Here is a 144,179-nt window from a genome sequence, read left to right as displayed (position 1 = left end):
TAAAGAAAAAAATTCTGTTGATAAATTCTATTTCTAGAAGGGGAAGGTAATATTAAACGTGTAATTCTTCATAAATATTTGAAATATAGGACTAGTTTGCTATATTATGTTCCATAATAGATTTTTGCAGTTTTATATCATAATTATGGTGTACATAAACTGACATTAACTTTTTCAAACATTAATGGATCCCAACCAACCAAATGGAAGGAGAGGTGTATCAGAAGCTTTCTGGGTGGCAGAAAAAATGAATATAGGCTTTTGTAATGGAAAATTCAGAGGATAATAGCTGCATTAATTACTTGTACTCCCCTGAATAATTTTTGACCTCATACAGTTTATAAGATCAAAGTTATATATTACTTCCTTTCTCATTTAAAAATAGCAGATGAAAAGTGGGTTTTCTGAAAAGAGCTGTAATGTGTTTGTGTTCTCCTAGGTTTATACGTGGGTCATAGAAATGTCCAAAATTGTAATTCAGTTACTGAAGGAGTATGTCTTACAGAGGTGACCTGTTTGGAAGTGGGATGAGAAAGGATGCCTGGCAGTTGCCCTCAGGGTGGACAGAGGCTTGCTCAGAGAAACTGAATTCTAGAGAAGAGTCTGTGTTGCATAGAACTTGTTTGGGGCTGCATTCAGAGTATTGTTTTGCAGGACTTTTTCAAAGGGGAATTAATTTCCCTATCTCTTTTCCTACTTGGTCATCTCAAGTGAAAATACCCCCAGCTTCCTACATTGACCCCTACTTACTTATACATCTTCATTTCTTTCTTTCCTCCTTGGTTCAGAAGATGAGCTGTTTCTTCACCAGTGCTCTAGAATCTGGATAGAATCCTAACCTCTCTCCTCTGAGATATTGATCTACAATCACTCTTTTCTCTAACATATATTTATTATATTATATTAATATATAATATATTTAATCTCTCTATTAGCTCTTTACTTTCTCATCATATGTGGCAGACACTATTGGCTGATAAAACTCTCAACAAGTTGGGTATAGAAGGAGAATACTTGAGCATAACCAAGTGACCTTGATTTCCCTTTCTTTTTTGCTGGTTTTGCTATTCCTCCATGTTAAAGACCCAGAGTGCCCAGATATCCTATTTCCCAGCCTCTCATATGGTGGAGGGAAAGACTGATGAAAATGCTGCCGAGTCTTTTGCAAAAGACAGTCCTCACTGATAAGACGGTGGCATGTGAGGAACAATTCCCCTTCCTTCCCTTCCTCCCTGCTTTGGAAGCTGACTAGTGATGATGTGAGGCTTGGAGCTGCGATAGCCATCTTGCAATCATGATGGGAAAACATGGAGGGCACACTGAGGAATGTATCTGGGAACAACTGAAAGATCCCGGGGATCGTGATGAGAGAAGACTAATAGAATCAGAAACAAAAGGGGAGATGTTATAATTCATACAACAGAAATACAAAGGATTGTGTGAACTATTATATGCAACAAATTGCATAACCTAGAAGAATTGGATAAATTCCTAGAAACACACAACCTCTCAAGACTGTATCATGAAGAAATATAAATTTTGAGCAGACCAATAACAAGTAAGCAGGTTGAATCAATAATCAAAAACCTCCCCCCAAAGAAAAGCCCAGGAGCAGATGTTTTACTGGTGAATTCTACCAAACATTTAAAAAAGAGGTAACGCTAATTCTTCTAAAACTCTACCAAAATTTGAAGAGGAAGGAATATTCCCAAACTCATTTTATGAGGCCATGTTTCCCTGATACCAAAGCCAGATAAGGACACCATCAGAAAAGAAAACCACAGGCCAGTATCCCTCATGAATATAGATGCAAACTTCTTAACAAAATACTAGCAAACTGAATTCAACAGCACATTAAAAGGATCATACACCATTATCAAGTGGAATTTATCCCTGAGATGCAAGGATGATTCAGCATATGCAAATCAATAAACGTGATACATCATATTAAGAGAATGAAGAGTAAAAGTCATATGATCATCACAGTAGATGTAGAAAAAACATTTGACAAAATTCAACATCCTTTCATGATAAAACTCTCAACAAATTGGGTATAGAAGGAGAATACTTGAGCATAACAAAGGCCATATATGACAAAGCCATGGCTGACATCATACCCCATGGTGAAAGGCTGAAAGCCTTCCCATTAAGGTCAGGAACAAGACAAGGGTGTCCACTCACCACTCCTATCCAACACAGTAATGGAAGTCCTAGACAGAGCAATTAGGCATGAAAAAGAAATAAAAGGCATCCAAATTGGCAAGGAAGAAGTAAAATTTTCTCTGTTTGCAGTTGATGTGACATTATACATAGAAAATCCTAAAGACCTGACAAAAAACTGTTAGAATAAACAAATTCAGTAAAGTTTGCAGGATACAAAAATCAACATACAAAAATCAGTTGCAGTTTATACACTAACAATGACCTATCTGAAAAAGGAATAAAGAAAATAATCCTATTTATAGTAGCATCAAAAACAATAAAATACTTAGGAATAAATTTAACCTAGGAGGTAAAGGTCTGTACACTGAAAATGACTAGACGTTGATGCAATCAATCAGAAGACACACAAAAAATGGAAAGATATCCCAAGTTTATGCACTGGAAGAATTATTACTGTTAAAGCATGCATACTAATGAAAGCCATATATAGATTCAATGCAACTCCTATCAAAATTCCACTGGCAATTTTCACAGAAGTAGAAAAAAAATCTAAAATTTGTGTGGAGCCACAAAAGACCTTGAATAGCCAAAGCAATCCTGAGGGGGAAGAACAAAGATGGAGGCATTACACTTCCTGATTTCAAAATATACTACAAAGCTATAGTAATCAAAATAATATGGTACTGGCATGAAAACATAAATAGACCAATGGGACTGAATTGAGAGCGCAGAAATAAACTAATGCTTATATGGTCAACTAGAATTTGACAAGGGGGCCAGGAATACTCAATGGGGAAAGGAGGAGAAAGTGGATATCCACTTGCAAAAGAATGAAATTGGACCCCTATCTTACACTGTCACTAAAATTAACTCAAATGGATTAAAGTCTTAAATATAAGATCTGAAACTGTAAAACTACTAGAAGAAAACATAGGGAAAAAGCTCCTTGACATTGGTCTTAGCAATGATTTGTTAGATATGACACCAAAAGCTCAAGCAAGAAAAGGAACAATAAACAAGTGGGACTACTTCAAACTAAAAACACTTTGCACAGAAAAATAAAGGATGAACAGAATGAAAAGGCAGCCTATGGAATGAGAGAAGATATTTGCAAACCATGTATCTGATAAAGGGTTGATATACAAAATGTATAAAGAAATCATACAATTCTGTAGTGAAAAAACCCAAACAGGGCTTCCCTGGTGGCGCAGTGGTTGAGAATCTGCCTGCCAATGCAGGGGACAAGGGTTCGAGCCCTGGTCTGGGAAGATCCCACATGCCGCGGAGCGACTAGGCCCGTGAGCCACAACTACTGAGCCTGCGCATCTGGAGCCTGTGCTCCGCAACAAGAGAGGCCGTGATAGTGAGAGGCCCGCGCACCACGATGAAGAGTGGCCCCCACTTGCCACAGCTAGAGAAAGCCCTCGCACAGAAACGAAGACCCAACACAGCCATAAAATATAAATAAAATAAAAATTTAAAAAACAAACAAAAAAACCCCAAACAAACCGATTAGAAACTCAGTAGAAACTTCCCAAAGAAGACATACAAATGACCAACAGGTACATGAAAAGATGCTCAACATCACTAATCATCAGGGAAATGCAAATCAAAACCACAATGAGATATCACCTCACACCTGTTAGAATGGCTATTATCAAAAAGGCAAGAAATAACAAGTGTTGGCGAGGCTGTGGAGAAAAGGGAACCCTCCTGCACTATTGGTGGGAATGTCAATTGGTGCAGCAGTATTGAGTTTCCTCAAAAAATTAAAAGTAGAATCACCATATGATCCAGCAATCACACTTTGGGGTACATATCTGAAGGAAATGGAATCACTATCTTGAAGAGATATCTACACCCACATGATCTTTGCTGCATTATTCACAATAGCTGAGATATGGAAACAACCTGTGTTCATCGACGGATGAATGGATAAAGACAATGTGTCGCACACACACACAAAGTGGAATATTATTCAGCCATAAAAAGGAAATCCTGCCTTATGTGACAACATGGGTGGAACTTGAAGGCATTATGCTAACTGAAAACAAGTCAGACAGAGAAAGACAAATACTGTATGTTCTCCCTTATATGTGGAATCTAGAAACCCCAACTCAGAGAAAGAGAGATTAGAAGGTTAGTTGCCAGCGGCTGGGGGCTGGGGGAGATGGGAAGATGTTGGTCAAGGGCACAAACTTTCAGCTATCAGATGAGTAAGTTCTGGGGATCTCTTGTACAGCATGGTGACTATGATTAAAAATACTTCATTATATACTTGAAAGTTGTCATTTATCCCACCAAAAATGTGACGAGGGGATGAGGTGTTAACTAACCTTATTGTGGTCATCATTTTGTAATATATATATGTGTATCAAATCATCACATTGTAAACCTTAAACTTACATGTATGTCAATAATATCTCAAAGCTGGGGAAATTTTTTAAAATTAATATAACTATTTCAACAAATTTTAAAAGAACAAGTTTTCACTTAAATTTAACTTTTTAATCACTGAGAGAAATATAACCATAGAAAAATGTATTGACTGAGCAAATATCTCTTCAGGTTTCTCTTTAAATTTAATAGTTTTCTTTGAACATTGTATATTAAGCTAACTCACATTTAAAAAAATAGATATGGTGTTAAAAATCCAAGTCAGTAAGTTATGAAATTAAAGGTGAAATTAATTCTAGAGAGAAAAACACAAGAATGTATTTGTTGTCATTTCTTAAGGCTTTGTGTTATAAATTATTTTCATTTGTATCATCAGAGACTTCTAGAAATAACTGTTTCAAACATCAGACTCCAGATGGATAGATTTAAGCTGTTGCACTCTAAAGATAGAAAGATTTCTGTTAAATCAAATTGTATTATGTCAAAGTTACAGGACTAAGTCAATAACTTCTTCAAAAATACTTAGGCATAGTCACTAATACTTTTAATATTCCTGTCACTAGACAATGACAATTTGAATTCTTGAAATTTATTTACATGAATTTTATGATTATTGACCATATTCTCCAGATTTGGGATTTATTCTGTGTCTCTAATATTTTTCCTTTTCTGGTCCGAGGCTGAGTTATGATTAAGGAAAAAAAAATCTATTCCCTCAGTCTGACTTTGGCCCCGTTAGATTCTCATTCTCTCTGACAGGGCAAAGAAAGCTCAGCTGCCAGTTTTTATGACAAGAGCAGCATTCTCTCATATGTATTCTAGTACCTTACTTCAAAGCAAACTTTCATTTCATCAGTCTCAGTAGAATAACACATTTGTCTTTTATTTGTCTCAATACTGAGTCAAGGAAGCTTTCTATACCAGCAGTTTTCCCAAAGAAGAGGAAAAAAAATTCAACATTAAAAACAACCACCTACACAGTCCTCTAAACGCGGCTTTCTGAGTTAAAGTATAAAAGATTCGCAATGAGAGAAAATCACATAGGATGTCTATTTCGGTGTAGAGACAAGGAACTAAAGAGGAAACCCAAAATAGGAGGGATGGAAGTAGAACTGCCAGTTACTCAGTAGGGGACCTTTAGTAAATCACTTAACCTGGTCTCATTGCCTTTCAAACTAATCCAGACCTGCCCTCACCTCCCAGCCCTTTAATCCCTGTCCCATTTATATTGCTTCCCCTGCTTCCTCTGGGCCTAGGCTACTTCCCTCCCTCCTCTCGCTATGACTAAACATATTTCTTTTCTTAATACCTTTCCTGGGTAGTTTTTTTTTCTTTCCTCCTCATCTTGCTCTGTATGCCTGGAATGATTCTAGTGAGTCAGAGGTATCCTTTTAGAATCACAGTTTCCATAAAGCCTTCCTGTAACAAGCTGTAAGTTGCTGCTCACCCTTTTTATTTTAGTAATTATTAAAGCAAGCAGAAACTTTTCTTACTTTGATTTCAAAAGTTTAATCCCATTGTTTATCAAGACTTATCGAACTTGCTAATAAACTGAGTTGGTAAGATTTCACTCAGCAAGAGACATGATGTTTCTTCAAGTAATTACATCTTGCAGTCTCTGCTGTGTGCTTCCTTTTTCCTAGCCTGGGTCATGTGCACAGAAATAGATTTTGGGAAATGACACTTTTGTCCTAGACCTAGATGGAAGAGTTGTTTACATCTTGGATGAAGAAGTGAATGAACATAATTAAAGGCTAGAGATAGTATTCTCACCAGATGAAAAGTGCTGCTTTAACCCCATATCTTATAGTTGTTCCCTAATAATACTATTGGATTTATGAAAAGTTTGGAATTAGATCTGACTATATCTAAGCTGCAGAATGCTTGTAGAAATGCATTATGCATTTTAGAAATGCAAAAGATTGTATTCCTATAATTGTGCTGAAAATTAATATTATTCTTAGGCACTATTTTTATAAACACTAAATTGAATTAATTGAGAAGTAGGAAAATTCCAGGGAGGCACAAATTCTTGTGTGAGAAACTGCTTCCTGTGGAACTGTCTTGGGCTGAAAATTGTTAGAGGAGGTCATTGAGAGGATGTGACTGCTGGTTGACCCTCGGGCTGGACCCAGGCAAATGGAGGCTCCTCAACCCCTCCCCTGGCCTTGGAATGTACGTTCTGCCCACCATTCCCACAGTGGGAGCCATTATCAAGGACGCAGCCTTGAGAGAGAGAGCAATGTGTTGTTGAGACCATCTGGACGGAACCCAGTTAAGGCCTCTGTATACATTTTTAGGATTCTGGCAGGCAGGTGTGAAGATCTACTTATCTTGTGGCGCCCAAGACAAACCTCGTGGGTAAGTTCCTTTGCTTATTAAACCTGCCACCTACCAACATGGAGGGGCTGCCTCTTTCTTCCATCTCCCTTGCCTTCTGTATACAGAGACCACTTTACAAACCAATGAAATGGATACAGATGAATGGAAACTAAAACAATTCTGGTGTCAATTTTGACTTTGTTGTGTTTCTTGGTAAACTTTTTCAATAATAATCACCAAGGAGAAAGGTGGGGAAGGCAACTTACAGCTTTTTCTTCAGACATTTAGCATTATTATGTATTCTGTTTTACAGACAAGAAATATTAGATGGGTTCATGGTTAAGAACTGCACCAGGGCCAATATGTCTGCCTCTTTCTTGGCCCTAAAACTGATAAAGGGAATTATGGTAAGCAGAGAATCCGAAGACTAGTTCCATGCTCTATTATTTCTGTTAATTTCCAAGATGCTTCCATTTTCTGTGGGAATGATTTTGAAACCTCCAACTGTAATGTGTAGGGCTTTTCTTTTGTTTTTGTTTTTAACTGACGTTTTTGTGTCATTTTAATTTGCCAATTTAAATCATTTTTGCAATACAGATTTTTAATCTCACATTACTTTGAAGTCAGCTGCATACACTTTAGTTTCCCCCCCACCCCCAGCAAAAATCTACCTATTTTACTACCTGCTTAGACTCATTGTTGTTCTCTTTATTTTCTCTTTCCTAGTTCACGGAATCAGAGCTGTTTTTAGATGATTATACACTTTAAAAAAAAAAGGTTCTACCAAATCAGTTCTTACAAGCATTAAAAATGTTTGGAAGATGGGGGGGGAAAAGAGAAATGTTTTGATATTCTTAGGGGATTTTCCAGGGAACATGTTAGCAACGCTGACATTTTGTATCAAGTTTTACCCACACAAATGGGCTCTTTACTGCCAACTTGACTTTTAAGAGGGCCTAAAAATGTTATCTAGAATAAAAATTAATTCAAATGATGCAAGCTGACATATCACTTGCATTTCAGATCATACATATTTTCCCATATCCCCGGATACAACACAACAAATAAACATAGGGAGACTCTGAAAGGTGGGAAGAAAGAGGTGAACTGCCTAGAGACCTTGGGATTTGAGGAATGGCATGGTGGTGAATTCTCTGTGTTTCCTTATTACCTCCCATATATCCTGGACAGGGCTCTCCAGAAGCCTCTAAACCAGAATTTCCAATAGACAAAGACAAAAGGAGGAAAAAAGTCCTTTTCCCTAGCCAAAGGACCTGGAGAAGGGTAGTTTAACAATAAAAAAAAAAAAATTGGAAACACCCACCATACTTCAGCCAAACATCAATGGAAACAATGCTTCCCACCTCTAGGATTTCAATGGGGCTGAGTGAGGATTTGATCTTCCATGCCTGCACCTTGCCCCATGGAAGCAGGTGGTAGTGCTCTAATTCTCTCCTTCCTCCAGGTGCAGGGCTAGGCAGGGGCCTAACCTTCTGAGCAGGGAGCTTATCTTCCATTTCCCACCTAGTGGAAGCAGGCAGCACTCTAATTCCCCTGCTGAGTAATGTCAGCAGGTTATTCAGGGGAGCTGATCTTCCATCCCCCACCCAATGCAACCAGCAGGTACACTCCGGTTCCCCTGTAGGGATAGTGTTAGCGAGGCTGAGCTGGGACCTGGTCTTCCATTTCCTGCCTGGCAGTAGCAGGTGGTGCTCTGATTTCTCAACCAGGGCAGTGTCAGTGGGATCCAACTGTGAGCTGTGCCTCCACCTCCACCTGCAGTCAATGAGGCTGAGTGAGGTGAGAAGAAGTGGGACTAGCTGGCATTCTGCTTCCTCCTCTCTGCTTTCCTGGTGTCGGAGGGGTCCATTTGGAAGAGTGAGCTTCTGCCCTCACCCTGCAGCATCAAGGTGATATGAGTAAGTCAACTTCTTCCCTTATTCGTGTCAGCAGGGCCCAGCAGGAAGCTGAGCTTTTGGTGTGAGTCGGTGCCCCACTTTTCACCAGGAGAATGTCGACACAGCCAAGTGGGGAGCTAAGCCTCCATCCCACTTGTCTGCAATGAAGCAGTGTGTGTTGCTGCCAGGAGAGTTGTTGGGACCCACTGAGAAGCAAAACATGCACACCAAACTGCCCTCACACTAAACTTGAACAGGGGACTGCCTGCTAAAAAGGGGACGTTAAATAGGATCCAAAATCTCATAATATCCAAAATGTCCAAAATAAAATAGAAAATCACTCGTCATACTAGAAACAGGAAAGTCATAGCATGAATGAATAAAAAAGACAACCAACTGATAATAACACCAAGATGAATCAGATCTTGGCATTATCTGACAAGGATTTTACAGTTATTGTTGTGTTTGTGTAATGAGAACACTTAAGATTTTCTTTCTTAGCAAATTTCAAGTATACAATACAGTGTTATTAACCATAGCCACCATGTTGTACATTAAATCCCAGACTTATTCATTTTATAACTGAGACTTTGTACCCTTTGACCAACATCTCCTATTCCCCCCACTCCTCAGCCCCTGGTAACCACCGTTCTATCCTCCAGTTCTATGAATTCAACTTTTTTTTAGATTTCACACATAAATGAGCTCATACAGTATTTGCCTTTCTGTGTCTGGCTTATTTCACTCTGACAAAGATTTTAAACCAGTCATCATACAAATGTATAAACAAGCAATTACAAATTCTCTTAAAACAAAGGAAAAAATAGGAAATCTCAACAAAGAAATAGAATTTATTAAAAATAACCTAATGTAAATCATAGAACTGAAAAATACAATATAAATAAAAACTCAGTGGATGGCTCATTAGTGGAGTGGAGATTACAGAGGGGTGGAATTAGTGAACTTATGGAGAGATTGTTAGAATTTACTCATTCAAAACATACAGTTACCATATGATTCAGCAACTCCTAGGTATATGCCCAAGAGAAATGAAAACTTATGCCCACACAAATATTTGTAAATAGATATTCATAGCACCACTATTCATAGTGGCCCCAAAGTGAAAACAACCCACATGTCCATCAACAGATGAAAGGATAAACAAAATGTGTATACTCATACAATGGAATATTATTTAGCCATAAAAATGACTGGAGTACTGATACATGATACAACATAGCTGAATCTCAAAAACATTATGCTAAGTTAAAGAAGACAGGTATAAAAAGTCACATATTGTATCACTCCATTTCTATGAAGTATCCAGAATAAGAAAATCTATAGAGACGAGAAGTAGACTAGTGGTTTCCAGAGGCTGTAGGTGGGGAGAATGAGAAATGACTGCTAATGGGTACAGGATTTCTTTTGGGAGTGATAAAAATGTTCTGAAATTGATTGAGGTGATTGATGGTTGCACAACTCTGTAAATATACTAAAACCCATTGAATTATATGCTTCAAATAGGTGAAATTTATGGTATGTAAATTATGTCTCAGCAAAGCTAAATATAATATTAATGTAGTAGACTAGGTTAGCCCATTTTGAATACCTGCATGCCTTTTGTGCATATATAAAAATGGTTATTTAAAAGAAAAAGACATTCAAATTCAGTTCCGCTCAAATCCTATCTTTTTTGAGTAACTGTGCCAGGCACTGGTTTGGGGGTGCTCTGAGGAATATAGAAATGAATAAGAAACAGGTCTTAACCTCAGAGAGCTTACTGGTGGTAGAGCCGTACATAAATATTTGTAATCTAAAATGGTCATTTTCACATAATTTATTTCATTTATTCAGATACAGCATCAATACATAAAAATACAGCAGTTAATGACATTAGGAACCTTACACAAGTGAACCATGTTTTTTCATATTGAGCCCCCCCATAGCAATTATCAGTATAAGAAATAGCAGAACTGAAGCTTGGTTCATGTTAACTATCATTCTTCATGATCCAATCAGATACTTATTACTAATACTTAAAGACCTTTCCTTTGGGCAATTGTTTGTGAAATCAACCTGTTCGACACTCCTATATTAACTTGGAAACAGTCACTATTTCTAGCTGTAACTCTTGACTGGGCTAATAATGTTTTGAATTAATTGACTAGCTTGCAGATGTGGAAGGAGCTACTTGATATATCTGTGTGGGCAATTTTCCGTGAGTCTTGTTGGCTCATTTAAGATTCTGTGAAGAATATAATGATTGACAGAAAAGCTTCCCTAAAGCAGCATTTATTTTGGAGATACATTACCTTTTACTAGTGAACTTGACAGTTCAACCTAATGTAAACTGACTGGAATTAACAGTCACACCGCAAGCTACTAATGTCCACATTGAGAGGGAGTATTTGTCCAATCAAATGCAGTTAATGATCTCTTGATAAACCACAAAGTTGGAACTAAACTATGTAATCTGAGGTGGAAGAAAATGAAATGCACTCAGAAGATGGTTAACTCTTAGATCAAAGTCTAGCAGTGCACATTTATCCAAACTTTTTACTCTGACTCCTCTCCACCCAACATTGAAAGGGGATTTGTGAATGAGGTCCATTTCTTGCAGGCCACAAAACTAATAAATGAATAGTAACTATCCAAAGACACTGAATAGTAGTGTAGTGTTGTCTGCCCTAGAGTAAACCTGCTTGGGTTCGAATCTCTCTTCCCCCACTTAATAGTTCATTGACTTTGGGCAAGTCTCTATCCCTTTCTGAGCCTCAGTTTCCTCATCTGTGTAATGGGAATAGAAATAGAACTTATCACATGGGATATCTGAGAGTTTTGAATGAGATAATACAGAGTGTTTACCATACTGCCTGGCTCTTAGAAGCATGCTATACATATTCATACTTATTAATATCAACCATTATTTCACTCACAGAATGAAAGTTGGACAAATAGTGAGGATGTACAACCACCATGAGTATGATTGTGGACCACAGACATAAAGTTGGAAGCTGGGTTTTAAGGGCATTTGGGATCAGGTAAATGGAGTAGGTCACAAAGAAAGTTAAAGATATGAAAAAGCTAATCGCACTGACCATACTCTATTTTTTTTTTGAGATAATGGCAGGATACTGCTGTTCCAGTTTATTAAAGGGATTTTAAAAAATTAGTTAATTAATTAATTAATTTGGTGTCACTGGTTCTTAGTTGTGGCTCTCAGGCTCCTTAGTTGCGGCTCACCGGCTCCTTAGTTGTGGCATGTGAACTCTTAGTTGTGGCATGCATGTGGGATCTATTTCCCTGACCAGGGATCGAAACCAGGCCCCCTGCAATGGGAGTGTGGAGACTTAACCACTGTGCCACCGGGGAAGTCCCCATACTCTATTTTCTGAGGTACAGTTTTATGGATAACTGCAAAGATACTAAAACTACCTAAAGCTACTCCACCGCTTCTTCCGGTGAAAGTGGTAACATTCCCTCGAAAAGCCCAAGTTATCTATGCTCTTCATTACATCTCTGCTAGGCAGTCAGAAAGCAGCTGAGATTGTTGCATTTATTTCTATTTAATAAATGACTCCCATATTTAGTAGCTTAAAGCAACAATTTTATTTGCTTACTGTTTTGTGGGTAAGGAATTCAGGAAGGGCTTGACTGATACTTTTTCTCTGATCCCCATGGTTTCAGTGGGGAGGGTTTGGACCAAGATGGGTTTGTCATTCACAAACTTAGAGCCTTGGGGCTCCTCGTCTCTTACTCTCTTTACATGGATCTCACTTTCCATGGCCTTTTATTCTGGCTTGGGCTCTTGAAGACATGGCAGTCTCAGGGTAGCTGGACTTCTTATATGGCAGCTGACTTGCCCCATGGTATGGTTCTAAGAGGCAGGAAATGGACACTGCCAGTCTTTTAATGCCTGGGCCCACACTCTGGCACAGAAATACTTGTGCAATATTCTATTGTTCCAAGCAGTCAAGAGCTCCCCAGGTTCAAGGGAAGAGGATATAGACCTCACCTCTCAATGAGAGAAGATCAAAGAATTTGTAGCCATGTTTTTTCCCCCAAACTTATTAAGGTATAATTGACAAGTAAAACTGTATATAAAGTGTACATTGTATTGATTTGATATATGTATACATTGTGAAATGTTTACCATGATCAAGTTAATTAACACATCCATCACCTCACAGTTACCCTTTTTTTGTGGTGAGAAAAGTTAAGATCTATTCTCTTAGCAAATTTTAAGAATACAATACAATATTATTAACTATAGTCACTATGCTGTTTATTAGAGCCTCAGAATTCACTTTATAACTGAAAGTTTTTACCCTTTGGCCCACATTTACAAATTTCTCCTACCCCCCAACCCCTGGCAACCACCATTCTAGAATTTGTTTCTATGAATTTGCCTTTGTTTGGGAAAAATTTTACATATTATGCCATACTAACAGTTGTGAGGTGATATCTCCTTGTGGTTTTGATTTGCTTCTCCCTGATGATTAGTGATGTTGAACACATTTTCATATACCTGTTGGCCATTTGTATGTCTTCTTTGGAAAATATGTTATTCTGGTCCTCTGCCCAATGTAAAATCAGATTATTTGTTTTTATGCCATTGAGTTGTATGAATTCCTTATACGGCTGTCCCTTGGTACCTGTGGGGGATAGGTTCCAGGAACCCCCACAGGTACAAAATCTGAGGATACTCAAGTTGCTTACAGTCATCCCTCCATATCTGTGGGTTCTGCATCTGCAGAAATGAAGGGCTGACTGTATACATATACTGAAAAAAGTCTGTGTATAAGTGGACTCATGCAGTTCAAAGGTCAACTGTATATTTTCAAGGTTAACTCCTTATCAGATATATGGTTTGCAAATATTTTCTCCCATCCCATATGTTGCCTTTTCATTTTGTTGATTGTTTTCTTTGCTGTGCAGAAACTTGTTAGTTTGATGTAGTCCCACTTATTTATTTTTGCTGCTGTTGCCTGTGTGTTTGGTGTCATATCAAAAAAAAAAAAAAATTGCCAAGATCAATGTCAAGGAGCCTTTCCCTGTGTTTTCTTCTAGGGGTTTTATGGCTTTGGGTCTTATATTTAAGTCTTTAATCCATTTTCAGTTAATTTTTGTGAATGGTGTAAGACAGAGTCCAATTTCATTCTTTCACACATGGATATCTGATTTTCCCAGCACAATTAATTGAATAAAATATTCTTTCCTCACTGTGTGTTCTTAGCACCCCTGTCAAAGATTAGTTGACCATATATACCTGGTTTTATTTCTGGGCTCTCTATTCTGCTCCACTGGTTTATGTGTCTGTTTTTATGCCAGAACCAACTGTTTTGATTACTATAGCTTTGTAATATAGTTTGAAATCAGGAAGTATGATGCCTCCAGTTTTCTTCTTCTTTCTCAAGATTGCTTTGGCTATTTGGGGTCTTGCAGTTTCATATGAATTTTAGGATTGTTTTTTCTATTTCTGTGAAAAATGCCATTATAATTTTGATAGCAATTTTATTGAATCTGTAGATCACTGTGGGTCATATAGATGTTGTAACAATGTTAATTCTTCCAATCCAAGAACATGAGCTCATTCCATTTACTTGTGTCTTCTTCAGTTTCTTTCATTAATGTCTTATGGTTTTCAGTGTATAGATCTTTCACCTTCTTGGTAAATTTATTCCTAAGTATTATAAATTTTGGTGCTATTGGAAATGAGATTGCTTTCTCTGTTTCTCTTTTGGATAGTTTGTTTTTAGTGTATAGAACCACAAGTGATTTTTGTATGTTGATTTGTATCCTGCTGTAGCCATACTTGATCTACCACAGAGCTACATACCTATATGAATATATTTTTCTCAGCATTAGCATTTGTTTGTTGATTAATGAAGCCTTGGTGTATGGAATATAGAGGTTAACATCATGAGGCTTATTTCTAAAGTTAAAACTGACATCAAATGTCACATTTAAATGTGTAGATGCTGAAAATCGTCTTTGGTTTTGAGTTTCCTTGGAAGCTTTCTTATTTGATTCTAGTGATATAGCTGGATAAACTTTCTTGAATGAAATGGAGACGTATAAAGGAATTTGCAATTATGTTCTCAATAGCACCTTTCAGTTCGATAAAATAAAATAGGTCAGAAATAATAGTAAATTAATTAAAACAGGTAAATTTGTGAAAGCAAAATGTATTCTGTAGATAAAATACAGGTTCCTAATGCAGATTGTTATCATGGGCTCATTATTTTAAAATAATTGTTTGCATCCAGAGAACATTCTTTTTAAGTCACATTGTTATTAACATAAAACTTGCTTACCCACCTAATTTATTCTGGTTATATGGCATCTATTTCCACTTGAATAAGAAAATGTTCCATGTGTTTCTTGCTAATAAGAAGAGTTCTGAGTATGAAAACTTGTTTTTCAATTTATATTGCATATTCCTGATTTTTACATATTGGTCTGCTGCCTAATGTCACTTATGTATGTGACTGACAGAGCCTCTTAACGTTGCTGGTCCTGCAACAAAGGATACTAAAGCTTTATTTTGTCTCCCTTCTGCTTATAGGGATTAGGTGATATTTGGCCTAAGACATTAACCTGACCATTGTAAAAGGATTTGGTCATTTCAAAGCTTTGGTAGTATCTTTGTGCAGCCAAAAAGCGGCAAGCAAAGGTGCAGGGTATTGACCATGCAAAGTTGTCAATGGATGCTGACTAGAGGAACAGCTAGTATATTCTAATGACTTAGCTTTACTGTTTCCCTGGGGACATGAACAGAACTCATCTCAAGGGACCTGAGTCTTCCTGGGCAGAGATTGTGACCTTTTTAGGGCATGTCACCACACTAAGCTCCTGGTTTCTGGGGACTCTTATTAACTAGGAGTGCTCCTCAAATTCCTGACCTAATTTTAGACTAAAGCAGTGATTTTCAACCTTGCTTCCATAACTACAGTCACCTGGGGAGATTTAAGAAGTCCTGATGCCTGGGGTTTACTGCAGAACAATTACACTGGGATATTTGAAAATGGAACTCCAAGACATCAGTGTTTTTTAAAACCCCAGAGGTGATTCCAATAAGCAGCATAAATAGTGAGATTTTTATATATACAAATATGTATATGTATATATACATATATATTTTTGAAAACAGTATATGTAAACCTTAAAATTTACTAAGTGGCAGGTTTACAACTCAAGGTTTCTGTAATTTTAAGTAGGACATACCAACCCACCAAGTGAATGTGGCATTTTATGTTTCCTGAATGGTGCATGACACCTCTTACGTTACCCAGTCTAAACTGGGGAGATGTTTTTCATCATTTATTGATTTCCTGTTTTGGTCATTGTCAATATTGTTGGAGAGCCTATTTTTAAAATTAAAAAAAACCTCAATACAAAAAGTGAAATTAAAAAATTTAAAAGGACTATAAAGAGACGAACACTAAATTTGAATCCAAACTAAAAAATAAGAATATATCTATGTAAAATTGATAGCACAACCACACTGGGAAAAAATAATTATTTGAAGTAACTTTTGATTAAGGACTCTAATTGTACAAACTCAGTGCTCTATATTCTTGAACTTAATATGTTTATTATTAATAATGGAATTAGTATAGTAAATCTACAACTATTTTGTATGTATTGTAGGACAGAGCAAGTGAGTAAACATATAGAAGTTATTGGGAACCAGGGTTATCATTGTGGGAAAAAGAATGATACAAATATGAAGTAGAGGAAAGGGAGGAAAAACCTGTGTTATTACATTTGAATAGAAGGTATCAGACTGAACAATGGTTTAACAGATTTTGTAACTCTGCTCATTGAAGAGGTTTAGAAGCAACGCCATTCTAGTAATATTGAACATGCCTTGTTATTTCTGAATAACTTTTCCTCCAAAAAGGAACTAAGGCAACTTGGAAAAATTCTTGATTCTCACTCTGGGGGAGGTGAAGTATAAAGTGAAACTGGGACATTTCATTGTGCCAGAAAGCAAGAATGTGGTTTTTAAAAATATCAGCGTACTTCAAACGGACATAGGGTTTGAGTAGACATTTCTCCAAGCACATATACAAATGGCCAATAAGCACCTGAAAAGATGCTCAACGTTGTTAGTCATTAGGGAAATGCAAACAAAAAACATAATGAAATACCACTTCACACCCACTAGGATGACTATAGCCTTAACAATGGAAAATAGGTGTTGGCGAGGATGTGGAGAAATGGAATTTCTCATTTATTGCTGGTGGGATGTAATAGTGCAGCCACTTTGGAAAACATTCTCGCAGTTTCTCAGAAAGTTATAAACATAGAGCTAGCACCATATGACCCAGGAATTCAACTTCTAGGTATATACCCAAGGGGATTGAAAACAAATGTTCACACAGAACTGTGTACACGAATGTTCATAGCAGCATATTCACAGTAGCTAAAAGCAGAAACAACCCAATGTCCCTCAATTAATGAATGGATAAACAAAATATGATATATCCATACAATGGAATATTGTTCAGCCATAAAAAGGAACGAAGTACTGACACATGCTGCAACATAGATGAACCTGGAAAATGTGATGTTACATGAAAGAAGCCAGACAAAAGGTCACATATTGTATGACACAATTTATATAAAATACCCAGAATAGGCAAACCCATAGAGACAGAAAATAGATTAGTGCTTGCAGTGGCTGGGTGAAGAGATAAGGGGAGTAATTACTTAACAAGTGCAGGGTTTCTCTCCGGTGATGAAAATGTTCTGGAGTTAGTGGTGATGGTTGCCCGACATTGTGAGTATACTAAAACCCACTAAATAGTACACATAAAAATAGTTTAAATGGGGACTTTTGTGTTATGTGAATTTTATCTCAGAAAAATAACCCCTACAAAAAGCAGCAAGTATCTTAGAACCAGACAGATCTGAGTTCATATCCAGACTTTGCTATGTCCTAGATGTATGAATGTGTGTCAAGCACTTCATCACTGTGCATGTTTCATACTCTGTAATATGGGTATTAATAATCCCTAGCTCAAATCTGGGGGACATATCGCAAGGGGCCCAGATATAACTTTCTGGAGTGCTTATAATATTTGTGTCCCCCACATTTAAACTGAAACCTCCTTCTCAAAAGGCAAACCCTCTCCATCCTTTACCTTACTTGGATACGGTACGGTTATCAGCAGAGTTCACTCCATTTTCAAACACATGTATACTCTTTCTGCTCCCATGTCACCACACCCTGTTTTTTCTTTGAATTATGGTGTCTGTCAATTGGCTGATTCCTCTTCTCCTGCTTGCCTTTAAGTTTGGAAGACCTGGTTTGCATTCTGTCTGAGGACCACTTAGTTTTTCGGGCCAGGTAGTGTCTCCAGGATATTCATCCATGTCTTATTTTCGACCACAGTATATAAGCCAGTAACTCCCATTTATTTTACTTCTGAGATCTGGGGCTAAGTATGCTATTGACTGGTAGATATCTTCCACTGCATATGACAAGTTAGCACCTCAAACTCAAGGTGTAAGAGATGAAAATCCTTCTCTTCCCAGCTTGAACCTTTTCTTCAACTTAAACTTCATTTAACAAAAACCACCATCTATACAATTCTCAAGATAGAACCTGGAAAATTGTCTTAGACATTTTTCTATGAATCAACATTACATCCTATTAGTCAAGTTTGTGTAGTTTTCATGTTGAATATAAAATTCATCTATCTATACTTAGAGCTACCAAACAAATATTTACTTAAATAATAGGAAGACACATTATAACAGAAGTTAAGAAACTAGATTCTCAAATCAAACAGAAATAACGATTTTACCACTTTGGAGCCAGGCAATTTGGTCCTGTTAGTAACCTACCTGAATTTCAATTTCCTTATCAGTAAAATGGGATAACCCACATCTTACAGTATTTTGGTGAGAAATAAATGAGATAATGCATATAAAAAATTAGCATAGGATGGTACCAGTACATAGCAAGTAACCAGTTCAGGAAATCTTTTTTCTTTTTTTTTTTCAGATTTTATTTTATTTTGATTACCAAAGCAAAGACATTGATAAAGCAAATACAATCTGCAATAATAAATACATCTGCAATAGATGCTAAATATCACTAAATTATTATATAATTTAGACAGTAAATATGGTCTATTTTTGCTTCTTTCCAATAGAATACCTTTGATCACATTTTTTTTTATACAACAGGTTCTTATTAGTCATCAATTTTATACACATCAGTGTATACATGTCAATCCCAGTCACCCAATTCATCACACCACCACCACCCCCTCCCCGCGGCTTTCCCCCCTTGGTGTCCATACGTTTGTTCTCTACATCTGTGTCTCAATTTCTGCCCTGCAAACCGGTTCATCTGTACCATTTTTCTAGGTTCCACATATATGCGTTAATATATGATATTTGTTTTTCTCTTTCTGACTTACTTCACTCTGTATGACAGTCTCTAGGTCCATCCACGTCTCTACAAATGACCCAATTTCGTTCCTTTTTATGGCTGAGTAATATTCCATTGTATATATGTACCACATCTTCTTTATCCATTTGTCTGTCGATGGGCATTTAGGTTGCTTCTATGACCTGGCTATTGTAAATAGTGCTGCAATGAACATTGGGGTGCATGTGTCTTTTTTGAATTGTGGTTTTCTCTGGGTGTATTCGCAGTAGTGGGATTGCTGGATCATATGGTAATTCTATTTTTAGTTTTTTTTTTTTAATTTATTTATTATTTATTTATTATTTATTTTTGGCTGTGTTGGGTCTTCATTTCTGTGCGAGGGCTTTCTCCAGTTGGGGCAAGCGGGGGCCACTCTTCATCGCGGTGCGCGGGCCTCTATCATGGCCTCTCTTGTTGCGGAGCACAGGCTCCAGACGCACAGGCTCAGCAGTTGTGGCTCACGGGCCTAGTTGCTCCGCGGCATGTGGGATCTTCCCAGAACCAGGGCTCGAACCCGTGTCCCCTGCATTGGCAGGCGGATTCTCAACCACTGCGCCACCGGGGAAGCCCTATTTTTAGTTTTTTAAGGAACCTCCATACTCTTCTCCATAGTGGCTGTATCAATTTACATTCCCAACAACAGTGCAAGAGGGTTCCCTTTTCTCCACACCCTCTGCAGCATTTGTTGTTTGTAGATTCTCTAATGAAGCCCATTCTAACTGGTGTGAGGTGATACCTCATGGTAGTTTTGATTTGCATTTCTCTAATAATTAGTGATGTTGAGCAGCTTTTCATGTGCTTCTTGGCCATCTGTATGTCTTCTTTGGAGAAATGTCTATTTAGGCCTTCTGCCTATTTTTGGATTGGGTTGTTTGTTTTTTTTTAATATTGAGCTGCATGAGCTGTTTATATATTTTGGAGATTAACCCTTTGTCGGTTGATTCGTTTGCAAATATTTTCTCCCATTCTGAGGGTTGTGTTTTCGTCTTCTTTATGGTTTCCTTTGCTGTGCAAAAGCTTTTAAGTTTCATTAGGTTCCATTTGTTTATTTTTGTTTTTATTTCCATTACTCTAGGAGGTGGATCAAAAAAGATCTTGCTGTGATTTATGTCATAGAGTGTTCTGCCTATGTTTTCCTCTAAGAGTTTTATAGTGTCCAGTCTTACATTTAGGTCTCTAATCCATTTTGAGTTTATTTTTGTGTATGGTGTTAGGGAGTGTTCTAATTTGATTCTTTTACATGTAGCTGTCCAGTTTTCCCAGCACCACTTATAGAAGAGACTGTCTTTTCTCCATTGTATATCCTTGCCTCCTTAGTCATAGATTAGTTGACCATAGGTGTGTGGGTTTATCTCTGGGCTTTCTATCTTGTTCCACTGATCTATGTTTCTGTTTTTGTGCCAGTACCATATTATCTTGATTACTGTAGCTTTGTAGTATAGTCTAAAGTCAGGGAATCTGATTCCTCCAGCTCCGTTTTTTTCCCTCAAGACTGCTTTGGCTATTCGGCGTCTTTTGTGTCTCCATACAAATTTTAAGATTTTTTGTTCTAGTTCTGTAAAAAATGCCATTGGTAATTTGATAGGGATTGCATTGAATCTGTAGATTGCTTTGGGTAGTATAGTCATTTTCACAATATTGATTCTTCCAATCCAAGAACATGGTATATCTCTCCATCTGTTGGTATCCTCTTTAATTTCTTTCATCAGTGCCTTATAGTTTTCTGCATACAGGTCTTTTTTCTCCCTAGGTAGGTTTATTCCTAGGTATTTTATTCTTTTTGTTGCAATGGTAAATGGGAGTCTTTCCTTAATTCCTCTTTCAGATTTTTCATCATTAGTGTATAGGAATGCAAGAGATTTCTGTGCATTAATTTTGTATCCTGCAATTTTACCAAATTCATTGATTAGCCCTAGTAGTTTTCTGGTGGCATCTTTAGGATTCTCTATATATAGTGTCATGTCATCTGCAAACAGTGACAGTTTTACTTCTTCTTTTCCAATTTGTATTCCTTTTATTTCTTTTTCTTCTCTGATTGCCGAGGCTAGGACTTCCAAAACTATGTTGAATAATAGTGGTGAGAGTGGACATCCTTGTCTTGTTCCTGATCTTAGAGGAAATGCTTTCAGTTTTTCACCATTGAGAATGATGTTTGCTGTGGGTTTGTCATATATGGCCTTTATTATGTGCAAGTAGGTTCCCTCTATGCCCACTTTCTGGAGAGTTTTTATCATAAATGGGTGTTGAATTTTGTCAAAAGCTTTTTCTGCATCTATTGAGATGATCATATGGTTTTTATTCTTCAATTTGTTAATATGGTGTATCACATTGATTGATTTGCATATACTGAAGAATCCTTGCATCTGTGGGATAAATCCCACTTGATCATGGTGTATGATCCTTTTAATGTGTTGTTGGATTCTGTTTGCTAGTATTTTGTTCAGGATTTCTGCATCTATATTCATCAGTGATATTGGTCTGTAATTTTCTTTTTTTGTAGTATCTTTGTCTGGTTTTGGTATCGGGGTGATGGTGGCCTCATAGAATGAGCTTGGGAGTGTTCCTTCCTCTGCAATTTTTTGGAAGAGTTTGAGAAGGATGGGTGTTAGCTCTTCTCTAAATGTTTGATAGAATTCACCTGTGAAGCCATCTGGTCCTGGACTTTTGTTTGTTGGAAGATTTTTAATCACAGTTTCAATTTCATTACTCTTGATTGGTCTGTTCATATTTTCTATTTCTTCCTGGTTCAGTCTTGGAAGGTTATACCTTTCTAAGAATTTGTCCATTTCTTCCAGGTGGTCCATTTTATTGGCATACAGTTGCCTGTAGTAGTCTCTTAGGATGCTTTGTATTTCTGTGGTGTCTGTTGTAACTTCTCCTTTTTCATTTCTAATTTTATTGATTTGAGTCCTCTCCCTCTTTTTCTTGCTGAGTCTGGCTAATGGTTTATCAATTTTGTTTATCTTCTCAAAAAACCAGCTTTTAGTTTTATTGATCTTTGCTATTGTTTTCTTTGTTTCTATTTCAGTTATTTCTGCTCTGATCTTTATGATTTCTTTCCTTCTGCTAACTTTGGGTTTTGTTTGTTCTTCTTTCTCTAGTTCCTTTAGGTGTAAGGTTAGATTATTTATTTGAGATTTTTCTTGTTTCTTGAGGTAGGCTTGTATAGCTATAAAATTCCCTCTTAGAACTGCTTTTGCTGTATCCCATAGGTTTTGGATTGTCGTGTTTTCATTGTCATTTGTCTCTAGGTATCTTTTGATTTCCTCTTTGATTTCTTCAGTTATCTCTTGGTTATTTAGTAACGTAGTGTTTAGCCTCCATGTGTTTGTGTTTTTAACGTTTATTCCCCTGTAAGTCATTTCTAATCTCATAGCATTGTGGTCAGAAAAGATGCTTGATATGATTTCAATTTTCTTAAATTTACTGAGGCTTGATGTGTGACCCAAGATGTGATCTGTCCTGGAGAATGTTCCATGTGCACTTGAGAAGAAAGAGTAATCTGCTGTTTTTGGATGGAATGTCCTATAAATATCAATTAAATCTATCTGGTCTATTGTGTCATTTAAAGCTTCTGTTTCCTTATTTATTTTCATTTTGGATGATCTGTCCACTGGTGTAAGTGAGGTGTTAAAGTCCCCCACTATTATTGTGTTACTGTCGATTTCCTCTTTTACAGCTCTTAGCAGTTGCCTTATGTATTGAGGTGCTCCTATGTTGGGTGCATATATATTTATAATTGTTACATCTTCTTGGATTGATCCCTTGAGCATTATGTAGTGTCCTTCCTTGTCTCTTGTAACATTCTTTATTTTAAAGTCTATTTTATCTGATATGAGTATTGCTACTCCAGCTTTCTTTTGATTTCCATTTGCATGGAATATCTTTTTCCATCCCCTCACTTTCAGTCTGTATGTGTCCCTAGGTCTGAAGTGGGTCTCTTGTAGACAGCATATATATGGGTCTTGTTTTAGTATCCATTCAGCAAGCCTGTGTCTTTTGGTTGGAGCATTTAATCCATACACGTTTAAGGTAATTATCGATATGTACGTTCCTCTGACCATTTTCTTAATTGTTTTGGGTTTGTTTTTGTAGGTCCTTTTCTTCTCTTGTGTTTCCCACTTAGAGAAGTTCCTTTAGCATTTGTTGTAGAGCTGGTTTGGTGGTGCTGAATTCTCTTAGCTTTTGCTTGTCTGTAAAGCTTTTGATTTCTCCATCGAATCTGAATGAGATCCTTGCGGGGTAGAGTAATCTTGGTTGTAGGTTCTTCCCTTTCATCACTTTAAGTATATCATGCCACTCCCTTCTGGCTTGTAGAGTTTCTGCTGAGAAATCAGCTGTTAACCTTATGGGAGTTCCCCTGTATGTTATTTGTCATTTTTCCCTTGCTGCTTTCAATAATTTTTCTTTGTCTTTAATTTTTGCCACTTTGATTGCTATGTGTCTCGGCGTGTTTCTCCTTGGGTTTATCCTGTATGGGACTCTCTGCGCTTCCTGGACCTGGGTGGCTATTTCCTTTCCCATGTTAGGGAAGTTTTCGACTATAATCTCTTCAAGTATTTTCTTGGGTCCTTTCTCTCTCTCTTCTCCTTCTGGGACCCTTATACTGCGAATGTTGTTGCATTTAATGTTGTCCCAGTGGTTTCTTAGGCTGTCTTCATTTCTTTTCATTCTTTTTTCTTTATTCTGTTCCGCAGCAGAATTCCACCATTCTGTCTTCCAGGTCACTTATCCATTCTTCTGCCTCAGTTATTCTGCTATTGATTCCTTCTAGTGTAGTTTTCATTTCAGTTATTGTATTGTTCATCTCTATTTGTTTGTTCTTTAATTCTTCTAGGTCTTTGTTAAACATATCTTGCATCTTCTTGATCTTTGCCTCCATTGTTTTTCCGAGGTCCTGGATCATCTTCACTATCATTATTCTGATTTCTTTTTCTGGAAGGTTGCCTATCTCCACTTCATTTAGTTGTTTTTCTGGGGTTTTATCTTGTTCCTTCATCTGGTACATAGCCCTCTGCGTTTTCATCTTGTCTATCTTTCTGTGAATGTGGTTTTTGTTCCACAGGCTGCAGGATTGTCGTTCTTCTTGCTTCTGCTGTCTGCCCTCTGGTGGATGAGGCTATCTAAGTGGCTTGTGCAGGTTTCCTGATGGGAGGGACTGGTGGTGGGTAGAGCTGGGTGTTGCTCTGGTGGGCAGAGCTCAGTAAAACTTTAATCTGCTTGACTGCTAATGGGTGGGGCTGGGTTCCCTCCCTGTTGGTTGTTTGGCCTGAGGCAACCCAACACTGGAGCCTACCTGGGCTCTTTGGTGGGGCTAATGTCAGACTCTGGGTGGGCTCACACCAAGGAGTACTTCCCAGAACTTCTGCTGCCAGTGTCCTTGTCCCCACGGTGAGCCACAGCCACCCTCCACCTCTGCAGGAGACCCTCCAACACTAGCAGGTAGGTCTGGTTCAGTCTCCTATGGGGTCACTGCTCCTTCCTCTGGGTCCCGATGTGCACACTACTTTGTGTGTGTTCTCCAAGAGTGGAGTCTCTTTCTCCCCAAGTCCTGTCGGAGTCCTGCAGTCAAGTCCTGCTAGCCTTCAAAGTCTGATTCTCTAGGAATTCCTCCTCCCATTGCTGGACCCCCAGGTTGGGAAGCCTGATGTGGGGCTCAGAACCTTCACTCCAGTGGGTGGGCTTCTGTGGTATAAGTGTTCTCCAGTCTGTGAGTCACCCACCCAGCAGTTATGGGATTTGATTTTGCTGTGACTGTGCCCCTCCTACCCTCTCATTGTGGCTTCTCCTTTGTCTTTGGATGTGGGGTATCTTTTTTGGTGAGTTCCAGTGTCTTCCTGTCGATGATTGTCCAGCAGCTAGTTGTGATTCTGGTGTTCTCACAAGAGGGAGTGAGAGCACGTCCTTCTACTCTGCCATCTTGGTTCAGGCCTCCAGGAAATCTTGTTCTTATTAAGTTTGACCCTTTCCATTGCAGAAAATATTCTAGGTCTTATACCTTTCTCTTGATCTCAGATATTCTCAGACCTTATTTGTAGTATGGGAGGGTGTTTCCACTCAGGGTGATTAGAGAGGGACCAGGCAAAGCCTTAGAATGAAAGCAGTCTTGAAGCCCTCTGGCATGGTATAGAATACTGACCAGGCAAAGTCGTCAATGGATGCTGACTGGAGGAAGAGCCAGTATATTCCAATGACTCAGCTCTATTGTTTCTCTGGGAACATGAACAGAACTCATCTCAGGGGACCTGAGTCTTCCTGGGTGGAGGTTTTTCCCCTTTTAGGACATACCACCATAATCAGTTCTTGGTTTCTGGGGACTCTTATTAACCAGTATTCTTCTGCTTCTCCTCAAATGCCTGACCTAATTTTAGACTGGAGTAGTGATTTTCAACCTTGCTTCCATACTACAATCACATGGGAAGATTTAAGAAATCCTGATGCCTGGCCTTAACTGCAGAGCAGTTAAATCAGGATCTCTGGAGATCTGGAGATGGGACTCCAAGACATCAGTATTTTTTAAAACCCCCAAGGTGATTCAAAGATGCAGCAAAGGTGGTGAACCACAAATCTAATGTCTTGCAACACAAAAATGTGGTCTGTGACAAGCAACATCCACATCAACTTGGAGGTTTTTAGAAATGTAGAATTTTAGCCATATCCCAGATCTACTGAATCAGAATCTACAATTTCACGAGACACTTGAGTCATTATGAGAAGCACTGGTTTAGAACAGTGATTCTCAGTTCTGGCTACACATTAATATTAGCTGTAAGATCAGATGTTAGAGCAGATTTGAGAAGACAGGGAAATGTGAGTCAGTAAAGAGGGCCCAAGGGAAGTGGAGTCGGGAGGGAGACAGCCTATTGATTGATGCAAATAATCCAAAGATACGTCTTAGTATGTTAGAGGGTGCAGAGGATCACATTTAATGTTTATTTATCACTTTTGATTTGTGGTAGCCAACCTCCAAGAGGATCTCCAGTGATCCGCACCTCCTGGTATTCAGGCCCTTATGTAGTCTCCTCCCACACTGAATCAGGACAATAATGGAAATAATGATGCTGGTTTCAAGGTTAGGTAATAAAAGACATTGCAGCTTCTGATTTGGCCTCTTGGACCCCTTGCTCTGGGGAAAGCCAGCTGCCATACTGTGATAACACCCAAGGAGGCCCATGGAGAGGCGTGTGGAGAAGAACTGGGGCCTCCTTCTGAACTGCCAGCCATGGGAGTGAGTGAGCCATCTTAGAAGCGGGCCTTCCAGTTTTGGCTGAACCTTCAGGTGACAGCAACCCTAGCCAGTATCTAACTGCAGCTGCCTGAGAAACCCCGTGAAAGAAATGCCTGTTAGAGCCCTGACCAAATTCTTTATCTACAGAAACTGTGGCATAATCAGTGATTGTTGTATACCACTAAGTTTTGGAATAATTTGTATTCTACCATTAAATAATTGCAACAGGGTTTGGTACCTGGAAGTGGGGTGCCGATATAACAAAAACCTAAAATGTGGCAGTGGATTTGGAATAAGAAGACAGGCAGAAGTTGGAAGAGCTTTGAAGAGATTGTTAAGGCCCTAAGGGAGGCTGCCAGTGAGAACTTAAGGGACAGTGAGGAAAATGTTGCTAGAAATTAGAGGAAAGAGGTTTCTTTCTTCTAACGATGATCCTTGTTATTCCTTGTTATACAGTGGTGGAAAACTTTGCGCCATCACCTATGGTGACATGGAAAGTCAAAAATGCAGCTAATGAGTTGGATGATCTAGCTAAAGAGATTTCCAGACAGAATGTTGAAGGTGCCACTTGGCTTCCTTTTGATGCTTATAGTAAAATATAAGAGATAAACTACAAAGGAAGTACTATTAAATATAAATATAAAAGAGCAGTAATTATTAAATTTGAAAAAAAGTTTCTCACTCCAATATTCTCAAATTAAGAAAAGGTTTCAGAGCAGAGTATATGCAAGAGGAGACTATAAGACACTTTGTTAAGAGCTCAGAAAGATCTAAGGAGGTGGTGTCTTGGAGGACCATTCTATCTCTCTGTCAAACAATAGGACTAAGAGTCTAAAAATCTTTAGGGCATTGTTCCTCTCCAATGTAGAGAGGGCTTATCTTGAAGAGATTTATGAGTATGGTTTTGTTGGGAAGATCATAAATTGATTCACAGGAAATGTACAGGTTTTTTAAAAAAAATTATATCACTTTGTACTGAAAGGGGCAGAGAAAGTACTAAATGAAAAGAAGACTATTGGATCTCCAAATATCTGCAGGTAGGAAACAAGCTGCAAAAACTACCAAGCTGCAAACACAGGGTACATTTTTACATAGAAAAGGAAGAATGACTCAGGGGGTGGAACCAAGAACTTAGAAGGCAGAGCCAAGAACCATATCCCGGGCAGTAGGACTGAGACCTGAGGAACTAGCAACATGTGCTTGGCTGGATTTCAGAATTGCTATGGACCTGTGACTCCAGTGTGCCTCCAACTTCTCCTGTTTTTGAACTGAAGGGTCTATAGTGACTATCCTCAACTTGTCCACCCATTGCATATTGGGTGTATGGGGGGCAGGTAAATTGGTTTTGGTTTATAGGTCCTCAAACTGAGAGAAACAGTACTAGAGGATCTGTACTTAAGGAACCATACCTGTACTTAAGGAACCATACCTGAAGAGTCTCATCTATACCTGAACCTGATCTAGATAATGAGATTCTGGACCTTGAGCTTGGCTCTGATACTGTCATGGGACATCTTTTGGCAAGATATGAATGTATATTGCATGTGGGTGGGATGTAGAATGTTATGGCCAGAGGGTTCACAGCGGCAGATGATACTTTCCATATATGGCTGCATGTCTATATACATACCTTCCATATGTTCTGCTAACAATGTGACCAACATTCCACCTGAAGAGGTGGAAACATAAATGTTCCTTCCCCACAAATCTGGGGTTGGTAACTGCTCCAACCAATAGAGTATGGTAAAAGTAATACTGTGGGACTTCCAAGGCTGGGTCAGAAAATATTACAGCTTATACTGGCTCTCTCTCACTCTTGGGAAGTTTATCTTTGGTTCTCAGCCTCCATGATGTAAGAAAGCACAGACTAGCCATGTGGATGGAGAGACCACTTGGAGAGCCCAAATGGAGAATAACTGAGGCTCCCAACCAACAGCATCAACACCAGATCTTTGAGTAATGAGCCTTCAGATGATACCAGCCCCCAAATTTTGGGTCTTCCAGCTCCACATTGTAGAGCAAAGACAAGCTCTTCCTCTTGTTCTCTATCCAAATTCTTGACCCATAAAATTTTAAGCATAATATATGGTTGTTTTATCCCACCATGCTCTGGGGTGATTTGTTACACAATCATAATAATGGAATATAGTTCTTAACTGTTTGGTTTTTTGGGGCATCTTGAGTTGAGACTCTAGGAAGTAAAGGGCAACTCTGTAGCTTTCAGTTGTAACAAAGGTTCTTACCTAAACTCTAAAAATCTCTACCCCTTACTCAAATATTCACAATCATACAGGGAAGCTGAAGTTATTTCAACATGATTACTATTTTGTGATATTCTTGAGAAAAGAAAGTATATAAGTAATTAAAATTTTGGTCCAAATGACCTTGTCTTTTAGGTAATGCAAGAATGGAGTAAATAAAGGTACTATTTTTATAAAGAGAGATCTAAGCACAATAGGTGACAATGTCAGAATATGAAAGCAAGATTTAACATAGTGAAGCCTTATTTCAATAATTTAGTGATGATTATAGAGATGAAAGGAAATGTACAAGAAGCTTTTTTGTTTGTTTCTTTTTCCACAGAGGACAGGCCATGAGGGAATGTGATGGAAACTGGAGCAGGAGGAATTGGGGTCATAAATTAGGAAGCATTTCCTGACTAAGAGTTGTGAAATACTGAATATGTTAATAAGGTAAATTGTGTCATCTAATAAAATTTAAAGAGACATTTATATAGCTTTCTACTTAATTGAAAAACTACCTCGCAGTTCTATAAATTTGGAATTTTGTCAAGTATATTGTATATAAAGAATTTATTGACAAAAATAATTTTAGATGAGGGCATTGGTTACTCATTAGTTTTTTGCAACAATTATCTGTACCCACACATCCTAGTCCTTTACAGAAGTCTTGAATCTTTAATTAATTTTATGGTGACTATTGTAATGGAAAGCGCAGTATGTACAGAGTCAGAAGTTCTGGTTTCTCCCTCTTTGTCATTATTGAGCTCTGTGACCTTGGTTAAATCATTTAGCTTCTCACAATTTTGGTTTCTGTATACATAAAACATGAATAATACCTGCCCTATTGCCTCACAGGGCTGCTGTACAAATCAAAGGAGATAATGAATGTTCCATGCCCTACACATAGTATACATAAAGGGAGAACTGCTTGTAGACAAGAGTGGAATCAGACTGGATGTGGCCTGAAAACTTAAATATATTGATTATTAATTCATGATTCTTAAGGCTGTAGATGTCTTCTTTAACAGATTCACATCCAGCTTCTGAATCCCTCAGTTACATTTATATTCTGAAATAAGCACAGATTTTGGACTCTGAGAATATGGACCTGACGCTTATTATCAGTGTGATTTGGGGCAAGTCAAACATAGTCTATCATCTGAAAAATGGGGAAAAGAATGATAATACATGACTTACAGGGTTAATGAGAGGTTTTAAGTAATATAACATATCTAAAAATGCCTTCCCAGCTGTACAATGAATTTTATTTATAAGTTCCCTGATATTTAAAAGAAGGGGAGCATGGTGTGTGTTGAAGCAGCCTGCTTCATTGGTGAACAGATGTGATCGTTGAGAAGGTCCTCAGATCATAACAAAATTAATTTTCCTAAAACTTCCAAGTATTGGTCTTTCTTCTGCCTCTTGGAATAACACTGACTAAAAATACTACTTCCTCCACAACATAGTACTTCAAAATATTTGGAGACAGCTATCATATCTCTTTAGGTTTTCCTCTCAAGACAAAAATACCCAGTTTCCTCTAAAGTTCTTTATGTAAATGGATTTGTCTAGATTTTCTCTGTATCTTCTCCAGGATTCCTACTGAAGTGTAGTGTCTAGCATGGGGCAAAGTTTTCCAGATGTGTGCAGGCCAGCATATATCACCTCCATTGAACTGGGGTCTAACTACCTTTGGTTTTGTTTAGATTTATTTTTGGCATTACAGTAATAATTATAGTACCATCAGTGAATGCTCACTACATACCATGCACACTACTAATTCTATTCTAAAAACCTTGCCAACCAGGAATTGTTTTCCCTATTGTATAGATAGTTTAGAGAGTTAAGCACTTGCCTAAGTTCACAAGTTCACAAAGGCAGTAGCATGTGGAAAAAGAGGTATTTGGATATAGTTCTGCCTGAGGCCCTTCCACATGACCTTACATTGCAGTTAAAGCAATGGCAACTCCTTAACCTAAATGTTAAGATGTGTTTTCCCCTATGTACAGTTAAAATTTTGTCATTTTGGTTTGTAATTATTTTTCAAGCATATCAAAATATTTGAAAACCTATTTTGGTCTTTACATATATTGGACTTTGCGTAATCTGTAAACCAATATGCATTCTGTCAATATATTCATCAAGCCCACTGATAAAACAGAGTTCACTGGACAGACCACCAGAGATCTCTCTCCATGGTGACTAATCCAGGAATTGATACCTCTTGGATCTGGTTGTTCAACGACTATAAATTCAGCTTAACTGTATTTTCATCCAGCCCACGTTCCTTCATCTTGCCTCTAACAATAACATGAGAATCTTATGAAATACCAGGTTAGAATTAGGTAAGTGATATCCGTGTGTACTCCTTATTTCCAGGCTAATGACCCATGTTGATTTATGGTTAATCAGACAGAGGTTTTCTAAATGACAAAAAAAATATTAAAATTTTCATCATTGCTATAAAATCACAGAGGAATGCTTGTGAAATATTCAACTCCAGATATAAAATGCATTTATTATAGAAATTATGTTTTGTTACAGACTATAATCCAAAATCAGTGAAAATCCTGTTATTGTAATTTTAACCATGTTTAGAAATTATAGGTGTGGGAGGCAATAACAATTTTAACTTTGTGACATTTTCATAATGATACTAAAAATATTTTCAAAAAGTTAACAGCATTATAAAGATGTGAAAGTTCATGCAATTATGAAAAAAACATGCTACCAAAATGATTAAATATTTTACCGATTAAAAAATGTTGCATACTCCCGGGCCCGGGCCCGCCTCGCTGGCCGCTCCTCAGGCCCGCTCGGGGCCGCGCAGTCGACACGCTCCGTCGGGCTCTGCGCAGCCCGACCCGGCCGGTCCTGCTGGGCGCCCTGCCCCAGCTCTGCCCCGGCGCTCGGGCCGAGGCCGCCGTGCCTTTCCTCCGCCTCAGGCACCCTCGCGGCCGGCGTCCCCCGAGCGCGCCTTCTCAGGGCTCGTGGCTCGCGCAGCCCCAGCTGTGGGCCACGACGACCCTGTTCCTTGCTCTCCCTCCCTAGTTTGCGACACCTTTTTCAGAGTCTTTGCGTGGTCTCCTAGTTCTTGCTGGGCCATTTCTTTCACGACGTGATAATCTAGAGCCTGCGTTACAACTGACTTGTCCTACAAATAGGTAGAGGAAAGGTGGTACCTGAACCATTCAGTACGGAGTCACTTACTCTGGATGTTTACAGATACAAGGATTCATTGAAAGAAGACCTTCAGAAAGCAGATCTTGTTATTAGTCACGCAGGTGCAGGAAGCTGTTTGGAGAGTCTGGAAAAAAGAAAGCCACTCACAGTGGTTATAAATGAAAAGTTGATGAACAATCATCAGCTGGAATTGGCAAAGCAGCTACACAAAGACGGGCATCTCTTCTACTGTACCTGCGGCACGCTTCCTGGGATGTTACAGTCAATGGACATTTCAACACTGAAATGTTTTCCTCCTGGCCAGCCAGAAAAATTTTCTGCGTTTTTGGATAAAGTTGTTGGATTACAAAAATAAACACTAACTTCTCCACACTTTAAAAACACCCTTCAAATTCAACTTATGGAATGTGGTTAAATCAAATTAAATATAGAGTATATATTTGTAGAATAATATGAATTAATAAGCCTCCTACATCTGTAGAATGTGTAGAAAATTTTATGGTGTGAATGTTAGCATTTGGGTCCAAATTCTAAATGCAGTTTCACAAATTTATTAGATTTTTCCCTAATCTTCATATTTTAATAAAAGAAATATGTAGGGAGCATTCACACGTTTTCTCCTAGAACCCAAATGGATTTGGAATCATGAAGAAAAATGAATTAAATATGGAGACTTTGACAAAAAAACCTCAAATGTAGTTAATTTGATATTAGAGTAAAAAATGAAACAGTGACAAACTTGTAAAAAAAAATTTGAGTCAGAATCTTTAACTTCATAATCCAAGGAACCAAATTAAAAAAAAAAGACCAACAAAAATGATGGATTGTGTTCTGTGAAATAAAAAGCCCAGTAATTGCCTTAAAAAGATTAACTATCAAGTCAGTTGATCTATTGTACTTTGAGAAACTACTATTATCCTGAAGATGATAGTAGTAGAGTGGAATGGTTGTGTTCACTGTTTTCCTATAAAATATAAATAGAAAGTGACAAAAATAATCTTGCCCAATGTCAAAGCTTTACTGGTTTGGGAAGAGTAAATTCAAAAGCACTTGTGCCAATAGGAATTGCTGTTATTTTTTAAGGACCCCCCCTCTCACAGTGATATTGAAACATTTACTGTAGCATCATAGAGGAATTTATGCCCTTATAAAATTAGTTTTACAAATGAATAATTGATCTGATGTGTATAATGGCCTAAATATATGGTTTTAAAATTCACATAACTCAAAATAGATACTTTATGAAATTCTGATTATGGTAAGTGGTCTCAAGACCTATAAAATAAACTAGATTATCCGTAAGTATTGATAGTTTTCTGGTAGAAAGGTTAGATATAATTCATCCATAAAAATAGAGCATTCACTATAAAGATTTATTTTCGATTATATTATCCCAAAATGTTGAATATTCTGAACATTTTACTTGGGATGCATTATATAATGTTTCTGTAGATTTACTTTCCTGATTGTGTTCTACTTAGGCTAATATTAAAATAAATTCTTACTAATGGTAAAAAAAAAGGTTGCATAGGTTTAAATTAAACATAACAGATCTTATCTTTCAGGCTTTGGACTCTTTTTGTCTGGACTAATCTATGCCTCTTTTGTTTGTTCATTCATTCATTCATTCATTTTTCCATCTAACAAATAAATTATATTAGCAAATAGTGTGCTTGTACTTGGGAGGTCTCGTAATATATTAGACCTGATTCCTGTCTTTATTAAGTGTTGGGAATAATCCTATAATTCAGTAAGGAAGAGAAGAAGTATATAAATTATCTAAAGTAGATAATGATAAGTTCTGTAAAAATAATTTAGACTGAAGATAGATCAGTTTTGGGCAAGATAATCAGCAATATTTCATGAACACAGGTAGACTATAAGCTGAGCCTGGAAATCTAGTGATATTTCAATATTTCAGGATGTGATGAAGAGTGTCTGAGACTGAGGATGGAGTATCCCCATTCTAGTCCATTTTAATTTTGATGGTGTTTATTTAAGCCCTAGAGGTAGCAGAGGAGAAATGTGATCCCTTTCCTGGTCAAGAGTGGAATGGTATCTTAGTGAAATTCAGGGCACACCAAGACAATATCTTTTTGAACACCTAGTTAAGTCCAAGATAGTGTGCTATAAACTGAGTTTACAGAAAAACAAGAAATAATCCTTGCTCTTCAAGAATCTATAGTGTAGTGATAACTAAGGAAAATCTTGCAAGATGCCAAATTAAAGTATTTAAGTCCAGGTATTCTCATACCTTTACCCACATTGGACATTATCCATCATTTTAATCTTGGCCAATCTGTGGTGACCCTCCAGGGATAGCTAGGTAGGTCTTTCCTGTAAGGTCAGCATATCAACCAAATTGGGAGACAGAACAACATGCCATATGAAAATGTGGTGCCACAGATCAAACAGGGCCAAAGAGTATAAGGTTTGATTTGTTTCTAGTTTAAATTGAAACAATAATGAATGTTAAGGAAAGTTTATTATTTAGGATGGTGAAGGATCATGGATTACAGTAGTCATTTATTGTATAATGTTTATGATTGAAAGACAATTTCTTTTATTACTCTGTGATCACTCTGTAAAACATGAAGTTTCCTCAGATTTTCGTTTTTTGGAAGAAAATTTTTAGAATGGTCCCTTTCCCCCTGGTATTGTGTTATTTTGTCAAACAAACAACATTGAAAGTATTTTCCCTCCTCCCCATCCAATTACCTGTGTCAATCAGGTTCCAGTCAGAAAAGAGAAATTGTTCTAGGTATTTTACGCAGAGGAAATTTCATACAAGGACTTACTTAGGAGGGTCATTGATGAACTGAGGATCCAAAGAGGGAGCATAAGGCAATCTAGACATTAGCAGAAGCAGAAAGTGCTGCCACACTGAGGCTGACAGGATAGAGAGGGGCCATTGTCATTAAAGATGAGATGCTGATAGTGGAAGCTGGAACTATAATAGGTCAGCCTGGTGGGAAATGGAGCCACAAAGGAAAAGCCTCACTAGACTACAGAGGTGGAGCAGAGGTGCTACTGTGGCTGCTGGAGACATGGCCCAAAGCAGACAGTAAGCGGAGGAAAGACCCTGGCTTCTCCCCTCCTTCCACCGTCTAATCTTACAACATTGCCTCCAAATACTTGAACTTATTTGGGAGCCAGAGGGAAAGGGACACAAAGATATGTAGTTCCTTGTGATGCAGTAAAGGACAGAGAGATGTGGGAGAGGGATCTGAGAGCAAAAAGCCAGCCCATGACTCAGAGACAATCAATGTTAACATCATTTCAGCTATCTTGTATGCATAAATAAAATAAAATGTTTACACTGAATGAAATATATACAACCATATATATTTGGATTCGACAAGGTTACTTCACAATTTACACACTATAATGCAATTTCCTTTTTCTATTTCACACATATTATGAGCATCATTCTGTGTTGCCACATGCAGATCGTTATTTTTAACAACTGCCTAATATTCCATTGTATTGGTGGACTATAATGTATTTAACCAGTTCTCCTCAAGGGCTGTTTTGATTATTTTTAATTTTTCATGATTACAAACAATGCCAGATTGAAGATACTTGTACTTGTAAAATTGATCACTTCTACAATTATTTCATAGGATAGATTTCTAAAAGTGGATTTTTCAGTGAAGTATACGCACTTTTAAATTTTTGATAGTTATTTCCACACTCCCTTTCTAATGTTGGTAGTCATTTGTATTCAAATCAAGATTGTATGAAAGAAGTTGTTAATTAATCATTTACTCCAATATTATATATTATCAGTCTTTGTCAATCTGATAAGTAGATATATGTGTATATGTATTGAAGTCTGTATCTGTATGTGTCTGTGTCTGTGGAATGGCTATGGCTATATCCATATATCTATGTTTGCGTGTATGAACATGTTGATATCTTTACCTATATGTCTGTGACTATGTCTTTGCTGATATATCTACATAAATATAGTGGAGCTTCATTATTCATGGATTCTATATTTGTAAATTTGCCCACTTGCTAAAATTTATTTGTAAGCCCAAAATCAATAACTGCAGTGCTTTTGTGATCATTTGGGGACATGTAAAAAGTAGTGAAAAATTCAAGTCACGTTACACACATGTTCCCAGCTGAGGTCAAGCAAGGTGATGCTCTGTCTTCTTGTGTCAGCTCTCACAGTATAAACAAGTGTTCTTTTCACAGTGTATTTAGTGCCTTTTTTGTGTGTGTGTGCTTTTTCTTGGTGATTTTGCTGCTGAAAATGGCTCCCATTCATAGAGCTGAAGTACCGTCTAGTGCGCCTAAGTGCAAGAAGGCTGTGATGTGCCTTATGGAGAAAATATGTGTGTTAGATAAACATCATTCAGACATGCGTTATAATGCTCTTGGCCATAAGTCCAATGTTAAAGAATCAACAATATATATTAAACAAGTTGTCTTTAAACAGAAACACACATAAATCAAGGTTATGTATTGATTAATTGATGAAAATGGTATAAACAGAGGCTTGCAAGAACCTAACACTGCATTTCCTGTAAGAGAATGCTAAGAGTGTTTAGTAACTTGATATTCATGAGGACTTTATAGCTCATAACTACTGCATATAATGAGACGATTATATCCATATCTATGGCTCTATCAATCTTTCTATGTCTTTGATTCAATAAATATTTATCAAGTGCCTCTTATGAAATAGGCACTGGGAATAAAATGTTAAGCAAAGATACCAAAAACACAAACAACAAAATTAAAAATAGGTAAATTGGACTACAACAAAAATAAAAACGTGAGTGTTTCAAAGGCCTCTTATCAACAGAGTGAAAAGGAAACCCACAGGAATGGGAGAAAATATTTGAAAATCATATATCTGATAATAGATTGATATCCAGTATATGTAAAGAATGCCTGTGTCACAACAACAAAAAATTCAAACAATCCAATTTAAAAATGGACAAAGACTTGAATAGACTTTTCTCCAAAGAAGATATACAAATGGCCAACAAGAACATGAAAAGATGCTTGATATCATTAATCATTTGGGAAATGCAAATCAAAACCACAATTAGATATCACTTGACACCCTTTAGGATGGCTATCATAAAAGCAAAAACAAAATAACAAGTGTTCATGAGGAAGTACAGAAATTAGAACCCTTGTGCACTGCTGGTTGGGAATGTAAAATGATGTAGCCACTGTGGAAAACCGTATAGCAGTTCTTAAAAAAAACATTAAACATAGAATTACCATATGATCCAGCAATTCTACTTCTGAATATATACCCAAAAGAATTCAAAGCAGGAACTCAAATAGATATTTCTACACACATGTTCATAGCAGCGTTACTCAGAGTAGCCAAAAAGTAGAAGCAACCCAGTACACGCTGATGGATGAATGGATAAATATAATGTGGTATATACATGCAATGGACTATCATTCAGCCTTAAAAAGGAAAGAATTTCAGACACATATTACAATATGGATGAGCCTTGAAGACATCATGCTAAGTGAAATATGCCAGTCACAAAAGGACAAATATTGTGCGATTGCACTTATGAGGTACCTAGTGTAGTCAAATTCAGAGACAAAGTACAGTGGTGATTGTCAGGGGTTGAGGGTAGGGGGGATTGGGAAGTTATTGTTTAACGGGTATAGAGTTTCAGCTGAGGAAGAGGAAAAGCTTCTGGGTATGGATGGTAGTGATGGTTCCACAACAATGTGAATGTACTTAATGCCATTGAACTGTAAACTTAAAAATGGTTAAAATGGTAAATTTTATGTTGTGTATATTTAACCACAGTAAGAAAGAAAGTTGAGCAAAGTGAGCACTGTAGGATTTTGCAATTTCATTCGTTAAATTCCGCTACTAAAAATGGACTAAAAATTAACAACAGAGACAAACATATAACATATACAATTCAAAATTGCAAGGATTTTTATAATGAAAATATGTAAATGTGACATGAGAACATGAAACATGGGAAATTGACTTGGTTTGTGTGTGTTAAGGAAGGCTCACGTTTAGTGAGCCTTAACAATTAAAAATATATTTCAATTGTGTGTTATTTTCAAATGAAAATTACTTTTACAATTCTTTTTATTTTGGTTAATTTAAAATTATTACTTGATAAGAACAATTTGAATCTTTAAAGCTACTATTCCTGTAATGTCTGGGGTAAATGTTTTTCTCACTTTACCTCTACATCTTTCTTCTTTTCTTCCTTCTTTTTTCCCCCTCCCTCCTCCTTTTTTTTTTTTTTTTGTGATCATTGGCCTTTCAAACAAGTTTATAGCGTGTCACATCCCAACAGTATAGAAATGCATACTGTGATTTCTTCTACCACTGTTACTGTTTTAATTTTTGCTTTACAATTTTTATCAATTTGGTATTTATTTTGATATCCAGGATATGCTTTATTTTATTTTCCAGATAGGTTGCCTGTTGTCCCTATATAATGTATTTCATTATTTATATCTCTCAATGATTTGAAATATGTATTACTCGCTGTAGTCCAGAGGTTGACAAACTTTTTCTGTAAAGGGCCAGGTAGTAAATAATTTAGGCTTTGTAGCAATATGTTCTCTGTTGCAAATACTCAGCTCTGCTGTTGCAGCATGAAAGCAGCCATAGACAATACATGACTTCATGAAAGAACAAGATTGTATTCGATTAAAACTTAAATTTACAAAATCAGGTGGTTGAGTGGGTTGGTCCTTTAGTGTTCAGACACCTGCTCTGCTATTTTGTTGCATTGGTCCCTCTGTCTCATCTATTTTATTTAATTTATTTTTATTGAAGTAGAGTTGATTTTCAATATTATATTAGTTTCAGGTGTACAACATAGTGATTCAATATTTTTATAGATTATACTCAATTTAAAGTTATTATAAAATATTGGATATGTTCCCTGTGCTGTACATTACATCCTTGTATCTTATTTTATACCCAGTAGTTTGAACATCTTAATCCCCACCCCTATCTTGCACCCCCTGCCCCGCTGATAATCACTAGTTTCTTTTCTGTATCTGTAAGTCTGTTTCTGTTTTGTTATATTCATTAGTTAGTTTTATTTTTTAGATTCCACATATAAGTGAAAACATACATTATTTGTCTTTGTCTGACTTACTTCACTAAGCATAATACCTTCCAGATCCATCCATGTTGTTGCAAATGGCAAAATTTCATTATTTTTATGGTTGAGTAATATTCTATTGTATGTACTTACCACATCTTCTTTATCCACTCATCTGTTGATGGACGCTTAGGTTGCTTCCATATCTTGGTTACTGTAAACAATGCTGCTATGAACATTGGGGTGCATATGTCTTTTTGAATTAGTGTTTTCATTGTCTTTGGATATATACCCAGGAGTGGAATTGCTGGATCATATGGTAGCTCTATTTTTAGTTTTTTAAGGAATCTCCATACTGTTTTCCACAGTGGCTGCACCAGTTCACTTTACCACTGAAAGTGTACAAGCATTCCCTTTTCTCCACATCCTCGACAATATTTGTTATTTGTGGTCTTTTTGATGCTAGCCATTCTGACAGGTGTGAGGTGAGATCACATTATGGTTTTGATTTGCATTTCCCGTGATGATTAGCGATGTTCAGCATCTTTTCATGTGCCTGTTGGCCATCTGTATGTCTTCTTTGGAAGAATGTCTGTTTAGGTCTTCTACCTATTTTTTGATTGGGCTCCTTGTTTTTTTGATGTTGAGTTGTATGAGCTGTTTATATATTTTCCATATTAACCCCTTATCAGTCATATCATTTGCAAATATATTTTCCTGTCCAGTAGATTGTCTTTTCATTTTGTTGATGGTTTCCTTTGCTGTGCAAAAGCTTTCAAGTCTAATTAGTCCCATTTTTAATTTTTGCTTTTGTTTCCCTTGCCTTAGGAGACAGATCCAAAAAAACATTGCTAGGGTTTATGTCAAAGAGTATTCTGCCTATGTTTTCATCTAGGAGTTTTATGGTTTCTGGTCTTACATTCAGGTCTTTAATCCATTTGAATTTATTTGTGTATATGGTGTGAGAAAATATTCTAATTTCATTCTTCTACATGCAGCTGTCCAGTTTTCTGAGCACCACTTCTTGAAGAGACTGTCTTTTCTCCATTGTATATTCTTTCCTCTTTTGTCATAGGTTAATTGACCAATAAGTGTATGTGTTTATTCATGGGCTCTCTACTCTGTTCCATTGATCTATGTGTCTGTTTTTGTGCCAGTACCATACTGCTTTTGATTACTATAGCTTTGTAGTATAGTCTGAAGTCAGGGAGCATGATACCTCCAGCTTTGTTCTTTTTTTCTCAAGACTGAGTTGGCTATTCAGGGTCCTTTGTGGTTCTATATCAATTTTAGGATTATTTGTTCTAGTTCTCTGAAAATTGCCACAGGTATTTTGATAGGGATTGCATTAAATCTGTGGACTGCTTTGGGCCATTTTAACAATATTAATTCTTCCAATCCATGAACACAGGATATCTTTGTTTCTTTGTAACATCTTCAATTTCCTTCATCAATAATTTATAGTTTTCAGAGTATAGGTCTTTCACCTCTTTGGTTAAGTTTATTTTATTTTTTAAAAAATATTTATTTATTTATTTATTTATTTATATATGGCAGCATTGGCTTTGTCTTAGTTACAGCACGTGGGCACTTTGTTGTGGCACAAGGGCTTCTCTCTAGTTGTGGCATGTGGGGTCAGTAGTTGTGGCACGTGGGCTTAGTTGTCCTGCAGCATGTGGGATCTTTGTTCTCCGACCAGGGATCAAACCAGCGTCCCCTGCATTGGAAGGCAGATTCTTAACTGGACCACCAGGGAAGTCCCATTGGTTAAGTTTATTTCTAGGTATTTTATTCTTTTTGATGTGATTGTAAATGGGATTGTTTTTGTGTTTTCTCCTTCTGATAGTTCATTATTAGTGCATAGAAAAGCAGCAGATTTTTGTATATTAATCTTGTATCATGCAACTTTACTGAATTCATTTATTAGTTCTAACACTTTTTTGGTGGAGACTTTATTTTTATTTTTATTTTTTAAACACCTTTATTGGAGTATAATTGTTTTACAATGGTGTGTTAGTTTCTGCTTTATAACAAAGTGAATCAGCTATACATATACATATGTCTCCATATCTCCTCCCTCTTGCGTCTCCCTCCCATCCTCCCTATCCCACCCCTCTAGGTGGGCACAAAGCACCGAGCTGATCTCCCTGTGCTATGTGGCTGCTTCCCACTAGCTATCTATTTTACATTTGGTAGTGTATATATGTCCATGCCACTCTCTCACTTCATCCCAGCTTACCCTTCCCCCTCCATGTGTCCTCAAGTCCATTGTCTACATCTGTGTCTTTATTCCTGTCCTGCCCCTAGGTTCTTCAGAACCATTTTTTTTTTTTTTAGATTCCATATATATGTGTTAGCATATGGTATTTGTTTTTCTCTTTCTGACTTACTTCACTCTGTATGACAGACTCTACGTCCATCCTTGGTGGAGATTTTAGATCTTTCAATATCATGCCATCTGCAAATAGTGACAGTTTTACTTCTTCCCTTCCAATTTGAATGCCTTTTATTTCGTTTTCTTGTCTGATTGCTGTGCGTAGGACTTCCAATAATATATGAAATAGAAATGGCAAGAGTGAACATCCTTGTCTTGTTCCTGATTTTAGAGAAAAGCTTTCAGTTTTTCACCATTGACTGTGATGTTAGCTGTGGGTTTGTCATAAATGGCCTTTATTATGTTGAGATATGTTCTCTCTATACAAACTCTGTAGAACATTTTTATTATAAATAGATGTTGAATTTTGTCAGGTTTTTTTTGCATTTATTGAGGTGACTGTGTGATTTCTATCAATTGTTTTGTTCACGTGGTGTATCACTTTGACTGATTTGAGGATATTAAACCATCCTTGCATCCCTAGAATAAATCCCACTTGATCATGGTGTAAGATCCTTTTTATATTTTGTTAATTTCAGTTTGCTAATATTTTGTTGAGTGTTTTTACATCTATATTCATCAGAGATATTAGCCTGTTATTTGCTTTTTTGGTAGTGTCTTTGTCTGGTTTTGGTATCAGGGTATTGGTGGTTTCATAGAATGAATTTGGGAGTGTTCCTTCCTCTTCAATTTTTGGAATAGTTTGAGAAGTATAGGTATTAAGCCTTCTTTCTGTACTTGGTAGAATTCCCCCATGAAGCAGTCCAGTCCTGGACTCTTGTTTGCTGAGAGTCTGAAATTGTTGGGAGTTTGAAATTGAAATTGATTCAATTTCACTACTAGTAATGAGTCTGTTCAGATTGTCTGTTTCTTCCCGATTCAATTTTAGAAGGTTGTACGTTTCTAGGAATTTATCCATATCTTCTAGGTTCCCCAATTTGTTGGCATATAACTGTTCATAGTATTCTCTTATGATTTATTATATCTCTGTGGTATTGGTTGTTATTTCTCCTCTTTCATTTCTTATTTTGCTTATTTGGGTCCTCTTTTATTCTTTAATGAGCCTGGCTAAAGGCTTATTAATTTTGTTTATCTTTTCAGAGAACCAGTTCTTTGTTCCATTGATCTATTCTCTCTCTCTTTTTTTAAATCTCTATCTTATTTAATTCTGCTCTGACCTTTATTATTTACTTCCTTTTGCTGACTTTGGACTTTTTTTGTTCTTCTCTTTCTAATTTCTTTAGATTGTAGTTTAGGTTGTTTATTTGATATTTTTCTTGTTTAATTTTTTTTTGGCCGCACTGCATGGCATGCAGAACTTCCCTGACCAGGGATCGAACCCGTGCCCCCTGCAGTGGAAGTGTGGAGTCTTAACCACTGGACCACCAGGGAAATCCAATATTTTCCTGTTTCTTGAGATATGCCTGTATTGCTATAAGCTTCCCTCTTAGAACTGATTTTGCTTTGTTCTATAGGTTTTAGAAAGTTGTGCTTTTATTTTCATTTATCTCGATGTATTTTCAAATTCCTCTTTGATTTCTTCATTGACCCATTGGTTATTTAGTAGCATGTTGTTTAATCTCCACATGTTTGTGTTTTTCCCATTTTTCTTCCTGTAATTGATTTCTAGTTTCATACCATTGTGCTCAGAAAAAATGCTTGATATAATTTCTGTGTTCTTAAAGTTGTTGATATTTGCTTTGTGACCTAGTGTGTGATCCATCCTGGAGAATGTTCCATATGCACTTGAAAAGAATGTGTTTTCTGTGGGTTTTGGATGTAATGTCCTTTAGATACCTCTTAAGTCCAACTGGTCTAATGTGTCATTTAACGCCACTGTTTCCTTATTGATTTTCTGTCTGGATGATTTGTCCATTGATGTAAGTGTGGTGTTAAAGTCCCCTACTATTATTGTATTATTGCATTTCACATTCATCGCCATCATTGTCATAGTTGTCATCGTCATCAACATCATCATCATCATCATCTCTCTTATGGAGTTTATATATTGCGCTAAGCACTTGACATACTAGGCTCCTGAGCCTTACAAAATAGATCTGTTCATCTCTATTTTATAGATGAGGAAACTGAGGCTTATTAGATTTAGGTTAACTGCCTAAAATAACACTTGTAGATTTATTAGCCTGGGTTTCTTTGAAAGCAGGGCCTGAGGCAGAGTTCTTGTGTGCATATGTTAGGTGATTCTTGGGCTTAGGTTGCAAAGTCACGCTGGCCTCTGCTGCCGCAGACTCACCCGGCATTTTGTACCCCTCCCTTCCCCCGGCCTGAGTGAGCCAGAGCCCCCGAAGCAGCTGCTACTTTAACCCTGTCCTCTCTGAGCGAAGAACAGACGCCCTCAGGCGACCTACAAGCAGAGGCGGGGCCAAATGCAAAGTTGAACTCCAGGAGGTCTGCAAACAAAGAAGAGAAAGGGAAATTTCTCCCAGCAGCCTCAGGAGCAGCGGATTAAATCTCCACAACCAACTTGATGTACCCTGCATCTATGGAATACCTGAATAGACAATGAATCTTTCGAAAATTGAGGCGGTGGACTTTGGGAGCAACTGTAGACTTGGAGTTTGCTTTCTGCATCTAATTTGTTCCTAGCTTTATGTTTATCTTAGTTTAGTATTTAGAGTTTATTATCACTGGTAGATTTGTTTATTGATTTGGTTGCTCTGTTCCTTTTTTTCCCCATATATATATATATATATATATATATATATATATATATATATATATATATATATGTTTCCTTTCTCTCTTTTTGTGAGTATGTATGTGTGTGTATGCTTCTCTGTGTCATTTTGTCTGTATAGCTTTGCTTTTACCATTTGTCCTAGGGTTCTGTCTGTCCGTTTTTTCTTTTCTTTCTTTCTTTTTTTTTTTTTTTTTTTAGTATAGTTTTTAACGCTTGTTATCTTTTGTGGATTTGTTTTTTGGTTTGGTTGCTCTCTTCTTTCTTTCTTTCTTTTTTTAATTTTTTTTAATTTTTAATAATTATTTTTTATTTTAAAATAGAAAATATAAACAGACCAATCACAAGCACTGAAATTGAGACTGTGATTAAAAATCTTCCAACAAACAAAAGTCCAGGACCAGATGGCTTCACAGGCGAATTCTATCAAACATTTAGAAAAGAGCTAACACCTATCCTTCTCAAACTCTTCCAAAATATAGCAGAGGGAGGAACACTCCCCAACTCATTCTACGAGGCCACCATCACCCTGATACCAAAACCAGACAAAGATGTCACAAAGAAAGAAAACTACAGGCCAATATCACTGATGAACATAGATGCAAAAATCCTCAACAAAATACTAGCAAACAGAATCCAACAGCACATTAAAAGGATCATACACCATGACCAAGTGGGGTTTATCCCAGGAATGCAAGGATTCTTCAACATACGCAAATCAATCAATGTGATACACCATATTAACAAATTGAAGGAGAAAAACCATATGATCATCTCAATAGATGCAGAAAAAGCTTTTGACAAAATTCAACACCCATTTATGATAAAAACTCTCCAGAAAGTAGGCATAGAGGGAACTTACCTCAACATAATAAAGGCCATATATGACAAACCCACAGCCAACATCGTTCTCAATGGTGAAAAGCTGAAACCATTTCCTCTAAGATCAGGAACAAGACAGGGTTGTCCACTCTCACCACTGTTGTTCAATATAGTTTTGGAAGTTTTAGCCACAGCAACCAGAAAAGAAAAAGAAATAAAAGGAATCCAAATCGGAAAAGAAGAAGTAAAGCTGTCACCGTTTGCAGATGACATGATAATAGAGAATAGAGAATCCTAAACGTGCTACCAGGAAACTACTAGAGTTAATCAACGAATCTGGTAAAGTAGCAGGATACAAAATTAATGCACAGAAATCTCTTAAATTCCTATACACTAACAATGAAAAATCTGAAAGAGAAATGAAGGAAACACTCCCATTTACCATTGCAACAAAAAGAATAAAATACCTAAGAATAAACCTACCTAAGGAGACAAAAGACCTGTATGCAGAAAACTATAAGACACTGATGAAAGAAATTAAAGATGATACAAACAGATGGAGAGATATACCATGTTCTTGGATTGGAAGAATCAACATTGTGAAAACAGATGGAGAGACATACTGTGTTCTTGGATTGGAAGAATCAACATTGTGAAAATGACTCTACTACCCAAAGCAATGTACAGATTCAGTGCAATCCCTATCAAGCTACCAATGGCATTTTTCACAGAACTAGAATAAAAAATTTCACAATTTGTTTGGAAACACAAAAGACACCGAATAGCCAAAGCAATCTTGAGAAAGAAAAACAGAGCTGGAGGAATAAGGCTCCTGGACTTCAGAGTATACTACAAAGCTACAGCAAGCAAGACAGTATGGTACTGGCACAAAAACAGAAACATAGATCAATGGAACAGGATAGAAAGCCCAGAGGTAAACCCACGCAGATATGGTCACCTTATTTTTTATAAAGGAGGCAAGAATATACAATGGAGAAAAGACAGCCTCTTCAATAAGTGGTGCTGGGAAAACTGGACAGCTACATGTAAAAGAATGAAATTAGAACACTCCCTAACACCATACACAAAAATAAACTCAAAATGGATTAAAGACCTAAATGTAAGGCCAGACACTATCAAACTGTTAGAGGAAAACATAGGCAGAACACTCTATGACATAAATCACAGCAAGATCCTTTTTGACCCACCTCCTAGAAAAATGGAAATAAAAACAAAAATAAACAAATGAGACCTAATGAGGCTTAAAAGCTTTTCTACAGCAAAGGAAAACATTATAAAGATGAAAAGACAACCCTCAGAATGGAGGAAATATTTGCAAATGAAGCAACTGACAAAGGATTAATCTCCAAAATTTACAAGCAACTCATTCAGCTCAATATCAAAAAAACAAACAACCCAATCCAAAATTGGGCAGAAGGCCTAAATAGACATTTCTCCAAAGAAGATATACAGATTGCCAAGAAACACATGAAAGGATGCTCAGCATCGCTTTTCATTAGAGAAATGTAAATCAAAAAAAAACTACAATGAGGTATCACCTCACACCGGTCAGAATGACCATCATCAAAAAGTCTACAAACAATAAATGCTGGAAAGGGTGTGGAGGAAAGGGAACCCTCTTGCACTGTTGGTGGGAATGTAAACTGATACAGCCACTATGGAGAACAATATGGAGGTTCCTTAAAAAACTAAAAATAGAACTACCATATGACCCAGCAATCCCATTCCTGGGCATATACCCTGAGAAAACCATAATTCAAAATGCATCATGTACCACATTGTTCATTGCAGCTCTATTTACAATAGCCAGGACATGGAAGCAACCTATGTGTCCATCGACAGATGAATGGATAAAGAAGATGTGGCACATATATACAATGGAATATTATTCAGCCATAAAAAGAAATGAAATTGAGCTATTTGTAGTGAGGTGGATGGACCTAGAGTCTGTCATACAGAGTGAAGTAAGTCAGAAAGAGAAAAACAAATACCGTATGCTAACACATATATATGGAATCTAAAAAAAAAAAAAAAAAAAGTGGTTCTGAACGACCTATGAGCAGGACAGCAATAAAGATGCAGATGTAGAGAATGGACTTGAGGACATGGGGAGAGGGAAGTGTAAGCTGGGACGAAGTGAGAGAGTGGCATGGACTTATAAATACTTCCAAATGTAACATAGAGAGCTAGTGGGAAGCAGCCACATAGCACAGGGAGATCAGCTCCGTGTTTTGTGACCACCTAGAGGGGTGGAATATGGAGGGTGGGAGGGAGACGCAAGAGGGAGGAGGTAAGGGGATTGATGTATATGTATAGCTGATTCACTTTATTTTAAAGCAGAAACTAACACACCATTGTAAAGCAATTACACTCCAATAAAGATGTTAAAAAAAAAAAGATACTGAAAAAAGAACATTAATTAAAAAAAAAAAAAAGAATGAATGGCCACTATGTGGGTCTTATCAAAGTCACTGCTCTGTGCAACCAGGACTCTCTTCAACCAGGATCCAAGAAACATACAGAATGCTACCCCAAATAGTCTACCAGAAAGGTAAGAGATGGGAGTATTTATCTACTAGCTCCCATCCACTATTGGTTGAGTGTTGACTCTGGGGGCCTTAACCCTGTAATAGTGGGCTGGACTTGCTGGCCTACCTAGTGGATTCCTGCAGCATTAGAGAAGTTCTGGAAATAATGCACGGCAGAAAGAAGATTGAGCTTGTGAGAAGCTGTTTGCAGCAGCTGTTAGCTGAAATCAGTTGTGCGTGCAGGAATGTGACATGGAAAAGCAAAGGCACCTGACACCTTAGTTAACAACTGATTCGTTTCATATACAGGTCATTTGACTTCAGAGTCCCTAACTCAGTTTCCTTGAACACTCAGGATTTTAGATGGTAGTGGAAAGATGAACTCGAAAAAGCAGTTCTGCAAATGGCAGAAAGCTGGCACAAGAAAGACCAAGGTAGGTAGGGATACAAATCTCATTGGGGTTGGCCCTAGAGTTCACCCACATTCCATTACATCATGATGACATCTGCATCCATGACACTGAATATGCTGGTAGAATAATCCCCATTTTATAGGCAAAATTACATGAGAGATGTGAAGATTACCAGCCACTTATTAATAAATTGGGACTAGACTCCATTCTTTTGCCTCTTATCTCAGATTATTTTCCCAAAGGATGTACTTCCTTCTACTGCTGCTTTTATTCAAAGTTTCCTTCCCTCCGTGTCCTAGCTGGATCAGAGATATCTTTGTTCCCTTTGGCATGATTACTTGACCTAGCCCATTTCACTCATACATCAGTCACTTCTTTGGTCCTCAGGCTTCTCATCTCTAAGAAGAGGGGATATGTTTATTTCTCACTTTCTATCTAGCTCCAATGCTCTTTGCTCCTTTGTCTGCATGTGCTACACCTATTTGAATGTCCTGGAACAGGAACTTTGATGTCAGTTTAAAACAGTAAGCTAGGCACATGTAAGTTGCTTACTATAGTTGGTACCTCATTTTCTTGGAGGAAATGATATATTTAGAGGTAAATTTTGAATTGTCAGTCTGGAAATACATATGTACAGAGTTCATAGAACTCTTAGCAATTTTGTAAAGTGAAAAATCTTAGTTTTTGGTAAAACTGTTTAATTTTGTCATATTCATTTTATTTAGTTAAGGAAATCAAAACTAGCAATAATATAAAAATGTGTGAAAGGATATTTGATGTACCTTTTTAACTTGGAAAAATAAAGCAAAAGACAAAAGGTATTTGAGTATATGTGTGTATAAAATGTGTGTATACATATAATACATATAATGTATATATACTATATATAGTATACGTATATACTAGAAATAATATATATGAGTAACTATATAAAATATAGTATAATTCCTATTTTTCTAGTTGGAGTTCAAAAAAATATGAGTGCAACTCAGTCCATATAAGTGGGGAGGGTATGTATGGATTATGCCTAGAGTTAACTGGTTTACAGAATCTCTAAACAAAATGAGTTATTAGACAATTGTATGCCTCAGTCTCTCAATCTGTAACTGTAGAATAACAGTACCTTTTCCTACCCTTCCTTCTCTCTGAGGAGTGTTTTGCTGGTAAAATAGATAATTCTTTCTGAGAGGGCCTTGAGTACATCAGTAGAAGGATGTTATTCATATGCAGGGTAGTGTTATTATGCTGTTAGACCATGGAAAAAAACTGGTCACTTCCCACTATCCACTGTGGATTTGACACACAAGAAAGTCTGTAGTTTTCTGAATAGAAGAATAAGCAAAACCTTGACTCTCAAAAAATAGATCCTTAAAACTACCACTTAGAAATGCCTTGCCTCCGGTTGCTTAATTGAAAGACTATTGCTAAAATGAGTCCTAGAATTTCTTTCACTGAGCAATGTCTTGCCTTTTCATCTAGGAGGCTATACTTTCTACTGATGTATTATTATTAAATACCTAGTAGTACTGTGCCTACTCCTAGCTTGGATAATAAAAGACCTAAGAAAAATGGTTCTTAACTGTGGCAACCTTTTGGATACTTCCTCCAATTGAAAAAAAAAAAATAGAGAAGTGCTTAGCACCAAATAGAAGCTGTGATCAACTGTATTATAGACACATGGCAATCATATACTTGGGGTTTGGTACATGACCTACATTAAGCCTTACTGGAATTAACCAATCCTAAAATGCAGTTTTGATGAGTTAGCATGAATCAAGTCACTAGGCCTTATCATTGCTGAGTGAACCTAAGAAACTGAGTTTCTGAAAATGCAAACCTGATGACCTCGCACTGGAACAAAGAGAAAATATTCAGCAAATGAAAGAGAGCCTAAGCTAGGTGACATTTTAATCTATGGCAATGTAAGGGTAAAAGACAATTTCCTTCTTCCCTTATCCATGGCAGATAATGATAATCAGTCATGAAGACTAAATATAATGTCAGAATCCTCCTTAACATAGTGATCTAGAACAGCAAACATTTTCTTAAATGGTCAGATAGCACATATTTTATGTTGCTGGACAACACAGTATCAGTTGCAACTACTCATCTCTGCCATTGTAGTGCAATTTGTAGCACAAATGCAGACATAGACAGTTTATACACAAAGGGGCATGGCTGCATTCCAGTAAAATATTATTTAGAGAACCAGGTGGCTGTCCTTTAGGCCATAGCTTGTTGGCCCCTGGTCTAGAGAGCTATCATGATTCAATCAGAGTTAGCACATGAGAATTAACCTGCTTGCTACTCTTGGTTTTGAGGCAGCTTTAATATGCCTGACCTTTTTCATGTTCAATTTAACCACACAACTCAAGCTAAATGGATCTTCCACCTTCCAATTCCAGCTCAGGGCTTTGCTAATTCTGTTACTCTGTCAGAGATGGTTTTTTTTTTTTTTTTTTTTTTTAACCATTCTGAGCCTCAGTTTCTCATTCGGTAAAAGAATCTAATAACAGTACAGGGTTGCTGCAAGAGTCAAATGGGAAAATGTAGATGAAAGCATTTGTAAACCATAAGACACTAGAGTATTTGAATGAAATAATTGTACTTTTTAGGTGAATGTGTCTCATAAAGATTATTTTGAAAAACTTTTTTTACCAGATAAAATTCACAGTTATTTCTTTGTGAAAATCCACTTTTCTGTCTTTCCTTTGTTTAAAAGGCCTTTACTGCAGCTAAAAGGCAAGAGACCTATCTAAAATTGCATGGAAGGAATTTTTGACCTCTTACAGCATTTATGATACTTCCTTCTCTAGAAATCTTGATGCAGTGCAAGTTTGTGTTGGGGAAAATAAACCACTGTACCAAAATCCCCGGCTAGAATCCACACATCACAGTTCTAAACAGATTATCAAGTCAAGTAATATAGTATGTTACTGATGAAGCAAACAGCAATGTTTGTTCTAGACTGTAACCCTGGTTATCCAAATAGGAACCCAACATAAGTGCGTACAAAATGCATAAAGAAAATATGGTAAGAAAGCTGAAAAAAAGTAAGAATAATGATCTGATTTATTGAGAGAATGAATGTATACATCTAATTGTTAAAATATCTGCTAATCGATAGTTTCCAATCTTTGATTGATATGAATAGTGAGCAAAGTAAATTGTTGGCTGAAGATACTTGATATGCTTAGTAAATGAGATCCTTTACAATAATAATACTTCTTCTGGATGATGGAAGGATAACCTTTTATACAGCATTTTAAATTAAATTCTTTAAGTGGAAAATATTTGAGTAAAGATCACCTTCCTGTAATGAAAACTACTCCTTTAATGAACAAAATTTGAAATTTTGTTAATGAATTGCAAATATGTGATTTACTGGCTTGAATCTCTTTAGGCCCTAATAGATGTATAGAAACTACATTCTTGAATACTTTCTTGATTTACTTACTTTATAATTATTTTTTAGAAGAAAACAGTTGAATCCCTATGATCTTTGGTGAGTATAACTGCATTATTGAAGCAAATATAAAATATTCTCCTCCAAAGTTATTTTTTCTTAGTTAAAAAACTACAGTCTTGTCTATTTTGTCTTTCAACTTTTCAGTAACATTTTGAATATTACCATCACAACAGCAATAACTATTTGTTTCTTTTTTGGTTTTAACTCAATTTCTCTTTTGCATTAATTCTTTGTTTTGGAGAATAAGGATTGAGACTTCTCATTTGCACAGTATCCTGTCATTTTCTAAGGGGAAAGCTTATCATGAGCAAAACTCTAAAGCTGTTGCCATGAATGACTAAAAGCAAGTTATATTTTTGCAAATAAGGAGAAACAATTAGACTTCGTGTCTTCTGCTCTTCCCAGGGCTTGGTCTTCGACATTTTCTCTTCCGAATCCTGATTTCATCATGGTTCTGGAGAATGAAAGGTTCTAAATCTTGAAATTCTGTTGAGCTTATCTTTAGTCCCGAGAGTGAGCTTTGCAGTGCTCTATATTATAGCAGAGAGAGCTGAAGACAGGATAGGTTTCTAATTTTAGAGACTTGGGCAGATTTCTGAATGTCTCCAGGCCTCAGTTTTCTAATATTTAAAGAACAACGATACCAACCTTGTCTACCACACAAAGTTGTTATGCGTGTGAAAAAAAACTTTGCAAGCTGTGAAACACACATATTTGCAGCATTTTAATTATTAATAAGGCAAAGCTGTGGACATTGATAAAAATAACTTACACATAAATGTATTTTCTATTCTTTAAAGAGAATCTAACTCTGATAATGAAGGAGATAATTAATCAATATGCAGTATATAGGAAAGGACAAACTTTTTGACCAGGCTAGAGCAAGGAAAGCAAATTCATTCCTGTAGATCACCTACTTTGCTGTCACTCCCTGTGCATTCTGAAGTGCTCTGCTGTGGTTTAGTTTTGTAGAGGGGACACTATATTTACAAGAATAGGGAAGCAAGAAGAGGCAAAAGCACAATGGGATGAGTTACAAAAAGATGAGGAGCCTCAGAGAAAACTCTGAGGAAAGCCCACAGTATTTCAAGCCATCACTAAAATTTCCACAGTGTCTGAATCTATTTTGTTATGGTAATACAGGGGTCAGCAAACTGGGGCCTGCTGACTGTTTTGTAAATGCAGTTTTGTTGGAGCATAGCCCTGCCATTTTTGTTTCCATATTGTCTATGGCTGCTTTTGCACTGCAAGGGCAGAGTTGCGTTGTAGCGACAGAAGCCATAGGACCCACGAAGCCTAAACTATTTACTCTCTGATCCTTTACAGAAAAAGTTTGCCCAGCCCTGCTCTAAGAGAAAAACTCATAATTGGAAGAAGTGCTGGACTGGGCCCAGAGGAAGCAATATGCATCACTGCATCATTGTTGAATGAGTAAATATTTTAACCCAAATTTTTTTTGATTTTGTTTTCCCTCCCCTTCTCCTCCTATACACAGACACGTGTGTGTGTGTGTGTGTGTGTGTGTGTGTGTGTGTATGTCTATGTGTGTGTGTGAGAGAGAGAGAGAGAGAATTAGTTCAAGGTAGGTGGCTGGTAGTTGGCAATGTTACACAGGCCAATATGCTTTTATGAAAAGAATGAGATTATAGTAAGCTCACCATCCTAATGCCATCAGTTTGAGTTACTGAGCAGAAGAGTGGGCCTTTTCTTAGCTACAGAACAGACTCCATATCTGCTTGTGAGTAAACTTTTGTACAAAGAACAACATTTGTTCTGAGACTTGCTTTTACTGTTATACCACATAGCCTCGAAGTAGTAAGGAAGGGGACATATAACTACCAAAGTTTAATAGAGCACCCTGATGGTTGCTGAATGACCAAATTGATTTTGGTCTGTTTTTCACATGGGATATGTCTGAGAAAGAGATGAAAATGATGAGTAACTGTCCAATCATTAAGATTAGATACACAGGAAATAGATACGAAAGGGAGGATCATGAGTTTAGAGGACTAGCTCTCAGAGTGGTAGGAAAATAAGTTAATTACAACTCAGGTAAATTACCATAATTGGCTTGGTTCAATAACCCCAGTGCTGTGTCTCTCTGGTGGAAGAAAGGAGTAGTACAGCTTTCCTGTTAACTGGCTCATAAATACAGATTTTGGAGAATGTTTCCATGTGTCATTTAAGATCTAATAATCTACCCCAAATCTTTAGAATCCACAGGATAGCAGTGATTTGAAAGAAAGACTCTGTTATTAAACAATCTTAAGGTTGCCAAATAGCCAAAGCAATCTTGAGAAAGAAAAACGGAGCTGGAGGAATCAGGCTTCTGGACTTCAGACTATACTACAAAGCTACAGAAATCAAGACAGTATAGTACTGGCACAAAAACAAAAATATAGATCAACGGAACAGGATAGAAAGCCCAGAGATAAACCCACGCACATATGGTCACCTTATCTTTGATAAAGGAGGCAAGAATATACAGTGGAGAAAAGACAGCCTCTTCAATAAATGGTGCTGGGAAAATTGGACAGCTACATGTAAAAGAATGAAATTAGAACACTCCCTAACACCATACACAAAAATAAACTCAAAATGGGTTAAAGACCTAAATGTAAGACCAGACACTATCAAACTCTTAGAGGAAAACATAGGCAGAACACTCTATGACATAAATCACAGCAAGATCCTTTTTGACCCATCTCCTAGAGTAATGGAAATAAAAACAAAAATAAACAAATGGGACCTAATGAAACTTAAAAGCTTTTGCACAGCAAAGGAAACCATAAACAAGATGAAAAGACAACCCTCAGAATGGGAGAAAATATTTGCAAATGAAGCAACTGACAATGGATTAATCTCCAAAATTTATAAGCAGCTCATGCAGCTCAATATCAAAAAAACAAACAACCCAATCCAAAACTGGGCAGAAGGCCTAAATAGACATTTCTCCAAAGAAGATATACAGATTACCAACAAACACATGAAAGAATGTTCAACATCATTAATCATTAGAGAAATGCAAATCAAAACTACAATGCGATATCATCTCACACTGGTCAGAATGGCCATCATCAAAAAATCTACAAACAATAAGTGCTGGAGAGGGTGTGGAGAAAAGGGAACCCTCTTGCACTGTTGGTGGGAATGTAAATTGATACAGCCACTATGGAGAACAGTATGGAGGTTTCTTAAAAAACTAAAAATAGAACTACCATATGACCCAGCAATCCCACTCCTGGGCATATACCCTGAGAAAGCCGTAATTCAAAAAGCGTCATGTACCACAATGTTCATTGCAGCTCTATTTACAATAGCCAGGACATGGAAGCAACCTAAGTGTCCATCGACAGATGAATGGATAAAGAAGATGTAGCACATATATACAATGGAATATTACTCAGCCATAAAAGGAAACGAAATTGAGCTGTTTGTAGTGAGGTGGATGGACCTAGAGTCTGTCATACAGAGTGAAGTAAGTCAGAAAGAGAAAAACAAATACCGTATACTAACACATATATATGAAATCTAAAAAAAAGTGGTTCTGAAGAACCTAGGGGCAAGACAGGAATAAAGACACAGACTTACTAGAGAATAGACTTGAGGACATGGGGAGGGGGGAAGGGTAAGCTGGGACAAAGTGAGAGAGTGGTAGTGTATATATATGAACATATATACACTACCAAATGTAAAATAGATAGCTAGTGGGAAGCAGCCACATAGCACAGGGAGATCAGCTCGGTGCTTTGTGACCAGCTAGAAGGGTGGGATAGGGAGGGTGGGAGGGAGGCAGATGCAAGAGGGAAGAGATATGGGGATATATGTATATGTATAACTGATTCACTTTGTTATAAAGCAGAAACTAACACACCATTGTAAAGGAATCATACTCCAATAAAAATGTTTTTAAAAAAAAGAATCTTAAGGTTGGAGACGGGGAAAAGACTTATTTAGCTTAATAAGATTCAGGAGCTCTACTAGCAGAAGGTTAACTTTGCTGTGAAAAAGTTTTTATTTCTGCAATTTTGTTATTACTCCAACTTTTAATGTTTTAATTTTGAAATATTTTCGAACAATTTTAAAGTGGTAATAGTAGTATAAATAACTCTTATCTATCCCTCATCTTCACCCAGGTTCACTAACTATTAATTGTTTGCCATTCATGCTTTCTCTCTCCCTCTCTCTGTCTCGGTCTCTCTTTGTGTCTCTTTATGTCTGTATGTAGATAATGATTTGCCATTTATAGGCATCATTCCTCATTTCCCCTAAACATTTCACATTTCACTGTGTGGTCTTTATGAACAAAAATATCATCTTATGTAATCACAGTATAATTATCAAAATCAGGATACTTAACACTGATACTGTTGTATCATCTATCTGCATTCATATTCAAATTACTGCAATTGTTTCAATAATGTCCATTATAACAACTCTTTTTTCCTGTCCAGGATCTAATCCAGGATCAGATTTTGTATTCAGTTGTCATATTTCTTTGGCTCCTTTAATTTGCACAGTTCCTAAGGCTTACTTTATCTTTCATGATATTGACATTTTGAAGAGTAAAGATCAGGTATTTTGTAGAATGTCCTTCAATTTTGGACTGTCTAAAATTTCCTCCTGATTAGATTTAGGTTATGTATTTTTGGCAGGAATACTACATATGATTTGTTGTGTTTTTACTAGTGCGTTATATTAAGAGGCACATGATGTTGGTTTAATTATTGGTGATGTTGATTTTGATCACTTAGACATGGTGATCCCTGCCAGGTTTCTCCATAGTATCGTTGCTATTTTCTCATTTGCACTTACTAAGTAATATGGGAGAGACTTTTGAAGATATTCGCATGTCCTGTTCCCTTTCGAACTTTCATTCATTAATTTTAGCAACCATTGATATTTTATTTGAATATTGAATAATTAAAATTGCCAAAAAATATTAACTTTTACTCCATCATTCTTCCTATATTTATTAGTTGATAGTCTACCATATGGAGGCACTGTACCTTTCTCTAGCGCTTTCTCTCTCTCTCTCTGCTATCATTATGGACCCAAAACTACTTATTTTATTTAAAGGGTTATAATATATTAGTATTGTTGTTTTTGCCATCTTTATTATTATTAATACCAAATTGTGTGTATTATACACACACCCCCAATACACACACACAATGGAATATCATTCAGCCTTAAAAAATGATTGAAATATTGCCATTTGCAGCAACATGGATGGATGTAGAATTTATCATACTGAATGAAGTAAGTCAGCCAGAGAAAGACAAATATTATATGATATCACTTATATATGGAATCTAAAAATAATACAAGTGAACTTATTTACAAAACAGAAATAGACTCACAAACATAGAAAACAAACTTATGGTTACCAAAGGGGAAAGGAGGGTAGGATAAATTAGGAGTACGGGATTAACAGATACACACCACTATATATAAAACAGATAAACAACAAGGATTTACTGTACAGCACAGGGAACTATATTCAATATTTTGTAATAGTCTATATGGAAAATAATATATTTACATAATTGAATCCCTGCTGTATACCTGAAACTAACATAATATTATAAATCAACTATAGTTCAATAAAAAAGAACATCGACCACTTTTTATAATACCTTTTACAAAAAAAAGTAGCTTCCACTTCCTTTTGACTTATTCTCAACATTCTTTGAGAATTTTCTTACTTTCTGCCCCAAAAGGTATTCTAGGTGTGTTTTTCTTTGACTCAGCCTTAGAATAAGATATTTCTTGAAGCCCTCTGTAAAAAGTTTTGATTATATTTCAGTTATGCAGACTATCTTTTCTAAAACTTCTCTTCTTCCTTCCACCACTGTCTCGTTCTTGTTAATTCCTCATTCCCCGTCTTTGTAGTCAAGATAACTGTTTGGTCTACCCTTATGCATGGGTTGAGTGTCATTCTTTTACTCAGCACTACTCTATGATTGGGAGAGTGGGTGTTGGTCCTGGGAGAAGAGAAAGCAAAAGTCATTCTTGTGTATAATTTCATTAGCATTTTATTTGCTTGTCATGTCAAGTGTTATTGGTGTGTTTTTTTTTTCCTTCACATTTAAGGTTATTGCATGACTGATAAAATTGCATTCACCTCAGCAATTACATAGAGAGTGGAGAGTGTAGAGAAAAGAACATGGAACTAGAATTCAGGAAATCTAATTTATGACATAGACTCTATCTAGATATTTGGTGAGTTAGTATGGTTCTATGATTCTGTTTTCTCAACTTTCAAATGGGAATGATTTCCTTTTCCCAGTTATCTGAGAGTACTATAAAAAAAGGAATTAAAAAATTTAAGCTGTGAAATATTATCTCTTTGACTTGAATTTCTTTTTGCCCCTTAAGAAATGAAATTATTTTATAATAGAAAATAAATTAAAATATTATTATCTCAATATATTGTAACACAATGACAGATTAAGTGCTAATATATTTATAGATGTTGAAACAAACTCAAAGCAAGATTGAGGAATTGTTCTTTTCTTCATAAATATATTTTTAATTAAATGGACAAATTATTGTTATCAGGTTTTTGTTTGCTTCAACAAGCATACTGTAAGGTAATCTGCCATAATGCTAACGTTTCATTGCTTTAGATATGAGGAAGGTTTAGTGATTGTTTAGATTCTACCTTTCACGTAGTAGGGGCATATAACTGTTGAATTTATTGAATGAATGAAGAAGAAATCGTATCATGATGAAGCTGTCACAATTTTTTCTCATGCAAATAAGAGCCTATTTATAACATTAAGTCCAAATAATTCGAGACTAATGCTTGAGAGGCTGGATATACAAAGGGACTATGGCCAGACCATATATAAAAATAGGTCTCTGATCCACAACGTGTAGAGCAATCAGTCCAGGAAGCAAAACTACAACCACAGCAATTTGTCCCAAATGGTCAGGACTTGGTCAACAACCATCTGTTTCCCTAATTTTTGTCCCCACTTACAACTTAGAACCAAGCAGAGAATGACAGATATATTCCCCTATTTTATCCCCAAAGATGCCCTACTTCTAGTTAGCCCACCTCCAGTTTCCCCATATCAACAGCCTCAATCAGGGCATACCTGAAGACTTCCATTTTTCCCCACTATAAAGTTTTCCCACTCCCCTGCTTGTCGTGGAATCTCTGCCAAATTCAAATGATGGTGGCTGACTCCCTTGATAGAGCAAGCTCTGAATTAATAATGTTTGCTTGTTCTCATCTGGGTGGTCTTTGTCTATATCCATGTGACTGTCTTCTTTTTTTTGACAGATCTCTTGGTGACTTCCCACATGACCTGCATTAAAAATGTCTACAAGAAATTTGAGTTCATAATTATAGTGTCAAGTTCTTTGTATCTAGCCTTTTACTGTATTCACTAATGAAAGATTTGCCAAGAACTTGCCCTGTTTAAAAATATAATTAAGAGTAAATATGGAGATAATCAGTATTTCTGGTAAATATGGAGATAATCAGTGATCGGCACTGTGCTTTCCTATGAAAACAAATTACTTCTCTTTAAATGGTTGTACAGGGGTGAGGCTCAGAATACACGCATATACTCAAACATAAAGCCACCTTTTCTCTTTTCTGCGACCTTGAAAACTAGCCATGTCCTAAAATCATATACAGTTGATTCTTGAACAACACAGGGGTTAATCTGGGTAAAACTTATAGTAGGCTAACTGGCCGTCTGTATTTAGGGTTCCCTCCACATCTGCAGATTCAACTAACCACTGACCTTGTAATACTGTAGTATTTACTATTGAAAAATATCCACATAGACGTGGACCCACACAGTTCAAACCCATGTTGTTCAAGGGTCAAATGTAATGCATTTTTTAAAAATTAATTTTATTTTTATTTATTTTTGTCTGTGTTGTGTCTTTGTTGCTGCACGCAGGCTTTCTCTAGTTGCCGCGAGCAGGGGCTACTCTTTGTTGCAGTGCGCGGGCTTCTCATTGCGGTGGTTTCTCTTGTTGCAGAGCATGGGCTCTAGAGCACAGGCTCAGTAGTTGTGGTGCACGGGATTAGTTGCTCCATGGCATGTGGGATCTTCCCGGACCAAGGTTTGAACCCCTGTTCCCTGCATTGGCAGGCGGATTCTTAACCACTGTGCCACCAGGGAAGCCCTGTAATGCATTTTAAACTCACCTAAGTTGTTGTATTCTGAAAGATGGATGACCAATTTAAGTGATAAGTCTTCTGATAAACATTCATCTCTGGACTCAGATATTGGCGCGTATAGGTAGTTTTCTTTTATGAATACTTAGATTCTCTAAGCACAGGTGTTCATAGCAATCATGGACAAATACTACTCTTCGGCCACTGGGATCTAGCTGCTAGAAAACAAAAGACAAACCAACCCATAGTTCACAATTTCTAGCAAATCACTAAGCATTCTCACATAATCTTTCTGGAAAGAGTTGTCAGCAGTTAAGAAGGTCCCAGCAAATCTATTCTTCTTGTTCACTATTCCATGATAACCTATTACCATGCCCTATCTCTACTTCATCTATTCAAATACTACCATCTTTCAAGATAAAACTAGATTCCCATTTACTTAATGAAATATTACAAAATCCCATTTGAGCTCAGTGTTAGTTTTCTCTTTTCAAAATCTATAGCCCTTATAACCTATGCCAAATAGCATTCCTATAATCCATTATTGGGCCAAATACTTCTTCAAGGCAAGGGCAATGTCTTGGTTTGTCTTTGGATCTCCCATGGAATATTTTACCAGTGTCTCCCCGCAGCGTGTGTTGAGTTGAATGGGAATTTGTTGGGTTTAACTCTGGCTTATCCTTCTCTATGCTTCACAGTGCCTAGGGTGATTACTAATGCAGGCCAAGTACTCACTAAAAAGGTCTTTTGGTTAATTATTAGTTAATGCCCCTTTCTTAGTCATAGCCTAGGGACTAAGAAAATTTGATAGGTAAAAATTATCACATAGTGACATTCGTAATATGTATGTTGCTATTTATGTGTGTATTTTGACTCTGAGTGTCAGTTCCTAGTATTTACTCCTCATGTTTCTTGGTGGGAGAAGGAATAAAGGAAGGAGAAGGAATAAAGTCAAATGAACTGAGAACCTATCTGCTGACTCTAAGGATCTCATCTTATAGGTTGTTCCCTCTGTTTTGCTCCATTAAACACCATCTTTCCCATCTGTTCCCTAGAGACATAATCAGTGACTTCTAGATTGTTAGGGATAGTCATATTTTCGTGGAAGATTACTGGTAAAGGTCATGTACATGTATATTAATTTCTTTCCTTGTTCTCCACTTTTCTAGGGGGAAGTAATTGTTTATTTGCAATTTTTATCATTATCATTTGTCTTAATATGAGAGATTTAAAAACAATTTTATGTTTTGGGGGAAGATTGGTCATAAGAAGCTAAGGAATCCACATTTACCGAATGTCTAATACATGCCAGTCATTGTGATTTCTTATCTCACAGAATTCTTGTGATGGTCTTGTGAGGTGGGATTTAATATCTACTTTTTAAAGTTGAGAAAATTGATACTCAGAGAGGTTAAACTATACGAAATAGGGTGCTTTCTTTCATTTATTGTGCTTGGTTAGATTGCACACATCTTTTAATTAAGAGATAATCAATTGCTATGAGTATGTTTATATGTAAATAAATGTGTGTACATGAAGACTTAGAAATACATGTATTATACAGAATTTCCCTTTTATGAGTTTAATGTTCAAATCAAACAAACAGATATTTCTTACTAAATCTCCCAGGCCTAATGAAGAAAAAAATCAAGAAAATTATTTCCCTGCTTTTCCTTAAGGACACTAGTAATCCCTTCTCCAGTGATAACTAATTCAACTTTGAACAGCACTGCACAGATCATTATCACACACAAACACACACGCTAACACACACTACAAAATCAGGCATTTAAATAACATGACAGGTTATAACTTCACTAACATATTAAACACAATTCCTCACCAACTCTCCTTAACAAGACACTAAAAGGATTTTAGTGTTAAGTGGGCCACTACCAACAAACTCAAAAGGCATACTGCTTACACATGCCAGAAGAGGCAAGAAACATATTTTATTGGAAACCTGGCTTACTTATACAGGGTGATGTTTTTTAAATGTAAAGAAATCCCAAACCATAAGTGAGTAAAGGAGAAAGAAATGAAAAGTCTTTGTATTCTAATTCTTAAATTATTTCCATATGAGGTGTTGCTATTTCATTATTCTTTATTGCATACATTATTTCTCTCTTTCATCTGGTCTCCTTATAATGTCAGGTAAAGGCAAGGTCTATTTATTAATTTTTTTGCTTTCCATGCAGGGATGTATAGGAGCTGTGGAGCAAAACATAAATGAAAGAGAATCTATGGCCCCTTCTCTTTATGAGTTGATAACCATTACAGGGCAATAAAGCTTGCTATATAGAGGCTGTGTAAAGTGAAAAATTGAGTAAAAATTCATCGCTATAGAAATCCAGAAGTGGGAAAGTATGAAGTAGAAGACAAGGGAGGGATTTAATAGAAGGCCACAGAAGTGAAATATAATGTAGTGGCTATGATCATGGAGTCTTGAAGAGCCCAACTCACTTGACTCATGAGTCTGTTGTATATTAGTTGTGCCACTGTGATCAAGTTCCTGAAGTTAGGTAATGCTCCCTCTCTTCAGGTACAATGAGGATTCTAATAGTATTACCTCCTAAGGTTGTTAAAAAGATGAAATAAGACAGTGCATTAGAAATGCTTTATTTATGGCATGTAGCAAAGTTTCAGTAGGGGTAATCTATTATTGTTATTGTATATGTTAAGTGAATAGAACTTGAAATAGACTTTGAAGTTGACATTAGATTTACACTAGATTGCATTAGATTTGGTGGAAAGAAAAGGGCAGGCAGTCATGGTTTCAATACAGTTTAAGTCTGGTGTTTGTAGGGAACGCTAAATGTGAAAGACAGTTAAAAATAATAACTTATCTTGATATGGCCCTTTACAGTTTGCAAAATAATTTTTATTGACATCATGTCATTGTAGTCTTCCAAAAATTTTGTGAAGGAAGAACTATTGCCTCCAGTTTAGAAATTGGGAAACTGAATCACAGAGAAGCTAAGTCCTATGTCTAGGGCAACAGTGTGAATTCATACCCTGGTCTGGCACTCTTTCTTTCAACTGAACTGCAATTTGCTCAGTGAACAGTCTGGAGTTTAGTGTTTAGAGATAAGGGTAAGTACGTGATGGTTTGATTGCCAAGGATGAAGTATTTACATTTGCTTTATTTAAAATTTTTATTTTATATTGGAGTATATTTGATTAACAATGTTGTGTTAGTTTCAGGTGTACAGCAAAGTGATTTGGTTATACATATACATATATCTATTCTTTAAAAAGCAATTTAGAGTTAAACTAAGTTGAAAGATGACATTAGGAAGATGGATTAAAACTTTGGTTATGTATGCAGTGATGAAAACTATGAGAAACTGTGAGAATACTGTCCTACTCCGTATTCTTCATTCTGCAGGATCTCTAGAGGAGGAGCTCAGAAATGTTTTGTTGAGTAAAAGGACATTTGATATCAGTGAAATGGATAGTGGGCTATTAAAATAATCTGATATGAAATGGATAGGAGGGTACCATTGGGAACAAAGATAGATGGAATCCAAATGAAAAGTTAGATGACGAGCAGGAAAAGAAAGAGACAAGGAGAATTCAGGGGTTATTAGATGATAAATATCAATTGAACACGTCCTAGAGAGTTATGTTCCCAATTTCCAAGTAATGAGCAGAGTATTTTTTGCTTTGAAGGGACTAGATCACTGAGTTAGGAAATGTATGTTCCAGAATGTGTTTTTCCTTGGCTCTGCTTCTTTAGTGAGGGGAAGTGAGTGGAAGAGGTAAATCTCAAGCTGGGTATCTTCAGGTAAAGTGTGGGAATCCTCCCTCCCACATCACTGTCAACTCACTTGGTGTTCAGGAACCCATTTGTCCCCACCTTCCCTCACCCTCCGTTTATGGGCATGGCCTAAATGGGGTATGGCCGATAGGCAAATGAGCCTGGAGTCAGGAACACAGAGGAAGAGTCACAGGAAGGGAAGGATACCCCCACAGCTCCTACTTAGGTAGAGAGCAAGTGAGCCTGAATGTAACTGGCTTAATTGGTGGTCACTTACTCAGCTCCCATGTGACTCTCAGATGCTGGTACAAATGGTACCCATTTGGCAGGAGGCCTGGTGCTCAGCAGACTCTGTCTTTGGCCTTGGTCTCTCAGATCCAGACTCCTCTGTAGAGCCCATGCAACCCTCCTTAAATCCTTTCCCTTCCCTTCCTCTCCTTCATTCCAACCTGCTCCTGCAAGGACACCTTGAAAAATGTCTCTAATCGGGGAGGAAATTCTGGCTCTCATTCATCATGATTTTTATTATTTTAGGTCATTTATAACAGTCTGAATTAAATGTATTATCTAGCAGTTCTCATTAAAAAATTTCTGAAAGGAGAACGCCTTCAAATGGGAAAAATGTCAGACTTATGATTATATAGGGGATATTATCATGTTTCCCACAAATGTTGGGGAAATGTATAATCATAGGGGCTACAGAACTTTATTATGAGAAATATAATTAAAATTATCTAGTGCAATAGTTGTCCTTTCTCTGTATGTGGAAAGGGGTTGCTGATTTGAAAATAAAATAGACATCAAGCATTGCCCCATGCTTGCTTTATATAACACTGAGGTTTTAAATAATATATCACTTTATTTAAAATCTATTTACATGGTAATTGCCACTGTATAATGTATGAAAGATCATTTCACTGAGTTTAAATCTGGTTTACAATGTGGGCTTGACATATATTTTATTATTTAAAAAAATCCTCTTAAATTACCCTTTGTGTACTTCTAAAATATAAGTAGCTATTTTTAGAAAAATAATCATGAACTCTAGCTGTTGCTAACCTGTTTTGTGATCCTTTGCTTTCTAGATTCGGTTGCCTCTTTGAAATGCCATTCTGCTTCTTTAAAAATTTAGGCAGGGCTTCCCTGGTGGCTCAGTGGTTAAGAATCTGCCTGCCAATGAAGGGGACATGGGTTTGAACCCTGGTCCGGGAAAATCCCACGTGCCGCAAAGCAACTAAGCCCGTGGGCCACAACTACTGAGCCTATGCTCTAGAGCCCATGAGCCACAACTGCTGAGCCCACATGCCACAACTACTGAAGCCCGCACGACTAGAGCCCGTGCTCTGCAACAGGAGAAGCCACCACAATAAGAAGCCTGCATACCGCAAGGAAGAGTAGCCCCCGCTCGCCGCAACTAAGGAAAGCCCGTGTGCAGCAACGAAGGCCCAAAGCAGCCAAAAATAAATGAATAAATAAATAAATTTTAAAAAAAGGTAGGCAGCAACAGATTTAAATACCACCTAAGAGACTGTTATTTTTTAAAATCCTATTTCTAATTTCTTACATGATAAAGCAAATTTATAAAAGTCCTGTTTTGTACATGTTATTATATATACAAAAAAGCAATTGCTCCAAAGATTTTTTTTAACATCGTTAATTAGTTCTTCATTACTAGGCCCTGGCACCCCGAGAATGGGGGTCCATTGATGGTTGCTCGGGGTTCAGTGCATTTATCTGTCTCCCCATATTGCTCTCTATTTTTCCCCCTCTCCTCTAGCCTTGCTCCTTTAGAACTACCAACCCCCTTTAGTATGAGGTTCTTTTCTATTTATCTGTTGCTGTCACTGTTGCTAGCTGTCAACCATCCTGTGATCTGCACAGAGACCTAGCACATAGTAAGGACTAAATTAATATCTGTTCAATAATTTCATCACTATGATTGGCAGTCAGGAAGAGAGGATTTTGCCCTGATTGTGTTAACAGGAAAATTGAGAAATTTATCTGTTATGGGGAGGACCTAGTGGTTAACTCAGCTAAACCAATAATGATGTCACTCTTTTGTATTGGGGTTTCCAGATTGCCTTATTTTACCCTGAAAGATGCAGTCCATGGATCTCTTTTAATTTCAGTCTGCACTCACATCTTAGGTGATCTCATCTGGACTCCTGACTTTAAATATGCAGATGATTCCCAAATTTACAGCTCTTCCTAGAGCACTCTCTAAACTTTACTCTCGTGTCCAGTAGTCCTTCCCGCATCTCCACTTGGCTATCTAAAAGGCATCAAGGTGAAATTCATGACACAATAGAAAAGATATGACTATAAAGGCTATAATCTTAATTGAAAATTTAACATATGTAGACAATAAAAGGGTTAATTCCATTGCAATCAAATGATCATTTTCTGGTGCAGATAGAGTGATGGAAGTTTAGTGAATTTATCGTTAGATACTATGTGTCTGAAAATGGCAGAGAAATGAACTTAAACTTGTTTAAAAATAAGAATTTTTATTGGCCCATGTAACTGGAAGTATAGAAGTTGGGTCAATTTATTACAGAAAGCAGCAGAGCTCTAGATCTGTTTGTGTGTGTGTGCATGTTTGCGTGCATGCGTTTGTGTGTGTGTGTGTGTGTGTGTGTTTTAGCTTTGCCTTATAGTATATGTGAGCTTTGTCCTTGCTTAGCTTCCCTCATGATGGTAGGATGGCTGCCAGCAGCCCCTGGGGTAATATAGTTTCATGTTCGTACCCACCAGATGAGAGAGAGAGACAGACAAACAGAGAGAGACAGAGATAGACAGAGAGTGGCTTTCCGTGGCTCTCTCTTAAGAGTGAGTAGTTTTTTTTCCAGGAATGCCCTAGCAAGGTTTTTCTCATGTCAGTGACCCATACTAGCTTAAGTCAGCCCACATCTGAATTTGTTCAGTCATCAACCCTCTCCTATGTAGCCGATGTCCCCCTGGGTAAGCTAATTCCAGCCCTATTTCCTGAGGTGGGTTTATATTTGTCTGAGCCAATTGGGCAACATCCATTCCTTTGCCAGTAAGTAGGTTCTGAAATCCAGGCTTAAGACAAGTAGCATGTAACATCATCCTAGAAACCAGGGACACAGTTCATCATTACAAAAGAAAGGACATATGTTCCATGCTTTGCAGGAAGTAAAAAATGCCTGGAAGTGAATGCCTGGAAGAGAATGAGAAGGCCCATTACCTGGTTCGCTGTCAGAAGCCATTCTGTAATCCAGAGGCAAGCTAGCCAGTGAGCAAAGCTGATCCCGTCAGGAGTGCATTGCTAGTATACTTGCTGGGAAATTATGTCAGAGCCATTCACTGATCCAGATTTTCCGGGGCCTAAACATTAAGCAATTTATGTGGGGGAGAGGTGATCTCATCAAGAAAATTAATACAAAAACTGTATACAGAAGTAGCCGAAGGGCTTTAAAAGGGGCCCATGCAAGTGACAGCCTCTAAAGTTTAAGCTTGATTAACTTCTCAGTGAATCCACCTCTCAGGGTAACACTGTTGAAGGTCTTACTTTCCACCTCTCGAACTCTGGACTTCAGGTAGTGGAGTAAATAAATTCCATATTGTTGCTAACAGATGAAATCACCCCAACTGATGCAAAGATATGCATGAGAATAGAGTGTTCAGAAGTGACTCTTACACACATTGTTTGCTAGTGTTACAGAAAAGTGGTATATTATACCTATTATTCTTAATTTTCTAAGAAATACATAAATATAAATTTCAGTACCTTGGTTCCAGCATTTTTGGTCAATGGTTGTTCAGCAGTTAGTTGTGATTTTGGTGTTTCCGTAAGAAGTGGTGAACTCACATCCTTCTACTCCACCATCTTGCCTCCTCTCAAATTTCAGTATCTTGGAAGTAATTGCCTTTTAGCAGTAATACTTACAGTATGTAAAAAATAGTTTAATTGAGTACCAATTAACTAATTTATCAATTTACTTCTTGGACAAGTAAAAGCTGGTCTACTTGAAGTCTTAGAATTCCTATCATATCTCCCTTTGTTGTCCTAGGGAAATTCTGTGCTACCCTAAATATTCTTTGAGCACAAATTGCAAATGACCAACCTTGCCGGTGCTTGCATTGTACAGATAAGGAGCCCGAAGTCTTGAGATGTGAGTAGATATGTCTCATAACTCTTCACCAACAGATGTATGAGGAAACCAAACTTTATGACTCTCCAATTATCCTTTCACTATTCAGCATTGCCTCTTTGATGTAGTTATTTTCCTATCAATTTTTTTTCACACAAAGAAACCAGATGATTTCTTTCACACAGAACCATTTGGAAGTGAGTGATCTAGAGCTATCTGGGAGGTTCTGTCATCCTTGATATGTTGCGTCCAAGTACACTCTGGTCATTGCCATCTTCCTGACAATGGGAATAGGGAAAATAAGTCCAGAAGCAGCTTCACTTTTATTTACTTTTTCCATTGTTTATTCTTTTAATGGCTAACAATTCCATGCAATTATTCCTTACAGCATCTTTTTGTCTGTGCTTTTTATTGTGGTAAGAATATTTAACATGAGATCTACCCTCTTAAATTTTTAAGTATTCAATACAGTATTGTTAATTGTAGGCACTACGTTGTATAACAGATCTCTAGAACTTAATCATCTTGTATAACTGACACTTCATACCTGTTGAAGAACAACTCCCCATTTGCCCCTCCCCTCATCCCCTGGCAAGCACCATTCTACTCTCTGCTTCTATGAGTTTGACTTTTAAAGATATCCCATGTGAGTGGAATCATGCAGTACTTGTCCTTCTGTCACAGGCTTATTTCACTTAACACAGTGTCCTCCTGGTTCATATGTTTTCCCATATGGCAGGATTTCCTTCTTTTTTTAAGGCTGAATAATGTTATATATCTCTCTGTACATCACATTTTCTTCATTTGTCCATTGATGAACACTTAGCTTGTTTCCATTTATTGGTTATTGTGAATAATGCTGCAATGAACATGGGAGTGCAGATTTCTCTTTGAGATCCTGATTTCAATTCTTTTGGATATATACCCAGAAATAGGATCTCTGGATCATATGGTATTTCTATTTTGAAATTCTTTTAATTCACGAAAGCCATTCGTTGAGTTTACTAATGTAATTAATCTAACACAAATGGTGTTAAAAATGATTCTCTTTTGCGTTTCGTTTGAATCAGAATCCAAATAAAGTGCACACATTGTGATTAGTTAGTCTTTCTACGTTCTCCCCACTTCTCTTTTTTTTTTTTCCTTGTATTTTATTTTTTAAAAGAGAATTTGGAATTGCTTTTTTTTCTTTCAGTTTTATTGAATATAATTGACATACAGCACTGTACAAGTCTAAGGTATATAGCATAATGACTTACATACATTGTAAAATGATTATCTTTTCAAAATTTTTTAAATGAACCTCCATACTGTTTTCCGTAGAGGCTATACCATTTTACATTCCCACAATAGTGTACAAAGTTTCCAATTTCTCCACATCCTTGCCAACACTTATTTTTTGCTTTTGTTTTTGTTAAAAGCTTTACTAACAGGTGTGAAGTGATATCTCATTGTGGTTTTTTTTTTTTTAATTTATTTGGCTGCGTTGCGTCTTAGTTGCGTTGTGGCACGCAGGATCTTCGTTGCCTCGTGGGTGATCTTCCTTGCGGCATGCGGGATCTTTTTTAGTTGCAGCATGTGGGATCTTTAGTTGCGGCATGCAAACTCTTAGTTGCAACATGTGGGGTCTAGTTTCCTGACCATGGATTGAACCGGGGCCCCCTGCATTGGGAATGTGGAGTCTTAGCCACTGGACAACCAGGGAAATCCCTCATTGTGGTTTTGATTTGTATTTCTTTTCCTAAATGAATGGTTATTTCCATTACTTAAAAAATCTTTTTTTTCCCATTTATAAAAAGCACAACTTAAAGAAAAGTCTTGAGTTTACATGTACTAGAATAGTATTCATTACTCTTTGTAAAATAATAATAACAAAAACAAAATTATGAAATTCATTAGAACTAAATGTATAATAGTTTTCCCCAGGGTAGAAGGATGATAATGTGGGCTCTCTTTGTATCTATAATCTAGCTTCAACATAGGTGATATTAAATCTGAACAGCAGCAAATAACACTTTTTAAAGGTTATGTCAATCATATCCATGAACTAAAATGAAATATACAACTGAGAACTTTCAGAGTTAGCTTGTTCATTATGTTTCATCTTTATTTTTATGATGTGGAGTTGGAGCTTTTATTTCTGAATTAATTCCTAAATTTGCTTCCTGGGTTGATATCCGGCACTCAGTGGATAAAGAAGAGGCGTGATGGGATGGTCTGTAAGAATGCTGAAAATATAGCTTTTTATAGATGAGTAATTTGAGGCAAAGAGAAGCAAAATGACTTACTTGCCTGTGATAAAACAATGACTCAGGTTCCTAGCAGGAATAGAACATGAGCTCTGTACTTAAGGCTGCTCAATTTTACTCCAAGAAATTATTCTTTTCCCTGTAGTTTCTTTAGTAATGTGCAATATACATTGACACTTGAGTGAGAGAATTTATTTTTTGATTTTGTTCCTCTTCTGTATGTATTTCGCTGCCTAATTATCATGTAAAGATTGTTCTTCAAGATTCTACCCACCTTCATTTCTGTCTTAAGAGCTGCTAATTTCCTAAGTTTGCTTTGACATGTGAGAAGTTTTCGCTGCATTTTTGCTTCTGTAATCACTTTTCTTTGTCAATCTTATGATCCTATATATAAACCAACATAAATATGGTCCATAACTGCAGACTGAAAGCTTTACATCCCTTCCCCGTTTTGTCATTCATTGCTGTTTTTAAAAATAATTTAGTAGGGGGACTTCCCTGGTGGTCTAGTGGCTAAGACTCTTGCTCCCAATGCACGGGGCCCGGGTTCGATCCCTGGTCAGGGAACTAGACCCTGCATGCTGCAACTAAAGATCCCACATGCCACAACTAAGACCCGGCACAGCCTAAATAAATAAATAAATATTAAAAAAATAATTTGGTAAAGTTCTATTTACATTTGTGGGGTTATCGATCTTGTTTTCTGATTCCTTTTCCTTTCAGTTACACAATGACAATTATAGGTTAAGGGACACAAAATGGTGTTTAACAGTTCCATCCTTGTCATTTTCAAAGTATTTTAAAACTTCCATTTTGGGGGCATGAATATACATTTTCATGATTCACTGGAAACTATAGTGTTACATTAAGAGAAATGCAAAGCAGGGAACACAATCTCTAAAATTATCATTATCAGAATAACTGTTTCTAAAAACCTGTTTTAAAAAAATTCTCCAAAATTAGACTTTTTATTTTGTGGGTGAAAGGGAAAATACATACTTTGCATCAAAAACCTACAAAATCCCAAGTTTAGGAAATGACAGTGCTGTCGCTTAATAATGCCTATTTCACAATGTCCATGTGATGGTCAAATGATGTAAAATTTAAAAGGATCCAGTATAGAGCATGCGACACATGGTAGCTACCCAGTAAATAATCGTTGTTTTCCCCCTTCCCTTTTTCTGCCCTTGTTCAGGAAGGTTGTAGAGAAATTTACTTTTTCTGGTTATAAAAGCAATTTATGTTCATAAACTTTGGAATACAGAAAAGCTTAAGAAAATATTAAAATTCATACACTCATCCCAACTGGAGACAAAAACTTGTAATAACTTTGTATCCTCTCCATCTTTTATGCATACACAAGTATTTCCGAATTTTCATAATATTAAGACCGCTTTTTTTTTCAGTTCTAATTTGCACAATATAAGTTTTTAAAGGATCAAGATTTAGGTTGATGCTGAATTTCACAAGAAAAATGCTAGGTGAAAGGAGACAATGTAAAGTTCAAGAAAAAAACTGGACCTAGAATTTTACCTCCACTGAAATATATAAATATGAAAGTATAAAAAAATTTCTTGGGATTAAAATGTTCATAACACTTATTACTCAAACACACTCTATTTCTTTTTTTTTGCTGGAGGTTTGCTTACTGTTTTTATGTAACTTGATAACCTAAGCGGCAGTATTTTATTCCTGTTTTTTTTTAATTTTATTCTATTTTTTATACAGCAGGTTCTTATTAGTTATCTATTTATACATATTGGTGTATATATGTCCATCCCAATCTCCCAGTTCATCCCAGCACCACCACCCCCCTCCACTTTCCCCCCTTGGTGTCCGTACATTTGTTCTCTACATCTGTGTCTCTATTTCTGCCTTGCAAACTGGTTCATCTGTACCATTTTTCTAGATTCCATATATATGCGTTAATCTATGATATTTGCTTTTCTCTTTCTGACTTACTTCACTCTGTATGACAGTCTCTAGGTCCATTCACATCTCTACAAATGACCCAATTTTGTTCCTTTTTATGGCTGAGTAATATTCCATTGTATATATGTACCACATCTTCTTTATCCATTCATCTGTCGGTGGGCATTTAGGTTGCTTCCATGACCTGGCTATTGTAAATAGTGCTGCAGTGAACATTGGGGCAGACACACTATTTCAAAGCACTCCTGGAGGAAGCATTTCAGTGAAAAAAGGAATGACCAATAAGATTGGAAGTGAATATCTTATTATGGTTTACTGTTGTCTGCAAATAATGATTTTAAAACTGTATTTCTCAAACATCTGGAAACAAAACTCAACCCCAGCAGTTCTCAAATATATTGGTCACAGGATCTATCCACATTCTTACAAATTGTTAAGAATGCCCAAAGAACTTTTGTTTATCTTGATTATATCTATCAATATTTACAATGTTAAAAACTGAAACAGAAAATTTTAAACTTTGTTAAAAATAACACTAATGAGCCCATTGCAAGTTAACGTAAATGACATATCTTGTATGAAAAAAATTCTAAAACAAAAACAATTTGGGACTGGCTTTGTTCTATGTTTTTGCAACTCTTCAGTGTCTAGAGTAATAGGAAACAGCTAGATTCTCACCTGTAGTTCTGCGCTCAATATGTTGTGATACAATATGTCACGCGGCCTCTGCAAGATCTACCACAAAATCTACTGTATACTCATGAAAGAAGCGGAGTGAAAAAGGCATATGAATACTTTGTGCTATTGTAAAAATAATTTTAACATTGCAGATGTTTTTGAAAGCAACTTGGGAACCCCCAAAAGACTGTAGACCACACTTTGGAAACTGCTGTCCTGAATGATGCTAATGTTGTGAGTAAGGGTGCCAAGGTAGGAGAAAAGAGCAGAGGGAGGAGAGAGTGTGCTTAGCTACTTGTTTTGTCTATAGGAGGGAAGCCCTAGATATTGAGAAACTTTAGAGATGTATTGGTAAAAACAAGCATAAATATTAAATTTAATAATGTAGTGTAATTATCTGATGAACAAAAATATAATATTCCAACTTCAATCCAGAAAATAATTTGGTGTGTCCAATGAAAGATAAAAAAGAAGGCTGTTCTATGTTAAAAAAATGACTTTTAAATTAAAAATATAAAATAAGATGCAGAAATGAATCCTAATGTAATAACAGATTACAGCATATATAAATATGTTAAATTCATGTGCAGATATAGAGACTATCCAAGTCTAGCTAATTATTAAAATAAAATGGGAGAAAAAATATATACCAGATATACATGAAGAAAGGCAAGCTGGAGAGGCAGTTTTAACGTCAAAAGAGATTTTTAAGTTGAACACACTACATGTTTGTAAAAAAAATAAAAATAAAAAGTAAAAAAAAGACATAACTGAAAAAGATATAACAGTCTTGAACATCTTTACATGGACAATAGTATCAAAATATGTAGAACTTCAACTGACAGAACTAAGCAAAGAAATGCAGAAATCAACTATTGTGATTATAGATTTTATTACACAGTGATAGATTAAGTAAGCAATAAAGGATAACTGAATAATATGATTATTAAGCCTGGACTAAAATATATATAGATGGAGAGAATTTTACTCTCAACAAACACAGAATACATGTTCTTTTTAAGCACACATGGAATATTTACAAAATTCAACTATGTTCTAGGCTTCAAAAGAAGCCTCAGTTAATCTCTAGGACTCAATATATTCAGAGACAATATTCTCTGACTGTAATACAATGAACTTTTAAAAGTGTGACAAAATTATAGTTTAAAACAGCCTATAAATTTGTAATTTTTTTAGAAAAGCTACTATATAACTCCTTTAGTAAAGAAGAAATTTGGTAAACTATAAAATACTTATAGCTGAATGACAGTAGTGACAATGAAAGCACATGGGGAAAGTGTGTGGAATGCAGTAATGTAGAGAAATTTTATATATTTAAAGGTATTTATCAGAAAACACAAGGATTTTAATGAATGATCTAAGTTTTCAACTCAAGAGTCTAAAACAGGAATTTAAAAAATTATAAGAAAGAAATAATAAAAATAAAGGCAGAAATGAATGAATTTCAGAAACAAAAACCAGTGAAAATGATAATAAAACCCAAAAAGCTGGCTCTCTGGAATGACTAATAAGATAGATGTCTTAAATGAGATTAATAAAAATAAACAAATATATAAATAAGCAAATATAAAATAAATTGGAAAAGAACTGCAGTGATAAAAGACAATAAAATCATTTTAAAATGTTATAAACAACTATAAGCAAATATATTTGAAAATCTAATGAAATGTAGAAAATGTGCATGGACCAAAAGTTCATGGTGAAATGAAAATATTTATCTATTTTTCCCCTTATATTCACTCATAACCCCTCTTCCCCAAAGGCTCAGATCCAGATGACTTTACTCATGAGTTCTACCAAACTTTCAAGAAATATATAATCTTATTTCACAAAATGCAAAGAAAGAGAAAACACTGCCCAATTCACAAAAAAAGCATGGTACTAAAATTAAAATTATTGACTGATTTCAGTTAGAGACACATTTTGAAAAATCCTAAACAAAACATTGACATCTGAATCTAACAGTGGTTTTTAAAAAGTCTCATAATTCAGTAGAGATTGTATCTGCAATAAAATGTGGTTCAATATCAGAAAAACTCATGCATATTAAACACCTTTTGAACTAAAGAAAAAAAGTCATGCAATTTCAATATATGCAGGCAAAGCATTTGCTAAATCCAATACATTTTTATAAAAAAATATAAAATGAGAAATCGCAGGGTATTTCTTAATTAGATAATAGCTAATGAATAGTAACCCAAAGAAATCAACGGCCAATATTACACTTCATTTACAAAGGTAAGATGCACCCCCCTCCATGGTGATCATTAAGATAAGCGTACCACATAAAGTTTTAGAGTTAACCTGGAGCCTCTGGCAAACTGAATAAGGCAAAAATTATATAAAGATTTGAAAGAGATAAAGTTGTCACTTTTCTCAAATAATATGGATAAAGCAGTCCTGTAAAACAACATCCAACTAGAAAATATAATCAAAGCCAGGATACATGAGCAGCAAGATCCAAAATGTAACTAGCAATTAATTTAACCAAGAATTCACAGGACATTTATAGAGAAAATTTTAGACCTCTCTTAAATAGAGTATAAAAGCAGGCATGAATAAATGGAAAGATATACTAGGTTAATGAATGATAAAATAGCATTGTAAAAGCTAGATTAATATTTTTTAAATTAACATATTATGGCATGCCATTCAAAATCCAAGTAGAGAATTTTGGAGAATGTGACAGATTGATTCTGTTCTTTTGTGGAAGTGTAAGGAAAAATCAAAGCAATTTTGAGAAAAGAATGGTAAAGAGATGAGATTTACCTTTCCAGAAATTAAATCATATTACACAGCTGTATTAAACAGTCACAAAGAATTACTGGATTACTGGAACAAACTGCACTTGGTCATAATATATTATTCTTCTTACACACTCATTTATTTGACATATTACTATTTTCTTCAGAATTTTAGCATTTGTATTCTATATTTTTGGCGCCATCTTTAAGAGATTTTGCTATCAAAGTTATACAGTTCTAATAAATTGAATTTGAGATTTTTTTCCCTAAAAATTGGAAAATTTAAAAAAATACTGAAGTGAGCTTTCCTTCAGAAGTTTAGAACCCAGTTGTAAAATTAACTTGTCTTGATGTCCTTTTTAATGGTAGATTTTAAATTATATTTTTATTAATGTTGACAGTAATAAGTCTAAATATTTGACTTTATATTTTGTTAGCTTTATATAGGAATTATATAGGAATTATATCATGTAATTCCTCTAGATTTTCAAATTTGGTGCCATAGAAGTACACGTGTTATAAAATTATCATTATTTTAATCACTCATCTATGTTTGTTATGTCACCACTCTTATTCTTAAATTTACATTTTCTATGTTTTCCTTATTCAGACTTGTAAGACAAAGAAAATCTTTGTAAAGATTTTGCTTTTTTGAATTCTTTTATCCTTAACTTTTTTTTTAACATCTTTATTGGAGTATAATTGCTTTACAATGTTGTGTTAGTTTCTGCTGTATAACAAAGTGAATCAGCACATATATACAATGGAATATTACTCAGCCATAAAAAGAAATGAAACTGAGTTATTTGTAATGAGGTGGATGGACCTAGAGTCTGTCATACAAAGTAAAGTAAGTCAGAAAGAGAAATACAAATTTATCCTTAATTTTTATTTATTTATTTATTTTTAATAAATTTAAGCTCTTAACTATATTTTATCTATATTAATTTCCTTTTTCTAGTTCCTTGTGTTTCCTTTCTGTTGGTTTTTTTTTTAATTTAACATCTTTATTGGAGTATAATTGATTTACATTGTGTTAGTTTCTGCTGTATAACAAAGTGATTCAGCTATACGTATACATGTATCTCCATATCCCCTCCCTCTTGCGTCTCCCTCCCACCCTACATATCCCACCCCTCTAGGTGGTCACTAGACACTGAGCTGATCTCCCTGTGCTATGCAGCTGCTTCCCACTAGCTATCTATTTTACATTTGGTAGTGTATATATGTCAATGCTACTCTCTCACTTCGCCCCAGCTTACCTTTTGCCCTCCCCGTGTCCTCAAGTCCATTTTCTACGTCTGAGTCTTTATTCCTGTACTGCCCCTACGTTCATTAGAACCATTTTTTTTTTTAGATTTCATATATATGTATGGAATTTGTTTTTCTTCCTTTCTGTTTTTTAATTTCTTTCCGTGAGTATTAATAGTCCTTTAGACATTATTGTTCAGTAATAATGGAATATTATTGAAATTTAATAATAATGAAAGCATTTAAGGATATTAAGGATATATATTATGTATACATATATTTACATATATATACATATACACATAGAGAAAGAGAGTACAATTTTAGATGACTCCCATTTATTTTTATATGGAGTGTTTTTCTTTTCTTTGCCTTTTAGATAGCTTTTTAATTTCTGTTTTTGCTTTCCATTTTTTCTTAAATTCCAAGTATTTATTTTGGTCACCTTCTGATTTATTTCTAATTTTACTGGATCATCAACAGTGAATATTTATACTATGAGGCTTTCAATGTTAAGTGTCATAGATTTTGATAGGATGTATTCATTTATTCATTAAACAAATGCTATGAAGAAATGAGCCTTAAGGGAAGACTCAGTTGTGGTAAGATTGGGGAGGGGAGACCCAGGTGGATGCAGAGCACATTTCATTTAGAGGGATTAATATGAACAAAGGTGAAAAGTATGAAGGAACACCTTAAGTTCAGGACCCAGAGGTAGAGAGGAATTTTTGGAGCACAAAGTGAGTGAGGAGAAGAGTTAGGCAAGACGAGACTACCTGGAAAATGATGACCTTTTGAAACTAACTTCCCAAAATTTTTCATTCTCTTAGAGCCAAAAGCACATTGTGAGCAGGATCTGGAAGACATGCTAAGGTACTTGGAGCAGAGGGCCCAAAGACCTCTCCTTCTCCAGCATAGGGGGTTGCTTTCCTTTCCTAGGGCTGCCTTAACAAAGAACCACACACTGGGGTGGCTTAGAACAGCATTAATTTATTTTCTCACAGTTCTAGAGGCCAGAAGTCTGAAATCAAGATGTTGACAGGGCCATGCGGCCTCTGAAACCTGTAGGGGAGAATCCTTCCTCGCCTCTCCCTACCTCCTGGGGGTTGCTGGCAGTCCTTGGCATTCCTTGGCTTGTACCTGCATAACTCCAGTCTCTGCCTGTGCTGTCACATGGGATTTTCCCTATTGGTCTCTTGTCTTCACATGACGTTTTCTTATAAGGACACCAGTTATATTGGATTAGGGACCTACTCTACTCTAGTATCATCTTAGCTAATTATATCTTCAATGACCCTATTTCCAAATAAAGTCACATTCTCAGGTATTGGGAGTGATGACTTCAACATCTCTTTTTGTGAAAGACATGATTCAACCCATAACAAAGGCACAGTTTGATTTTTTAGCCACTGCAAGCAAATACACTGATTTTCTTCGAGATATTATTGTGTCTATGGGCCATTAACTCAATTTTGACAAATATCTGTTAACACCTAGCCCATTATGTGTCTACAAGCAGATCAACCCAGCCTTTATTTTTGTCATGTTCCTCTAGAAATCCTCTTCTTGGCTCCTAAGAAAAAAATGCTGTGCTATTGTGTGTTAGATATGCACCACCCTCATGCTTGGATTTTGAGAACAGAACTTGAGGGTTGGGAAAAAATAAGTATTAGTTGTTAAACTCAGCATCCTATCTGGCACTTGATTGTCCACCACAGCAGTTGTTTTCTGAACTTTTTGATTGTACAGATTTTTGTTCTTAATATCAAAGTTGTTCATGGCTTCCCAACTGATATATTGGTGATTTTAGGATTCAGTTATTGAGGAAATAACTCGAGGCCATCGAAGAGTCCATAGTCTAAATGTTGGGAAACATTATTTTAGCATAACCTCCAAAATTAACTGAATAGTTTTGTCCCTCTCAAAATTCTTCTCCTTGGTAGGAGATGCATACCCAAGTATTCAAAAGTAAGGTGGCTGAAATTCAGTGTCACCAAGATTCCTACTTTTTCTGGACTTTTCCAAAAACAGCTCTTTCTGGACTCTTCCAGCTATTTAGTTTCTTTTCATTCCCTCCTCCCACTCAAGCTTTTTCTCCTGTATTGTTTGTTTCCTCCTTCCTGCACTTACACTTGTTCCTACTACGTATCTGGTAACTGACTTTTCTAATTAGGTCAAAGAAGTGACTCTTGTAAAAACCTCTCCAATAGATATTAGCATGGCCTGGAATGTTCCATTCTGTTTTCTTTCCTGGATCAGAACTTAGTATCTAAACCAAGAACAAGTGGACCTTCCTATATGCTGTCCATACAATGCATGGAAACTTCGCTATTCTAGTATCACACCTTTTGGATTGGTTCCCTGGATTTTCAAATTAACTAATTTGAGAAATGTACCTTTGTTAAAGTAGTAAATCATCTTCTTGATTCCAAAGGGCGATATGTGGATATAACCAAGTTCTTCTGTAGATGGTGCTCAATTAAATGATCAGTAATTCATGCTTCAGACGAGGTAAAATTGGTGATATCTTTGGAGGCAGAATGTATCTTTTGGCATCTTTCCATTAAGTCTGCTCACATAAAGCCTGCTATGGATTGACTTCTGCTATTTTAATATTGACATTCAAGTATACATTTACTAAATAATCTACTATGGACCAAGTGGAGGGAGGTGGGCAAGGAACTTGTTAGTTAACTTATTACAGTTGACCCTTGAACAACATGGGGGTTTGGGGTGTAGAACTTTATAGTTGGCTCTCCATATCCACAGGTCCACATTTGCAGATTCAACCATACGTATTTAGTAAAAAAAATCCGTGTATAAGTAGACCCCTACAATTCAAACCTGTGTTGTTCAAGTATCAACTGTATTTAGAATCAGGTGAATGATATATTCCCTTCCAAATATTTTATATATAATTGTAAGATTTTTAATTATTATTTTAAAAAGCTATTTTTCTTCTCAAAACACTGTTTAAAAAGGTAACCCACTCATAAAGTTATTCTAATATATGAGTTCTTCCAAAATAACGTGTAATTGTTATTGTTGGACAATTAATATCCCAAACTGCGTGAACTAGTCTCTTCCTAATTGTCATCAATCTATTGCAGTAAAGTCTGGTGTCTTAAAAGCTTTTAAAAACAACTTTAAGAGAATCATTTCATATGTGTACAAAATGGGTAATTCATCTTTCACGGATCATTAGAAATAGAGAACTAATGGTAAGGTAAGACTGTATAGTTTTTAGTGAGATGACAAGTCCTTGAAATGAAATTAAATCTGCAATATGATTCAAACTCTTTTTGCACTTTCCTCTTGGCAGAAATTATGTAGCACTGGGAATCCAAGAAAACAATATGGGAACACAAAACCTATGCATCAACCTACCTTTACTTAGGATTTTCTTAGGCAGCTATTGTGATTCAAATAAATGAGCAATTGAGACTACTTCTCTATTCAACCTTATTTCACAAAGAGTGAACTGAGGAGAGCAGAGATTCATTAGTCTCAATGCTGAGGTGTGGTGACAATTTATAAGCCTAGGTTCGAAATAATAGCACCCCAACAAAGAAATTTTTATTCTTTCATTTCACTTTTTCAAGTTCAATAAAAATATGGAATGATGTTTTGGAATGAACCTATGGGGTTTTACAAGGTAATAAAAGGGACATTTGTTTTTGAAATTCCCATATGATTTTTCAGAATCCACTCAAACTAAGCAGTGAGAATATGATGAAGAATAGGGTGTCTCTTGAAAACTCATTTGTGAAATGCGCTCCCCCTTCAGCGTGACTGATTCTCTATTCATTTGAGAGGCTTTGAACTTGGCTTATACTGTTCATCTCCTTTTCTAAGCAGATAAAATATGGTTTCTGTGGGTGAAGTAGTAGTAAGCAAGATAAAGTTACATTATTTTTAAAAAATGACTTATAAAGAAATTTAAAGATTATATTTGTCTTGATATTGTAAAGAAGAAAAGCTATAGGTCATTCTCTTCCAATGAAATTACTGTGGATTGGATGAACATATTTGTATCCAAAATGAATTGATTTCACAACTTTTAGATGAAAATATTACTTTACAATACTTACCTTTGCCTGCCAAAAATTGAATTTATTTCAATATGGTGCCTTTTAAATAACGTACAATTAGTTTTACCATGATTGTGGAAAATGTATAACAAGTTCTTGAAAAACTGATTTTTTTTCCCTATGGAGGTAATATGTCATATTCCACTTCTGAGTTACCGAAAGTCTTCTCCTAGAAACAGGTACGCAGTCCGGTTTATACTCAACAAACTAGCTCTTGATCTTTAGAATGTCTGTATTCACTGATATTTACTGATTTTATTCCTTCATGTTCCTCTCTTAAAAAGAACATGAATTAAAAATATGCTCTATTTATACCAATCACCATGCATTTAATAAATGTTTACTGAGTGCGTACTCTGTGCTAGGTTCTTACCTATGTTCTGTCTAGTCAGTGTTGGTTCTTTTCTGTGTTCTATGTAATCAGATAAGATTCCTGCCTTCATGCAACTTAAGCTCTAGCAGGGCCTGGGTTTTAGTGGTAGGTGTGGTTTGGGAAGATAGAAAAGAAAAATTAATAAACATAAAATTACTTAAAGTATTAATTAAGAAAAAAGAGATGAAAAGTTTTTTGAAGTCAAAAAACAGGGGGATAGACTAGATGCCTATAGACTAGGTATCCTACTTTATATAAGATAGTCGGAGAATTATAATAGTTAACATCTATTGAATATTTATTATGAACCAAGTACTTCTCTGTTGACCTTCACATGGATGAGGCTACTTTACAAGCTTATGATATAGGTACTGTTATCATCTTAATTTTCAATATGCAGATACTGAGACACATTGGTTACCTCACTTTTTGAAGATCACACTATTAAGAAATTATGAAGATGGGATTTTAGCCTATGTAGTTTGACACAGAAACAGTGTTATTAATCATTATGCTATTTTTGAGGAAATGACATGCTGCCTCACTGTAGACAGATGAGGTACAAAGTATAGGAAGGGGCAAATTAGAGACAGAGGGAACACCAAGTGCACAGACCTTAAGGCAAGAAAAATCATGAAATGTTTGCAGAACAGAAGGTAGTAGGGTTGGATTGTAGTGAGTAACTAAAAATGGCATGTAAAAATTGCTTTGAGAATCACCTTGGTGTAGATCATATAGGGCCTTGTAAACCATAGTAAAAGGTTTGAATTTTATTGTCAGTGCAATGCAAAGCAATTAGAGGACATTAAAACAAAGGAGATACATGATTTGATTGACATTAATAAAGTCTACTTACTGTATGGAGGATGGAGAGGAGTGGGATATGGGAGCAAGGACAGTTGAAAGGCTATGGTGGTAGTCAAGGAATGAAGTCAAGGCACCCTGAACTAGGGAAGTGGTAGTGGAAATGGAAAGAAAAGAATACATTCAAGATATCTTTTGGATAGGAGGTCAGTGATAATTGATCTATTGGCTGTGTAGGATTGAAGATAAGTAAGACATCAAATTCCATTTTGAATATGTTCCTTTTGAGATGCTTGATGTCTAAGTGGAGATATCAAATAGGTACATTGAGTCTAAAGCTCAGGGAAAAGGTCTGAGCTGGTGGTATCTATTTGGAATCATCAACATATAATTGGTGCTTAAAGCTATGGGCCTCAATATTTTCTAGGGCAGAGTTCCTCAATCCCGGTTGTACTTTTGACTCATCTAGGAAGATTTTTAAAAATAAAGATTCCATGCTTTGTTTCAAGCCAATTAAATTAGAATCTTTGAGGAGATAGTCCGTGTACCATATTTTTAAAAATCTCTCTAAGTTATTTGGAAGAGCAGCCAGGCTTGAGAACAACTGTTCTAGGACTGTGCTCTGGACCACTCCATTATGTGGAGGTGGAGAAGGGGTGAGAACAGAAGAGGGGTGAGAAGCAAACAATCAATAATATAAGGCTAAGAGTTTGGATTCCAGAGAAGAAAGTGTTTTAAGAAGGATAGACCTACTTCAAAAAGGTCAGCAGAGTTAAGAGATACGGAGAGGTTGAGTAAGATGAGAACCTTTGGATAAGGCAATATGGAAGCTGTTAGAAGCCTTGACAAATGTAGTTTTGATGAGCTGGTGGGATGGGTGGTGAGAAAGTGGAGGCATCCAAAATCACAGTGTATTTGAAAAGTTTTTTTTTTGTTTTTTTTTTAAAATTAATTAATTAATTTATTTATTTCTTTTTGGCTGTGTTGGGTCTTCGTTTCTGTGCGAGGGCTTTCTCTAGTTGTGGCAAGCGGGGGCCACTCTTCATCGCGGTGCGCGGGCCTCTCACTATCGCGGCCTCTCTTGTTGCGGAGCACGGGCTCCAGACGCGCAGGCTCAGTAGTTGTGGCTCACGGGCCCAGTTGCTCCGCGGCATGCGGGATCTTCCGAGACCAGGGCTCGAACCCGTGTCCGCTGCATTGGCAGGCAGATTCTCAACCACTGTGCCACCAGGGAAGCCGGAAAAGTTTTTACATGAAGAAAAGCAGAGGAAACGGGTGTTGGTTGAAGGAGGATATAAGAGAGGGAATTCTTTCGTTTTATAAGTAGGGAGATGTGAAAGTGTTTTACATGTTGATGTGATTGACCTTGGAGGAATTGACCTTGAGAAGGCAGAAGGGATGCCACTCAGTGCTCAAGTGGAAGTGATGGCTTTGGATGGGAGCAGAGGTACTGTTGCCTTATAAAAAGAGTGAAGACACTGAGATGTTGATCAATTTGGAGGATGAAAAAGATAACTGTTTGATTGCTTCTCGTTTACTCATGAACTAGGAGGCAACCTCAGCAGCTGAGAATGTGGTGGGCGGTGAGAGTGGGAGATTTGAAGAGAAAGAGGAAGCTGTAAACTGGCCATTTTGGAAAGTGGAAAATAAACTCCCTAGGAAAATATATTAGGCTTCAGTATATTAGGCTTTCTTGGATTGCTGTTATAAATTTAAAGTGGGAATGGTCAGCAAAGTTGTGTGGATTTTATTTTTCCCAGAAATTTTAAGTTGCTTGGCTGAAAATAGTTGAAGGTTTGAGATCAATCTGCCAAGTGAGAGTAATTAAAAGAGTGAGAGAGTCCAAGGGAGTTGGTAGCATTTTTTAAGGAAGTGATTGTAACAATGAACCATAGGAACCTTGCTGGGCAAGGAGAAATGTTTGGAATGGACTTGCCTTTCCTTTTATTCTTTTTGAAGTAGTAATTTTATTTTGTCCTGGTCACAGTACAGAGAACGTCATATTAAGATTTAGAACAAAATACTCTCTCATGTCTTGGGATGGGTTTGAGGAGGCAGAAGCCAGCACTAGGTTGTGTCCATGATTCATAGGACTAGGAGATAGATTATCCCCTCTGGGAAGAGCTGATGATTCAAGCTCTAAGGAAGTCTAGGGAAGAATATACCTGGAGGTGGCTGACCCAGTAGTGAATTCCAGAAGTGCCCCAGTATGTCATGATTACATGATATGTCATTGTTTTCATTTTTCTGAGCTCTGTTTCTGCTGTAGGGGAGAAAAAATGTATTTCTCCTCTATTCATCTGAGGATCATTGGCTGGAGCCCTGAAAATTGGACTGAAAAAAGATAGTGTATTAAAAAATTAGACTGAAAAAATAGAAGAAAAACAAACAGAAGTTTTTTAATGCATGCATTACACGTACACATGACAATACTCAGTGATGAGTAACTCAAAGGGATGGTTAGAACTTGAGCTTCTTTAGCATCTTATGAAAGAAAAATAATTTTGTAGAGAAGTGACAAGACAAAAGAAAAGGACTTTGAGCTTCTAAGGGTGGCAAATTGTTGGAAGGTAAATATATGGGAAAACTAATGGTAGATAAGGGCTAGTTTTAGCAAAGTTTGTTATGTATATTCCTCTGGTGCTATCTCTGGGCTGACAGAGGTCTAGAGTTGTCTCTGGTCATTAACTTCTGTACTTCCTGGTAGAGAAGGGAGGAAGGACATCTTTACAAATTTATTTCCTGCTTTTAGGCAAATAGGAGGAGGGCAGAGAGCTTTTCTTATATCTGCTTTTTCTCAACTGTCTTTGTCTCAAAATAATCAATATGCTAAAGTGGCACACTTTGGGGAGGCATATTCTGCTACCCTTCATTGCCGAGTTTCTATAAAATGTAGTCCTTGCCAATAATAAATTCAAGAGATATATTGATGCTTACCGATAAGAAAGAAAAAAGGGCCCCAAATGACCTAAGATATACTGAGATATGAACTTCTACGGCACTGGAGTAAGTTTTGAGCTTATTGATTATTGAAATTCTGTCATTTCTGCAGAGAAACCAAACTAATTTTTACTTTAAAATTTGATAAGTATCACTTTTATTCTAACATATATCATGGTCTTAGATATTTTCATCTTTGAAATCATTACAGTGCTTCCTTTTATGTGTTGTGCTGTAAATACTTTATCAGTATTTTACATAACTTTATCACTTGGCTGAGGAAATGACAAGGTCTCACCATTAAACCTCTAATACTGCTGTTTCTTCCCCAACCAATGAGATGTTGAGCTCATTTCTCTCCTGTGTGTCTAGGAGCTTTTCTCTTCAGAATGAATGAAAGTATGATAACTGAATAAATGGATGAATATGAAAAACCAGTCCTATCAGGGTTTATGGCCCTATAAGAGTTTCACTGCACAGTGAACAAGTAAGAATTATAAGCCAAAACACTGGTAGTCTATAATAATGATATCTGGATTGGGTTTCATAGCAGCAGTATAGAACTTGAACAAGTGAGAATTGATTTTTTTTCAGGCACAAATGATAACCATGAAGCAATTATACCGCAAAAGGCATGAATTAATAGTAGCAACTATATTTAGCCCGTTAAAATGCATCTCCCATTCTTCTCATTTGATCCTTGCAATAATTGTGGGATTAAGTTGAGCATGTATCATTATCTTTATTGAGACTGAGGCCCAAAGATAGGTAGATTGGGCAGAATCTAACCAGCCAGAGTATACGAAATAAAAGGAAGAGAAGTCAAGTAACAATGGTGGAGATTCGCCTGAGCACGACACTGATATTTCTGAGGCTGATCTGTTCCAGCTGCAATTTATAGTATGTAATTTATATTATCTGGGATTCAATTTATAGTGTTATAAACAACACCAGACCAGGGTTCAGTAAGGCCCAGTTAGCAGAAACTGTCAGCTGACATTTCAGGAATGTAACTGTGAATGAGAAAAAGACCTTTGCCTATGTCATCTACATGGTGAAAAGTTACAGGAGCAGCCTGGAAGAAAAATTGGAGGGCAGCAAGCAGTTTAAGTGAGGGCAAAGCACATTTTAAGGGACTGAAGAATAATGCTTAATTCACAGGTGACATCTGTTACAGTTAAGCCCATAAAGACTGTTAAAAAATTTCCCAGTTGGTTGGAGAACTAAGACTTCAACCCAATGATTTGTTTAACAATCTGTATACCTTCGTCTATGCTACCGACATTGCTGAGCTTTCCCTGAGCCCGCTGCTCCTGGAAAACAGTGACGAGTAATTCCTCTCTTTTGTGTTCTGGGAAAGAGCGTACTACACAGAACCACCCTTCTCCAAAAGACTTAGGGAAGACTCCCAGATGCCCCCCTTGTTTACCTATGGCAAGACCACCTACAGACCCTCCAATTTCCCGTTCTTTATCTCATAAGTGATTAGCTGAACTGCTTGTCCCCACTGACGAATGGACAAATGCTTACTAACTTGACATGATCAAAGTTTAGTTAGGCTTCTCTCCTTCTCCCAGGCCCCTGAACTTTAGCCCACCTTTGAGCTTAAGCAAGCATTGAATGCATAACCCACTCTGCTTAATGGTGCCTCCCAGGGAAGCAGCTGACCTCAAGAAAAACATTTCCTGCTTAACTGCCCCATCATTCCACCTGCTTATCCCATGTTCCCACACCCAGTTCTTTCTAGACTTGTTTCTTCCTCCCTGTAAAAGAAAAGCCATGTGCCTGACATTTGAGATATTTACAGATCATTTGGTCAGTATTTTCCCTATTGCAATAGGTCCCTTCCTCTTATGGCAAGTCTTTTTTTTTTTGTTTGTTTTTCAAATAAAGTCTCTCCTTACCTAAGTCCACATTTGTTTTTTATTTGGCACTGCACTGGCTCTCTGTTTTTAAGTCAATGACTTCTTATAAATAACAACATTTATGATCACACCCCTCCTTCCCCTACATCCACATTTTGTACCACTCCTGGAAGAGAGGAATATAGCAAAAGAAAGAATCAGGGTAGACATGAAGAAGGATACTCTATGCATCAGCAGAGGACAGGACCCAGATGTATCAAATAAAATTTTTTCTCTCAGAAAACCTAGTACACATTTTAATACTATGTTAGGGCCAAGTTCATATATCAATATTGGGCACTATGGAGTTCTCTTGGCTCTATTTCTCTCAGACACTGACATCTTAGGTTAGCCTTTAATTTGCTTTTAGCCTAAATGTTAACCTACCCTAATATTACTTAAGTAAACTTGAATCCCTTGATGCAAGTTTATTGTTTTTTAAATGTGCTCTGTTTTTCTCTTAATGTGACATCTAGAAAACTCAAGATTTGACATTATTTGGTTAAATGAAATACTATTTGGGAGACCTGACAATGAATTGAGGATTAAGTTCCATCCTAAAGAAATATCACTCCTTAGCATTTTTCTATACAAGCAATATGACGCATGCCGAGCTGGCTTGTAAGAACATAGAACAACTTGTGATAAGATCTGAGTCATGAGAAAATATTATTCAAGCTCTCGGGAGTTTAAAACCTTGTTAATAATTCTTTTAAGTTCTGAAAATTGTGTTAATAGATTTAAATTTTAATATGACTTCATATTTCTGTCCAGATCTAGCCTTGGATGCAGTCATTTGGCCAAAGTTCTGTGAAATAACTTGTATCAAAAACTCCCAGGGTTTTATAAAATATTTTTCCAGGCCACTGCATAAAGTGGAGAACTGTCATCGTAATGAATATATTTAAAAGGAATTTTTCTCAAATATTGAAAAGTAGGAGTAATCATTTTCCTTTGCAAATTTTAAAGTTATAATTTATTCATAAAAGTCACTATTTTTAAAAAAGTTACTATTTTGTTGATGCATTACATGATGCTATGTAATATCATATATATCAAAAAAATATTTTCCTTAAAATTTCAGATTGGTGGCAGTATTTTTTCAATTGTGATAAAATACACATGACAAATTTTACCATCTAAACCATGTTTAAGTGTACAGTTCAGTAGTGTTAAGTATATTCACTTTGTCATGCAACCAATCTCAAGAACCTTTTCATCTTGCTAAACTGAAACTCTATCGTTAAACAACTCCTCATTTCCCCCTCTCTCCTAGACCCTGACAACCACCATGCTACTTTCTGTGTCTGTGAGTTTGACCACAGGCCTGTCTCAGAGATATTGTGGGTTTGGTTCCAGACCACTGCACTAAAGTGAATATTGCAATAAAGCAAGTCACACAAATTTTTGGTTTCCCCGTGCCTATAAAAGTTATGTTTACACTATACCGTAGTCTATTGTGTTCAATAGCATTACATCTAAAACAATGTACATACCTTAATTAAAAATACTTTATTGCTAAAAATGCAAACCATCATCTGACGACGCAGGGTTGGCGCAGACCTTCAATTTGTAAAAATTGCAATATTTTTGAAGCACAGTAAAATGAGGTATGCCTGTAATCTAGATAACTCATATAAGTGGAATCATGCTATATTTGTCTTTTTGTGACTGACTTATTTCACTTAGCATAATGTCCTCAAGGTTCATCCATGTTGTGGCAAGTTTCAGAATTTCCTTTCATTTTAAAACTGAATAACATTCCATTGTGTGTATATAGCGTGTTTTGTTTATCCGTTCATCTCTTAATGGACATTTGGGTTGCTTCCACCTCTTGGCTATTGTGAATAATGCTGCTATATAGATGGTAGTATTTTCAACCAGTGGTGGTACATCCCCCAAGGGCAACTGGAAATGTGTGGGAGGTTTTTGGATGTCACAATGACTTGGGTGCTACTAGCGTTTTGTACCCAACTGGCAAGGACGCTAAATATCATGCAATATTCAGAACACAGATGATTCATATTAAAGAACTGTCCTGCTCAAAATGCCAGTAGCACCCCCATTGAGAAATTCTAAATAAGTCAGGTGGTTGTTAACATATTGGCTCAATTCTTCCCCAGAATACAGTGAATTTTAAATCCAGTATGCAGCTGGCCTTCACTTAATGTGCATGATAATGCCCTTACTTATATACTTGGATCTAAGCCTCTACTCCTTGTGGAGGAAAACTCTACAGCACAGAGCTTTAGGGCCAGGCTTGAGTGCATCTGTGTCTATATGATTTCTGTTATAATGGTAACATATAATGTGTGAGGAAAGGGTAAGCCATTAGAACACATCTTGACTGGGTAAAAAAAAACTTCTCTTCTATCCCTACACATAAGCACTGAAGCATCAGAAATGCATGGGATCTGAAATAATATAAAAACATTAAAGGAAACCATGGTACCTGGTTATGGGAATGGGAAACAGCGTATCTGTGCTGTTTGTATGCCACCCTAGTTTGATGTACTATTGAAAAATAATCATTTATCAGCAGAAATTTTTTTTCAAATAAGAGCTTGTGTGGCTTTTATGATAGTGATATCCTTAGCTGTGTTTATAATTAAATTTCATATGCATACACTCATAAACAAAATAGTTTAGTTTTACCTGTTTTTAGAACTATAAAAATGAAATCATGTTGAATGTATTCTTTTATGTCATGCTTCTTTTGCTCAATATTATTTTCATCATATTAATCCTTTTTTTAAAGATTTGTTAAGGTATTTTCATAATCTCTGGAAACAGCTCTCCTTTGTATGATAGGTTTAATATGTAACATAGGGGATTAGAGCCCTGTATTGAATATACAATTCTTGCTTTTCACTCTAACTCCAGTAAGTGGAGCATGATATATAAATCCAGTAAGAAAATTATCAACAGCAAATAGGATCAGGAAGTTACTGTAGAAAAAAAATTATGTTTCCATGCAAAACCACACATACCTCTAGGTTACTGGATTCTAGCCTTGTTCCTTACCTTTGAGCCATTTTACAACCTTTTAGGCTGTAGATAACTGATATATGTGTAAATTTTATCCTCTCTGATAGAGATTTAAGTAACATCCCCATCCCCACCACACATATACCTCAGCTCTGGAAAAACTAGCTTTGCCTCCACTTGCAATTCAATTCCTCTACACCGTGTAAATTTGTGCTTTTTGACTTTTCTTTTGAGCTAGTTATACCATTTGCCTGATTTCCCTCATTTGAGACAGAAAACCTTTTCCATGTGGTCATTTTTGTATCCATATGAGAGTCGTGATTTTACCTTTATCTGAACATTATCTTTTAACATTATCAAACAAACAAAAAGCATTAACTTTAACATTATGAATAGGGGATAATTTTATAAAGCACTCTCACCTTAAAGCACTCTCACCTTTGACAAGACTTCAGGAAGTCCTCATCCTTGTCTAAGGACTACCACTTTAGGGAAAATCATACATTCCTAAGGAGCAGAGACTTAGCAACTGTTCAAATCTTGTGCTTTGTAGAGCTGTGTCTTCCATTCAGTTAGAGTGAATGAATCACTGTTAACAACCACATTCTTGAATTGTTGAATGCTAACATACTTTTCTCACCAAAGCTACAATTTAACAAATTAGTGTAGATAAAATACTGCCCTATAACTTCCTGGTAAGATCCTCTTTCATCATCATAAGCCATAATCGGCTCACAATATTATTGGCTAAGTTTAGTGGCATATTAGGAAAGGTATTCCATGACACATTTTAATAATCTTCATGTACAGACTTATGATATCTAACAGGGGAAAAAAACCCACACATAACTTCAAAATTTCAATGTGACAGAAAAGAGATTGGAATTCTTAGTCCATTGACCTTAGAAAGACTCAGCATGTTATCCTGAAGTCACTTCAGTGAAGGAAGTCTTTACAAAGTTGTTAATTAATCTAGAGCTGGCACCCTTTGGGAAGAATGCCAGAAAATTGGAACAAAAAAGAGGTGCAGCTTACCTCACAGTAGGAAAGAAGGGACCTTTTAATTGGATTAAATCACATCACCACAAAATTTATGGATCCTGGCCACTGTGCCAAAGAGGTGAGAAAATTTTAAATTAACTCATTAGGCTAGTTGGGAGGGGTAATACTCACCATTCACTCAGAAATTTCAAAGGCAAAGTTTACTAATGCAAAGGCATAAATAAAAGTAATGAAAAAGAAAAGTTCTGAGAGTTTTGTGACATACCCCAAGCTGTCCATTATGTCCTGAAAGCACACATTTAGGTTGGCTAGAATCTCTAAGAACATTCCCAGAGAAAAGTTTCTCTTATAAGTAAGAAAATAAAATACCAGTCTATTGTATATTTTCTTCCTAAAAGACAAATTTTAATATGGGTACAAAATATGTATTGTACATATGCATTAAAAAAAGAATATCCACACGAGTCTTATATTTAATTCATCATTTAAAATATTGCAAAGATTTTTCACAGAAAATACTATGGAGTTTTATTATAAATCTTTATCATCATCTGAAACTTATAAAATATGTTTATATTTAAGATAATATAATATTGTAAATTCCTAATTCATCTATCCAGAGAACATCTTGGGAAACTTTAAAAATAATAAATTGTTATTAAACCGATTTTTCTGCAATCAAACGAATCACAGATTGAATTAATTAATTCATGTAGAGTCAGTTGGAAGACTCATAACTGAATAAAGTGGATTTTCATAAAGCTAATTACTGTTTGAAGAGTTGGAAAATAATTTAAGAGTTTTGGTTATGTGTATCCTTATTTCTTCAAGGACTGATAATTTATGTTTTGGATTTCCTTGACCTTCTACTTTCTTACTTTTCATCATCTTTTCTTATTCTCCCACATAAAGAAAATTTGTCAAATAAACTATTTTTAAGATAAAATTAATTCAACTAATTTTAATGATATACGTATAGGTAGAAAAAATGCTCTCCAGTGTTTTTCTTTTCCTGGACTTAATGACGTCCTGAAATTAGGAACCAGAATAAGTTGCAAATTTTGAAAAGACTGAGATCTCCTCTCAGGGCAGAATTTCATCTTAGGTGATCTGTAAAGCCCATGGAGTGGGCAAAAATGTTCTCTTCTTGGGTAGCAGGCAAATTATAAAATATTAGCTGAAAAAGATACTTGCTGGTAGTTTAGCACAATATTAGTATTGTTCAAGGAGAAAGAAACTATATATACTTCTCTGACCTGCCAACTTATGTTTTAAGTTTCCATAGAATGATTTCCTACTATGGAACAATAACCTTGGTTTTTCTTTGCCGTAAAACCAAACTAGGAGTTTTCTAGCATTATATCTATGTATATGAATTAAAGTATGGTTTCTATTAACAAGAAAATAACCAACCAGCCAATTTATGGAATTGAAAATCTGAAAATTGGTCAAAGTTGATCACAATTTGTAATTAAAGAAATAAGAAGAAACTGAAGAGGTTAGCACATAGGTTAGCTAATAGTATGTATTAAACCATGTACATGACATGATATTAAGGGATTTGTAGTTTTACACTAGGTAGCACTTCCCAGTCTGATAGGGTAACATATGAACATTCAATGATAGTTACAAATCAAATTATCAGTCAAAGTAATCTGTATTTATATGATTTAATTTGTATAAGCTGCAGAGATTTAATGTGACAATGCTGAACTTAACCCTGTGTTCCCCAAAAGCAGGGATGGTTGAGAAATCTCCCCACCACTTTGTTTTCAGATAAACCCTTAAAGGACCACATTGCACTTGAATATCTGAGATAAGATTTACTCCCACTCTTCCTCAATGACTCATATGAGACCCATCTCCATCCTTTTTGATGGCTCTCATAAGACCTACTGATGACTTCCTTGTTTACCTGCTTCCATAAACCCCAGGTTTCCTTCTTCCTCTTTGAGATGTGCCTCATGAATGAAAGTGTTACCTATTACAATAGCCTGAATAACATAATCTCCTTAATTGTCCAATTCATTTTGTCTTTCAAAGTTTGGTACCAAGACTCAGATGGAATTGGACCCTGCCTTCAGATCCTCATTTACTCCACCCAAATATAAAGGCTTCTTAGAGCTCTTTGTAATCTGCTCCTGACTGGCTGAGACACAAGGGTGAGTCTGATTCCTATTTCTGTGCTCCACATTCTTGTCCATCCTAAGGATCTGATTTTGATTCTTTTTGATTACTGGTTTGATTTCTGGTGCCAGCTTCTTTTGGTTTCATGGTCTGACCATTTGCGATCTATGTAAATGAATTACTGGTTTATAGAGATCTTGTCTCTGTTGGGTGAAAGATGACATGAATCTGCTTTGTTAGTCTTTACTATTTGTCTGTTTGATTATGTTGAGGCCAAATCAATGAAGAATTTCATGTCCACCAGGAAGTGGATACCTAGACTGGTAAGGTTTATGTTTCTATGTTTATGCTTGACCTTTGCCTGAAATTTTAGATTTGAAGCTATATGCTTTCTCTGTGTCTGTGTCTGTATATATGTTTGTGTGTCTTTAATTCATATAATTTACCCCTTATTGTGTGAGTGTATAATATATTCCTACCTCCAGATAGTATTAATAATGAATAAATAAATAAACAAATACATAAAACTGTAAAATCTCTTAAATTAAATGAGATCTATTCTGATTGGCTTATAAAGATTAAAAACTCACATTTAAATATAATATTCTTAAAGTTCTCAGACTATAAGGTGATTTAACTTCCACAACTTTCAGTGTGCTTCATTTAAAAAGTATCCTTACAGAAATCAACTCAGAAATATATTAAGAATTCAAATTTACATAATTTAGGTAAATCTTTGTCAAATGATACTAGTTTTACATTTTTGGTTTAATAAAAATTATATCTTCTCTTATCAGGGTAAAGTATAATAATATACTTATACATTGTTATTCTACTTGGGTATGAGCTTCCTAAAATTATACAACTTTACTCAAATAAACTAGCATTACTTCTTTCTTTTTTTAAATTAAAGTATAGTTGATTTACAATATTGTGTTAGTTTCAGGTGTACAACAAAATGATTCAGTTATTTTTTTCAGATCATATTCCATTATAAGTTATTACAAAATATTGATTATAATTCCCTGTGCTATACAGAAAATCCTTGTCACTTGTCTATTTTATGAAGCTAGCATTACTTCTGTCAAATGTTTAAGATTATGAGAAAAGTAAATTGTATTTAACCAAATCATATCATTATTTGACAAACTTTATTTCAGCAGCAATTATGTTTTGTATTATGTTAACTTGGACATAATTTCCAAGATTTAGGTAATTTAAAATCTTGTACTGATACTAAAGTTAATTAATTAATGGATATTCATTAGATATCTAGATCATTCCTAGGTAAAGTGAAATACTGAAAAGTTGATTAGTGAACATAATTTATATACTTTTTCTTCTTATTTGTCTATGCTACACAGAGATTATAGATATTTGGATCTACTAATGAACACATTCATCATTGCCACTTTGAGAAGATACAGTATAAGAGAAATTTATGGATATAGACAATTGTAGGAGATTTTTGGAAAATGAATTTTATCTGTTGTGGTCAAAGCTAGCCAAGATTTGATGGGTTTTTAAAATAATATATTCAAAAAGAGCTTTAGGGTCAAGTATTATACTGATACAAAACTAGAATTTGTTTTTTTTTTCTGTTAAAATGATAAAATTTTCTTGGATCATTAGTCTGCTCTTAATAAGAGTTTGCAAAATATTATTCTTTTTTAATAGCTATTTTTTATTGTGGCATAGTTGACACATAACATTATATTAGTTTCAGGTGTACAACATAATGATTTGATATTTGTATATATTGTGAAATGATCACCACAAGAAGTCTAGCTAACACCTGTCACCATATATAATTACAAAACCTTTTTTTTTCTTGTAATGAAGACTTTTAAGACCTACTCTCTTAGCAACTTTCAAATATGCAGTACAGTATTAGCTATGGTCACCATGCTGTACATTACATGCTCATAACTTAATTATTTTATAACTGGAAATTTGTACATTTTGACTCCCTTCACCCATTTCTCTGACCACCCAACCCTTGCTTCTGGCTATTTATCAGAGTCTTGCTACTGCTTTGTTTGATATTAGGCAACAATAGGATATAATTGGAAACATTGGTTATACAACCAAGGCCTTGCATGGAATGTCATATTCAAGAGTGATACTCATATAATAAAATATGACCAGACACTTTTGATGAACTAAAGTTGACTTTATGGAGCCAATACTTACAAAGCCCTCCTGGGAAAACTGGTCTTGTACCTGGCTTACAGGGTTTTTAGGTTTACAGGTGAAGGAGGGTCACTTCCTGGAAGGCCCAGGAAACAGGATATTTTGGAGACCTCAAGAAGAGAGGAATTTGCCTAAATCTGTATTACTACAGGTGGATCCTTAGTGTGAGTTCTTGGCTTGGCTTTTCTGCCTCAAGGGGCTTTTAAAAGTGCAATCCAATAAAAAAAATTGTGGCATATATATACAGTGGAATATTATTCAGCCATAAGAATGAGGAAATCCTACCATTTGCAATAACATACATGGACCTTGAAGTCATTATGCTAAGTGAAATAAGTCAGACAGAGGAAGATAAATACTGTATGATCTCATTTATGTGTGGAATCTAAAAAACAAACAAAAAAACAAACCCACTAAAAAAGCAAACTCATAGAAAAAGAGATTAGACTTGTGGTTAACAGAGGCAGATGGTGGGGGGAGGGGGAATTGGAGGAAGGTGGTAAAAAGGTGAAAACTTTCAGTTATAAGCTAGGTACTAGAGATGTAAAGTACTACATGATGACTATAGTTAAGATTGCTGTATGGTATAAAGGAAAGTTGTTAAGAGAGTAAATACTAAGAGTTCTCATCACAAGGAAAAATTTTTTTCCTTTTCTTTTTATTGTATCTTTATGAGAAGATGTATGTTAGCTGAACCTACTGTGGTAATCATTTCACAATACGTGTAAACCAAACCATCATGATGTACACCTTCATCTTATACAGTGATGTATGTCAATTATTTCTCAGTAAAACTGGGCGGAAAAGTCCAATCCGAGTTTCCTTATGAATATTACCAGGAAAGAAAAACTTAAAAAGACCTGTATGGTAAATGAACATTCTTGCTGTACCTATGTAAGTAATTAGGCCAAATCCAATGAGACCAGCCTTATTTTATGATTAAGAATAATCTTTCTTTGGGAATTCCCTGGTTGTCCAGTGGTTAGGACTCCATGCGTTCACTGCGGAGGGCCTGGGTTCGATCCCTGGTCGAGGATCTAGGATCGTATAAGTTGTGTGACGTGGCCAAAAAAGAAAAAAAAAAAAAGAATAATCTTTCTTTGAGATTATTTTTGATGAAGAAGGTGGAGATTATAGACAGAAACTTTGTGTTTCAATGGGAAACTATGCATTATCTGTATCAAAACCTTCTGGGTTATCAGATTTGATATTTTGCTCCTTTTTGTAAATTGTGGGTAACTGATGGATACTCAACTGTCTTGCCTGGTGGGTGGAGATTGTATTGACTCCTCCCACCATGGAAAAACACAGTTTGGGTATCTCGTTGCAAATTTGACTGGATTCTGTTATCTTGCCCAAGTTGTCAAACCTTACCAAATTTTCAATTCTTCATGTTTCCATCAATAACTGGTTATAATCCTCCAAGCCAAAATTTCTGATTTTTCTCCCTACCACCTGACTTGGAGTCACTAAGAGCTAAAACCTCACTACCCAGACCCTTATTGGAACTCTAGGTTACCTTGTAGCTGATCCTTTGCTCTAAGATCTGAAAGAAGCCTTGCCAGCTGAAGTTCAATGACTTTCTATAAACTTCCAGGAACTCATCACCACAGCTGACTATGCATGGGATATAATTCTTCCTGGGAAAACCGCTGTCTGGACCACTAAGGAAGTCTGGCAAAGTGCTTGCGTCATGCATATGAAAGGTATCCAGGACTGTGGACAACATTACTAAGAGCATTGACATCTTAGTTGAAAGTTTTGGGAAACTCAATGAGTGGTGCTGCATAACTGAAAAATTTTACTCCACCAGCCTCTCGGAATCCACTAGACTAGTCACTGAAAGTTCAATTTCTGGCTCTTTACTGTAATGCAACCATTTATATATTTCTCCTCTTTCATTTAGACAACCTTCTTTTAACATGCCTGATCCCAGAACTCTAAAACAATTGACCTTTGCCACTAACTCTCAAGAGATTGTTCAACTTGTTTGCCAGGAACAATGACAACAAGAATCCTTGAGGGACTATATCTTAAAACATTGATTTGTCCCACTCAGGAGGCTTATGAACACCTCTGAGTTGTCCAACAGCAATGATACTTATTCATCATGAATAAAAGAGGGGACAAACATTGATGAAATTTATCTGAGCCCTATGCTCCTGGGAAGCAGTGATGGTTAAAAAATCCCTGACCCTTATGTGTTCTGAGAATGGGCTAACCATAAAGGACCTCCATGCTCTCACATATCCTGAGATAACACCCACCTCCACTCTTCCTCAGTGACTCAGATAAGATCGCTCTCAATCCTTCCTATGACTCTCCTAAAACTCACTGATGACTCCCTTGTTTACCTACGTCTATAAAATTCCAGGTCTTCTTCCTTTTCTTTGAGATGATCTTCATTAATATAACATGCTTTCTGTTGTAATACTCTGAATAAAATCACTTCCTTAATTGTCCAGTGCATCCTGTCTTACACAAATGTCAAGAGCCAATAAAGTAACACTTATTTCATAGGCAAGAGCTAAGGCTCTTAGGTAGAAAATAACACCTTTACTAACATGGGCCATGACATTTATCAGAAAAATATTAATAAGATTCTATAATAATCCAACAAATCTTACTATAAGTATTGTGAAATAATTCACTAAAATAGGAACTAAATTATTTTCAAATTTTGGCTTAAAATACTTCACCTATCCTTTAATCAACCCCATGGACCAAAAGGAAGTGGTCATCACTACTAATAGCTGAAAATTTGGAACTCACCATATGGGGAAATAACCAATCGGCCTTCAGGAGTGTTTGTGTACCGTTTGCAGGTCTCTCTAACTAGTTTTGCCCCTTTGTTTTTCCTAAAAGCATTACTACAAGGCTCTTTTGAGTAAAATATTTGCTAATGGCTTGGAAAAAATAGAGAGAGAGTAGAACAGACATAGAGGAGGAAATAAATTAAAACTATATAATAAAATCATTGCCCCATAGTTTCTCTGTGATCCCACTCTGGGAAACCCCTTACTGGCTATGCTTCTAAATACTTCTTCCCAGTACTCCTTGCCGTTAGGATAACTCTGGTTCCTCCCTCTTCTGCTTCCAAATCTTGGGTCTTTCTAAAGCTCTATCACTTAATTGTTAAAAATTGTGAAATATCACAAACACATAGAACATAATGTTAAAAGACAATTTTCAGAAAAGGTAAAATCGTGACTCTCATACGGATATAAAAGTGAACACATTAAATAATTTATTTTATTCATATGCTATGAGGGAACCAGACAGATGTTATAACCAGTTCAAAGCATAGGTTTATCGCATATATTGTGTCAATGGTTTCATGGGTGTATACTTGTTTCCAAACTCAACATGTTTTATACATTAAATATGTACAGCTTTTTGTCTGTCAATCATACCTCAATAAAGTGGTTAAAAAAAAGGAAAAATCAAAACAACACACATTTACATGGAGTGAAGTAATGTTGAGATTAATAGTAAACGGAGGCAAACTGTGGTTTTTATTTTGGGCTATGGGAGAGGACGTCAGTTAAATCTATATCAGCCAGGCCGGTTTAATAGACTGCAGAAATTTAATGTGACATTGTTTTACTTTATTTGAGCCCTGTGTCTATCAGTTACCTACAGATTATAAAGAGGTGCAAAATAGCTCAAAGACAATGAACAGAGCTAGAATCTGATAACTCAGAAGAATGTACTATATAAGATGTATAGTTTTCCATTTAAATACAGTTTTTTTCCTACAGTAGACGTGCATGCAACCTATAAAAAAGAGATGATATTTTACTTTATTATTTCAGATCTCCTTTTTAGAAAGAAATAAATTATAATAAATACAATTAAATTGTCAAGCCCTTCTACTCCCGTCCCCTTCCTACCCAAGAGTTACCACTGCCCTGAAGTAATTATATATTCTATCCAAATACCTTTTTGTACTTTTACTACTAATGTAAGTGCCTACAAAAATATAGCCTTTGTAATTCTGCATTTAATAATTTAGAAAATTATATCATTATATTTTTATCCATGTGAAAAACTTTTTCCTCAACAATATATTTTTGAGATAAGAATGTGAATTATGATCACACTTTCCAATTTTAAACCATCCTGTATTTCTGATATAAAACAATTAAAACCTTTGAGTTATTTAAAAACATATAGCTAAATTTGATTTTCTAATTTTTTTGGTCTTTTTTTATAAACAGGATTTGTCTTAAATTTTTCTTTCTCATATTGCCATGGCTGATTTTGGCATGAAGGTTATACTCACTTAATAAAATGATTTGGGTGATTTCTCTCTCTTCCATTCTTCGGAACTGTTTGTCTAAAATAAGAATGATCTAGTCCCTGAAGATTTGTTAGACTGTCATGTGAAAACTTTGGGCTGGTTTCACCCACCATCTACTAGGTTAGCTGGTGATTCAACTTCTTTAGGAGTTATAGATCTATTTAGATTTTTAAAAATTTCTTACTGAATTGATTTTAGTTCATTACACTTTTTTCCAGGAAATTGTCCATTTTATTACATTTTTTTACTTAGTTGATATAAAGAGGTACGTGGTATACTCTTTTTTTTTAATTTTAATTTTATTGGAGTATAGTTGATTTACAATTTTGTGTTAGTTTCAGGTGTACAGCAAAGTGATTCAGTTATACATATACATGTATTCATTCTTTTTTAGATTCTTTTCTCATATAGCTTATCACAGAATATTGAGTAGAGTTCCCTGTGCTATACAGTAGGTCCTTGTTGGTTATCTATCTTATATATAATAGTGTGTGTATGTTCATTCCAAGTTCCTGATTTATCCCTCCCAGCCATGTTTCCAGTTTGGTAACCATAAGTTTGTTTTCGATATCTGTAAGTCTGTTTCTGTTTCGTAAATAAGTTCATTTGTATCATTTTTTAAATTAGATTCCACATGAGTGATATCATATGATGTTTGTCTTTCTCTGTCTGACTTACTTCACTTAGTATAATCTCTAGGTCCATCCTTGCTTTTGCAAATGGCATTATTTCATTCTTTTTTATGGCTGAGTAATATTCCATTTTATATATGTACCACATCTTCTTTATCCATTCGTCTGTCAATGGACATTTAGGTTGCTTCCATGTCTTGGCTATTGTAAATACGTATACCCTTTTTTGATTATCATTTTTATTGCTGTAAAAAGCACATAATATAAAACTTACCATTGTAAGTTTTTTAAGTGTATAGTTCAATAGTGTTAAGTATATTTATATTGTTGTGTAACCAATCTCTAGAACTTTTTCATCTTGCAAAACTAAAACTCTATACCCATGAAAAAACAACTCCCCATTTCCCCCTCCCCCCAGCCCCTGGTGACCACCATTCCACTTTCTGTTTCTGTGAATTTGACTACTATAGATAGCTCATGTAAGTAGAATCAGCCAATATTTGTCTTTTTATAACCGGCTTATTTCACTTAGCCTAATGTCTTCAAGGTTCATCCATGTTGTAGCTTGTGTCAGAATTTCTTTCCTTTATAAGGCTGAATATATTTCATTGTGTTTATATTTTTGCTTATTCATTTATCTATTGAAGGACACTTGGGTTGCTTCCAACTCTTGGTTATTGTGAATAGTGCTGCTAGGAACTTGGGTGTGCAAATATCTCTGAGATTCTGCTTTCAGTCCTTTTGGATATACATCCAGAGGTGGGACTGCTGGATCATGGTAATTCTGTTTTTATTTTTTTGAGGAACTATCATACAGTTTTTCATAGAGGCTGCATCATTTTACATTCCTACCAACAGTGCACAAGGATTCCATTTTCTTCACATCTTCGCCAACACTTATTTTCTGTTTTTATTTGATTGTTTGTTTGATAGTAGCCATTCTAATGGGAGTAAGGTGGTATCTCACTGTGGTTTTGGTTTGCATTTCCCTAATGATTAGTGATATTGAGCATATTTTCTGTGCTTGTTGGCCATTTGTATATCTTTTTGGGGGATGTTCTATTCAAGTCCTTTGCCTATTTTTTTATCTGTGTTGATTTTTGTTGTTGAGCTGTAGGAGTTTTTCTATATTCTGTATATTAACCCCTTATCAGATATATGATTTGCAAATATTTTTCCATTCTGTAGGTTGCCTTTTCACTGTTTATTGTGTTAATGGTGTACTCTAATATGCAACAAGTTTTGCCATAACTACTGCAGTCATGTATTCTTTTTTCACTTTTAATAGTGGGTATGTACCATCTCTCTCTCTCATACACACACGTACACGCACACACATGCACGCGCACCAATCACCCTTTCTCAGAGTAGCAGCAGCAACAACACCTGAAACAGTCAGCAGCACTTCATTTCCCTCTTTTATTTCTGACAACTAGGATTGAGGATTACTCTATCTTTCTCCTGAAATCAGGCTATGCATTAACTTTTTTGTTGTTTGTATAACCAGCATTCCCAGGTGATTTTAGAGTTTTGTTTTTGATTTTGTTTTTGCTTAATCTTAGTTGTTATCTTTCCACAATGGACCAATGATCTTCCTCTTGAACTGCCAAAGGACTAGCTCCAAATTTCAGCTACTCGGTTACGCAGAGCAATTTAGATGTCCCTTTGTTATATCTCCCATCTTCTAAGTGAGTCTTCTCCAAAAGTGTTATGAAGGGAACCTTCCAAAGAAAAGACCAAAACACCTAACTGCCCTTCTCCCACTTTTAGAGCTCCCAGCTTAAATTGTAACCATTCTTAAGTTGACATTTCTTTTCTCTAGTATATATTAGATTAAGCCAAGAATTTAATCTAGCATATAGATTAGCTATTTCAATCTTGGTGTGCACTGATGAAAAGCAAACAATCAATGGTAGTGACAGTCCTGTATGCTGTGTTGGGGAGATGCTCCTGGAACCTTATCAAATGGAACAGTATATGGGGGGAGGGCAGGGAGTGAGGATGCTTAACTCCAGAAGAGAAACCTTACAGGCATATGCCCATTGTTTTCAAATGTTTTATGTGTTGCTGTGTGGAACATGAATTAATTTACTCTAACTTGTTCTGGAGTGCAGTATAAGTTCCAATGGGTACATTTATAAAGATGTAGATTTTTGCTAAGTAGAATACGAACTGTCACAAATAAATGGCTTCTCTTTGGCAGGAATCAGCTTTGGAGGAACTTTAGCAGAGGTAGCTGACTCTGTCACGGGTGTTCTAAGAAGATTTTGGCAAGTGGAGGAAGTTCGAACTAGATAGCTTTTCATGTTTCTTTCAAATCAAAGATTCTTCTTTTCTATGAAGCTCCCACATCTTGAAGCTCTTCTATTATTGCATTTTAGTACTGTGAATTGGTGGGAGATTTGTTAGTGATTAAAATAGACAGTTAACTATAGATTTTTGAGGAAATAGAAGTTGAAGGCTAGAGAGTATAAATAGATGAGCCAATCATTCTAATATTACTTTATCCCTGCCACTGTGCTGTTCCTCATTACTAATTCTCCTTTTTGTTTAGATGGATATACTATCTAGCCTGTATGAAACCTAGGGCCACAGAATTTATAAATTTATATCCCTGTTTTGTCATAAAAATGTTTTGGAATTCTAGCTTCAAAATTTGATTATTTCTATGCCCAAATTAAAACCTTTTGTTTCTGAAGTGTCCCTTCCCTTTTCAACGACAGTGGGGCTTTTTCTCATCATTATGGTAGGTCCGTGTTTATTTCTGGCTGCTTTTTAAAGCTACGCTCAAGCTTCAGCTTTGAAACTTATTTAACACTAAGTGACATGGGTTGAATTTTATCTCCCTCAAATTCATATGTTGAAGTCCCAGTACCTCAAAATGTGACCTTATTTGGCTAAAAGGTAGATGTGTTACCAAACTAAACTTGGGTCCACTCGCCCATGCACAGTAAAACCAATCTATTGACACCAGGTTGTGTTGAAGGAAAGTGCAGGGTTTGTTGCAAGTCCAAGCAAGAAGTGTGGGCAGCTAATGCACAAAAGACCCAAACTCCCCAGTGGATTTCAGGGAAGCATTTTTAAAGCAAGTTGAGGGAGAGAGTCCCCGGGTACGTGATTAGCACGTGCACAATCCTCTGACTGATAGATGTTGAGGTAACAGGGTGATGTTGCAAGGTTTAACATTATCAATTCTTAGGCTCCTGCTGATCTGGTGGCTATGTGTTCCTGGTCATCATGCAGTTAACTTCTTCCATCTGGTGGGGGTTTTAGCATCTGTATAACAAGATGTGCACCAGACACTGTTATCTATGTCCTTCAGGGAGTAACTAAAGATTCTGTGACTGTACTATATGGCTGATCTATTGTATAAATTGTTACCAGTTCTCCTGGCCCAACTGCTATTTTTTGTTGCTATCAATTCATGTTCACATTGTTTCAATCATTAATTCTTGAGCCAGACTTTTGTGACTCAGGGGAGGCCTGGGAGACTAAAGTTTTTCTACAAACAAGAGGCAGGCAAAAGACATGGGGGTCTGTCCTGGGAAGGCCCCACAGGGTTCTGCTCAGTTATAATCCCCCTTTTCTTTGATACTCCTCAATCTTGAGGGGAACAGGTGTGGGACAAGAAAGGGAATAAAGTTTTGGATAGAGGGGTTGATCATAAACTTGGCAGAGGAACTTGGTTTTAGGGAGACTTCGTTTTAGATACAGATGTAATTTGTTAAAATGAGGTCATAGTGGAGTAGATTGGGCCTCTAGTCTGACTGGTGTCCTTATAAGAAGGGGAAATTGGAACATAGACAGGCACACAAGGAAATTATCAGGTGAACATAAAAGCACAGATAGGGGTGAGATGTCAAGGAGCCAAAGAATGTCAAAAGATTGCCAGCAAACCATCAGAAGCTGGGCAGATGCATGGGACAGATTCTCCTCATAGACTTCAGAAGGAACCAACCCTGCCAACACCTTGATCTTAGACTTTTAGCCTCCAGAACTGTGAGACAATAAATGTTTGCTGTTTAAGTCACCCAGTTTGTGGTACTTTGTTATGGTAGCTGTAGCATACTAATACACCAAGAGATGTGAAAAAACTTGGCCTTACCACAAAATAAATCAGTGGGCTTTAGTTTGCAATGTAACAGAAGGTACCTTCTCCCCTTATAATGATCTTGTGAAGTTCCAAAATAGCTTAAAGTCTTAAGAATACACTGAAGTCAAGTATTTGGTAACAATAGAGCATATTTTATTAACAAATATTTTAAATAAGGGTGCATTACTATGCACATATTTAAATTGTTTTCATTTAACCATGCGTTTGCCCTTCGTGTTCCTTGTCACTGACAAATATCCAGTCAGAAAAGCTCTTAACTTTTCAGTTACAAATGAAATGTTTTTCAGTGAAGCAGCAGTTCTTCCTCATTAACAAAAAGACCCTTCAAATTTACTTCTCAAATAAAAATCTCAGAGAAATTGTAAAGTAACCCAAATTAGAAGTTTGTTGCCTGAACAAAAATTAGGCCTATGTGAAAATAAATTAAGCTGAATGCAATTTTATAATAATAATAAATATGATTCATAGGACAATTAAAACAAGTTCTGCCATGGGTCAAAATTTGAAAGTTTGTTCAAAAATACCAGAAGAGCTTTTAGTTACTGATAGATTATTAGGCTAAAATCCAGAAACATTTAAGAGTTGACTTAAGAAGCATTTGACTTCTAGTTAACCTAAGCTATAGGAGAACCTTCTATACTCTATAACTAGAGAATATTTTTCACCCTCGCCTTGAGAGATTTCTAGTGTATTCAGTTGGCCAAAAAGTTCGTTCGGGTTTTCCGTCTGATCTTGCCTGTAGACTATTAGATTTGCGAGTTGAGGGACCAGTGTCAAGGAGTAAGAGAGATTTTAATTAAGTAATGTGGATAATGTATTTTGGAGGCAAAAAGGATCTGGGGTCACATCCCAGCTCAGCCACTTAGAAGCTGCAGACAAGCTTTTTAAATTTCTCAGCCTTGGCCTCGGGTAGTCAAGGACCTACTTTGAAAGACTTTAATAATTATGAAAATTAAATGTAAAATGCCTAGCACAGTTTCCAGCTTGTGGTAGGAGGTCAGTAAGTAGTAGTTGTTATTATTATTTTTTTATTAGTTGTTATTATTAGTTTACTTTTCTTCCAACTAAATCTGATGTTATAATCCTTTCTTTTCCCCCCATCTTGCTATAGTTGAACTTGGTATTCATTTTTCTTGCCATATGTGAACTTTCTACTGCTAATTAAAAAAAAGGAAAGAATATGTAGTGGCTTTAAGGGTAAAGTAGGGTAGAGCCTGAACAGTGGTCCTCAATTATATCCATGTCCTAATCTCCAGAATCTGATATGTTACCTTATATGGCAAAAGGGACTTTGCAGAGGTGATTAAGTTAAGGACTTTGAGATGGGGGATTATCCTGGAGTATCAGATGGGCCTGATGTACTCACAGGAGTACTTATCAGAGGGGCACAGGAAGAGTCAGATTTAGAGGATATGGTGATGTGATGATGGAAGCAAAGATTGGAGTGATGTGCTTTGAAGGTGGAGGAAGGGGCCAGAAGGTCACTTGAATGAATGAATACAGGCAGTCACTAGAAACTGAAAAAGGCAAGGAAACAGATTCTCTCCTAGGGCCTCCAGAAGGGACCAGCCCTGCCAAACCTTGACTTCAGTTCAGTGAAACTGATTTCAGACTTCTGACCTACAGAACTGTCATAGAATACATTTATGCTGTTTTAAACCACAAAGTTTGTGGTAATTTGTTACAGTGGCAACAAGAAACTAATACAGGTAGAGATGGTCATTTGAGGTCTGCATCTGTTAGCTAGTGTTACGTCATAAACCATCCTAAATTACAATGACTTAAAATTAACACGTATTTATTTAGCTCACATGTGTTTGGATCAGATGTACGGTTCTGCTGATCTGGTCTGGGATTGGCTGATCTCAGATGGGCTTACTCATGCATCTCAGGTCACATTGCCAGATCTGCTGTGTGCTGGCTGGTCTAGGGAGGCCTTAGCTGGAGAGGGAAGGTTGATCTCTGTTCAACATGCTCCCAAGAAGAGCTAGCCCCAGCTTGCTCACATGGTGGGTGGACAGATTTCTGAGAGAGGACAAGGAAGGGTATTTGACTTCTTGAGGCTTAGGCTCAGAATTGACACAGTGTCATATATGCTACATTCTATTGGCCAAGGCAGATCACAGGGTTAGCCCAGGTTTTAGTGGTTAGTGAAATAGATTTCACTTCTTAATGGGAGAAGTTTCAAAGTCATATTGTAAGGGATGGGGATATGGAGAAAAGTAAAGAATTTGAGATATTTTTGCAATCAATGTACCACACAGCCTCTCTTGGAAAAACATGTATCTTGGTTTTCAACTGATTTCCCAGCTCCTGCATTTGGCCATCCCTTTAACCATTTCATAATTTCCTCTTTTTGCATAATGCCCACATGCCAAGGAACTTCTGATAACCTACTGTTAGCTATTAGTTTTGAAAAGATCTGATCAACTAATTCACTTGATGGCATTCATAGCTATTTACCAAGTGAAATTTGCCCCCCTTATATTTATCTTTTAGTGGCATATGTCTAACAGTTTTTGTCAAATTGATTTTTCAATATGTGATTCCAGGTTTAACAAGCCTCATCCATGTGGAATTACTAATGGGGTATTATTTCAAGACTTTTCTGAACTCCTTCTAACACAGCTCAGCTGAGGTCTAAAAAGACCGTACATTGCATGCTGCTTTTTCTACGTAAGGTCTTTCCTTTCTGTTTCTTTATCCAGGTGTTACACTTTTTGAAGAAATAATGGTGTAGGCACATACGTAGATGAATATTAGAGTAAGAGAGGTTGTTGGGCTTGTGTCATGCAAGTTCCAGAGTCCAGATGGATTTGTGTAGCAGCTGTGACTTGATCAACTGTGAAAATATTTGTCCCAGGAAGCCTTCACAACAGCAACGCCAATTCCCCAGGAGCCATCTGGGATAGTTTTTTTTTTTTAATTGAAGTGTAGTTGATTTACAGTATTGTGTTAGTTTCAGGTGTATAGCAAAGTGATTCAGTTATATATATATATTTTTCAGATTATTTTCCATTATAGGTTATTATGAGGTATTGAATATAGTACCTTGTGCTATACAGTAAATCCTTGTTGCTTATCTGTTTTATGTATAAGTAGTGTGTATCTGTTAATCTCATACTCCTAATTTATCCCTCCCCTGGCCCTTTCCTCTTTGGTAACCATAAGTTTGTTCTCTATGTCTGTGAGTCTCTTTCTGTTTTATATATAGATTCATTTGTATCATTTTTTAGATTCCACTTGTAAGTGATACCATGTGATATTGTCTTTCTGTGTCTGACTTACTTCACTAAGTGTAATATACTCTAGGTCCATCCATGTTGCTGCAAATGGCAATATTTCAATCTTTTCTATGGCTGAGTAATATTCCATTGTATATATATCACATCTTCTTAAACCAATCATCTACTGATGGGCACTTGTGTTGTTTCCATGTCTTGGCTATTGTAAATAGTGCTGCTATAAACATTGGGGTGCATGGATCCTTTTTTTTTAAATAGATCTTTATTGGAGTATAATTGCTTCACAATATTGTGTCAGTTTCTGTTGTACAACAAAGTGAATCAGCCATATGCATACATATATCCCCATATCCCCTCCCTCTTGAGCCTCCCTCCCACCCTCCCTATCCCACCCCTCTAGGTGGTCACAAAGCAGTGAGCTGATCTCCCTGTGCTATGCGGCTGCTTCCCACTAGCTATTTTACGTTTGGTAGGGTATATATGTCGCTGCTACTCTCACTTCGCCCCAGCTGTCCCCTCCCTCCCCCCCATCCTCAAGTCCATTCTCTATGTCTTTATTCCTGCCCTACCACTAGGTTATCAGTACCTTTTTTTTTTTTTTTAGATTCCATATATATGCATTAGCATATGGTATTTGTTTTTCTCTTTCTGACTTACTTTAGTCTGTATGACAGACTCTAGGTCCATCCACCTCACTACAAATAACTCAATTTCGTTTCTTTTTATGGCTGAATAATATTCCATTGTATATATGTGCCACATCTTCTTTATCCATTCATCTGTCAATGGACATTTATGTTGCTTCCATGTCCTGACTATTGTAAATAGTGCTGCAATGAACACTGTGGTACATGGTCTTTTTGAATTAGAGTTTTTGTCTTTTCCAGATATATGCCCAGGAGAGGGATTGCTGGATCATATGGTAGCTCTATTTTTAGTTTCTTAAGGAACCTCCATACAGTTTTCTATAGTGGCTGCACCAGTTTACACTCCCACCAACTGTTTCAGAGGGCTCCCTTTTCTCCACACCCTCTCCAGCGTTTATTATTTGTAGACTTTTTAACGATGGCCATTCTGACCGGTGTGAGGTGATACCTCATTGTAGTTTTGGTTTGCATTTCTCTACTATTAGTGATGTTGAGCATCTTTTCATGTGCCTGTTGGCCATCTGTATGTCTTCTTTGGAGAAATGTCTTTTTAGGTCTTCTGCCCATTTTTTGATTGGGTTGTTTGTTTTCTTGATATTGAGCTACATGAGCTGTTTGGAAATAAAACCCTTGTTGGTTGCATCATTTGCAAATATTTTCTCACATTCTGTAGGTTGTCTTTTCATTTTGTTTATAAGCCTTTGCTGTGCAAAAGCTTATAGGTTTGATTAGGTCCCATTTGTTTATTTTTGCTTTTATTTCTTTTGCCTTGGGAGACTGATCTAAGAAAACATGGCTACGACTTATGTCAGAGAATGTTTTGCCTATGTTTTCTTCTTGGAGTTTCATGGTGTCATGCCTTTATATTTAGGTCTTTAAACCATTTTGTTTATTTTTGTATATGGTGTGAGTGTTCTAATTTCATCGATTTAGCTGTCCAGCTTTCCCAACACCCCTTATTAAAGAGACTGTGTTTTTCTATCTGAGTTAGTTTTTATTTGTTTGTGATTTGTTGTTGTTCTTCTTCTTAAGATCTTGTCAAATCCAGAAAGTGAATGATGAATGAATGGATGAAGCTCACTCATTGCCACTTTTTTAGTTCAGTTCATTATCACTTCTTAAAATTGTGTTTGGAAATTAACATAGAGTAAAATTAACATTTATGGTCTATAGTTCTACAAATTTTAACCTATATATAGGTTTGTTTATCCACCATCATAATCAGAAAAAAAAATAGTTCCTCTGTGCATGAATGTTTAAGGCAGCTCTATCCACAACCTCAAAAAACTGGAGGCAACCCAAATGCCCTTCAGTGGGTAAATGGATAAGCAAGTTATGGTACATCCATACAATGAAATACTACTCTGTAATAAAAAGGATGGAACTACTGACACAAGCAACAACTTGGGTGAATCTCACAATCATTATGCTGAGTAAAAGGCTAGTCTCAAAAGGTTGCATGTTGTATGATTCCATTTATATAACATTATCACTCTTTGCTTGAACTTTCTAATTCCTTCCTATTAGGTTCAAGTTCAGTGTTGCTTCAGTTTTCAATATAGCTTCAGACCATTTTGAAGCAAATGGTCTTTCAAAAATAAAAATAAAATCATACCATAGAGCTGCTTAAATCACTTCAATCATTCTGAAAATTCTTGGATATGATTTAGGAAGTTCTTTATGATGTGGGTCTTGCCTCCTTCTCCAGACTAATCCCCTTCCTCACCCATCTGATCACCAGTGTTCACCATATTCCTACAGTTCCTTGAATGCATCAGCCTCTCCAGCTCTATGTCTTTCCCTCTTGTCTAAAAATCCCCACACCTCCCCAACCACCTCATTGTCTTTCTTAGCACTTAAACTTCTAAGTCAAGCACTCAAGAAACAACTCTTCTGAAACAAATTCACTGATTTTTTTCAGGGAGATCATGGGGAGCCTCAAGTTTCTTAGTTTGTATCTGTGATTATAGAAGTGCTTTAAAAAGGAGCCTGCCTATGAATCCATTAAAATGATTTGGAAGGGGTAGGATTGGCAGGTGCGAAGGCTCTCTAAGGCAAAGTGAATTTCAGCTTCTTCATTCAAAGCTTGTAGAGATCACAGTTTAGGTCTCTGCCCACATTTACAAATGGAATACACTGAGGAGGCATAAACACTTACTGAAACCTTTGTAGGAGCACATTTTGCCTGCCAGCAACTCTTTGCCAAGCAAACATTTTTAAAGAACTTGGACGATCCTGGCTGCCCCAGTGTTTTCATAAATATTTCCATCCGGCAGTCACAGAAGCCTTGCAGAAGAGAGTGGTCAACAGGAAAACTTGAAATGGAAGAGGTTCAGTGAGCAGCTGCTGAGTTGTAAAAATGTATGCAAAAGCATATGGCTGTCTTTAGGGCCTTAAGGCAACATTTTAATTTAAAAAAAATTTTTTTACCCTGCAAAGATCAAAACATATGATTCCATTTCAGAAGGTTTTCTTGTAAACAAACTCTTCACTTTGTAAAAGAGTGCATAAATGTTTAGCATGACATAAATATTTGTTTATCTAAATATATGTTTGAGATATACAAATTTTGGCATAATTTGACCTAGTGGTCATCATGGATTTCCGATAATCTCTTTGGCATTCTTGTCTTATGTGTTCACCTTTATTTGGGAAGATGTAACATTTAATTTTCTACCATTTTAAGCTGAATTGCAGAGGATATCTAGGTGAAAAGCGTTCAGAATTTGATGCTGGTGCAGAATGCTGCAATTTGCTTACTTGAATATAAATGCTGAGCTTTCAACACTTCTATATAGTCAGCTATGTTTTGCGTTTAATTCAAGTATTGAATTATATCTAAAAATATCTCCACTGTTAAGGTCCCAAACCTGCAGGTCATCCTTCTTATGTATTGGAATGGTGTTGGTTTAGCCACTAGGGATGAATCCTCTGCAGTGTGTCCCTTTATGTAGGCAAGAAATTCCCCATGGTAATCCTTTTCTTCTTGTTTGGAAAGGTCCTGACATGGGCAAGAAATCTTCTCCAGGCATAAATGGATTTAAATTATGATAGCTTTTTCCTCCCTGTTTCGTTAGGTCCCCACCCAAAAAACACGATATATATACACACACACACACATATATTTAAGGGTCCAACTGCCACTTTGTATTCAGCACTTCCCTTAGAACACCAGTGTCTTGGGATATTTCACCCCGTAAGTATTCCCTGACCAAATAAATTTGGGCAATTCTGCAACTGTATCAAACCTCATTTCTTGTAGATTCTCAGTTGTCATTAACATGCTCAACCCCTAATTAGCATTGCATAAAGATAGGTCTTCTTCAGTTGTTTAACACAGTATTTCCTAACTTATTTGACAATGAATGGAATCCATTTTTTCTTAGCACGTAGCGCTTATTACAATTTTGGAGAAAACTTCTTGGGAAATGTAGTTTTAAAACTTTTATGGAATTTTTAATAAGATGAAGCCATCATCTAAATGTCCCCTTTCATAATGCTAACTTTGTGGCAGTTGCTAGCTCTCAAAAATTCAAAACAAATTAATGAAGCAACCAAAAGAAACTTTACTAATCAAAGTAACCACTCGTATGTATAACACAGCTAATAATATTTATAGCTTCTAAGCCACTGGAAACAGAATTTTAAATCAGGCTGAGATGTGAAAGGTCTGTTAAGCTAGTCCGCCTTCTTCAGACATAGATGGGGAAACAGCTGACGTGATGAGGTCAGTCAGTGAGAAACAAAGGTGGAACAGGAATTAAAATGTCTGCATCCCCAAGCCATCATTCTTTTGATTCAAAAGATAAAGGCCCAACTTAGATGTTTAGAAATCATAGTGATTCTTAGTATTTGAACTCCATTCTTATGACCTTCCCAACACAATCTGTAACTCTGTATCATAAACCTTTAAACAAGGATATACTAACATCTTTTAAGTTTCTGTTTTGCTACAATAGTTCATTTTGAGAAACATTTATTACTTACTTAGTTACAAAAATATGTATTTTGTCCTTTGTAGAGATGTTTTAAACTCCATGAAACTTAGGCATATGTTTGTGTGTGTGTGTGTGTGTGTGTGTGTGTGTGTGTGTGTGTGTGTGTGTTCCTAACACATTTCTAAGTAGAAATGATTTTACAGTCCTTAATTTCTGGTAGTAATTGGAATTTTGTACATTCAAAAATATAGATTGACAGATTATTTTTTAAAAGAGGAAGATATTCTAAAAGACATCAGGAAGCTCACTTGGTAGGACTTTCCCAGGGTAACACTTCCAGCCTTATGTCTCAGACCCATTTCTCCCCACTGGTTGAAAAATCTAACTTTTACTCCATGTTTTTTAAATTGATGAAGGTAATTGATTAGACATCTGCAAGCACAGGGCATTCTGTCTTGTTTCCTTCCCTCATGTGTGACTATGTTCTTTGGTGTGTCTGCTCGGAAAATTTTTCTTAAAACTATTGTCCAAAAGTCTGAATTGGAGAGGAGGGAGTTAGAAGCAGGACCAGGGAGACTTAACAAGCCCATTTAGCTCTCACACCTCAGCTTCATTGGCTAAAATCTTTATAAGCAAAAATGTGACATTTTGTCAAAATAAAAGAAAAAAGTAAAAAGTAAATGAAAATAAAATTCTCTGTCAAGAATTGAAAAGCCAAAACCCTTTTAAGCATCATGGAGCTTTGCCACAATTTAAGGCTTGAATGTATAGAGCCCAAATGTCTCAGAGCTAAAAAGTGCTTCAAATATCTTCTGGTTTAAGGACCATTTTGCCAATTCGTGTAGTCAGAAGCTGAACACACTTTGAGACGAGGGCTGCTCCATCTTTAATGTGAATTTAGACCACCTGGGGATCTCGTTAAACTGCAGTTTCTGTTTTAGAGGTCAGAGGTTGGGCCGTTTCTAACAAGTTCCCAGGTGATGCCAGTGACGCTGTAAACACTTTGAGGAGCAAGGGCCTAGAGAAGAGCTGAAGGAAACAACTGGTCTCAATGAGGCTGAAAGAGCCTCGTGATTGGCTCTCGAATCTTCAGAGCTGTTCTTAAGGTAAAGTAACTGGTGGTGGTTTTCTCAGGTCCTGGTGTTTTTGCAAGTCTCCCTGCTCCAGGCGCCACAGATACCTCTTTTCTTTGGATTGAGGGACTGGAAACAAAACAAAAAGCAAGCCTCCTGGGACCAGATCCAGGGCCACCTTACTCCCTGCCACGGCGTTGACCTTCCTTTGCACTAGTAAGTTGCAATTTATGATGTTACTCTTTCTACTCGCCAACAAAGTGGGTCTTTCCGTTAATTTAAAAACACTTTATTTGTGTGTGCGGGGGCCCGCGGGGGGCGGGGTGGGGGGGAACCTGGAATAGGTTAACTGCTTCTTTGAAATCTCCCAAGGTTTGATATGTAAAGCCCAGTGAAGGTACATCTCAGGAGAAGGTTTTGAAATTGTGGAAGCAGAGGGATGGAAAAAGAGGTAGGAAGGAAGTGATATGTACAAAGGATTTTTCTTAAGTAGCAAAATGGACACGGTGGGATGATGACTAAAGTCGGAATATAGGTTTTAGGTCTCAGGTAAGTTTTCAGTGGAAAACGGCCTGTTTGGTTAAACTTAGTGGCAGGGAATCAGGTATAATCTTGTCGACGACTTTGCTACTATGAATTGCCCAGAAACTTCCTTAAACAATTTTCTGCCTGTTTGTTCATTTTATTCTCTATCAGAGGTAGCATGCAAATGGATGGAGTTTTAATTTCCTTTAATGCTTAGGGATATTTGGATAAAAAGGTGTCATCAAGTATTTTGATGACTGTAAGCTCGCATTCATTGCTCTGTGATAGAATGTCGTTGGTAGAATAGAACACTCTCAGTAACTCACCTCCAAAATAGATTTTTTCCCTGGAAAATGCTTATTTTCAGTTTGGAACTGAAAATATCAAAATTTTAAAAGGCTCTCTCCAACATTCAAATGAAGTAAGATGTAGTTGTTTGCCTTTCCTTCGGCAGATAATGTTATTAGAAAGTAATCAACAGAGAAAACATTCAGTGGCATTATGTATGGACCAATTGTAATACCTCCAGAGCCAATTAGTTGCAAGTTAACCTTATGATAAGAGGTGGGGGGTTGGTGACGATGGTGGTGGAAGTAATTTACAAAAAAGACCCCTTTTTATGTAAATTTACATACTCTTTTATTTTTAGCATCTTTAATTTTGGGGGGGATAGGCATTTTTCCTAAGCATGTTTACCAACTCAAAGCCAGAATTGTGTTTAAAAATATCAATTTAATATAACTTAGAGCAGCAGTGTTTTGTCCCCTTCCATTTATGTTGTGCAGAAAAACAGACTTCTGTGTGGTGAACGTGTGTTGAGATGAAAGCTTTAAGTTGGTGGCTAGTAGCCCAGTTATGAAAAACTTGGCTGCCTGCCGCTCCTTGGTAATGAATTCTACAGGCTGTTGTTTTCTGCTGATCGCCTATTTACAGTGATTTACTCCAAATATGTGGGCGTCTTAAGTATATGGGTGTTGTCCAAAGAAAAAAGTCAGTTTACCAAAAAAATAAATAAATAAATAAGAGGGGGGGAAAAAGTCAGTTTATTCTAAAGGATGAAATGAGAAGCAACAAACAATAGCTTCTGTTGATCCACTATTAATTCTCAAATTGAAAAAAGACCTGCCATAGAGGCTTGGAGGCCAGCAGAGGAATCAGCTAAGAGGGAGGGAACCCGTAAGAACCAGATGGTCACCTAAAAAGGGCCCACTGCACACCCACTGTGGGCATAGCCCTGAAGTTAATGGTGTGGGCAGAGGGAAAGAGGTAGACACAGCCCGAACCTTTAAGAAATGTATTAATCTAGTTGATGAGGCTGAATACTATCCAAACAAAATGATGAGCTCAATTGCAAATCAGAATAAAAAATGACACTGTACCAATTTAATACATTATGACACACTGGTACAAGATAAGGCAACACTTCTTTCTAGGATTAAAAATTTACTCAGAGTGAAAAAGCCTGGGGTGATTCTAATTGAGACCTCTCTCCTTTCTAGGATTAAAAATTTACTCAGAGTGAAAAAGCCTGGGGTGATTCTAATTGAGACCTTTCTCTAGTTTATATAGATCCATTAATCAGTGCATTTGAGGTTAATATTTTTCAATTGCTTATAAGTTTACCTATTATGTCATAATTCAATATAAAATATTCAATCTTTGAGCACACCTACAGTATGACAAGCATTGTACTAGGTCTTCGTGTTATATGGAAAGATAATATATGTTTATTGACATTCAGAAGCTCCAAATGTTGGGAGGTGAGCGACAGATGTGAAAATGTAACCATAAACTAATGTGATAGTAATTATCGTATAAGAATAAACAAAATGATACAGGAGCATAGAGGGTAGTTATCAAGTTTACTTGAGGGATCCAGGACAGGATTCTCAGAGGAGGTTACATGAGGAATTTTAACTGCTCTCTGAGATGCAAGTATACCATACGTTTGGGACTGTACTGATTTTCTAATGGAAGGTCTCCATCAAGAAACAAAGTTAGCTTGCCCTGACATTCATTTAGTGATTCTATGCTAGCCTTGCATGATCCCTTTTGTTCTATTTTAAATGATCACAACTTCATTTACTGTTCTAGAATTCTGCTCTGTCTTGAGTTTAAAGCTAAATGTCAATGATATGAAAACTTACCATTTTTCCAGTTCTAGTCTTTTCAAAAGTTTATGTGTAACTTTCTAGGTTCAATGTAGTGAACTGACCATTCTAAGTATTTTAAGCAGAAGGGATTTAATATAGGGACTTATGTGTTTAAAAATGGAGGAACGAAAGTTAGCAGCCTGTCACTGGGCTCACTATAGCTGAGATTCAAAGATGAGGAAGATGCTGTTGGCACCGTACTTGCTGGGTCACATCCTCCTCTTATACCCACGAGTTAATGGCTTGTCACCAGGACCCTGAGTCAGGCCACAGACAGACATATCTTTGTGAATGCTTTGCAAGCAGTGACAAATAGTCACAGCAGGAAGATGGCCTCCAAGCCATTTGATCCTCAGAGTGGGTCTCACTGATGGAAACTAATTACTGTTCAGAGACCTAGGTTAAAGAGAATATGAGAATGTAACTTTAGCTTTCTACATTGTGGAATATGAAGGTATACAGAAGGGAAAGGAAATAAATGACAGCTAACAATTAACTGTTTTGTTCTCACTTTTATTCTTCAAATGTTACTAACACTTTCTTAGGATTTGATTAGCCTTGACAAATTGTTTAACTATATTTAACCTAAATACTAAATGTGTTTTATTAGCAGCTAGCTTACCTTACTCTTTAAACATAAATTTACTGAAAACTCTCTGTGCCAGGCAAGTTCCCAGATGTTGAGGATACAGCTGTGTATTGAGTAAACCATGGTACCTGTCCTCAAGGAATTTACAGTCTATCAGGGAAGATAGGCTGTAAGAAATGACCCTCCCAAAATATGTACTGAAAATTATTGTAGGGAAAAGTAGGAGGTATGATAAAACATCAAAACATGGGAGCATAATATTGATTTGGATGGTCAAGAAAAGTTTTTCTTTTTTGTTTTTTTCTGAGAAAATAACATGACCCGAAATCTTTGATGACAGCTAGGGGATGAACTGAGGGGAAGAGGGTTGCAGGCCAAGAGAAAAAGAGCTATGTTTGGAGACAAAAATGATCTGGAACTTTCATGGGATTGTACAAATTTCAGTGGCTTAGGGAGGGTCGGTCTAAAGGCTTTTCCAAGATGTGATGAGTTATGTTTGTTTGTTTCTTTCTTTCTTTAATTGTTATGAAATGTACACAACATGAAATTGACCATCTTGATCATTTTTAATATATTTTTAGATTTTTATTATGGTAAAATACATATAATGTAAAATTTACTATCTTAACCATTTTAGGTGTACAGTTTAGCAGTATTAAATACATACACAGTGTTGTGTAACCAATCTCCAGAACTTTTTCATCTTCCCCAACTGAAACTCTATTACCATGAAAACAACTGTCCAGTGTCTCCTCCCCTCAGCCCCTGGCAACCGTCATTTTACTTTCTGTCTCTCTGAACTTGACTACTCTACATACCTCATGTAAGTGGAATCATATAATATTGGTACTTCTGTGATTGGCTTATTTCACTTAGCATAATGTCCTCAAAGTTCATCTATGTTGTAAGATGTGTCAAAATGTCCTTCCTTTTTAAGGCTGAATAATATTCCATTGTATTTATATACCACATTTTGCTTATCCATTCATCAGTGGAGGGACATTTGGGTTGCTTCCATATCTTGGCTATTGTGAATAATGCTGATATGAACATGGATGTAGAAAGATTTCTTTGAGACCCTGCTTGTCTAATTTTGTGTATATACCCAAAAGTGGAATTGCTGGATCATACGGTAGTTCTATGTTGAATTGTTTTAAGAATTGCCATACTGTTTTCCAAAATGGCTGTACCATTTTACATTCCCACTCACAGGGCACAAGGATTCCAATTTCTCCATATCTTTTAGGTATACACACAGAAGTGTAATAGCTGGATCACCTGGTAATTCTGTTTTTAATTTTTTGAGGAACATCATAACGTTTTCCATAATGTCTGCACCATTTTATATTTCTACCTGCAGTGCATAATGTTTCCAATTTCTCCACAGCCTTAACAACAGTTGTTTTCTGTTTCCTTGATAGTAGCCATCTCAATGAATGTGCGGTGGTCTTCATTGTGGTTTTGATTTGCATTTCCCTAATGATTAGCAATGTTGAGCTTCTTTTCGTGTGCTTATTGGCCATTTATATATCTTCTTTGGAGAAATGTCTATTGAACTCATTTGCCTATTTTTAATTTTTTTTATAGTTCTTTTTATACTTTGGATATTAATTCCTTATCAGATACATGATTTGCAGATATTTTCTTCCATTCCTTGGGTGTCCTTTTCACTCTGCTGATTATGTCCTTTGAAACATAAAAGTTTTTAATGTTGATATAGTCCACTTTACCTCTATATAATTTTGTTGCCTGTGCTGTTGGAGTCGTATCCAAGAAATCATTGCCAAACTCACTGTCATGAAGCTTTTCTCCTGTCTTTTCTTCTAAGATATTTATAGTTTTAGCTCTTAAATTTAAGTCTTTGATCCGTTTGAACTTAATTTTTTATGGTGTAAGGTCCTACTTCATTCTTTTGCATTTGGGTGTCCAGTTTTTGCAATAACATATGTTTAAAAGGCTATCCTTTCACCAGGATGAAGTTTTAAATTTTATTTTACAATAAATGTGAAGGTTCTTGAGATAGCCCTCTCTCTTCTTTATTAATTTGTGGTTTATATACATATTTTGAATAAGCTTATAAACAAAGTTTTTGGTATTGGTAGGATTTTTCCAAAAATCTCAGTTCATACTTTGAGCTGCCCAACACTGTTCTTAGAGATGCTGGTCACGCTGCTTCATTCTTATTCTTAGAATGTTCTCTTGCCATTTATCTACTTCCTCCTCTATGTTTTCTTGTCTCTTTTCACTACCAAAATGCTTAGATGCTTGGGGAACCATTCTTCCAACACTCATCTTGCAACATGGCATTTGTATATCTGCATTCCACTGAATGGGCATTCCTGAAGTTTCTTCTTCATGGCTTGTCTGAGGAGCTTTCCTTATTTAGTCTTCATTCTGCTCCATTTGACCATAACTCATTCCATCCTAAACAGTTTTCTACACCTTCTTCCCATACTGACTTCCTGATATTACATTTTTCTGGTTCAGTGAATTTCAATTCAAAATGACTTATTTAATACCTCTCTTATTAGGTGCAAGAGATATAAATAAAAAATACAATACTCCCTATCAATAATTTTTATATTCCTCAGATTCTTCCTATGCTGGCTCCCTCACTAATTTTTCCACTTTCTTCTGGTATGTCTAGTACAGCCTTTAGTTATCTGTGCTCTTCTTTGTCCTCTTTCCCCATATTATAATTATATACATTCCTTCCGTCTTCTAATGGGCAGGGACTGGGACCGTATGCCTCAGAGTTTCTAGTACAAAGTCTTGCTTTTGCAGAGAGTGGATACTAATTTGCATGACTTGAATTATGCAAAGTTTGTAAAGATCAGGATCAAATTGATGACAGAAAAGCAGCTTAAAAAAACCCCACCACTCATTGTATGCTAGAGCGGAAGAAAATGAACCACAACAGCAGGCTTAAGAAATGAAAATAGACTAGGATGATATTAAGTAAGACATTAAATAATATCCCTACAAATAAGGGAATTTTTAGAGACTTATTTCTGAATCCAGGGCACAAAGTTAGAAAGACCAAGGTTCTGGGAATGAAGAAACAGTTAAGATAGAAAAGCGCCACCAAGTTTTGAAAAGACAAAGTACTCTTGGTCGTATGGTCTCAAAACTGAGTTCTAGAAGATTCTGCATACAACCAAAGTAATTACTTAGCTGCTATATCCACATACTTTTTTTAGAGAAAGGTGAAGTGAAACATGATGTGAGTGGATGAAGGGAGTGTTTTAGGATTCAAAAGTTTCTGATATTATTAAGCATTAATTACTAGGTTCTTACAGGAATCAGGAGGGAAAATAGCTGATGGAATGATGCATGAGATAGAGTGGATATTTCTGAAGAAGCACATGTTTACAAAAAATCACTGGCAGTTATATAATAGCCTTTAGGCAGGAGACAAGATCAAGTGATTTAAAATATAAAACAAAACTTACTGTTTTTTTTTCTGTATAGGCAGATAATGAAAACATTTAACATAAAAAGTGAACCATTAATAAGAACAAAATAAATTGATCTATATTATGGATTCTATAATTTCAACACAGAAAGGTAACTCTAAGTCTCCTCTGAGTCTACAACTCTGTTTTGAGGAAAGCAAAAAAAAGTAGCTTCTGCACAAACCACCGTGCTTTGTGTCATGTGACTTTATTGTCCTAGACAAAAGTAACTGATTTATGAATTAATGCTGAAATCAAAGATAAGCAGCTAAAGACTGGACCAGGAGCTAGATAGGTAGCCTGCCATAAGAACTCTACCCAGTGTGGGTATGCTATGCTGGACATTAACTGCCAGGCTCAGTAGGGTCCTCTCCTTTAGGGGGTTTTGTATGTGACACACAAATATGCACACTCAGGGACACACAAACAAAAGCAGTAATAACAGATTTAGAGGACATAGAAAGAGAAACAATGAATAAGAGATAGAAATAAGAAGAGAGGGCTTTCCTGGTGGCACAGTGGTTAAGAATCCACCTGCCAATGCAGGGGACATGGGTTCGAGCCCTGGGCCGGGAAGATCCCATATGCTGCGGAGCAACTAAGCCTGTGCGCCACGACTACTGAGCCTGAGCTCTAGAGCCCACGAGCCACAACTACTGAAGCCCGCATGCCTAGAGCCCGTGCTCCACAACAAGAAGCCACCGCAATGAGAAGCCCACGCACTGCCATGAAGAGTAGCCCCTGCTCACCGCAACTACAGAAAGCCCATGACCCCGTGCAGCCATAAATAAATAAATAAATAAATAAATAAAGAAGGATGGAAGCAACATGTGTCCATCAACAGATGAATGGATAAAGAAGAGGTGGTACATATATAAAATGGAATACTACTCTTTAAAAAGAATGAATTTTTGCCATTTGCAGCAACATGGATGGATCTAGAGATTATCATACTAAGTGAAGTAAGTCAGACAGTGGAAGACAAATATTGTGTGATATCACTTATATATGGAATCTAAAAATAAACTAGATTTGAATAAATTATGGTATTCATAATTTACACATAAAAGTGAATATCAAAAAAAGAAAGAGGGAAGGCAAGAAAGGCAGAATTATTACAGAAGAGAATAGATGCCTACTTCTGGTGGAATGATGGAATAACTGATTCCTCTGAGCTGGTTGGTTTCTTGTCCTGAGTTATGAAGGACTATTATTAATTCCTGAGTCCTAAACAGGAAGCTGTTGAGAAGGGTTTTCTGTGGCTCTTCATTTCACTGGGCACACATTATAATACCATTTTATTACCTATGTTAATTTAAGCAGTTCTTATGGCTAAAAGATTCTGTAGGATCATGGTGTGCAGTTTTGGAAGCTTTTTTCATATAATCATGAATTATGAACATCTTATTATGTCAGTTAATCTATTTCTAGAATATATTTTTTCCTGGCTGCATAGTAGTTCTTCTCATGGGTGTACCATAATTTATTCAAATCATCCCCTTTTCTTGGATATTCAGATTGTTTGTGATTGTGGGTACTAAATAATACTGCAATGAACCTCTCTTGGCTATAGTTATTTTCTTCGGATAAATTCCAAGGAACTTTATATGTCAAAAGACATTATCATTTGTAAAGAAAAATTTCTCCCTAGAAAGTTGTACTAATTTATATGCCTACTAGAAGTATATAAAATTACCATTCACTTTTATTCACATCCCTATCAATACTGCGTAGTAACATTGCACTAAAAAATTAACCTTATGGAAGATAAATAATCTTATTCCTTCAATTGCAATTTACTCAATAACTGGTAAATTTAAGAGTATTTTTATGTTATTAGCCATGTGTATTTAGCTTCTTTTTGGATTACCTGTTCATATTCCCTTACAGTATTTCTACGAATGTAATTTTCCCCCATTTTTATTTGTCAGAACATTTGTGTAGTAAACTAGTAACTCTTTGTCCTAACGTTTATTTTTTTTCTCCTAGATTATAATTCAACTTTCATTAAAAAATGACATTTATAGCATACAGGCTTTTTATAAATTGAAGCATATCACTTTATATTTTGAGATTCTTTCTAGATTATATGATTCTGTTACGTGACATAAATCTCCAGGGGGAAATTTAAAAAAAATTTTTCTCATTGGGTAATAAGAAATACCAATTAAAGATTAAAAATCAGATAACCTCAGGCAGTTTCACATAGTAATATTATACATGTTTGAAAGTTTCATTACTTAATTGATATAAAATAACAAGTAGCTAAATATGTGAACTGATCCTTTTTCAAGTTTTATAACATGATTCTCTTGGAATCACAAATGTGTTATTAAACTCTCAAGAGGCATATCTTGTGATATGTTCAAAATGGTATGAATGCTGTATTTCCTCATAATATGTGTAATTTTATGCATAAAAGTATATATTCAGATGTCAAATTGCTTAGAGAAAATAAGTGATGGGAAGAAAGAAAATTACTAAACTAAATCACATGGAGTCAGGCTATCAAGGAAATCTGCATATGCCCTTGATGTCAGAAAAACCTTTTACAATAGATCTGATAAAAGTTATTGTTTACTTGGTTTTCCTTTCACCCGTTATTTCCTCTGGGAATAGTTCAGATGATGCAAGAGCATTACTGCAGACAGGATGGCTCTGCTTACTGTAATGTTGAATTCATCACAAGTTTAAAAAAATAGTTTCAAAAATTCTCAAGTAAACATTTGTTGTGGGAGCATCAGTGGAAGATTTAATCATGATCACATTTTTGAGAATTATTTCAAATATGTTTTACGTGTCTTCCTTATAGTTCTGCATCGCTCTGATTAATTTATATTTGTAACTCTTTACCATAAGAATGTTCTAGAGTGTGTATATTGTATTTTCCATAATACAAAATTAGCTGAAAAAAATCTGTTAGGAAAGAAAAGATAGAGTGGAAATACACACACACACACGCACGCACGCGCGCGCTCATATAAGGACATAATGATGGCTACACTATCTTCCATTTCATACACTAGTTGTAAGTTTCACCTTAAAAAATGTATGGAAAAATGTATAGTACTTTCTGTGCCATCATTTTACTAGCTGATTATAAGCTATAGTGTTCTATTTTCTCCTTATTTTAGAATTCTAGTCCTGTGTTTCCAACTAAACTACCAATTCTTATGTTTCATTATATAATCCACATAAAGTAGCATATTTTCAAAAGTAGATATATCAGGTGCCATACAGTTCCTTTGCTGGAACAACCCAATTATCCAAGTGTAGCTCATGACAGATATTAGACACATTTTACTATTCCCTTATTTTATATTCATCTGCAAATAGACCTTGAAAGCATCTTAAGAGGGTCTAGTTAGGGAGTCCAGTTACTTGCATTCCTTTTATTGAAGAATGTGCATCTTTTATGTGAGGTGATCCTTTCTGTTAATGTGTAGATGATAACCTGTAAAACTAGGTTATGTGAAGCCAGATTTCTTTTGCATCAATATCTGATTAAATGCTAATAATAAACTTGTTGGTTTGGTATTTTCTAGTCACAGTTCTCAGAAGGAACTGGGAATCAAAGAGGTTAGTTTGCCCAAGGACACACACTAGTAAGGTGGATTCATATTTCAAACCAGTGTCATTCTGACTCTGAATCCCATGCATGTTGTTTCCACAAAACCATGTTGGTAGATCACTGATGCTTGGAAGGATGAGAAAACCCTTCACTGAACTGAAGCTTGCAGAATGAAGATTACTGGGCCTGTGTGTAAGCGAGGAAAGGGCATTTCAGGCAAAGGACATAGCATAGATATATGCCACATTCAAAGGCTCTTGGTGAGGCTCAGGGTTTCTAAGTCTCTGCACTGTTGACATTTGGGACTGGATAATCATTTGTTGTGGGGGCCTGTTTTGAACATTGAAGCGTCTCTATCCACTAGATGCCAGTGGCACCACCACACCTAGTTGTGACAACCAAAAATGTCTTCAGATATTGCCGAATGTTCCCTGGGGAGCAAAATTCACCAGATTGAGAACCACTCATGTAAAGTGTAGAATATGGTGGGAAGCAAATGTGTCATTAGGGCCATATCTATTGAAGAAGTAGGGAATGGAAGTGGAAATGTCTAAACAAGGAGTTATGTGATCAGATTTTCATTCTGGAATTCTGAGTAACAGTTAGAAAATTATAGAACAGTCCAAGGAAGAATTAATGGGGGGCCCTAAACTAGAACAGTGGCTGTAGGAATGGAATGGATGGAAGAAATCTGAGAAAAGTCTTAGCTGATTAGACTTAGGGGTTGGCGTTGGGATTGAAAAAAGTGAAGTTGCTTTGGCGAAAGAAATAAGGAATCCCATTTTGGGCATGTAGATTTAGAGGGGCTAGTAGTATATCAAGGAAGAAATACCTAGTGAATATTTCTAGATCTTAGAAAAGAGCTCCATAGGTAATCAACATTTAAGTGGGAGTGGATCCTGTGGGAAAAGATGAGAAGATGAATAGAGTGAGAAAATGAAATGCTTAAGTAGAGAACCATGTGAAACATTAACATTTAAGTTAAGAGGTCTTAGGATAGGAGGTGCCATAAAGACGAGAAGGAGTTGCTGACAAGGTAGAAGAAAGGAGGTGTCACAGATACTGACGATGTAGGGAACAACAGTGCCAACTGTTGATGAATATTCGTGTAAGATAACTCAACATGGTTTTTGTTCTTTGGTAGCATGGAAGTCTTTAGTAACTTTATTAAGAGCTGTTATAATAGAGTGGAAAAGATAGAATCCAGTTTGCTTTGGGCTACTCAGAAGCCCAGGGGATCTAAGCATGAAGAGAGTGAAGCACTACTTCCTCTGAGCTCACAATAACACATGACTGTGGGAGACTCAAGCTACTCCTATTGTTTTGGCCGTGAGATATAAATGGACTGTTACAAACAGGCATGACATATGAGGATCCAGAAGTAATTCATCCACTGCACTCTGTGTTAATAGGGCCCATGTAAGAACATTTTGTCCAGGTTTGTTCACATCACCTTCAAAAGAACTTGTAGACATTTGTTAAAAATGATCAAAGGTACAGAAAATAACTCCTATGGAGGAAAGCTGTTTTGTGGGTATTTTTAGCTTATAAGTGGAAAACTTATAGTGTGACTTAATTACAGTTTTCTAGAATATGAGAATTTGTATGGACAAGATGCATATTGGCTATTTCCATGCTCACATAAGAGAAATGGGCTTAAATAAAACAAGAAAGATGTTCTGGAAATGGCTATCAAAGGAGGTTTTGAGATTCATATTTTTCAGAAGATAGTGTCCATTATGTAATGTAAGAACTATTCCATTAAAAAGGAAATTTACCAAGTAAAATGCATTTCCTTGATTTATTAATATTAACTTTCAGAATTCTGATTTACATGCATTAACTTCCAAGAATCAGGTACAGTGCTTTGATTTATACATCATGCATGTAAAAGTTTTTATTAATGAATCCTAAATTTTAAAGTTGTGATTTAGTATGTTAGTTTATAAATCTTATGTTTAAACTTCCAATTTAGTGCTGTGATTTATGGGTGTCAAGTTTCATGCTATTTATGAATCATAATGTTAAACTTCTGATTTAATATGGTAGTTACTGTAAGAAGCATTAGTGCAATAAAATGCAATTCTTAAGAGACTAAGATAAAGCTGATTGATATTCCTATATGCAGCACCCTGTACATAGGCTCAGTTACAAAGCCATCCTCAGTGGTATATTTTGAATAGAATGCTAAGATAAGGCTAGAAGAGAATTCAATAGACTTTTAATAAATCGTGTTGAAGGAACTGTCTTCCCTTTTAATTAGACCCTTCAAGGTAAAAGTGAGCAGTTTCAAGCTGTTATACCTCTTACAATTTATTTTATTAAGTTGGCAACAAAAGACATTCTCAGCTTTTCCTTATGACTGATCAATGTCTTAGTAAGATGGTTAAGTTTTCTCAGGAGACATACCTACATCTTTGGCTAACGTGGTTTATAGCAACCTTGAAAACGATTCTCTGATATCAGCCTGCAAACAAGTATTTGGTCACAAAATTACATGAACACCACTAGACAACCTCATATCGCATTTCTCACCCCAACTCTTCTTCCTCATCTTCCACTCCTTCACTGGCCAATATCGTAACTGTCATCTATGTGTGGCTATGGGGCACTTGCAGTGTGGCTGGCTGGTCAAAATCGAGATGTGCTGTAAATGGAAAATACAGATCAGATTTTGCAGAGGGAAAAAATGTAAAATATCTTGACAATTTTTATGAGTTGTAGGAGTAACATGGAATTATGATATTTTAGATAGATTAGCTTGAACAAAATAAACTTCATTTGTTCCTGAAGTGTGGGCCTCAGTAGTCGCGGTGCGTGAACTCAGTTGTTGTGGCTCGTGGGCTCTAGAGCACAGGCTCAGTAGTTGTGGCGCACAGGCTTAGTTGCTTCGAGGCATGTGGGATCTTCCCAGAACAGGGATCGAACCTGTGTCCCCTGCACTGGCAGGTAGATTCTTAACCACTGCGCCACCAGGGAAGTCCCCCTCACCCCGGTTTTTTAAGTAAAAATCAAAGACACATTTTTCATTTTCACCAAGGACTTTATTCAACAGCGTATTCACCCTTTTGTTCCACTACCTTCTGCCATTTTTCAGGCAACTTAATAATTCCATCTCCCCAAAACTTTTTATCTTTTTGAGCAAAGAAATGTTCAGGTACCTTTTACAGTCTGCTAGGGAATTGAAATTTTTTCCATTAAGAGAATTTTGTAAAGACTGAAATAAGTGGAAATCTGAAGGTGCAATGTCTGGCGAATAAGGCAGATGAATCAGAACTTCCCAGCCAAGCTGTAACAGTTTTTGCCTGGTCATCAAAGAAACATGCGGTCCTACGTTATCCTGATGGAAGATTATGTGTTTTCTGTTGACTAATTCTGGACCCTTTTCGTCGAGTGCTGCTTTCAGTTGGTCTAATTGGGAGCAGTACTTGTTGGACTTAATCGTTTGGTTTTCTAGAAGGAGCTTAGAATAGAGGACTCCCTTCCAATCCCACCATATACACAACATAACCTTCTTTGGATGAAGACCGGCCTTTGGTGTGGTTGGTGGTGGTTCATTTCGCTTGCCCCACGATCTCTTCTATTCCACCCTGTTGTACAGTATCCACTTTTCATTGCCCATCACACTTTGTTATAAAAACAGAACGTTTTCATTACATTTCAGTAGAGAATCGCATGTGGAAATATGGTCAAGAAGGTTTTTTTGCTTAACTTATGTGGAACCCAAACATCAAAGCGATTCACATAACCAAGCTGGTGCAAATGATTTTCAGCACTTGATTTGTATATTTTGAGTATGTTGGCTATCTCCCACGTGGTATAACGTTGATTGTTTTCAGTTATTGTTTCAATTTGATCGCTATCAGCTTCAACTGGTCTACCCGACCATGGAGCATCGCAGCGAGAAATCTCCAGCATGAAACTTCACAAACCACTTTTGACACGTTCGATCAGTCGCAGCACCTTGTCCATACACTGCACAAATCTTTTTTTGCGTTTCAGGTGCATTTTTACCTTTCTTGAAATAATAAAGCATAATATGCCGAAAACGTTGCTTTTTTATCTTCCATCTTCAATATTAAAATGGCTACACAAAAATTCACCAATTTCTTTTTAATAATTGGGCAGAAGTATTATTTAAAGATATTGGCAAATTTTTTAAAACATTTATTTATTTATTTATTTATTTATGGCTGTGTTGGTTCTTCGTTTCTGTGCGAGGGCTTTCTCTAGTTGCGGCGAGCGGGGGCCACTCTTCATCGCGGTGCGCGGGCCTCTCACTGTCGCGGCCTCTCTTGTTGCGGAGCACAGGCTCCAGACGCGCAGGCTCAGTAGTTGTGGCTCACGGGCCCAGTTGCTCCGCGGCATGTGGGATCCTCCCAAACCAGGGCTCGAACCCGTGTCCGCTGCATTGGCAGGCAGATTCTCAACCACTGCGCCACCAGGGAAGCCCAAATTCACCAATTTTGATAAGTCTTTTTTTAAATGCACGCTGATATGACAGCTGTCACATACAATCTGACAAAATTGTTTGGAATGAAATTAAAGACAACTAAGTCCTACTAGAGCCATCTTACGGAAAAAACCGAAGGAACCTTTTGGCTCACCCAGTATGTTTCCATTGAACAGCAGGGCTCTAGTCCTTCCACTGTTTTTCAGAATAAAAGCACCTGCGAACTGCAATCCCTTCCGAAAAGTTCACTCATGCTGTTATGATCAGCGTACTAAAAGGAGAAAGGATGGTCAGACAAGAATATAATTTGTCTCCCTTTACCCTGACCAACTTGATTCTCATTAAGTGAGATATATAACTTAGAGACAAACATTACTGTTGTTTACTGCATTTGGTTTTTCCTTCCTGGAATGGGTTATAATTTCACTTAATCTTTCTAAGTTAGCGTTTATTGACTGCTTACTATGACTTGAATTCTTACGTGAAATGCTTTCTCTATATAACATTTCATTGAATCCACATTACAGCTCTATAAAGTAGATACTATTAATACATTGCTACTATTAACATCGACTCTGAGGCACAGATAAGTAACATGATAAAGATCACACATTGGCAGAGTTCAGAGTCGAACTTAGAATCTATTTTCTATACTCCATACGTTAAACAGCCGTTCAAGGCAGACATTTGGATTCTGCAGCTATGAGCCATGCCCCAACTTGTTTTCTAAAAAGGGATATGTAAAGCGGAAATGTCAGGATCTCAGCCCAAACCCCTTACTTTATACTTTACATTCTTGCCTTTCTTTTTGACTAAAGATATGTTAGGAAAACCAGCCAAGGCAGTCTGAGCAAGGGGTAGGTTTGTCAGGCAAGCTATCTGGTCATGCCAAGCTCCAAAACTGGGGCTCCAAATAAATCTAGTGGAACACAAAAGAAGTCAGTATTCTGAAGATATGATGGAGCTTTTCTGTTCCTGTTTTCCTAACAGAAATGGCCATTTGTGGCCTTTGGGGACTTCCGCCTTAATTAGAAGTAACCACTCAGGTGATGGTAGCTTATCTAATCCTGCCTTTCACATGTTTCTGAAAAGGAGAGCAGGAGGTTGGCAGCTTCACGTTTTTAATTTGGTAGTGTTCCATGTATCTTCTTAAACCAGTCATTCTGCTTTGCTTTACTACAAATCCAAAAGCAAACTCCAACTTTGCTTTGACTGTTCCATTCTCAAGAGATAATATGTAGAGTTCAGAGAAATTCACTGAAATATTTAATAATAATATACTTGGAATTGGAAGATGGAGTTTTGAATTTAAATCTGAGCCAGAAAATATCTTTTAAGCTCACTGAAGGAAAAATAGCACCTTGATGTGGAGTGACCATAACAACATCCAAAAAAACCCCAGCCAGTCAAAGCAATAAACACAAAAAATCTGTTACTAAAAACTAAAACACTGCATGATGACAAAAATTAAAATTTAATAACACCTCCTTGTTGTTGAAGTGAAAATAACTATATTTAAAAGTTGTTCTGACTAAAAATAGAGCTAATGCACAGTATTTTTTCTTTTTCATAGATGTAAAAAATATAATAAAGTGTTAGATGTAGTAGTCCGCACGCACAAAAGGTGAAGATAAATTGTGAGCAAACTAGGACTCTAAAGACATTTTAGTATCTTCTAGTTAAATTCCTCGAGGCCGTTACCAAATAAAAATTTAGTTGTCTTGTGCAATGTAATAGCTATTCTTTTCTTGCTAGCTAGCACAAAAGCACTATATAACAATGAGTTTGAGTGTTCTTTTCAAACATTGTCAAGGATCATTCCAGGACCAATAATTTCACCATCAATGAAAGCTTTAATTAAAGCAGGGAAAAATAAAAACTGCAATAAATGGCATACTAAACTTCAACTCTGTATGCATGTCCTAGCAATGTTAATTTTATCATTCAGAGAGGAAATATGATAAAGTGCTCAACACATGTCACTTGTTTTTATTTAAATTTCAAGTTTCAAAATATTATGTCTGGGTTATTCCTTAGGATATATTATATAAACACCATTGATATATGCTGAAGAAAATAAACATTAAATCAAGTGGAGATGATAGATCAGGATACCAGAGTGAGACTAGGTTTTAGTCGTTTACATGTGCACTGATCATTTCAACTTTTAACATTTCATAATCTCACCAGAGCTCACACAGCTTCCCAGATCCTCTTATCATTTTCCTTTGTTGAAAAGTATCATTTCACATCTGCCAATTGTCTGTGGTTCCCAGTTTTCACCTGGAAATTCAGCAGGATATTAAGTTTCTGGAGGGTCCTGACTAGAAAATGTAATAGATCGCATTCTTGTTTAGAAAATCTTCGCTCCTCTCCCTCACCCCATCATAGAAGGAGTGTACTTCACTGCCCCATTGATGATGGGTCCGCCATGTGATTTACTTTGACCAGTGGACCAGTGGAATGTGGAGGGGAATGACAATATGCCAGTTTTAAGTGGAGGCAGTCCTGAAGAGAAGTTTTAAGAGGCACTGAGAGTTTCTGTTATACTCCGACCCCTGCATGAGAACACTTCATTATAGGTAGGAGGTGTTTCTTCAACTCTGAGTCCCAAAATAAGAAGTCACCTGAACCTGAAAACTACCTGGAACTGAGTTATCACAGCTAACCTACAGATCCATGATCAGGAAATAAAGGTTTCTTGTGGACCAATGAGATTTTTGAGTTGAATATTATACAGAATTATCATAGTAAAAGCTTTTACAGAATGTAAGGAGAGTGAGGGCTGTCAATCTAAGGACGATCTTGGAATTCCCACAGTCAAGCCAACAATTATAGAAGATGGTAAGAATTAGAACTTGGATTTGTCACGTGATATTTTCTTCACAAGCTGAGAAAAGTGGAAATAGTTACATAGGGTACAAGATAGGACAACGGCCTTGCTATTTGTGTCACTATGTCCAAGTATTTAATAAAATATCTAGATATTGCGATATGTCTGTCTAGCTATCTAGCTACCATTTATCTGGTTTCAAAGCCCATAAAACCATATCACAAAGGAAGCAAACTCTTTTAGAGAACTCTTTGGTAACTCGCCCAATATAATGGTGGATGTAGGTGGACAGAGTCTCTGAGTACCTTTCTCCACGTGAGAGTAAGTCGGTGCTAGAGACAAAGCAGTGCCTGAAATTCCTTTTTTTTAATTAATTTTTTTTGGAGTGTAGTTGATTTACAATGTTGTGTTAGTTTCTGCTGTACAGCAAAGTGAATCAGTTATACATACATATATATCCACTCTTTTATAGATTATTTCCCCATATAGGTCATCACAGAGTATTGAGTAGCGTTCCCTGTGCTATACACTAGGTTCTTATTAGTTATCTATTTTATATATAGTAGTGTGTATATGTCAATGCCAATCCCCCAGTTTATCCCTCCCGCTTTCCCCCTTGGTAACCATAAGTTTGTTTTCTACATCTGTGACTCTATTTCTGTCTTATAAATAAGTTCATTTGTACCATTTTTTTAGATTCCACATATAAGCAATATCATGATATTTGTCTTTGTCTGACTTACTTCACTCAGTATGACAATCTCTAAGTCCATCCATGTCACTGCAAATGGCATTATTTTGTTCTTTTTTTATGGCTGAGTAATATTCCATTGTATATATGTACCACATCTTCTTTATCCATTCATCCATCAATGGACATTTAGGTTGCTTCCATATCCTGGCTATTGTAAATAGTGCTGCAATGAACATTGGGGGTGCATGTATCTTTTGGAATTGTGGTTTCCTCTGGATATATGCCCAGGAGTGGGATTGCTGGATCATATGGTAGCTCTATTTTTAGTTTTTAAAGGAACCTCCGCACTGTTCTCCATAGTGGCTGTAACAATTTACATCCCCATGAACAGTGTAGGAAGGTTCCCTTTCCTCTACACCCTCTCCAGCATTTATTGTTTGTAGATTTTTTGATGATGGCCATTCTGGCTGGTGTGAGGTGATACTTTGTTGTAGTTTTGATTTACATTTCTCTAATAATTAGTGATGTTGAGCATCTTTTCATTTACTTTTTGGCCATCTGTATGTCTTCTTTGGAGAAATGTTTTTTTAGGTCTTCCACCCATTTTTTGATTGGGTTATTTGTTTTTTTGATATAGAGCTGCATGAGCTGTTTATATATTTTGGAGATAATCCCTTGTGGGTTGCTTCATTTGCAAATATTTTCTTTCATTCTGGGGGTTTCATTCTGTGGGTTGTCTTTTTGTTTATGGTTTCCTTTGTTTTTACACACTGTATCTGCTCTTGGCTCACAGCCCCCATATTCTTCAGAGAGTACCTTGTGTGTTGGGTCATGTTAAAATACATTTGGACATGTAACTCCCATGATATTACATGCCCTTGAATTTTAACTGAGGGTATTTGTCAAGTTCTAAGGAAGCTGTTATAATTTAGATTCAATTTCACAGGCCTAGAAGTTGCATGCTGGGGAGTTCTCTTGGCTCAGTAACGTCTTGATTAAAAATGTGGGTTAAGGACACTTCTCTGTGCTTGTTTCCTTGTATGCAATTGCTTATTTGAGACTATATTAACCAGCATGGTCAGGATTAACTTATCAGTTATTGTTAAGGATTTTGAAAATATGAAGTAACACAAAAATGTATTATGATGTCCTTAATTTTGTATCCTGCTACTTTACCAAATTCATTGATTAGCTCTAGTAGTTTTCTGGTAGCATCTTTAGGATTCTCTATGTATAGTATCATGTCATCTGCAAACAGTGACAGCTTTACTTCTTCTTTTCCAATTTGGATTCCTTTTATTTCTTTTTCTTCTCTGATTGCTGTGGCTAACACTTCCAAAACTATGTTGAATAATAGTGGTGAGAGTGGGCAACCTTGTCTTGTTCCTGATCTTAGTGGAAATGGTATCAGTTTTTCACCATTGAGGACGATGTTGGCTGTGGGTTTGTCATATATGGCCTTTATTATGTTGAGGAAAGTTCCTTCTATGCCTACTTTCTGCAGGGCTTTTATCATAAATGGGTGTTGAATTTTGTCGAAAGCTTTCTCTGCATCTATTGAGATGATCATATGGTTTTTCTCCTTCAACTTCTTAATATGGTGTATCACGTTGATTGATTTGTGTATATTGAAGAATCCTTGCATTCCTGGAATAAACCCCACTTGATCATAGTGTATGATCCTTTTAATGTGCTGTTGGATTCTGTTTGCTAGTATTTTGTTGAGGATTTTTGCATCTATGTTCATCAGTGATATTGACCTGTAGTTTTCTTTCTTTGTGACATCTTTGTCTGGTTTTGGTATCAGGGTGATGTTGGCCTCGTAGAATGAGTTGGGGAGCGTTCCTCCCTAAGATTACTAAATAGATCAATTTTTTTCTAAAAAAAAATCCAGTGATTACACCTTTGAAATACATTTTGACTGGCTCCCCAGCAATCATTGATTTCTCTTATATGCAGATGTTGAATCCTCAAAGAGAACCAAAGCCAAATGTTTGATATCCTGGAAATGCTTTCAGTTTAGTGATACATTCTAGAGTTTATACATTTCTTTGAACCAAATCTCACCATTTGGTAATTTTGTCATTTTATAATTTGAAATTGTACACAGTCCACAGTTTTGCCACCAAGTGTTCTTAACATCAGTGATATAAAGTCAATAGAATTCTGAATCTTTTGGTTGAAAATAACAGAAAGTAACTCTGGCTAGCATGGCCACCAGAAGGTAATTAGCAGGATGCAGAAAGAGCTTAGAGCACAGTGGACCCCTGCAGAAAGAGTCCAAGCACCTAATCAATATGAGTGCTTCAATTAGTATAGCTCCCCTAATTCCTACCTTCTTTCCCTCTTGTAATTACCAGGGGAAAAGTATCTGATTAGCCTAGTTTTGATCCTGGTTCCACCCCAAGGTCATTCAGGTATTACTAAAAAGCTGAGGCCACAAAATATGGAGGAGGTTCCCAGCAACCAGGCAGTTTTCAGAGAAAGCAAAGTCTTTGAAAGCTGGACCAGGCAACTTCTATAAGAAATACCCTTTTCAAATTCTCTAATGCAGGCTCTGCTTTGATTGGAGGTTGTTTTGTGTCTAAAGTTTAAGTATAATAAAATTTAGAGTTGATCAGCAATGTCAGAAACATGGTAAATACAGTTAGTCGTTTAAAATAGTAAAACACGATTTTTAATGTAAAAAGGGGACATAACTGTTTCCTCCCTCCCTCCTTTTTTCCCTTCCCTTCCCTTTCCCCTCCTCTTCTTCCTCCTCCTCCTCTACCCCCCTTTTTTAATATAAGGACTGGTGACGGATATAGTATGCGTATACACATGTGCAACATAAACACACAACAGTTTGCCAAGCTGTTTTGTACTTGCCCCTTTATAATGTGAAGACAATTTCAGCTCTCATAATGAGCCAGTGTCTGCACACAGGTCACTTTCCTCAGCCCCACTGTTCTACTCAGTCTGAAATCTTCTCTTTCCCAAACAGTCACAATGCTGTAATCCCAGTGTGCATTGTTTATTCCAAATACATCTATTGCTATCCTTTTTTAAAATTTAGAAGGCTTTGGGGAGATGATTTATTTGGCATATATCTTTCTTTTTAAGCTGTCAAAGAAAATTTGCACTAATGTCTTATGTGCTCACTAAATTTGCTTCTAGCAAGCTGATTCATCCAGATCCATTCCCTTGACCTTAGTGGTACATCTGTGATAGTTGGGGCAATACATGTTTGTTGCTGTTAACGATGGTGATTTAGAATTTCTCCATGTGAATAGCACTTAAAAAAATAAGAGCCAATACAACTTTTATTCTTTCCACAGCCTTAGTCAAGGATACAGTTGCATAGAAAGAGAATGAAATATGTTGTGGAAGGAAACAATTAGTGTGAATCAGTTCTTTATTCTGCTGACACTGTTGTGGAGAGGTGATACATTGTTTATAACTATCCAAGTCCTTCTTAGCTTGTTGGAAATTCATAAAAATAATGATCAACTCCTTAGCCTAGACTTTTAAATAACAAATTAGATTCTCTGTAGGCCATTAGACTATTAGAATAAATATTTATTGACATGAAAAGACACTATTGAAATACCTTTAAACTTTTAAAACAAGTTAGATATATTTGAGCCCGTATTTACTTCTCCTCCTATCTTAAATTCCATTTAAATTATCCAAGAAATATGAAAACAGCAAATGATGCCATTTAAAGGCCAGAAACTTTGAGTAATTTCTGAAGATTTGAAGTAACCATTTAAAATTTCAATACAAACGAAGTGTTGCCAATATATAGAGTGGACAGGATTCCATAATGATGTCAATAGAGCACAGGAACTTGCTTCCAGCCATTAGTTTGAATAAAGGAGGGCCCTCAGGAATGATTTTAGGGTACCACACAAAAAGAATGGGTTGTATTCTCAAGCTCACGTGACATAGAGAATGCTATTGTTTGTTTCCCTCCCAAAGATGATGGTCACGTCACTCAGAGAGCTCTTGCAGTAACCCAGACAATGTCAATGTCAGGCTTCCACAACAAAACTAAACACACACACACACACACACACACACACGGGCGCACACACACACACACACACACAGGGGAAAATAAAAGATACTGCCCCTGTGTGATAGCTACCTCCACATTTCTAAAGGACATCGGAGTTCTGGCCAAATACAGGGCTCCCAAGCTGAGACTTGTTGAGCCAAGGGGCAAAGTTTTGCCTGGAACAATGGCAAAGAGGAAATCTTGATCCCAAGAAGGTTTAGGGAATTTTCTCCAGTGGTGCCTATATATGCAATACTGAAAATTAACTGCACACCAAAGTGATAAAATTATCTGCATTAGATTGCTTTCAAAGTCGCATTTTAGCAAAATAAAAACAAAATACTAGCTTCTTTCTCTTTTGTCTAGTACTACAAGATTTGAATAACAGACACTTAAGATTTCTTGTAAAATCTATCTCTAATTTGAGGATGAGCAAGGAGAAAAAGGAGAAATGAGCAAGGACAAAGGGAAAAATATAAATATTCCATCATGTTGCTGACTCCAAGTAGATACTCTCCTGTGAAAAAAACAGAAGAAACATTTAAAAATCTCTAATTTTTAGCCTTAAAATGAACCATGTTGTTATTTTTACTATGGAAGGGAATCAATCAGAAATCCAAAATGATTATTTTCAAAGTAACTGACAAAACCACAACCACAATGAGAGATTTTAATATACCTCTGTCAACCTTTACAAATCAGTAGACATGCTGATCAAATTAAAAAATTCAATAGACAGGAAACAACAAACTCAATACTACCGAAGTCCATATAATTAATTTAAAAGATTGACCTGAGTCATTTTCTCAGAAGTCAGAGGAAAAAGTTAATGACATGAAGGTGATGAGTGAAAAGATAAGAGACCTGGAGGAGAGATCCAGGAAATCCAATATGTATAATAATTCCATAAAGAGAGAACAAGGCAAATCAAAGGAAAGGAAAAAATGAAAAATGTTTCATGAACATAGGAAAGAATTGAACTTCAAATGGAAAAGGTCTTCTGAGAATAGGAAAAAAATAAATGAAAATAGCAATTTATTGAGCCCTTAAGATAATAAAATTGTATTAAGTTACTAAGTTTGTGGTCTTTTGTTACAGCAGCCATAGGAAACTAGTAAAGAAATAGAAGATAAAATGGAGAAAGCCACAGTCATGGTAGAATATTTAAAATGTACCAATAAGTTTTGAATGATCAAGTAACAAGGAAATAAGTAACGTGATAAATAGTTTATACAGTACAATGTTAAATGGATGTTAAATGGAACTATTCAATCTCAATGCCAGTTATACCCAAGATGAGTTACAAAATGAGCACACTGTGTTTAGAAAGAAGAAACTTAAAAAAAAAAATGAATTGTGTTACTTGTAGCCTCTCATCCACATATTTAAAAAAAAAGATAATTGTTGATGTTTTGCTTTTGAACCCATCTGCTTTATCAGAGGAACAGATATGGACAACATAAGGGGAAGAGAATTTCTGAATTTACTTTAAAGAGCCTTCTGGACAGGCAAGAAAACCTTAGCAGAAATATAGTATACGAGGATGAGAAAGATATTAAGTTGACAAATGTGGAGAAGCATCTACCAACCTCAAGGTTAGAGGAGAACTACAAAAAAGTACCTCCTAGATAGAGTCAGACTTAAATATTGTACTTGCCACAGCCAGAGGAAACCAGTGACGCACAGGTACTAGTCAAGTGAAGCCTTTCTGGATCCCTTACTACTCTTGCCCCCTGTCGCCTTATTACCAGAGGAGCCAGATACAACCTGAATATGGGGGAGGAGGGCAAAAATGCCAGGAGGGATTTATTATAAAATAAAAGAAGCAAAAATAATGTTTTGATAACGAGATAATTTTGTGGGGGAAGAAATAACTTTCTAGCTCATACTACACACCAATTTCCGAGAGAAAAAAGATTTAAATATACAAAATGTAACCCCAAACTAACTTGACAAACACTTGGGAGAATTCTTTTACAACCAGGCATTGGGGAAGATCTTTATACTTTGGCCAAATTTTAGAAACCACATATGAAGGACTGATAATTCAACTACAAACCATTAAAAAATCTGCATAGCAAAAACAAACAAACAAACAAACAAAACACAAAACACCATAAAGTCAAAAGACAACAGATTATAAAAAAATTGCATATTTTTTCTCAAGTAGTAGGAGGATATTCTCCCTAATATCTGAATACTACCCCCCTCCCCCAGTGGTTAATGGACATAAACAGATAATTTACAGAAAAGGAGATACAAATGGATATTAAATACATAGAAACATACTCTTTTTTGCTGTTAAAAGGACATGAAAATTAAAATACACTGAGATAATATTTTTACCTCCTGGTTTGGAAAAAAAATGAAAATACATAGTGTTGGCAAGGCTATTGGGAAATACACACTCTCATTCATTTCTGATAGAAATTTATACAACTCTCTGGAGGACAGTTTGGCACTATCAGTAATTTCACTTTCTGGAATTTATCCCACAGATATACTCACTATGCGAAAAGATTTTATTTCTCCATTGTTTATAATAAATACTAAAAAAATGAATATCTGTCAATAGAATACTGGTTAGATTAATCATGGAAAATCCATAAATAAAATAAAGCTGGATAAAAGGATAGAGAAGCTCTTTATATATTGATAGAGTAAGATCTCTAAGAAATACTAAGTAAAAGCAAACTGAAAAACAGGGTATTGAAGTTGTTTTGTTAGAAAAGGAAGGACATAATTTATTTTCATATTTGCTAGTATTTGCTTTTAAATCTTTGGAAGGATACACAAGGATTATTATTCTTTTTTTGATAGATCTTTATTGGAGTATAATTGCTTCACAATACCGTGTTTGTTTCTGTTGCACAACAAAGCGAATCAGCCATATGCATACACATGTCCCCATATCCCCTCCCTCTTGAGCCTCCCTATCCTACCCCTCTAGGTCAACACAAAGCACCGAGCCTATTTTCCTGTGCTATGATGCTGCTTCCCACCAGCCAACTATTTTACATTCAGTAGTGTATATATGTCCATGCTACTCTCACTTCGCCCCAGCTTTGCCCTCCCACCCCATGTCATCAAGTCCACTCTCTACGTCTACCTCTTTATTCCTGCCCTGCAAATAGGTTCATCAGTACCATTTATTCATTTAATTTTTTAGATTCCATATATATGTGTTAGCATACGGTATTTGTTTTTCCCTTTCTGACTTACTTCACTCTGTATGACAGACTCTAGGTGCATCCACCTCACTACAAATAACTCAATTTCGTTTCTTTTTATGGCTGAGTAATATTCCATTGTATATATGTGCCACATCTTTTTTTTTTCTTTATTAGAGTATAATTGCTTTACAATGGTGTGTTAGTTTCTGCTTTATAACAAAGTGAATCAGTTATACATATACATATGTTCCCATATCTCTTCCCTCTTGTGTCTCCCTCCCTCCCACCCTCCCTATGCCACCCCTCTAGGTGGTCACAAACCACCCAGCTGATCTCCCTGTGCTATGCGGCTGCTTCCCACTAGCTATCTATTTTATGTTTGGTAGTGTGTATATGTCCATGCCACTCTTTCACTTTGTCACAGCTTACCCTTCCCCCTCCCCATATCCTCAAGTCCATTCTCTAGTAGGTCTGTGTCTTTATTCCCGTCTTACCCCTAGGTTCTTCATGACCTTTTTTTTTTTCTCTTAGATTCCATATATATGTGTTAGCATACGGTGTTTGTTTTTCTCTTTCTGATTTACTTCACTCTGTATGACAGACTCTAAGTCCATCCACCTCACTACAAATAACTCAATTTCGTTTCTTTTTATGGCTGAGTAATATTCCATTGTATATATATGCCACATCTTCTTTATCCATTCATCTGTTGATGGACACTTAGGTTGCTTCCATGTCCTGGCTATTGTAAACAGAGCTTCAATGAATATTGTGGTGTATGTCTCTTTTTGAATTATGGTTTTCTCAGGGTATATGCCCAGTAGTGGGATTGCTGAGTCATATGGTAGTTCTATTCTTAGATTTTTAAGGAAACTCCATACTGTGTTCCATAGTGGCTGTATCAATCTACATTACCACCAACAGTGTAGGAGGGTTCCCTTTTCACCACACCCTTTCCAGCATTTACTGTTTCTACATTTTTTGATAATGGCCATTCTGACTGGTGTGAGGTGATACCTCACTGTAGTTTTGATTTGCATTTCTCTAATAATTAGTGATGTTGAGCATCTTTTCATGTGCCTCTTGGCCATCTGTATGTCTTCCTTGGTGAAATGTCTATTTAGGTCTTCCACCCATTTTTTAACTGGATTGTTTGTTTTTTTGATATTGAGCTCCATGAGCTGTTTGTATATTTTGGAGATTAATCCTTTGTCTGTTGTTTCATTTGTAAATATTTTCTCCCATTCTGAGGGTTGTCTTTTTGTCTTGTTTATGGTTTCCTTTGCTGTGCAAAAGCTTTGAAGTTTAATTAAGTCCCATTTGTGTTTATTTTTGTTTTTATTTCTCTTACTGTAGGAGGTGGGTCAAAAAAGATCTTGCTGTGGTTTATGTCAAAGAGTGTTTTTCCTATGTTTTCCTCTAAAAGTTTTATAGTGTCTGGTCTTACATTTAAGTCTTTAATCCATTTGGAGTTTATTTCTGTGTATGGTGTTAGAGAGTGTTCTAATACCATTCTTTTACATGTAGCTGTCCAGTTTTCCCAGCACCATTATTGAAGAGGCTCTCTTTTCTCCATTGTATGTTCTTGCCTCTTTTGTCATAATATAGGTGCCCATATGTGCATGGGTTTATCTCTGGACATTCTATCCTGTAACATTGATCTATATTTCTGGGGATTTTTTTTTGCCAGTACCATACTGTCTTGATTACTGTAGCTCTGTGGTATAGTTTGAGGTCGGGGAGCCTGATTTCTCCAACTCTGATTTTCTTTCTCAAGATTGCTTTGGCTATTTCTGGGTCTTTTGTGTTTCCATATGAATTGTAAGATTATTTGTTCTACTTCTGTGAAGAATGCCATTGGTAGTTTGATAGGGATTGCATTGAATCTGTAGATTGCTTTGTGTAGTATAGTCATGTTCACAATATTGATTCTTTCAATCCAAGAATATGGTATATTCCTCTATCTGTTTATGTCATCTTTGATTTCTTTCATCAGTGTTTTATAGTTTTCTGAGTACAGTTCTTTCGCCTCCTTAGGCAGGTCTGTTCCTAGGTATTTTATTCTTTTTGTTGCAATGGTAAATGGGAGTGTTTCCTTAATTTCTCTTTCTGATTTTTCGTTGTTGGTGTATAGGAATGCCAGAGATTTCTGTGCATTAATTTTGTATCCTGCAACTTTACCAAATTCATTGATTAGCTCTAGTAGTTTTCTGGTGGCATCTTTAGGATTCTCTGTCTATGGTATCATGTCATCTGCAAACAGTGACAATTTTACTTCTTCTTTTCCAATTTGTATTCCTTTTATTTCTTTTTCTTCTATGATTTCTGTGGCTAGGACTTCCAAAATTATGTTGAATAAGAGTGGCAAGAGTGGACATCCTTGTCTTGTTCCTGATCCTAGTGGAAATGGTATCAGTTTTTCACCATTGAGTGTGATGCTTGCTGTGGGTTTGTCATATATGGCCTTTATTATGTTGAGGTAAGTTCCCTCTATGCCCATTTTCTGGAGAGTTTTTATCATAAATTGGTGTTGAATTTTGTCAAAAGCTTTTTCTGCATCTATTGAGATGATCATATAGTTTTTATTCCTTAATTTGTTAATGTGGTGTATCACATTGATTGATTTGCATACATTGAAGAATCCTTGCATCCCTAAGATAAATCCCACTTGATCATGGTGTATGATCCTTTTAATGTGCTGTTGGATTCTGTTTGCTACTATTTTGTTCAGGAGTTTTGCATCTATGTTCATGAGTGATATTGGTCTATAATTTTCTTTTTTTGTGTTATCTTTTTCTGATTTTGGTAACAGGGTGACGGTGGGTTCGTAGAATGAATTTGGGAGTGTTTCTCCCTCTGCAATCTTTTGCAAGAGTTTGAGAAGGATCGGTGTTAACTCGTCTCTAAATGTTTGATAGAATTCGCCTGTGGAGCCATCCGGTCCTGGACGTTTGTTTGTTGGAAGATTTTTAATTACGGTTTCAGTTTCATTACTTGTGATTGGTCTGTTTGTATTTTCTCATTCTTCCTGGTTCAGTCTTGGAAAATTGTACCTTTCTAAGAATTTGTCCATTTCTTTGTGATTGTCCATTTTATTGGCATATAGTTGTTTGTAGTAGTCTCTTATAATCCTTTGTATTTCTGCAGTGTCAGTTGTGATTTCTCCTTTTTCATTTCCAATTTTATTGATTTGCGTCCTCTCCCTTTTTTTCTTGATGAGTCTGGCTAAGGGTTTATCAATTTTGTTTATCTTCTCAAAGAACCAGCTTTTAGTTTTATTGATCTTTGCTATTGTTTTCCTCATTTCTATTTCATTTATTTCTGCTCTGATCTTTATGATTTCTTTCCTTCTACTGATTTTGGCTTTCCTTTGTTCTTCTTTCTCTAGTTGTTTTAAGCATAGGGTTAGATTGTTTATTTGAGATTTTTCTTGTTTCTTTAGGTGAGATTGTATTGCTGTAAACTTCCCTCTTAGGACTGCTTTTGCCCCGTCCCATAGGTTTTGGGTCATCGTGTTTTTGTTGTCATTTGTTTCTATGTGTTTCTTTTATTTCTTCTTTGATTTCTTCAGTCATCTCTTGGTTATTTAGTAGCACACTGTTTAGCCTCCATGTATTTTGTTTTTTACAGTTTTTTCCTCTAATTGATTTCCAATCTCATAGCATTGTGGTCAGAAAAGATGCTTGATACGATTTCAGTTTTCTTAAATTTACCAAGGCTTGCTTTGTGACCCAGGATATGATCTATCCTGCAGGCTGTTCCATGAGCACTTGAGAAGAAAGTGTATTCTGTTGTTTTTGGATGGAATGTCCTATAAATATCAATTAAGTCCATGTTGTTTAATGTATCATTTAAAGCTTGTGTTTCCTTATTTATTTTCATTTTGGATGATCTGTCCATTGGTGAAAGTGGGGTGTTAAAGTCCCCTACTATTACTGTTTTACTGTCGATTTCCCCTTTTATGGCTGTTAGCATTTGCCTTATGTATTGAGGTGCTCCTATGTTGGGTGCATAAACATTTATAATTGTTATATCTTCTTCTTGGATTGATATCTTGATCATTATGTAGCGTCCTTCCTTGTCTCTTGTAACATTCTTTAGTTTAAAGTCTATTTTATCTGATATGAGTATTGCTACTCCATATATAAATTTTAATTTTTGACCCATGTAAAAAAAATTCATTCTAAAATTTTTTAAAAGGTTAAAATATACTAAGAAGAATAGCTAAAAATTTTTAGAAGAGCAGATGATGATATGATAGAGTTAAAATGAATAACTTGGAAAATGGGAAATTAATAGAACTTAGAACTTTAAAAGAACAATAAATTAGACAAAATGCTGCCAATTCTGACCTAGAATAAAGAACTAAAGATGAAGCACATGGGATTATGAGTAAGAAAATTATATAACCACATATACAAGGAGTTTCTAAATATTAAAAGCAATTGTATGGCAATAAATGTGAATTCCTCTCTCTAGCAATGAAGTTTTTCTAGGAAAATAAAAATTAATAAAAGTGACTGAAGAAGACCCCAGAATGCAGAATTCTGGATTACAGAAGAAATTGAGTGAGATTCTAAGAATTACCCTTGTGGAATAGTGCCTGAATGGACATCCATGGATGAGTTCTCCCTAGCCTTTAAGAAACAGATAATTGCAGTGGCATTCTAACAGTCTCACAGCAAAAAGCAAAGAGACATTTCATATTTTGTTTCATAGACCTACTATCATATCATGGTAATATGCCTTCCTAGTGAACACGTTGAGGTGGTAAACATGTTAGTTCCTATGCTTTTTCCTGGCAATAATTTTATCAGTTATATTCTCAGGTTGAATAAACATCTATATATTTTCATATCATTGTGGCTCCCTTCACAAACATTTTGTTTATGACAGCATCTTCCATAGAAACTTCTGTTTATAAAAGTTAACTGCCCTAGGAAATATATTACAAGAGGAATTCCAAGAAGCACAGAGTTTCTTCATGCCTTGTAAAATTGTTTCCATTAAAATGAGATTTTTCTGAGCACACAGGTTAACAGATAATGCTCTCCTTCCCCCCCGTAAAAGTCATGAGTTTCATTTGGGAGCTAGTTTTTTCTCTTTTAATTATAAAGTGGAATAGTTAAGACATATCTACTTTTAGTTAATCCAAATGAACAAAGGCTGCAAAATAGTTTACTGATACACTCCTTGAGATACATTAGTACATTTTTAAGGCTTACCTAAAAAAGGTGACTCCAAATATATATGATATAACTGTAAAATCATAAATATCATTCATTCCATTAAAAAATAATACCATGAGGAAAATAATATCTGTTCTTTACAGTAAGAATGGACAAAGGGTAAATCATGTATTATAAGAGCATATTTATATACACTAGAAGTACTTACAATTAAACTGTTATACAAATTAAGCTATATATATTTCTAAAGTGTCTGCAAAATTCTGACAAGTGATTTCTTGATGAAGCTGAATAAATGCACAGGTTACATACTGAAATAGAAAAATTTCTTTACATAACTAGTTTGAGCTTTGCTATTCAGCGCTGTCTAATTTGTAATATGGAGGATGATTGTAGATTCTTTTTTGTAAGCCAAGAATTAAGATTTTCATTCATTAAGGTCCTAAGAAATAATGTCAGTGGTCAAAAATATTTTGCAACTAAAATCCCCCCAAACAGCTATGAACAAGTGGAATTTGAAATTAAAAACACAGTACCATTTACATTTGCACCTCAAAAAAGTGAAGTATTTATATATAAATCTAACAAAATATGTGTACAAGATCTACAGGAAGAAACTGTAAAACTCTGATGAACAAAATCAAAGAAGTAAATAAATGAAGAGATGTTCCATATTCATGGATAGGAAGGCTTATTATTGTCAAGATATCAGTTCTTGCCAATTTGATTTATAGATTCAATGCAATCTCAGTCAAAATCCCAACAAATTAGTTTATGAATATTGAAAAACTGATTCTGAAGTTTATATGGAAAAGTTAAAGACCGAGAATAGCCAACACAATATTGAAGGAGAAAAAAAATTGGAGGACTGACACTATCTGATTTAAAGACATTATAAAGTTACAGTAATCAAGAAAGTTTACTATTGGTGATAAAATAGACATATGAATCAATGG

At 36.2% G+C, this 144,179-nt stretch overlaps 1 protein-coding gene across 1 annotated transcript; it reads left to right on the top strand.

The window, feature by feature from the left end:
- The first annotated feature begins 31,905 nt into the window (after window positions 1–31,905).
- On the top strand, window positions 31,906–32,239 carry LOC137757322 (UDP-N-acetylglucosamine transferase subunit ALG13-like). Its single transcript, XM_068534048.1, has one exon. It carries the CDS (start codon window positions 32,054–32,056, stop codon window positions 32,237–32,239), a length of 186 nt encoding a protein of 61 aa, XP_068390149.1. The 5' UTR covers window positions 31,906–32,053.
- Window positions 32,240–144,179: the final 111,940 nt, after the last annotated feature.

Source organism: Eschrichtius robustus, chromosome X (genome assembly GCF_028021215.1).
Source record: "Eschrichtius robustus isolate mEscRob2 chromosome X, mEscRob2.pri, whole genome shotgun sequence".
Taxonomy (NCBI): Eukaryota; Metazoa; Chordata; class Mammalia; order Artiodactyla; family Eschrichtiidae; genus Eschrichtius; species Eschrichtius robustus.
This window is presented reverse-complemented; position numbering and strand designations above follow the sequence as displayed.

Excerpts from the sequence above, each read along its gene's own strand:
- LOC137757322 (XM_068534048.1), top strand. The coding sequence starts at position 32,054 with ATGAACAATCATCAGCTGGAATTGGCAAAGCAGCTACACAAAGACGGG.